Source organism: Rhineura floridana, chromosome 6, assembly GCF_030035675.1.
Source record: "Rhineura floridana isolate rRhiFlo1 chromosome 6, rRhiFlo1.hap2, whole genome shotgun sequence".
Classification (NCBI taxonomy): Eukaryota; Metazoa; Chordata; class Lepidosauria; order Squamata; family Rhineuridae; genus Rhineura; species Rhineura floridana.
Window position 1 is genome coordinate 5,676,744 of NC_084485.1, and position 121,896 is coordinate 5,798,639.

General features: G+C 47.3%; 4 protein-coding genes across 8 annotated transcripts; 3 read left to right on the forward strand and 1 right to left on the reverse strand.

Annotated features, from left to right (window-relative positions):
- Nucleotides 1–10,897: 10,897 nt before the first annotated feature.
- TRIB3 (tribbles pseudokinase 3) lies at nt 10,898–23,479 on the forward strand. Of its 2 annotated transcripts, none has more exons than XM_061630851.1 (4): nt 10,898–11,132; nt 17,867–18,154; nt 20,216–20,508; nt 21,957–23,479. In XM_061630851.1, exons 1-4 carry the CDS (start codon nt 11,058–11,060, stop codon nt 22,456–22,458), a joined length of 1,158 nt encoding a protein of 385 aa, XP_061486835.1. In that variant the 5' UTR covers nt 10,898–11,057; the 3' UTR covers nt 22,459–23,479. The 2 variants fall into 2 exon arrangements, with proteins under 2 accessions (XP_061486835.1, XP_061486836.1); XM_061630852.1 differs by lacking the exon at nt 10,898–11,132 and adding an exon at nt 11,182–11,773.
- Nucleotides 23,480–31,414: 7,935 nt separating this feature from the next.
- RBCK1 (RANBP2-type and C3HC4-type zinc finger containing 1) lies at nt 31,415–66,878 on the forward strand. Of its 3 annotated transcripts, none has more exons than XM_061630856.1 (13): nt 31,415–31,561; nt 36,484–36,679; nt 37,266–37,359; nt 38,476–38,646; nt 38,945–39,143; nt 39,817–39,959; nt 40,063–40,236; nt 45,832–45,992; nt 48,084–48,195; nt 53,053–53,232; nt 54,400–54,498; nt 57,900–58,043; nt 65,999–66,878. In XM_061630856.1, exons 2-13 carry the CDS (start codon nt 36,498–36,500, stop codon nt 66,077–66,079), a joined length of 1,740 nt encoding a protein of 579 aa, XP_061486840.1. In that variant the 5' UTR covers nt 31,415–31,561; nt 36,484–36,497; the 3' UTR covers nt 66,080–66,878. The 3 variants fall into 3 exon arrangements, with proteins under 3 accessions (XP_061486840.1, XP_061486837.1, XP_061486838.1); XM_061630853.1 differs by lacking the exon at nt 31,415–31,561 and adding an exon at nt 31,616–32,210; XM_061630854.1 differs by lacking the exons at nt 31,415–31,561; nt 38,476–38,646 and adding an exon at nt 31,616–32,210.
- Nucleotides 66,879–68,496: 1,618 nt separating this feature from the next.
- Nucleotides 68,497–93,596, reverse strand: TBC1D20 (TBC1 domain family member 20). Of its 2 annotated transcripts, none has more exons than XM_061630858.1 (8): nt 93,520–93,596; nt 86,046–86,231; nt 85,366–85,446; nt 83,510–83,696; nt 79,164–79,265; nt 75,191–75,332; nt 74,356–74,543; nt 68,497–72,690 (listed from the first exon to the last, which is right to left on the reverse strand). In XM_061630858.1, exons 2-8 carry the CDS (start codon nt 86,143–86,145, stop codon nt 72,432–72,434), a joined length of 1,059 nt encoding a protein of 352 aa, XP_061486842.1. In that variant the 5' UTR covers nt 86,146–86,231; nt 93,520–93,596; the 3' UTR covers nt 68,497–72,431. The 2 variants fall into 2 exon arrangements, with proteins under 2 accessions (XP_061486842.1, XP_061486841.1); XM_061630857.1 differs by lacking the exon at nt 93,520–93,596 and adding an exon at nt 93,290–93,445.
- Nucleotides 93,597–99,934: 6,338 nt separating this feature from the next.
- Nucleotides 99,935–119,295, forward strand: NSFL1C (NSFL1 cofactor). Its single transcript, XM_061630859.1, has 9 exons — nt 99,935–100,145; nt 104,337–104,434; nt 105,762–105,836; nt 108,153–108,318; nt 109,473–109,565; nt 112,467–112,576; nt 112,785–112,922; nt 118,164–118,328; nt 118,949–119,295. The coding sequence occupies exons 1-9, from the start codon at nt 100,044–100,046 to the stop codon at nt 119,109–119,111; spliced, it is 1,110 nt and encodes a 369-aa protein (XP_061486843.1). The 5' UTR covers nt 99,935–100,043; the 3' UTR covers nt 119,112–119,295.
- The last annotated feature ends 2,601 nt before the right edge of the window (nt 119,296–121,896 follow it).

Genomic DNA, 121,896 nt, shown 5'->3' on the forward strand with positions numbered 1-121,896 from the left:
CCAAATCCCAGGCTTGTGATTTGCAGGCGTATTGGATACTTGGAACCTCTTGCTTTAGACGAAGAAACACTGCATACACACCATACATAGAAAGCACATCCCCTTCCTGAATCCTGGGAACTGTAGTTTACCCCTCACAGAGCTACAATCCCCTCTACCCTTCACAAACTCCAGTTCCCGGGATTCTTTGGGAGGGGGAAAATGTGCTTTAAATATACGGTGTGTATGCAGCCTCAGCTCTGTTCACCGCTCAGCTCAAAGGCAGCCATTGGAGGGCTCCTAAACTCTTTCCAAGGATCCCACCAAGCCCATTGTTAGGACTGTCACTCTCTCTGCTTCCAGTAGGAAGATGAGGGCCTGGAGCTGGGAGCTGCCTCTGTCATCAGCTGCCCCTACCCTTCCCTTTCCGCCCTTGTGTTCTTGGCCAGGATGTCCCAACAGAAGCCTGCCTCTGACAGGAAGGGATTAGCTTATCCATGGGGCCTCTCCTGACATTTGAAAGCTCCTGCGATGGTGGAGGCTGCTCTCTGTGCCTCTGCAGGAATTGCTGTTCTGCCTTGTCTTTCAAGCTTGCAAGGGGAAAAGCTAGAAGTGGGGGGAAGTATGGGTGGAAATGTGGAAAAGCATCAGACAAGAAAGAGTTAAGTACTCTCTCTCTCTCTCTCTCTCTCTCTCTCTCTCCTCCATTACTTCTCCACTCTTAATTTCTCCTCCCCATAGCAGCTTTTCGGGGGGGGGGGAGTAGTGGGACACATTTATAGACATAATTTATTTACATGAGTATGTAGTAAGCCTCTGAAAGCAAAACTTTTCAGGGCTATCTAACTCCCCCCGCCATTTACATCTCCCCTCCCACCAACTGAGGATAACATTTCATGCACCTGATGAAAAGTTTCTCCTGCAATACGTTTGCCTGTTTTTAAGGTGCTATTCCTTTCCAAGAGTAAGAGCGGAATGCATGCCTCCAATTTAATCCCATGCTCTGAACTGCTCCTCAGCAAGAGATATTGTGTGCCTGGGGGCCAGGGAGGCCAGAACTTGGAAAAGTTACTTTTTTAAAACTACAACTCCCATCAGCCCCAGCCAGCATGGCCACTGGATTGGGCTGATGGGAGTTGTAGTTCAAAAAACAACAACTTTCCAAGCTCTGGGGGATGCTCTATACATTTGGTAATTGTGGCCTTCGTACTGCTCAGGGCAGGCAGGGAGGGCCCAGAGGGATGGCGTGACTTGCTCAGAGGAGTCTCATAGGCAGACCGTGTCAGGGAGCATTCCCTCCCCCCTTGCCATGCCATGCCAAAAAAGTGTCCATCAGTCTTCTTTGTGCTGTGCCTAAAGGCCAATTTGCAAAGGGGTCCCCAATGTGGCAGCCACTGCTGAGGCTGATTCTCAGTTGCTTGTGTGCCATAAAGAAGCACAGGACAGTGCCAGAGATGGAAGGCCGCATATTCTGCTCTCACATTCCCAGTTGGAACAGGATCTGGATTGGGAATGACCTTTACTGCCTCGGAGAGCCACTGTCAGTCAAAGCAAGCACAGCTGGCTGGGGCTGATGGGAGTTGTAGTCCAAAACATCCGGAGGGCACCAGGCTGAAGAAAGCTGGAGTACACCATACTGAGCTGCACAGACCTAAAGCCTGACTCGAGGGTCTCCAACCAGGTGCCCTCCAGATGTTTTGTTGTTGTTGTTACATTTATTTATACCCCGTCTTTTGGCCAAAAGTCCTCAAGGCAGCTTACAAAGAAAAATAAACAAAAGTAATTCTCATCAGCCTCAGCCAGCATGGCCAAGGGATGCAGTCCACAACGTCTTCAGGGCATCGCCTTGGCTTTCCCTGTGCTTCACGATCAGGCCACCACAAGGATATCCACTCTCTCTCTCCCCTGAACAGCCTTTGCAATGCAAACCAAGATAAGTCTCAACCAGAGGTGGCTGAACCACTCAGCCTCACTGCCCAGCCCTGGGGTGGAGTCCATGAGCTGTTGTCGAAGATTCTCCACTGCCTTCCTGCAGCCTAGATTCCACCCTCCCTTCCCAAGCAAGTGCCCCGTCTCCAGCTCTTCGGATCCGGCACATTCTGCCCGGAGTGAATGCAACCCTCCCAGCAGCGACCAATCACCTCCTGGGGCCCGCTGTTGGCATTTCCGTCTTCTCCCTTGCTTAGTCTTTTCTCCCCAGGCCTCCCTGCCGTGGGATTGCTGTGTGGTCCATAAGCAAAACTTGCCGTGACAGCAAATGGGGGTGTCAGCGGCAAAGCTGATGTGCCATTAAGGGCAACAAAGAAGGAGGCAGAGCCAGCCACCTCTAGCCCATCAGGGACTCTCCAAGAGCATTCTGGCACGCCTCTCCCAATATGAACCTACTTGGATCCTGAGATAGTTGAGGAAGGCTCAGAGGGTGATGGCAAGGGACAGAGCCTTTCCAGTTGTGGCTCCCCATTTGTGGAACGCTCTTTGCAGTGAGGTCAACCTTGTGCCTTCATTGACATTTTTCAGTGCCAAGTAAAGACTTACCTTCACCCCCCCCCCAGCCCTTTGATAGACTCTTTTATTGTTAGTCTGCTGCCAAAGTTTCCTATCACCGTTGGGCGGGGGGGGGATATCTTGTATGAAACCTTAATGTTTTATATGATTTTTTTCTGTGGCACAATATACAATGTATTCATCTGTATGTTTTTAAATGTAAGTCTTTTAGGTAACAACAGCACTCTCCACACTTGCGATTCCCAGTAAGCGGTAACCAGAGGCTAAGTGTCTCCGACAGCGCAAGTGATGCTAGCAATATATGCATCCCTTTATGCTTACTTACACTGAATTGTGTTCACCCATTCACTCTGTTACTGGAGATCCGCCATGGAAAGGACATTGCAGAGCTGGAAAAGGCACAGACAAAGGCAATCTGAACTCACACCACACCATACATTTAAAGCTCATTTATAACACTTTAACAGTCATGGCTTTCCTGGAAGAATCCTAGGAACTGCAGTTAACCCCCCAAGTTACAATTCCCACCACCTTTAACAAACTACAGTTCCCAGGATTCTTTGAGGGGAGAATCCATGTGCTTTAAATATACAGTGTGGATGTGACCAAAATGTTCCAAGTTGATAGGGAGAGGTTTCCTGCCCACTTCTCTCATAACACTAGAACCCCAAGGGGCCATCCAATGAAGTTGAAGGATGGGAAAACCAGAACAGACAAGAGGAAGTAAATGCATGGAGGATAAATGGCTACTATTTAGGCTGGCTAGATGCTACCTCCAAGAGCAAAAGCTGCCTCTGAATAGCAGTTGTTGGGAATCCCAACAGGGAAAGGCCTGTTAGGGTTGCCAGATTCAGGGCCTGAGACTGATCCTGTATCTTTAGGAGAAGAGAAAGTCAGCCAAGTGCAGGTGTTCTTGCAACACTGTGATGGGAAAAACCACAAGGTGGAATTCTCCCTTCCCCCTGCACAACTTTTAAAGATACAGAAGACCTCTTGGAGGCTGGGCTTGGCAACCAAGAGGTCTTCTGTATCTTTAGAAGTTGTGCAGGGGGAAGGGAGAATTCCACCTTGTGGTTTTTCCCATCACAGTGTTGCAAGAACACCTGCACTTGGCTGACTTTCTCTTCTCCTAAAGATACAGGATCAGTCTCAGGCCCTGAACCTGGCAACCCTACTCCCAGAGTGCATTTCTTCTGCATATATATATCCATAACATTGACCTCTAATATTTGTTCATTGAACTGCAGCAGACAGTATGTTGTAGCTGATAAATGTTGACCATTAATTCAGGGGTCATATGAAGCCAGAGTGAAGATTAAGGTTTTTTGGTTTTTTTTTTTTATCATTCTTGGTCATTAAGCTTCTCAAGATATAGATTCTTGACACCTTGGCAACGTGTTGATGTGACAGCTGGTGTGCTAATTACAGAAAGGATTTTTCCATCAGCGCTTCCGGGAATGAGAACTTTTCACTTACATAAGGTGGGCAGTTTGATTAACAAAGGAATCCAGCAATCAGGAAACTGCACCTATCAAATCCAGGGAGGAGTAAACTCTGTACCTGGCATTATTCCAAATTAAGCTGGTGGGGGTGGGGGTGGGGGTGGGGGGGAAGCACTTGGAGATAAATTACCTGTTGTGCCTTTAATAATGATTAATCAGTAACGGTGGCTTGTTATTGATTAATGAACACAATATTTAGGCCTGGGGTCATTATCAAAACCATGTGTGCTGAGACTCTTACCGAAGCAGAGAAAAATATTGCTTAGTAGTAGTTGTTTTCTTAAATCAAGATTCTAGTCCTTGTGGTACTGGGAAAACCAGGCTTTAAAGTATATGAGTAGCCATTCAGTTATATGGCCGAAATTAAAAGGGCACCTTCAGAACTCCATAGCACACCACTAGGATGTGGGCAAACCCCATCTTCCCTCCTCCTCCTCCCCAGCTAAAAATCCCAGTGCCTGAGGCAAAAAGCAGTCTAGCAACCCCTGGAGGATCACAGGCTACCCATCCTTGGCCTTTTAGGGCAAGACCTTATCTCGGAGCTCCTTATGTTTAACTTTATTTTTTTATTTTGCAAATATAACAAGAAGAAACATTGTCAGCTCACATTAACAACGAATAATCCATTAATAACACAAAACACAGAGAGAGAGAGTATAAGCAGTCCATATGTCCAAATAGATATCCAAATATGACTGATATTACAAGATACACCTTCAAACACAGAAACGCCGCAAGATCTTCAGACCATTGAGCAGTGGATGGCGCGTGTTGATTTATTTATTATTCCATTTGTATCCCACCTGTCCACCAAGGACCTCAAGGTGGCATACACAGTTCTCCTCCTCCCCATTTATGCTCATAACAACCCTGTGAGGTAGGTTAGGCTGAGAGGCAGTGACTGGTCCAGGGTCACCCAGTGAGCTTAATGCCCAGTGTGGATTTGAACCCTAATTTCCCAAGCCCAGCTCTAACACTCTAGTCTAACCCCTACACCACACTGCTTTGAAGTATAAGTCTCTTTGCAGCCATAAAGGCTTGTGGGACCTGTGCTTGCTGTCCATCTGTTAGTCCTCACACCACAGGAATATAATTTAAAAGTGTACGAACATCTGCAAATCTCCAGGGTTTTTCCAAAGCAAAGTTAATACTGACAGTAATACATATGTTTATCTTAACCAATTTGGCAAGCAGCAGAGGTCCAGTCAAGAGTTCTTCTTGGATCTAGGAGCTCTGATCTGAATGCCAGGCTTTTGAAGGCCCACGAGCGGAACAGGCTAGATTTCAGTCAATCATCCATTCCCAGACAGTGTGAAGGGACGCACTAGTGTGTTGTGAGAAACGCACGGCATAATTACAAGGTCCACGGATCCCAAGGACTCACCTGAGGAGGAGGCTGCCTGCTGCCACCCTGCATGATTTCCCGATCCGGCTTGTCTCTTTCCTATCAGCCTCTGACATGTCTTTGCATCAGATGTGACAGGGTCATTCAGTCATTCTTGATGCAACAGAATTACCCATCCTAAAGAAGGCTGCATAAATCAGTACTATGGGCTTACCTGCCCTTTCCTATTTAATTAATTTGAAGTTTTTTATCCTGCTATCCAATCAACTGATTCTTAAGATAGCTTACAAGAAACAGGTTATAAGAAAGAAAACGCACAAGCACACAGTTGATCCTTATTCCCCTGGCTAATACACCCCATATTTTTAAAGCATGTTTCTTCCCCTAAATAATCCTGGGAACCATGGTTTACCTGTCACAGAGATACAATTCCTAGTACCCTTAACAAACTACAGTTCCCAGGATTCTTTGTGGGAAGTCATGTGCTTTAAATGTACAGTGTAGATGTGACCAAAACGTATGGTGTGTGCACAGCCACTGGCCCATCCAGATCAGTATTGTCTGCACTGACTGGCAGTGATTTTCTAGGGTTTCTGGCAAGTCTCTTCCAGCCCTGCCTGGAGATGCTTGGATTTGAACCCAGAACCTTCTGCATGCAAAGCCGATCCTTACCACTGAGCAGTCCCACTGCATTCCTGGGACAACTAGCAGTTGGAGCAAAATGCTCTTTCTGGTAGAGATGGAGGGGCGCAGGAAGCAAGACTCCCTGTAACTGTCCATTGCTTAGCTGGTGGATGAGAGCCAGCTTGCCTTCCGCTTGCTAGGTCAGGTTGCATGCTCTGCCTCTCACCCTCTGGTTTTTGGAGGCTTAAACAGCAACACAGGGATGTTTATAAAGGGCTGTATGAAAGCCCCCACTGGGCTTTGAAGTCCCAACAATCAGGGCTTCAAAGTGCAGCATCACCTGACAATTATTATGATACCAGGTGATTGACAGTTGAGTGGCCCCACCCCACCTGCCAAAATTGCCTTGCCTTCTTGCCCCCTACAGTGTCAAAATTTAGACTTTAAGCTTCTGGGGGAAGAGACTCAAATTTTCCCTTCTGGTTCCTCTGTAAAGCTCCACGCATCTTGATGGCATTATCACCATCATAATAGCTGCATTTAGCTGAACTAACCAGTTAAATTAAAAGTCGTCTGATAGATTAAACAAAGTGTCCCCGGATTAATCAAGCAGATTTTTAAAAAGAAAATAATTGTTTTTAATGTATTAACAAAAAATGCAGGTGCTTCCTAAAAATCCCTCCCCCATACATCTACATGCCTGCTGTAACAGGTAGACGCATCATCTAAAAGCAAATGTGCTCCTTTTCAGAACTGTTGCCTGTTTGCTTTCAGAAGGATGGAAAGTAATAGCACAGTCCTATACACGTGATGTCTTTTCAGAAGGTAAGTCTCATTCAGTTAAATGGGGCTTATTTCCAGGTATGCGAATATAGGATTGCAATCTTAATTGATTCATTGCCTGAAACACCTACAATTAATAAACTCATTTTACTTTAGTCAGGTAAGAATGCTAATCACCATAACATATGTTAAAAGCCTCATTGCCCCATTGGTCACTCTGCTGTTCTGATTTGGGAGCCCCATAGGCAGTGAAGTTAAGCTAGAAGGATTTATTCTTATATACTGTATATATACACCAAAGCACAGGTGTGATTTTGCAATGGCTGAGTCACATTATTCCAAGCAACAGACCTGAAGCCTGTCGAGTCATTATGAAACTCAGCGCAAGACCAAAAGCACCTCTGCTGCTGACTCAATAGGAAGGCAACTTCTTGTCCCCAGGGTCAGGGACTGTATATCCTTTCCAGGTTGCAAGGGCAGGAAGGAAGAAACAGAGGAATCAAGTGGCACGCAGCTGGGGTGATCAGTGGTACACGGAGAGAATGGGACAGGCTCGTGGGGGGTGAAATTACAAGGACCGCAACTGCATTTCTTCATTTAAGGGCCTACATGTGGGACCTGCCACAAATGGAGAGTGCTCAGGATTCTGGCTAGCCAGCCTTGTCCTTTTCAAGATACTCCATTCCATCCCCCAGTCATTCAGCATTAAGCTGTTTTTGTCTCCCTTTAGGGTCCCTTTCTCCCCAGTTTTTTTTTTTTTTGCACTACTGCCCATCTTGCAGTTCGCCTGAGCTTGCTATCCTCTTCTGCCTCAGTAGTCCCATTTTGGCCGCTATGGAATCCACATCCTGAGAATGAGTTCTCTGTCAGTATGTACAATGCACTTAACAAGATTTTCACTCTTTCAACTTGGGAGGATAAAATAATTATCAATAAGGAGGGAAATGGCAGGGGTTATGTTTTCACTGAATCCTAGAGACACATGGTAGCATATCTAGAATTCAGTGGTGGCTGGTAGCTCCATGTCTGTGGGGCAGTGGAAAGCAAAGCATCTTGAAGATCTCCTAAAACCCGGAACAGATTTCACTGCCCCACTGATACAGAGCCACCACAGCTACAATTAGTGTGTGAAATTCTTTCCTCCTCCACCTTATAGCTCCTCCTTCCAGTAGGACTTTGCCCCCCCCCAATCTGGCTGCTGACCTCCTCCCTTTCCCTTCCCAACTCTTTGCAATAGATATTCCTCTTTCCTATCAACAAGTGCCATGCATATGCTTTTCTCCAAGAGATAATAATAATAATAATAAAAATTAATTTTTGTGTCGCCTATCTGGCCGAAGCCACTCTAGGCGACGTACAAACTAAAATTCAGTAAAATACAATACAATACAGATAAAATACAATAAAGTCAGTACTATCATTAATCACAGCAGCATGAGATCAGTTAGGGCAATCAATAGATAATAAAATATCCCAAAAAAGTTAGCCCTCCCCGGAATTCCTGAAGGCCTGTCTAAAGAGCCAAGTTTTTAATGATCGGCGAAATGTATCCAGGGAAGGGGCATGGCGAAGATCGAATGGGAGGGAGTTCCAGAGAGTGGGGGCCACCACTGAAAATGCCCTCTCTCTAGTCCCTACCAACCTAGCTGTTTTCGTTGGTGGGACTGAGAGAAGGCCCTGAGTGGCTGAGCTGGTTGGGCGGCTTAATTTGTGGTACTGGAGGCGCTCCTTCAGGTAAACTGGGCCGAGACCGTATAGGGATTTAAAGGTTAATACCAACACCTTGAACTGGGCCCGGAAAACAACTGGAAGCCAATGTAGGTGAAATAATACTGGCGTGATGTGATCACGGCGGCGGCTGTTTGTAAGCAACCGAGCCGCCGCATTCTGCACCAGTTGTAATTTCCGTACCGTTTTCAAGGGTAACCCCACGTAGAGCGCATTGCAGTAGTCTAATGGAGAGGTGACCAGGGCGTGTACCACCAGTGGGAGCTGATGAATAGGGAGGTAGGGTTGCAGCCTCCGTATGAGATGTAATTGGTACCAAGCTGCCCGGCTCACAGCCAAAATCTGTGCCTCCATGGACAGCTTGGAATCAAGAACCACCCCGAGGCTGCGGACCTGATCTTTCAGGGGTAAACTTACCCCATTAAACTGTAGGTCAATAGCACCCAACCTCCCTCTGTCACCCACAAGTAGCACCTCGGTCTTATCAGGATTGAGCTTCAGTCTGTTCCTTCCCATCCACCCGCTCAGGGATTCCAGGCACTTGGACAAGGTCTCCACAGCCATCTCTGGTGAAGATTTAAAGGAGAGATAGAGCTGTGTGTCATCTGCATATTGATGACACCGCAGCCCAAAACTCCTGATGATAGCTCCCAGCGGTTTTACATAGATGTTAAATAGCATGGGAGAGAGGATAGAACCCTGTGGCACTCCGCATGTGAGGGGCCAAGGGTCTGAAACCTCATCCCCTAATGCTACCTGTTGATGCCTGTCAGAGAGAAAGGAACGGAACCACTGCAAAACAGTGCCTCCTATTCCCAATCCTTCCAGGTGATCTAACAAGATATCGTGGTCGACGGTATCAAAAAGATGAGGTGGTGCAGAAGGACAGGGGCAATGAAAGGATGCAAAAGAGAGAAGGATCCCTCCTAACACTAGAATTCAAGGTCAGCCAGTGAATTGGATTGGCAGGAAATTTGGGGCAGATAAAACGAAGTACTTCTTCACATAGCGCAATAGCAGCCTGTGGAATTCATTGCCACATGGTGTTGTGATGGCATGGCTACAGGCTTTGATAGCTTTAAAAGGCGATTAAGTAAGTTCATAAAGAGGTCTATTGGTGGCTATTAGCCATAACAGCTATGCAGAACATCCATGAAAAGAGGCACTATATCTTGGAATACCAGAGGCTGGGGACTAGCAAGAGGGAAGGGTGGTTGCACTTCATGCCCTGCTTGTGGGTTTCCCAGAGACCTCTAGCTGGCCACTGTGGCAAACAAGGGTGCTGGCTGGGGCTGATGGGAGTTGTAGTCCAAAACATTGGGAGGGCACCGGGTTGGGAAAGGCTGATGTAAACAATCTAACCATTTACATAAACACCACCCCTTCCTGTTTCTCACCATTGGCTACCAGCTTGAATAACTTAGCCCTGCTGTATTTATTTGATTGGCTCCTGCAGTCACTTGCACCCTGCATCCGCGTATGTGACACTTACTGCCATTTCCTACACTGGAGGGCTCTTTGGTGTCACTTTAGTTTTTATCTCTCTCTCTCCCTCCCCGCCCCTTTCCTTCATTTTGTATTAAGAGTCATATCACACAATCCTAAAGCAAGCTTAGCCCCCACCCCACCCCACCCCACCCCACCCGGGGTTATCCCCTAAAACTGATGTTAGTAACCCCAGACTCACTCTTACAGTATATTAAGTACTAAATTCCTCTAATCCAGCTTCTAAAGCATGCACAGAGTACTTTTCCTTCCCTATCACCCCTGCTTCACAAGCAGCACCCTCACCCACCCATTTCTGATTAAAGACAGGGGTGGAGAACCTTTTTCAGGCCACGGGCCACTTTCCTTTCTTGGGGCCACATGCCAGAGGTGGGAGGGGCCAGAGACAAAAGTGGGTGGAGTAATGGGTGTCAATCTCACCTTTGCACAGTAAGCTCCTTTCTGCACCCAGCTGTTCACCCCTCGCTGTCACCCACCCAGCCAGGCCAGAGGCATGATCAGAGTTCAAGGACAGGTTGCAAAACTGGGCTGGTGAGGGGTGTGGCCTGCAGAGAGTTTGGAGGGCCAGCCAGAGAGGCTTGAAGGGCCACATTTGGCACTTGGGTGGGCCTGAGGTTCCCCTCTCCTCAGGGGTGTAGTTGTTTGGGTACATGGGGGTCTTAGACCCTTTACTTTTTGAGGGAGCAGTGACCCAACAGGGTCCCTCTGTCTCCAGCATCCTACGAGCCAATCAGCACGAAATGGGAGCTTATTAGCCACTGAGAAGAGTCTTCTAACATGCTTCCGTGTCCTTCCCTGCTGTTTGGAGCCAATCCGAGTGAAAGGAGGTGGGTCAGCCTCTGAGAAGACTCTGCTCAGTAGCTACCACTCTCCCCTTTCATGCTGATTAGCTCCTAGGGGCGTCTGTTGTTGAGGGAGAAGGGATGAAGGAGGATCTCATTCTCAACCCAGCAGGAGAACAAAAGGACGGGAGGGGACGTGGCTGTGCCTAGCGTGAAGGACCCCGCACTTCTGAATTGCCCACTACACTGCTGCCTCCCCTGTTCTAGGAGGGGTCAGCGCTGCAGACCTCTGTGTAGAATTGCATGGAGAGTTCCGGGGCTAAGCAGGGGGCGGGCTTCTGCCCCAGCACCCCTCTTTCCAGAGCCTCTGGCCTTCGAGTGAGTGTGTCACCCACTTCCTAGCAGCCCTGGCGCAATCCGCCAGCAATCCGACCCGCGGGGGTGGGAGAGAGAGGTTGCAGGCGAAGGGCGGCGCGTGTCATCATAGCCGGGGAGGAAGAGGAGGCGGAGCCGGGCCGGGCCCTGACTCGACTGAGCGCCTGGTGCAATCCGCGCTGGCTGCCGCATCAGCCGGGCCGGCGCCGCGGGGCGGAGCGCCAAGCCGGGAAGGGCGGCGCTGGGGCTGCGGGAGTTACATCATCCCCCGGCGGCGCGGGCGAGAGAGGCACAGCGCCTGCTCGGGCAGCGGGGCTCAGACAAAGGCGCGTCGCCATCCCGGTCGGTGCCCTCGTCCTCGCCGCCGGGATGGAGCGGGGCGGCTGCTGCTGCTGCTGCTGCTGAAAGGCGGGGCGCGGGATCCGCACCCCGAGGGGGGATCCTGTGGTGTGTGTGTCCCGCGCTCCTGGGAGTCCGGATCTAGCCCAGCCGCCGGGACTCCCTCTCCTCCCCCCAACCTCGCCGCATCGCCAGTCCGGGAAGGAAAAAAGCTCGCTGAGGGCGAGGAGGCAAGAGGAGATCTCCCATCCACACGCACACACGCTGCTCTCCCGGGAGCGCCGTCGCGGCCTCGGTCGCCAAAGGTACAACCAGCAGCTCGGAATATCTGGAAGGACGAAGCAGAGCGAGGCGCGGGGGAGACATCTTTGGGGGAGGGGGTCAGCTTCTCCTGAATGTCGGGGAACCGAGGCGCTCTTGGTCGCCCCCGAGCTCGGGTTTGGCCCCCGAACCTGATTTCAGCGCCTGGAAGCGACAATCAGGACACGGGGGTCTCCTTTTCCCTCCCCTTCCCTCTCGTGTGTATGTTCTATCAGGCGCGCCTCTTGACGCCTCGGTGCGATCCGGGCTCCAAGAAAAGCGGGGGCTCCAGGACGCTGACTGCTTTGTATTTTGTTGTAAGGCACCGCAAGACTTCTGCTGGCTTCTGTTTAGCGGGCTAAAAGGGGCTCCCCTCTGGCCATGCTCAGAGGCGCCCTTTTCACCCTAGAGTGCCTTTCCTTCAGCCCCGATCAGCCAAGCTGCAGCTGCGGCCTTGGAAACGAGAAGACAACCTGAGATCTGGTACTATGGATGGAGGCTCAGCACCACGTAGACATTAGGCAGGGTTTGTGCCTTCTGCGGATTGGGGTTCATGGGAGTTGTGGTCCGGAACACCCAGAGGGCGGCTTGGGGTCTGGCGGCGTTTATGGAGAAGGGCAGTAGCTCAGTGGTGGGGCATCTGCCTGGCATGTAGAAGGTGCCAGGTTCAGTTCCCCATGGCATCTCCAGGGAGGGCTGGGAATGACTCCGCTCTGAAACCTTGGAGAGCTGCTGCCAGCCAGTGCTGACAGTACTGAGCTAGTCTGACTCAGAATAAGGCACTTCCTATGTTTGTATTCACTGGGGCAAATAAGTAAAAAACGAGGCACAGAAATCCTAATTAAATAAAGAGATGATGCACTGCCTTCAGGCTGAGCTGTCCCTGCTGGCTGGTGACCAGAAGTCACAATGGTCTGTGGGCCCCCCAGCCACCCAGAGCCTCACATCTGGATCCCTAATGTGTCCCCTGTGTTAAAGTAAGCCGTCTCCTAAAGCTGGCTTAGTCCTCGGTTCTACAGTTGAGGAACAGAAGCCATCAGGGGGCTGATTAATTATAGGCACGTCCATCACTGCGTCGCATCACTGAATGAGTAGGAGTGAATCTGCATGCTTCCTCCATGGCAAACAATTGTGGTTGTGTTGATGAGGGTGAGGTGACTGAGAAGCTCTGCCTGGAGGAGTCTGACCCTGATGCTGTTGCTTCACAGGGACTAGTCATCAAGCAGAGGTGCATTTGGTGATACAGAGATGAGAATGGTGTGAAAATCTGGGTCGCTTGGCACCTTGTTCAACCGCCCAGAGTCTACAAAAATTATTACCCAATAATACTTTTTAAAAAAAACTGAAATACCTGTGTTAATCGTAATAAGCTCTTGTGCAACTGAATGACAACAGCTTTTTCCCTTCTGGTCACCTGGAGGCGATTCTTAACAAGTCACAGGTGACCAAGTGAGTGGCAGTTTGGGACCACCTTTTTAAACAGGATGCCCGGTGCTCTGGGGACTGCTCCCAATTGCTTTTTCAAAGACCTCCATCCAGAGACTGTAATATCCGATTTGGGCTGGAGAGATGCTTTTTGTCTGTACGTGTGTGCAGAGCTTTTCCTCATTGTATGAAATTGGGGGTGTGGGTGGAAGGGAGGTATCTTCATACAAACTGTTGCATCTCTGAATGGAAAAAGCAGCTGACCCCTCCCCCCACAGGTCTGGATCAACAATCGAGGGATTGGATTGGCACAAGCAATGCAGGACAGAACTAAAAGCTGGTTAGCAATAATCGGTGCATCAGAGGCCAACCTGCATGTTCTATGCAAATGTTTACATGGCTGTGCTGGCTGGGGCTGGTGGGAGTTGTAGTCTGAAACATCGGGAGGGCACCATGTTGGGGAAGGCTGGCTTAGAGCTCTCTAATAATCATTTTCTTGCTCCTAATTGCCCTAAGCTGCTGCCCCTCCCCAGGACTCCAGATGTGTTTATACCGGCAAATGTGCTTCTGGAAGCTTGGAGGGACGGCAGGAGCTGCTGCTTAAAGAACAGCAGGCAGGGGAAGGGTTAAGTACCCCCACTGCTTTGCCATTGAAAGCTGCCCTTTGCAGAAGCTGCTATTTCCCTAGGACAAAAAAAAAGTGCGTTTAGTTTGCCCCCAAGGGAAGTCCCTGAGCCAAACCTCACTTGAGCCATGAACTAGGAGGCCTTCAGCAACCTGTTGTCCTCACAGGCCTGGTCCCCATTTGTAATACGGAGATGATGGTGTTGGCCTACCTTGCAAGGCTGTTGTAAGGGTCACTGATATAGTGAGCTGTACTCATTTGATAAGACTGAGATTATGTTGTTTGCTATTAGCGTGCTGCCAAAGCTTCCTGTGGCTGTATGGGGGTGGGGTTTTATGGTTTTATAGTATGATATGTTTATCTTTAACATTGTTGTAAGTCACTTTGGAATCTTCAGGTTACAAGCAGCTAATCTAATTAATAAATAAATGCTCAACTAGCATACTTGAAATGAATGGATCTGGGTTAGTCATGGCTGGTCATTTCAATGGTTTTCCTTTGAGTAAAAGTTAGTCGAATACAACCCAACGTATGCAGCACACTCTGCGCACGTATAAAACGGCTGATATTGATGATTAAAAGTGGGTTCAGATTAAGGGTGTCCCTTACAATTGGGAAAAGGTTTGAGACGGGTGCTTTGAAGATTGAGAAGGAAAGCAGGATTGCAGACTGGCCCATTTCAGCCATAGTTTATGCTCTTGGTGGTTGAGACCTGGAACCTTTGGAATTCGATTCCACTCGACGTTTGTCAGGGTGTCCCCTATACTGGCATTTAGGCACCTGCTTAAAGCCCACCTGTTCAGCCAGGCTTTCCCAGAGGGGTGATCCAGCTCTGCTGATGTGTTGATCTGATCTACTGATTTGTGATAAACTTCATTATTTGTTCCATTATGTTTTGTATTTGTAATTTTTTTGTTGATTTTTATGCTGGGCACCACCATATTTTTCTTAATGTTACCAGTGTAGCAATTTATGCAAATAAGTAAATATAAAAAATTATTTGGGGGGGTTGGGTTTAAAGCACAATGTGAAGCAGTTATAAAGAGGGATTTTGAGCATGGGCAGAGTGTTTTCTCCTTCCTATGTCACCTAGCCACAAATGTCTCATAGAAATCCAGCATTAGGAGTGTGTTGCAGGAGGAAAGGTGTGACCTCAAGCCAGCCTTGCTTGTGCCTGTGTCGGCAGAGGTGGAAGCCTTGGGACTTGCTGTGCGCTTGCATCATCCACTTACGTTGCTTGCTGGTGACAGCAAGTGAAAGATAGCAGGAGGCTCCTCCCCACATTTTGCTCTGCGCTGGATGTGGAAGGCTGATGGGTGCCTTTGGACCAGAGAGGCTCGCTCACTGTCCCCCCAGGATGGAGCTCGCTTCCGGTTGTAGGCAGCTCAGGACACCTCTTTGTTTATGAATGCAATGCCTCTGCAGGATTGCTTCCTGCAGGGGACAGGGAGGGTGTTTTGCCTGCTTGCTGAAAACAGCACCAGGTTACCTTTCTGCAATCCTTGCATGGGCTTTTCATCATGCCAGGAGGACTGCACCTTGACTTATCCTGGGGAGGAGAGGCCTGCTTCCTTCATTTGGAAAATGAGATCAGGGGCTACCATTGTTAGAGACAAAGTAGCAAGAGAGAGTCAGTGGTGTCTTCTCTAGGATCCGAAACCTCCAGTCTGCAGAGATGTTTTGGCCGTCTCTGGTGTTTGTAGGTCTGCATCCCAGCCCTCAAGCTGCCAGATGGTGTGGGGAATGACAGCCGTGGCCTCTCCCCTTCCGTCTGCAATCCCTCTATCAGCCTCCCTTCCTTTGCTTTAGGGGCGTAGCTCAGGGACAGAGCATCTGCCTTGCATGTAGAAGGTTCCAGGGTCAGCCCCCAATGGCATCTCCAGGGGGCTGGGAGATGCTCCTGCCTGAAACCCTAGAGAGCCGCTGCCAGTCAGTGTAGACAAGACGGAGGTAGGGGGACCAACGGCCTGAGTCAGTATGAGGTTGCTTCCTGTGTGATGGCCAGCAGCTTCTGTCCAGGCATGCAGCTGAGCCCTCAGGGAGGGTGGACCTTAGGATCTTTAGCATCCCTTCTCACTCTCGCGAGGCCCCAAAGCAACGTGGAGAGACCTACACAATGGTCACCCTGTTGCCGGTCACCAGCCCCTTTCCTTGCTTGCTCATTGAGTGATTCAGGCCTTTAACACACTTGCTCTCTCGCTCTCGCTCTCTCTGAACTCACGCTTCACTGTGTGCTTAGAGGAGGCACAACATTGTCCACAGCATCGTTCTCCCCATATCATCAACATCTCCCCATACCATGACAGCTCCTTGATTACCGACTCTGCCGCTCAGATGATTACTGGGAGTGCATGGAGAAGGCACTGCTGTCTTGGCAAGCCGGTGGATTTCCCTCTGTGGTTTGTAGGCGGACTATAGACTGGGCCCGGCATGGCTACTCTTATGTTTTCATACCCCTGCATCCATTTTCACGCACGCACCATGTATAATTGGCCTGCAGAACTCATTGCCGCAGGTTATTGTGATGGCGAATAGCATAAAGTACTCTTCAAGTACATGAAAAGTTGTCACATAGATGAGGGCCGGGATCTCTTCTCGATCGTCCCAGAGTGCAGGACACGGAATAATGGGCTCAAGTTGCAGGAAGCCAGATTTTGAATGAACATCAGGAAAAACTTCCTAACTGTTAGGGCGGTACGACAATGGAACCAATGACCTAGAGAGGTAGTGGGTTCTCCGACACTGCAGGCATTCAAGAGGCAGCTGGAGAGCCATCTGTCGGGAATGCTTTGATTTGGATTCCTGCATTGAGCAGGGGGTTGGACTGGATGGCCTTGTAGGCCCCTTCCAACTCTACGATTCTATGATAAGATGGCTGTATGTATTTGACAGCACTGCTCAGCTACAACAACAAAAAAGGACGGAATTTGGTATTAGTAGCAGAATTCAGCATCCTGACAATCTTTGGCTTCCTTTTTTTGTTTCAAAGGAAGTTTCTGCCCTTATTGAGAAGATAAGCGTAAGAGTGCTGGAACAATGTCGGATACGTGCACACTCACACACATGAAGCCAGAGGGGGCTGACGTTAGATTTCCAGTAGTAGAGGAAGGCAATGGTGAACCACCTCTGAATACCTCTTACCATGAAAACCCTACGAATATATCCAAAAAAGATTCGTAGGGTCGCCATAAGTCGTAATCGACTTGAAGGCATATAACAGCAACAAAACAGAGGACAAAGGCTCCTTCCCCTTTTCCATAATGACCACCAGCCTTCTACTAGTGTCCCACCAAGATTCCATCCATTGGAGGCAGCTGCCCCAGCGTTCAGGCGCATGAGACGAAGTGTTCTGTAGCGGCACAGTCAGAGACCACACGGGCCTGCAACCTCTGGGGGAAACCATTCCTGGGGGCTACTCTTCTCCTAGATCCCCTTTTAATTTTTTTTTAAAATGAGGTTCATTTGGTGGTGGCACGTTTTGCAGATGTGAAACCGCCCTACCCAGAGAGATCTTATTTGGTGACGTCTCTGCCCTGCTGAGGAGGAGGTGGGCAAAAATGTATCGCACTAGTGTTGATTGCGGTGTTTTTTAATGGCTGCTGCTTTGCATGGATGTTGTGTTACCATAATAATCCTTTTTTAAAAAACGGTAATTTACTGTAATTTTATTTATTTATTATTTGATTTATATCCCGTCCTCCCAGCAGGAGCCCAGGGTGGCAATTGTGTAATTGTTACCTGTGTGGGTTTTTTAAAGGAACTCTAGCATTTAATATATTCTGCTGCCTTCCTTTTTGTGTAGTCTGTAAACGTTAAAACTCATTAAAATAAGGAAGGGTGCCTGTATAAGCTGGGGGTGACCAAAAAGGCAGAAATCTGCCAGTTTCCATGGCCACATTTTCAATTTCCAAAGGTGGGATGTCGCTGGTTACCAGACATTGAGGACTAGCAACAGGGCTAGGAATGGGTATTTGGCTGCGCCCCTTTACTGTTTGGCTCCTTCCTCCATTTTGATTTAACCCCTTGGTCTTCAAACTCTTCCCTCCAGATGAGTCTGCTTGCCCAGGAGTGCCAGGCAGTGGTTGCTCCAGAGAAGAAGCAGCGGCTGGACTTTGATGATGCATCACAGGCTGGCACCCCAGAGGCCAAGCGCCCACGTCTTGGCCCGCTGCCAGGGTTAACCCCCTGCCTCCAGCTCCTGGCTCGCCCCCTCCCTGCCAAAGACCAAGATTCAAGGATCTCCCAGATTGGCCCATATATCCTTCTGGAGGCCTCTGACGGGGGTTGCTGCTACAGGGCTGTGCACAGACACACAGAGGCAGAATACACCTGCAAGGTAGGACACATACACACCCCGGAGAAAACTGACCTGTTTTTCTGTAGTAGAGGCTGCATTTTTAAAAAATCAGGCTCGTCTCTCTTTGCATCAAATCTGGTAGCTTAGACCTGAAAGCCAATAGGATCCTCTCCAGATGTTGTCGGGGCTCTTAACTTGCTTCAGCCCCGGCCAGCGTGGCCAATGGTCAGGAATGAAGGGATCTGCAGTCCAACCACATCTGGAGGGTATCACATTGGCTATTCCTGGGTTAAACCGTGGTTTGTTTTAAAAATAGGAAGTCGTCTTATCCCAAGCCAGACCATCGTTCTGTCTTGCCTAGCGTTGTCTACGTTGACTGGCAATCGCTCTGCAGGGGTTCAGGCAGCCCTACTTAGAGATGCTGCCAGGAATTGAACCTGGCACCTTCTGCATGCAAGGTTGGTGCTGAGGTACAGCTCGTCCTGTACTGTTAAACACACTGAAAGGAGGAGGACAGGCGATAAGCTGGTTGCTTCCTTCCAGCCACTTTCAAAATCCCTGCTCTGAATCTAAAGCGGCTTCCTTTTAAGACTCCGAGGGTGTGTGTGAGGATGCCCTTCTTAGGCCGTTGAACAGCAAAGAGTATTGTTGCACCTCAAAGGCTAACAACTTTATTGTGACGCACAGTCTTTTACAGACTTGAGCCCATGAAAGGTTATGCCAGCCTTTGCCAATCTGGTGCCCTCCATATCGTTTGGACTGCAGCTCCTATCAGCCCCAGCCAGTGTGTGCTGCAGTCCAAAACATCTGGAAGGCATTAGGCTGGCAAAGCCGTCTTATGCCATAATTTGTGGGCACAGCTTCTGTTGGCACAGCTTCTAGCTGCTAAACAATGCTGACACCTGCTGGCTGAACATGGAATTTCACACCCCCACTGTGAGATCCGCTGTTTCCCAAATAGCTCCTCCCCTGCCAAGTTTACTTTTTATAGTGTGAAAAAGAGTTTAGATTAGGATGACGTATTCCTGGAGGAGGCTGTGTTTCTGCAGTAGCTCTGTTTGGAAGCCCAGCCCTGTATGGCTAGAATCAGTCCAGGAATGCCTTGAGCTATATAGCAGCAGTGGCATCAACCTTCCCCGCCCCCATATTTCTCTCATCCATTTTCATAGGGAGGTGTCCACATGAGGTCGCATCTCCTTGTCCTCCTTGCATTGCCAATGTTTTAATGCAGGGGAAAACTGAGATACAGCTACTGGAGATGGATTTTTAGCAGATGCACTTTCCCCTGGTGGTATCTGGATTTTTGCCCCACGCAGGTGCAACTGCAATTAGTAAACACATGTCTGCTCTGTTATAGCAATGCTTCTGATACGCAGTGGGCCAAATGTTGTGAAATACAAAAAAGAGACAATTGAGTTCAAATTAGAAGTTACACTAAACTTGGATTTGCTGCTGAGTGCAGCAGCTGTGCAGTTGAGTTCCCTGCTTTTTCCTTGGTGCGTGTGCGTGCTTGGCCCTGCACAGCATAATTTGTTTTCCCATCCCCAGGCCACAGTGTTACCTGTTGCCAGGAGGAGAATTACGTGCAGTGTGGTGATGTTGTAACCAGATGTTGCACTGAGAAAAAGCAGAGGCATGGCTGCCTTTTTCCAGCGAACATCCACTGATACCAATTCTAGTTTGCAGGACTGGCCCAAGCCATTAAAAAATTAAATTAAATTAAACATTAAATAACTGATCTGTGGTCCTGTTGCTTGTTTATAGCAGCAGCACTCAAAGTCATTTAAAAAATGTATAGGCTAGTTAAAGCAAATGAAACAAAAAAAGCTACCCATGTTAAAGTAGCTCTCTTAGCAATGCAGACCTTATTCAGGGGAAGGTGATCTGAAATAAATGGGTTTTTAAAAACCCACTCAAAATATTGCAGCATTGGGACCAAACACATCTCTGTGTGGAGTTTCACAACCTGGGGGGTCACCACGGAAAAGGCTCTCCCCCCCACAATGCCCGCCTGTGGAATTGACATCGGGTTAGTCTTTTGGCCTACTTTTGCTCGTGTTTGTTTACTTATTTATTTTTCACATTTGGTCCTTTTTTTAGGTTTATCCAGCGAAGAGCTACCCAGAGGTGCTGGCCCCTTACGCCGCCCTTCCCTGCCATCCTAATGTTGCCCGAGTGGCTGATGTGATCGTTGGGGACCAGAACGTCTATGTCTTTCTCCAGCCCGGGAGGGACGACATGCACAACCATGTGCGGCAGCGCAAGCGCCTGCCAGAGCGGGAGGCTGCCGCTCTCTTCCGACAGATGGCAGAAGCTGTCACCCACTGTCACCAGCACGGCATTGTCCTTCGGGACCTCAAGCTGAGGAAGTTTGTCTTTGCCGACAGAGAAAGGTGAGGGGCTAAGAAGGTGTCAATCATTCCTGCCCAGTTGCTTAGTCCTCCCACCCCATCTTGTACTTGCACAGCTGAGCAGCAAATTATTTGTATTTATTGGACTTGTTAGTTGCTTGTTACCGAGAGTCTCCAAGCGACTTATAAGACATTGAAAACAGAAAGATAAATACATTATACCATAAAAACAAAACAGTAATGCCCCACCCACCCGTTTAGCCACAGGAAACGTTGGCAGCACATTAATAACAAAGCACCACTATCTCTGTCTATCAAAAGCCCGGGGAAAAACATAAGACTACCTGGTGCTGAAAATATGTCAATGAAGGCGTCAGGTGGGCCTCCACAGTCACAGCTGAAAAGGCCCTCTCCCTTGCCACTCTTGCTGGTTCTTATTATTTATTTATATAGCACTTTGAATGATACTTGACACTTTCTTGCAGCCTTCCTCAACTTAGTGCCCTCTAGATCCTGCTGGGCTGTCAGGCTCTCTCAGTCCCAGCCAGCCTGATCAGCGGTCAGGGATGATGGGAGTTGTGGGCATGAGGTTCAGGGAACGCTGTTTTGCAGAGTGCAAGCAACAACAGCAGAGATGCAGATTCTTGCCCCAAAGAGCCTACAGTTTCAAGGGGGAGGAAGTTAAAGGTTAACAGAGGAAGAACACGTGTTCAAGTCCATGTTCTTGGGCTTAGATAAGTAAGGGACATTCATAAGGGGTTGGGCCAAATATTTCACAGGAGGGGTGGGGTGTGAGGATGGATCTGGGGAGAGAGAAAGAAGTGGCACTATGGGGCAGTGAGGGAGTCACTTGGAGGGGGTCAAGAGAGCTTTGGACAACAGAGGGAGGTAGAGCTGAAGGAGGGAAGGGCACAGACGAGGATATTTTGGGACATGAGATTGGAGAGGTGTGGGGTGACCAGAGGCAGAAGAGGAGAGGGCTTCTGCACCTTTTCAGCTACATCTGCTCAAATTCCATCTTCAGCACATCTATTAAAGGTGCAGGAGCCTCATCTGCTTTTACATCTGGACACCCTAGAGAGCTGGGGGTGGTCACAGAGAGCTTTGAAGCAATTTGTGCTGAATTCGAGAGTCTGGCAGGACTGTGCCTCTCCAGACTGCACATGGGGGACATTGCATGTTCAGCTGTTCTTCTCCCACATTGAAATAAGTCGCTGCACGTAGAAAACTGGCCTCCTTTTTGATGGGGGAGGGGCATTCTGTTGCACAAGTGTAAAGCCTTGCACTAAAAGAATGCAGACACTGGATCCCGCCTATCAATTGCCAGGCTGCAAATGTGTTCAAAAGCTTGATTGATGCATCCCAATCCATGTTTTGTGGATGCAGGATTAGGGACACTTGTTAAAAAATTCTGTATTCCATCCAAGTCTCCCTTCAACAGCTCATCTCTGCCTTTTGATTCCTCTGCCCCCCCCCCAATTTATACCCAGATCCAAACTTCTGCTGGAGAATTTGGAGGACTCCTGTGTGCTGAACGGTCCCGACGACTCCTTGGAAGACAAGCACGGCTGTCCGGCCTATGTGGGTCCCGAGATCCTCAGCTCAAAACCTTCCTATTCTGGCAAGGCGGCGGATGTGTGGAGCCTGGGTGTGGCGCTTTATACCCTGCTGGTGGGGTGCTACCCCTTCCAAGACACCAAGCCCGCCTCGCTGTTTGGCAAGATTCGTCGCGGGCGCTTTGCTGTCCCTGAGGACCTCTCCCCCAAAGCCTGCTGCCTCATCCGCTGCCTCCTGCGAACAGACCCATCCGAGAGGCTGACGGCCAGCGGGATATTGTTGCACCCGTGGCTGGCTGATGGGGGCGTCCCCGAGGGCTCGTGGGGCAGCCCCTCCAGGGAGCAGGGGCTGGAGCAGGTGGTCCCAGAAGCGGGGAGCTTGAGGAAGGTCAAGGACACAGAGGAGGAGGAAGAGGAGGGAGGCCTGTACAGTTGAGCTACCAATGAGAGGAAGATGGCTGAAGAAGTTGGCTCACCTCGCACACTGGAAGGGTGTTCCCTCCCACCCGTCGGGCCCGTGAAAGAAGTGCCTTTGCCAGCAAGTTGAAAAGAAGGTGCTTTTTGCATCCAAGCCAAGGAAGAAGTGGGGGGGAGGTGTCAATGCCTCCCTTGCATCATAGTGGGCCCTCTGCAGTGCGCTCGCTGACATGTGCCAAAGAACCGTCCCTGAACTCTTGTTGTCACCTGCAAGAATCTCCTGCATTAAGAAAGGGGTGCCTTTAACACACTTTGCATCCCTGCCCAACTCCCAAACTAAGGATTGAAGCTCTGAGCTGCTTTCCCCATCGAAGCTTTGAAAACGGCATTGTGGCCGCAGCGGGATGTTTGCCAAAAGAGGTTCAGGTTGCAAAAGGCCAGATTACCCAAACCTCCCTGTCTGTTTCCGAGGACTGGGTTTTGCAATCTGCCGTCTCAGTCAAAGTGCTGGACTTTAACGCCGGAGTTGTTTTTGTTTGGAAGAAGTGGCTGTAAAGAGACTCTCTCCCCTGGTGCAGCCTGACTTGAGAAAACGGCACTTTATAAGAGAAGGGTGTTCCCTTTTTACTGGTGGCAAACAAAGGGCCCATGGCTTGTTTGGGCCAGTGTCTTGTGAGAGAGGGAGACTGGGTCAGCAGCGAGGCATGGCCCCCTTCCCCCACGCCTGCCAACAACTTCTAGAAAATGTGTGGCCTTAAAAAAACACAACCAAAACCTCCCCCCCCCCAATTTTACCACAGTGTCTCCAATTCTTGCCCTGTCCTTACGAGGAGGCTCGTGGCTAGTGGGGTTTGTGGGCCCTGCCCTTGTCTCTACTTGAATTTACCTCAGTACTTGACAGTTTTTTTGGGATCTGGGCTGTATTGATGGGCCCCAGTTTGAGGCCTCCCCCACAGTGCCTTTACTAACCCTCCCTATTTCTCTGGGGCTGACACATAAATTTGACCATGCCGGTTTTGGTTTGGTCTTGTAAAATGGAATTTGTGTGTGTCTTTTGTTTGTTCGCTTGTTTCTCGTGCACTCCATAATATACCACATTGCTAACCTCCATTCATTGAAATCTGGAACTGCTTCCCACTCTAGGATTCCAGGGGGGGCTCTGATGTCGGTGGGGCAATGAATCCGGTCCAGGTTTTAGTCTGAACTTTCAAGGAGCTGTCTTAAGTTCAGACGAAACCCCAGAGCGGATTCACTGTCCCACTGACATCGGACCCACCAACCGCCCATGCATGAAATTGTCCGTTGCTGTTCATTTGAGCCACAGACCCTGGGAAGGTGTGGCGGTAGTGGGTGACAGCTGGTGCTGTGTAGGCCAGATGTCCCTCGGCTCCCTTGAAGCAAAGTACAGGCCCTCTGCAGGGGTCTACAGAGTTTTAGATGGCTTTGGTTGCCAAGCCAAGATTTGTGGTCATTATGGTCCTGCTTCCGCCCCCTTGTTCCTGATCTTGTGTTGAACCCCCATGTGTGAGTCCCTGCAGGGATTTTTTTTGGAGGGAGGGGAGAGGCTAAGTAAAACACTGAAAGGGGGGAACAAGCTAGTTTCTCACAAAAAATGAGAGAGTGCCAGTAGTCTGCCTGGGAGAAAGGGCGGGATATAAATGTAATTAATAAATAAATGTCTTGGGTTCTACAAATGCTGGAAACATACGTCACATCCACACCATCCTCTTCAAGTACTCTTATGCCACTTTTAACAGCCATGGCTTCGCCTAAAGAATCCTGGGAATGGTACTTTCCCCTCCCAGAGCTACAATTCCCAGCACCCTTAAACTACAGTTGCTAGGATTCTTGGGGGGAAGCCATGGCTGTCAGAGTGGTGTAAGAGTGCATTAAATGGATGGTGTGGATGGGATCTGATATATGGGCATTTGGGGTTTTAGGGGTTCATGGGGGACTGCTCCCCATGACCCCCTATGGGGAGGTCTGGGACAATCTTCTCCCCCCCGCTTCCTAGCCCCAAATCTGATGCTGGAAAGGTTTGGCTGCTGCACAATTTGAAGTGCTCTTTGTGCCTTGCCAGAGCAGCAGCGAAAGGTGCCACCGCTTCCATCGTGGCCAGCTCCAGAGCACGATTTGCAGCCCAAGAGCTTGCGGCCAAAGCTCTCCATGTGCCTTGGGCAGGCAGCTACCAAACATCCCCCCAGGCCTTCCCTCCAGCCTGGGAGATGGAGTGGTGATCACTGCTCTACTGCAGGAGATGATCCCCCTCCTCCTTACGCTCCAAGGTTGGGCAAAGGCCAGCATTGGCACCCTCCTGATGTCTTGGAGCAACTACAACTCCTCTCGAGCATTTCCTGCATTGAGCAGCGGGCTGGACTTGATGGCCTTATTGGCCCCTTCCAACTCTACTATGATTCTATGAGCTCCTCTCTTGGTTGCAACGTCCGCTGGCTGTGCTGGCTGTGATGGGAGTTGCAGTACAAAGCCCTGGGAGGGCACCAGGTTGCCGAAGGCTTGGGTAGAGTGTGTCACAGTTGCCAGGCAGAAATGCGGGGGCCTGCAAGGCAGAGGGGTTGCTGAGCTGTCTCTGCCCAGCTCCGCCAACCCTTAACTTCTGCCCTTTCCTCCTCAACGTCATGCTAACGTGGCCTTCAAAGTTCTGGAAAAACCTGGATAAAAGAGGGTGAGACAAATTCATGGATGGTAAGTCCCTCAGTGGCTACTAGCCACGATGGCTATGCTCTTCCTGCATGGTCGGAAGCAGCATGCTTTCTGAATACGAGTTGCTGGAAACCGCAGGAGGGGAGAGCGCTCTTGTGATCAGGTCCTCTTTTGGGCTTCCCATAACAGACATCTAGTTGGCCACTGTGAGAACAGGATGCTGGACTAGATGGGCCACTGGCCTCATCCAGGAGGGCTCTTATGTTCCTAAATACATTTGGTGCTGTGTTCCCTGCCCCCCGCCCTGAAATGGAAAGCCAGGTTTTACTCCCTGGAGCCAGCCAAGTTGGGTCTTCCTTAAGACATGTTGACACTACAGACCAAAACTGGGTTAAGAGTCATTCCCTCTTGCCTGGGAATTGTTCCAGGAGAGGGGCTAGGAATCTCTTAACAAGGCTCTTGGCACCTTTGTCAAACTCCGATTCCCAGGCAGCCTTGACGGTTGAGCCGTTGCAAAGGGTGCACCGCTCTGCCCTTAGGGTTGCTTTTCGTTGACACAGCGAGGGCATGTTGGAACCGGCCTAGGCAGACGCCTCTGGCAAAAGCCCAGCTTGTGATTCGGCTCTTTCAAGAATGCAGACTGACGTCGGGGAGTCAGAATCATGCTGGTGCTTCCAGTGCCAAAAGGCTCCAACTTGTCCCTGCCCTGCAGCACCATGAAAGATTCCCTCCGCTCTGCAAGCAGGCCAAAGACCCGGCGAGTGCACCAGTTCCGGTGCAATACTTCTGTGGCTTCTGTGCTCTCCATCACGCCCCCACCCCCAAACTCCCATTATCCTGGCTTTGTGCACATGTAGTATTTATGTGCCTTTTCATACCTGACCAAATAGTGACACTACCATTGGGAGAGGCCTTGGTCTTTTATTATTATTAAACAGAGTGGATTTGCATATTTTTCTGTCTCTGGGAAAATAAAAGATTTATTGATTTGCTGTCAGCATATCTTACTGTGGCAGGATCCTCTTGCACTGTGATCCGCTGTAGTGGCAACATGGGATAAATGTGCTCCGAGAAGGGTGGTGCCAGCCTCTTGCGCAACTGTCCTGGGGCTGCACAGATGAAGTTCTCCCAGGTCAAGCCCAGACTATTGCTCCATCATGCTTGCAATTGCCTCTTCAGCGTGGCTGCAGCTCTCCAGGATCTTGGCCAGAGAGGGGTCTCTCCCATCGCAGAAGGGACCTAGCTCAGTGGCAAAGCATCTCCTTGCATGCAGAAGGTCCCAGGTTAAAGCCCCGGCATCTCCAGGTAGGAGAGGCTTCTCTCTGAAAGCCTGGAGAGCTGCTGCCAGTCCGTGTAGATAATACTGAGGTAGATGGACCAATGGTCTGACTACAAGGCAGCTTCCTGGTTCCTGTCTTCAGCACCCTGACCTTTTTTCTATCTGAAGGTGCCAAGGATGGAGTGCGGGACCTCATGCTTGCAAAGGAGGTGATTTGCTGCTTGCATTACAGCCCTAATTGCTCCTCTTTCTCCCCCTGCACCCCTTTCTTCCTTCCGCCCGCACCTTTGTTGTTGTTATGTGCCTTCAAGTCAATCACGACTTATGGCGACCCTATGAATCAGCGACCTCCAACAGCATCTGTCATGAACCACCCTGTTCAGATCTTGTAAGTTCAGGTCTGTGGCTTCCTTTACGGAATCGATCCATCTCTTGTTTGGCCTTCCTCTTTTTCTACTCCCTTCTGTTTTTCCCAACATTATTGTCTTTTCTAATGAATCATGTCTTCATGTGTCCAAAGTATGATAACCTCAGTTTCATCATTTTAGCTTCTAGTGATAGTTCTGGTTTAATTTGTTCTAACACCCAATTATTTGTCTTTTTCGTGGTCCTTGGTATCTTTATTTCCCCCCCAAACTCAGCCCAGTACAAAAGTATGGACAACGGGAAGGAATTTCCTACAGCAGCCTTTGCCAACCTGGTGCTCTCCCAATGGTTTGGACTACAGCTGTGCTGGCTGGAGGTTAATGAGAGTTGTAGTCCAAAACAGCTGGAGGGCACCCGGAGGTGCACACAGCTGGAAGGCAACAGCTGGGCTAAGTCGACGTGTTCCTCTCTCAGGCCCTGCGAACGCAGAAAGACCTGACGAAGCGTCCGTGGTCTCGCATCAACGTATGTAAAAGCAGGCGGGTGAAATACGCAGGCCTGAATTTGAGCCAAGGCTGAGCCCCAGAACTTACTTCTAGTCCCTGGGCTCCTGCTGGGAGGAAGGGTGGGATATAAATCAAATAATAAATACATAAAAATAACTAAAATCATTGCAAAGTGCAATTTCCACACCTTTCTGCTGGCGTCTTTGGGTAAGGAAGCCCTGTCTTGAAAAGCCCTGTGTGGCATACACAATTCTCCCAAAGTCTGCATGAAGGAAAGCAGAATTCTGGGTTCTGTACCCGGTGATTTGGAACATGCATTTGCATCCTTCTTGCTTTGCACCTCATCCCTCCTCCTGCTAGTCACAGGAAGAGCAACAAGAGCCCTGCCCCTGAACACCCAGCCCAAAGCGGCAGAGACTTCAGCAGGCGAGGATCACAGCCTTAATAACAGAAACTCCAGGTTTCGAAAAGGGGGTGGGGAGTAAATTGAGGTTCTTGGAATCTTGAAGTCTGCCCAGTTCCAATTTCTGCTGTTGCATAAATGCTGCTACAGAATACACATAGCTCTGACAACTGAATAGGACTGACGTTCCTTTCAGTTTGCTCCTTTGCCAGAGTGGCATCATGTGCCAACCCTTCTGGGTTTATTTTGGCTATAGGGATTTACCACGGCCAGAACAGCAGCAAAACAAGCTTCAGTTACTTACTTTCTGATGGGATTTGCTAGTACGTGAGTCTCCTGTGTTCTGCTTAAGCTTCAACTGTTTTTCTTTGCTGCTGCAGGAGAAAATGCCTCTGAACATGTGAAAACTCATTTTCCTTTGCCTTCTGAGTTAGCACAGGTTCCCAGTATCTGTGGTAGAGAGGACAGGGTTTCTGGGTCAGGAGATGCGGCTTCTTTGAAGTCCTCACCCTTTCCTTTCCCAAATTACACTCTGGAAGTGATGGATTTCTTGCCCTGCTAAGCTGCCATAGCACAGATCGTCTATAGGACCTCCTACTGACAGGCTGCACCAAGTCCATGTTTACGTGGGGCAAAGTTATATCAAAGGAAATTTATGGTTATTTCAAGAGAGTTCTTTTTGGAGCAAAGAAAAATCTCTGGAACCTAATAAGACTAACAAACCCGAAGGTTTTGTGAGCTCGTCTCCTTTATCAGATGCATAAAATGTTGTCCCGAGTTGGCGGGTGTGCCTATGTAAGCGGTGAGGTCAGAGGGAAAAGGCAGTGACAATTACATTGCAGCTTAACTGTACACAAAGCACAGTGACTGTATATCACAAAGCAATTCTGAAAGTAAAACAAACATATTGCCATTTCCCCCCTAACTGCACATAACAACATGCTAATGAACTATCTCTCCTCTTTTCTATATATTGCAATATAATAAGAATCTTGTGGCACCTTAAAAAGAAAAAAAAAGCATTATGGCACGAGCTTTTGTGGAGGATGCTCTCTGGGCACCAGTGTTAGCATTAGAGTCAGCTGCCAGCTTGATCGAAAGCACCAAGTTGTCCTCAGATGACAGAATGTCTTGGGCCACCCATCGGGGATGCTTTAAGTTGGATTCCTGCATTGAGCAGCGGGTTGGACTTGATGACCTTACAGGCCCCTTCCAACTCTACTGTTCTATGATTCCAGACAGGATGAGGTAGGCCACCTTGGGCTGCAGGCATGGTGGTGCAGTTAAAGCAGGGTTGAATGTAGCCCACCGTACACAACTTAACAGTCACATCCACTTGGAAAGAGTTACACCATTTAGAAATTCTGACTATAAAGTGATGTACAGGAAATGCCTAAACTACAGAACAAGTCAACTCATGGCCGTACCCTCTGGCCCTGACCGAAGACTGACACATGGCCCTTGGAAGGCTTCTTATGTGGGAATGCAGCCCTTGTACTGAGAAAGGTTCCTGGCCTCTCTGTTAAAGGCTGAAAAAATGGATGGATATTTAACTTATGACAATTGTTAGCTATGCCAAGCTTGGAAACTAGTATGGCTGGATATAAGAAGCCGCCTTAGGCCAGGTCTGGCTGTTTGTCCATATTCTATATATTTATGTTATCTATTATTGCATATATATCTCACTTTTCCGGCATACCCTGCTTTAACATAAGCAATGGGACCGGAGCGTGTATGTAAAGTGAAAATGTACTTAAAGTGAAGCAATAATCTATGCATGTACTGCACCGCAATCGCCACTAGATGGCAGCGGCGTCATGCCATTAAGGGCTCATCCAGACGACTGCAAAATGTGTGACACGCGCGCTATGTGTGCTTAGTATTTTTCGGTCGTCCAAATGACGTCGTGCAGTGTCACGCATTTTCACGGGTTAAATCTGCTCCTTCCAATACCGGCAAAAATGCGATTTGTTGTTTGAAATCGGGAATTTCATTGGGACTTTTTTTTTCATTGGGAAACAGCGAACAAAAAGGCGAAAAGTGAGGACTATCAGCTGACAAACCAGATATGGAAACGGTGGATTATCCCGCTCCATTTGGATAAGCCCTATGTGTCTGTTATTGCAAAGCGCGTACATTAAAATGGGGTATGGCGGAGTATGGAGCATGTACTTTATAGCGAGGCGACTTTAAGTGAAGCGACTTTAAGTGCGGTATGCCTGTACATGGCTCTCCCCTCTCCATTTTATCCTCACAACAACCCTGTGGGGTAGATTAGGCTGAGAAGCAGTGACTGGCCCAAGGTCACCCAGTGAGGTTCATACCGGAGTGGGAATTTGAACTCTGGTCTTCCCAGGTCATAGCCGATGCTCAAAGCACTTTACCACACTGGCTTTCATATCTAGCCCAATATGGTGCACTTTGGCGGGCAGAGGCCTTCTCTCTGCCTCCCCTTCCCATCACCTAGCAGCTGATCCTTGCAGCTGGGAATCATTCATTCATTCATTCATTGGCGATCACTCGCGGCTGAGTAAGATTGTCTTCCAAGATCAGGTCTTTAACGGTGGGTCCGTAAGTGACTGTGGAGGCCAGTTCTGGATCCACACAGCACCCCACAGTGAGGACATAAGTTTCCAGATGGAAGATGGTCACGATGAGGATTTGCTTGACGTGCCTTCCGCTTAGCTCGTTTGTCCCGTTTGCCCTGTATTCATGCACCTTTGATAATAGCCGACCTCCATTTGGGACGCTCATGGGCCAAGACTTCCCAGTTCTCGATGTTCATGTTACATTTTTTTAGATTCGCTTTAAGAACATCTTTAAACCTCTTTTGTAGTCCGGCACCTTAACCACTACACCAAATCAGTGGGACAGGGCTGCTGATGGGAAGGTGGAGAAGCCCTTGACGTGACGGGCAGGGCAGGGCCTGGGAGGCCTGGGTTCGAGTCCCCGCTTCCCCGGCCGGAAGCCAGGGCCACTCAGCTGAAGCAAAGTGAGTCCCATGCAAGCGTGTGAGGGTTGCAGCCCGGTGTTAACGGGGCCAGTAACAGGGCAGCTAAGAAGAACCAGGAAGTGCCTGGGCCAGCACTTCCCCTTGCAACCTGGCCTCTGCTATGAACGTTGGTGGGCGGAGGCGAGGCAATGCTTTCAGTTCGCAGCAGCAACAGCTGCCGCCTCACCTACAATATGGCAAAAGTCAATGCCCCTGGCCTACCTTACAGGGTGCTTGTGAAGACGGAAAAGCCCTGTTTAATGCTCTCACAAGGAAAAGTATGCTCCTCAGCCTAACCTATTATTTATTTATTCATTTATTTATTTATTATTTATTTATTACATTTGCTTACAGCCCCATAGCCGAAGCTCTCTGGGCGGTTTACAACATAAAAAAATCAATATCTACATAATAAGAAAAAAATAGTTCACATTTTAAGTAAACATAACAATAAATCTCTCAACAATATACATAACATGAGAGCAAAACGAATCATATACAAAACAAAAAAAATTAACAATTATAAAAATATATCTAAAAATTTCCATGAATGTTACACTAAAAGCGTATATGCAATATCTTATTCTTGGCCTACCCCGCAGGTTTGTTGTGAGGATCAGGTGGCAAGCCCTCCCCCTATGCCTACGGCCACACCTGTGCTACTGGGAGGAGGGAATCGCGTCCGGCCAATGGGCCCGTCAATCCAGGGACTGGCCCGCCCGTCACAGCCTTCGCTGGAGGACCTGGGCCAGTGACGTCACGGGGGATTTCCCCTCTGCCCCGAGGGGGTGACTTTCCGCGGCGGGGGGGGGGAAGAGAGGAGGGATCCGCGCGTTTGGCGCTGCTCGGGGCCTGCGCGCCTCCTTCTCCTCCTTTACTTTCGGTTTCCCGGGACGGGTGCCGTTCCGCCCAGAGGTGAGTGTCGTGCGCGTCCAGGGGAGACCCCCTCCACGTCGGGGGTGAGGGGATCTTCTGGGGGCGGGACCCTGGAGGGCTCGTTTCATTGCTGCCCTCCGCCGCCGCCGCTCTTTGCCTCGGAGAGGCGATCCCGCCGCCGGGCGGCACTTTTGCACGCCCCCTCCCCACCGGGGCTTGCCTGGAGGCGGGCCCGGCTGCTCCCCTCCTGGGCGGGCTTCCTGTGGGAAGGGAGGCGCCCCATTGCAGCCCCTTCTTCGGAGTCCACGAGGGGGAGCCGGCCTTGGGAAGCTGCACCCCCCCACACGCGGAGTCGACGGGGCTTCCTTAGGGCTGGAGCTTTCTTGGTCTTTTTCCTTGGTTAAAAAGAGTTCCGCCTCTCCTCGCCCCACTCCACCCGACCCGGCCGGCCTTTCAGGCTCTGCTGCCGCCTTTTGGGACGGCTCCCATGGAGCTCCTCCGCCCCGATTCCCTCCGTCCAGCGGACCCGACGTTGCCCCCAGCCCCGGGAGAGGCCCCTTCCTTTCGGCGAAGCTGCAGGCGGGCACGGCTTACTGGGAATGCCACGAGGAAACCGACTGCGTGGGAGAACGCCGCGCGTCGCTCGCAAGCTGCCCCGTCTTTGCTGTCGGAGCTCCGGGAGGGAAGGGTGGGTTCAGAGGCAATTGTGTGTGCGTGCGTGCGTGTGGGGTGTGTGTGTCCCTTTGCCGAGGGTATCTGCTAGAGTGGGAGGAAGGGTCACTGCCGGCAAGGTTCCGTTTATTTACTGCTTCCTCCTTCTCCACTTTGGCCATGCCCAGAGGTTCTGTCTGTATGGCTTGGAGATAAATTGTCTGGTGAGGAAAGGCCCCCCTGCAGCCTCCAAGGTCACAGTTGGCGCGGGTGCAGTTGCCCCAAACAAGATCCCTCAAGGATCAGTATTGGGACCTGTACTTTTCAACTTGTTCATTAATGACCTAGAATTAGGAGTGAGCAGTGAAGTGGCCAAGTTTGCTGACGACACTAAATTGTTCAGGGTTGTTAAAACAAAAAGCGATTGCGAAGAGCTCCAAAAAGACCTCTCCAAACTGAGTGAATGGGCAGAAAAATGGCAAAATTCAACGTAAACAAGTGTAAAATTATGCATATTGGAGCAAAAAATCTGAATTTCACATATACGCTCATGGGGTCTGAACTGGCGGTGACCGACCAGGAGAGAGACCTCGGGGTTGTAGTGGACAGCAGGATGAAAATGTCGACCCAGTGTGCGGCAGCTATGAAAAAGGCAAATTCCATGCTAGGGATAATTAGGAAAGGTATTGAAAATAAAACAGCCGATATCATAATGCCGTTGTATAAATCTATGGTGCGGCCGCATTTGGAATACTGTGTACAGTTCTGATCACCTCATCTCAAAAAGGATATTATAGAGTTGGAAAAGGTTCAGAAGAGGGCAACCAGAATGATCAAGGGGATGGAGCGACTCCCTTACGAGGAAAGGTTGCAGCAGTTGGGGCTTTTTAGTTTAGAGAAAAGACGGGTCAGAGGAGACTGTGATGTCCTTCCCTGGTTCTCCCTGTCAGGTTCCCACCTGCTTGTGGCTACTGCCTTTCACTAGGCACCACCAGGGATACCACCAGTCCAGACCGTCCTTTATATGGTTTCTCACTCTGCTCTAGCACAGATCTCACTGGATCCCCCTGCTAGGCAGCACCACCAGTCACATCCTATAACCAATACTCCCAGAGACTTTGCCTGAGTCTTTCTCTAGCTGGTTACTTTTGTGGCTGCGTGCTTATGCTGTTCCCAACCCCCTTGTATCTTTATAGATAACACATGCAACTCTGGGTTGCTCTGGATACTTGAATTGTTATTATTCCTCCCTTCACCGCTGCCACCATTAGATACTGTTTCTGTTCAGCCTTGGTAATTACCTTGCCCTCCCTTCTGGTATGTATATCCCCCAGCCAAGGATCAGGCCTTTGGTAAACCAAAGAAGTATTTATTAAATATCAGAAATAACAAGTGTAAAATTGTAATAAAAAGTGTAATAAGATGCAGTAATGGCCACCAGCTTGGACGGCTTTAAAAGAAGATTAGACAAATTCATGGAGGACAGGGCTATCAATGGCTACTAGCCGTGATGGCTGTGCTGTGCCACCCTAGTCAGAGGCAGCATGCTTCTGAAAACCAGTTGCCAGAAGCCTCAGGAGGGGAGAGTGTTCTTGCACTCGGGTCCTGCTTGCGGGCTTCCCCCAGGCACCTGGTTGGCCACTGTGAGAACAGGATGCTGGACTAGATGGGCCACTGGCCTGATCCAGCAGGCTCTTCTTATGTTCTTATTTTCTTATGATCAGCATTTTAACAGGCCTTGACCAAAGCCTACCCTTTACACACACACACCCCGCCAAAAACATGGCCTTTATCTTTGGCCAGTCTAACTCTGGAAATAATAAGAACAAATGTAAAGGTCCTGCCTTCAAGTCGATTCCGACTTATGGCGACCCTATGAATAGGGTTTTCATGAGGCTGAGAGGCAGTGACTGGCCCAAGGTCACCCAGTGAGCTTCATGGCTATGTGGGGATTCGAACCCTGCGTAGTCCAACACCTTAACCACTACACCACACTACAGCAAAGCTCCCTTAAAAAAGGAGGCTCAGAAGTGACCTCGGATAGCCTCAGTGAATAGAACCCATGCTTTCATTTCCTCTTTCTTCCTGGCCCTTTGTGGTGCAATTTGGCAATTTTAGACTCTGGTCACAAACCTCTCCCCCCCATGAGCCAACCTTTTGGGCAGCAGAGGATTGTCTGAAACCACATGATGGGCTTCAACTGGTGAAGCCGTGTCCACACACAGTGCCTTGTAGAGAGAGACTGCCTGAGAAGCAAAAGTAAGATTCTTTGGATGGAAAAGCAAGGCATCCCTATAACGGGTATTATGCATGTGTCACATGCATATTACTTTACATTAGTTTGTGTATTTTAATCATCTTTTTATATATATAGCTAGAGTTGCGCACTACTTGGAGAATTTTTTTTTGAGCAAGTGGTTTGCTAATTTCGAGCAAGTCTGTGCGTGTGTGTGCTTCAAACTTAAACTCTCTCAGGCTGAAACAACACCCATCAGTACACATGAGGGACTCCCTGATGTGTTTTCCTGTTAGAGTTCACGCTTATAAAAGCTTCCGTATTAATCTGCTAAAGGAGTTACATAACTTGAGCGTGCGGCTGTTTTGTTTTTAATTTTTTTTAAAAAAAGCATTGATTTTTCAAGAATATCTATAAAAAACAAATCGCTAAAAGAGCCAAAAGGAGTCATTTAAACGAAGACAAAATGACAGGTGGAGAAATCAATTTGTCGGGTATGCAAACGTTGGTTGAATCTGCTGATCATCTTTATCAGGGGTGAAATGAACAGAACACGGAAGAGGACAAAGAGAAAGAAAAAAGAAAAAAGTGCTTTGTTAGTTGTGGGGCTTATTTTTAATCAAAAAAGGAAAGTGACACAAAGCTTGCTGATACTGTGTATTTATTTCAGTTCTCTTAGCCATGGAGTCCTGTGTCAGGTCTTCACAAAGCAGTTGGCCTGTGTAATCCTCGGACTGCAGTTAATCAGTAGATGTGAAATGTGCCCTGTCGATTTAGAGGTTTGTGTGTGCGCATGCAGACTTTAGGACTGTTTCATAATCAGGGAATGGTTTGTGCAACTCCCTACCTGTAACCCACTTTTTTTTCGGCAAACAGACCCTGAAGGCTGTGCATTTGATCGCAGTGTGGTGGGCCCATCTCTGGAGCATTTGTTCACAGGGATCAGAAGATGATCATCTGACTTGTAGCTCTGAGTGGACTGCGTGGAATCTACCATGCATGGCGGTGGGAGTGGCAGAGTAGTCAACAGACCAGAAGGAGAATAGCGTGGCCTGCTCTTGTGCCGTTAGCAGCAGCAGTTTAAACAACACAGATCAGCAGGAAAAGCTATTCATGCCTACTGATAGATGCAGATCAAGCTGCTACTAAAAAAGCACAGGAGCAGGGCCCAGTGAAAAATTTGGCAACCCAGAGAGGGGTCTGTCTAGACAAATTAATGGTTGGAGGTCCCAGCAAAGAACATACTACGGTTTAAGGATATCTCAGGAAAAATGGGAGTTCAACAGGGGATTATCTTTATAAATCTTATAATAATTATTCTTCACACATTAAACACCTTTACTACTAATGCATCCAGTGGCCTTAGCCATTGAGTCAGCATCAATTCAAAGTAAGTTAAAAAGTGTGCAGATATATGACTTCCATATGGGTACATCCTCAATATAGGCCTTTGCCAAATCGGTAGAATCAGTTATGATAAGAAATCAAAGCTCGGACTTATTTATTCATACATTCAACCAGCTGTCCAGGGGGAGACTGGTGAAATACTGATCCCAATCTCTTTTATAGAAGCGTCTCAAGGCTTGACTGGATACCATGAGGAGGTCCGCATACCTGGATGTATAATATTCTATCCATCAGTGCATTCATTATAAAAACTCTTAGAAGGGAAACTTACATACATTAAGCGTGAAGCCAGATCATAATAGTTTTATACCATAAATGTTCCGGGATGGTCTTGGTTGGGGGGAGATTTGACCCACTTCTATTGCACTGCAGTGCAAGAGTGTGGTCATTTTGGAGAAGCATCGCAGAACAACTAATAAAGCGGAATGATGTGTGGACAGCCTGGTACCAATCCAGCATGAATGCACTATGATTGCGTCAATGCCATGTTGCAGAATACACTCGCCCCTTCCCAAAAAATTCCCCAGTCTGGAGAGGCCCATATTGTCATTTTGCAAAAATTGAGACATCCCTACTGGAGGAGCAATGAATACATTCATTCATCAAATGATCAATAAAAATGTGTATAGCTGGTCCTCACATCACCCTGTGGCCATGGCTTCTGCAGGTGAATGGGCTGCCATGAAGCCAGCCCAGCCAGACCCTTTCTTGCTCTCGGCGGAGCAGGAGGCCCTGAGGCTGGCAGAAGCCATCGAAGGAGGAGATGAGGCAACAGCCCAGCAATGTGCCGTTTGGCTGGCCAAGCAACGTGTCCCACTCGAGGTACAGCTGAAGCAAGAAGCCTACCCCAAGCAAGAGATCAGGTAATAAAATAGAACTGAGAGTGAGTGCTGATGGGCAGAGCCTGCGTTTCTATAGAGGAGGGGTGGGGAACACTTCAACCTGAGGGCCGCATTCCTTTCTGGGCAATGTTCTGGGGCCCACGTGTCAGTGGTGAGTGGGGCCAGAGGCAAAAGTGGACGGAGCAACAAATGTACCTTTTACCTTTGCCCAGTAGGCTAGTCTCCACGTGCACTCGCCCACCCGTCTTTATCCTCCATTCAGCCAGAGAGGGAGTGTGATCTCGGGAGAGTATTGAGGGCCTGGCAGAGAGATCTAGCAGGCCTAAGGGTCCACGCTCCGGACACAGAGAGATGCAGTGTGTCCATGATGGACTGAGCAGATGAAACCATGTCGGATCTGCTCATACAAGGAATGGTGGTGCTCTCATGACAAATAACCCTAAGATATGACCTCAGACTCTTGGTTGTGTGAACATGCCCAGGGCTGACAGAGCTTTTAAAAGACAGCTGCTCTCCTGAGAATAAGGAACTCTGCAAGGAGGGGGCGGGTGGACAAGATTAGCGGCAGCAGACAGGATCTAACAGATTACTTCCTCTCTTCTCTTAGGCTGTGGGTGGGCGTGGAAGATGCCCAGATGACCACGATCCCCATTTACTTGAAGGTTCAGCCTTGCATGACCTTGGCATCCCTCAAAGACCTGGTAGGGGCTGTTGCAAGATCAAACTTACAGCTTGAGTTCAAGCTGCAGGGTCATCCAGGATTCTGAGGCTGGGCATGCACAAGCCTCTTGGAAGGGGGTGGTTCCTGCACTCAGCAAGTTCTAGACCTTGACTGCAACAAGAGAGTGGGGTGTGCATTTGAGCACTTCCCTTCCTTCCCCGTAATTGCAATTTATTATCCGCCTGCACCAGAGAGAAGTCCCCAAGTGTGTGAGATCCATATTTAGTCAGAGCATGTGTGTGAATTGCAGCTTGTTCTTACATCACGTTTCTGGTTCTCATGGAGAAAAAGATGCCTGATACCAGACCGTGGGAATGTGCAGTGATATGATAATGCTGTGGTAGGGTGGAATAAATGCAACTCTTGACTGGAGGCAGTACAGGGACCCTTGCTGTTGTTTCAGCATTTCCAGATTCAACGTGTTTTCAATAGCTTGATTAGGCAATACAGGCCTTTATGCAGATTTTGAAGCTGTCATCTTGGGTACCCCAAAAGGAAACAAGCCAATTCTGTTGGTTAGGGGGATAGATTTAAACCGTCATTCCTGGAGAATGTGGGGAAAGAGGTAAAGCAATTTGAGAGCCAGATTTCGACTGAACATCAGGAAAAACTTCCTGTTAGAGCCATACGACAATGGAACTAGTGACCTAGAGAGGTAGTGGGCTCTCCAACACTGGAGGCCTTCAAGGCAGCTGGACAGCCACCTGTCGGGGATGATTTAATTTGGATTCCTGCATTGAGCATGGGATTGGATTTGATAGCCTTACAGGCCGCTTCTAGCTCTATGATAATCTCTTATTTGTGTATTATATTCGTATAATAATATGTATAGTGTGTAAATATATATTGAGCGATATCCAACTATGACTAAACCTATTAAGATTAATGAATTTCATTGATTTCAATAGGACTACTCTGGGTGCGATTGGACATTGTTCATATCAGGGGTTCCCAAACTGTGCTCCATGGATCACCAGTGGTCCACATGCTTCATTCAGGTGGTCCCTGGCATGTAGGCATAAAATATTCATAATTGGTTCTAATTATATTTTTATTGATTCTTTTATTTCTCATCTTGTATCTTCTTGCATTACAGTTTGAATTCCATGATAATGCGAATGGCAATAAACAAAATACGAAAGAAATGAAAGCAGCAGTAAACATGCAATTAGAAACCATCCACCATCTAGCCCAGTGCATGACAATTGCTACAACAGGCAGAATAATCTTTAAGCAGTTTGCCAAGGTCCTCAGCCATTTTCAACTGGTTAGTGGGGGGAAAAGTTTGGGAACTATTGTCCTATATAATAAAATGCTGGATAAACAGAAGGAGTTACTTAAACTTCCTGTCTAGTGAGGAGCATAGAACAAACTGATAACCTTTTTATTTGGCCGACTGCTTAACAACCGCAAAGTAAGCTTTTGAGATGCACAGAAGTCCTCAACAGATGTACATTTTTTAACACATAGTTGCTCCAAAGCCAGTTGTGACTTCCTTGCTTTCTGAGGCTCTGGGACCTCTGCGACTCTAAAGCTTTCTCTTCTTCCTCTTTCTCCTGGCCTAGATGTTCCTCCACTATGGCTTCCCTCCTAGCATACAGAAGTGGGTAGTGGGCCAGAGGTTGCCTCGAGACCATGAGACTCTTCACTATCATGGCATCCAGAAAGATGGCGATGCAGTTTATCTGTACCTCCTGTCTGCCAGGGCAGCCAAGCTTAGCAAAGACACCTTCGAGCGGGACCATGAACGCAGGCAGCTGGAAGGTGAGCCTGCGGGGCCGCAGTGTGAGAATGGCTGGCACAACAGTGTGGGAGATTTCATTGGGACATAGGAGAACATCCCTGGAAACTGATGAGTGAGACTGTAGCTCCTGTTTGGAGGACGCAGCGATGCACTGGTGAATCTTTGCCAAGGGCCCATGTGGATTGCATTTCATGGTTCAGTGTGGTGGCGTGGTTTTGGTCCAGATTTTGTGGTGATGTGCTGGTCCCTGCAACTGAGGAGAACCTGTGTCCCTTTCCTATTTGCATAGCTGGCCTTTCAAGAGAGAACTAAGGGGCTTAAATCTGAGGCAGGGCTCAGTATGGTAGCAAGGTTTAATTGATTTGATTTGGCCTATTCATGGCAAATAATGTTTGCTGTGTTTGAATATGCTGTGTTTCACTGGGATGTTTATGCACGCACAGGTGCAAGGTTGTGCGTGCAACTACAGGATTTCTTTCAAAGTTTCCCCCTTATTTTGCCTTCGCCAGCCTGGCGCCCTCCACATGTTTTGGACAGCAACTCCAATCAGACTGATGGGAGTGTTGCAGTCCAAGGCATCTAGCAGGAGGTATGTTGGTGAAGGCTGTTCTGCACCCATATATAGCAGGAAGGATCATCGTATAAATACCTCCCTTTTCTCTCCTTTTTTTTTTTTGGTGGCAACGCCATTAGAGCTAGGCATCAAAGATGGTGTCCTGCTACCAAGGGGGGTGTCAAAATGGGCAGCCTCAACCCCAACGGAGCCCTTGGGCACCCTGGATCCCCCGGAGGAGAGGAGTGACCCCACATCACCTCTCCCTGTCAGGCCCCCAATGGTAAGGGACTGCGAGGAGGCGGAGGCGCAGACGGGCGAGGTTCTTTCTCTTTTGGGGTGCTCCCATCGTCCTTCTTTTCTCGCCTGCGGGGGCGGCTTCCTAGGTTGGTTGGGAGTGCCCAAGTTGCACCTATGTCAACAAGCCCACACGGCCCGGCTGTGAGATGTGCTGCACGGAGCGTCCCAAGGATTATGTCATGCCGGAAGCCTATCAGCCGGATGAGGAGGAGCAAGAGCGCCTACAGAAGGAAGAGGAAGCCACACGCCAGTATGAGCAGGTGGGACGCTAGAGCACAGCCAGTGGGGACTGCGTAGATTTTTGTCGTTGTTGTTTAACAAAATGTATATACCGCTTGACTGTGAAAAACCTGCAAGCGGTTTACAAAAAATATTGAAATTATTAATAAAAACAGTTGAAAACAAGTAATTAAAATGTTTAAAAATGATGAAAAAGAACAGCTTCTCTGTGTCTGGATAGGCTTGCCTCAACAGAAATGTTTGAGGCAGGCGGCAAAAAGAATACAGAGAAGGCGCCTGTCTGATGTCAATAGGCAGGGAGTTCCAAAGAGTAGGTGCTGCCACACTGAAAGAATAATTTCTTACACATACAGAATGAGTATTATGTGGCACATGTAACAGTTCTTGCTCCGCAGATCCAAGTGCTCAAGCGGGCACATAGGGGTATGGGGCAGGGCAGTCCTGCAAATACATTGCTCCCAAATTGTTAAGGGCTTTAGGTCAGAGGTGAGGGCCGACATTCCCTCTGGGCAGCCTCCTGAGGGCCACATGCAGATTTGGGCAGAGGAACGAATTGAAGTTTTACCTTTGATCAGTAGGGTTGTTTCTACACAAACTCACACACCCCTTTCTATTCTCCATCGAGGCAAGCAAGTGGCATTATTAGAGTTCAAGGAGAGCAAGAATGGAATCTCTATTTATTTATTTACTTGATTTATTAGTCGCCCATCTGGCTGGTTGTCCAGCCACTCTGGGCGACGTACAGAATAAAAACATACAGATACATTAAAACATTAAAATCTCAACAATATAAAAAACCTAACCCACCCCAAAAGCCTGTCTAAGCTCCTCTCTGCATGCGTGTGTGTGTGTTCTAGAGAAGAGATAAGTTAGGGCACAAAAAGACGTTGGAGAGAAACTGCGTGTGTGAAAAAGAGATGAAGCTAAGATGGAGTCCAGAGAAGAAGGCGCCACATCCCTCTGTTCCCCAACATCCCGCAATCCTTTTCCTACTCGCTGATTGGTTGAACCAATGGTCTGATGTGGTCTAAGGCGTGGGTGGAGAATTTGTGGCGCTCTAGAAACAAATTACAAAGTTTGTCATTCTACAGAGCTTCACATAGTTGCTGAAGTTGGATTGTTATTTAGAATGCTGATGTATGTTTCTTTTGATAATGAATCATTTTAAGTTTTCCTATTTTTTAATTTTATTTTAATCCTTTTCTTCTTTGCTCTCCTTAGCCACAACCCTCATTCACACCCATCTAGCCCATTGGCTTCCCCCAAAGAATCCTGGGAAAGGTAGTTTGTGAAGGGTGCTGAGAGGAGACCCTATTTTTCTCACAGAGCTACAGTTTCCAGAGTTCTCTGGGAAGAGGAACTGACTGTTAAACCACTCTGGCTACTGGACTAGTGGTCTCCTAACAACTCTCAGCATCCTTCACAACTACACTTCCGGGATTCTCTGGGGAAGCCATGACTGTTTCAAGTAGAATAATAGTGGAATAAATGTATGGTGTGAATTTATTATTATTATTATTATTATTATTATTATTATTAAATATCCCACCTTCCTCTCAGTAGGAGCCCAGCTATTAATTTAACTCTAGACTGTTTGAGGAAGTACCAGAACCTTTTCCCCATCTGGGTGTCAAGAAAGGAATTGGGGGTCATAGAATCATAGAATAGTAGAGTTGGAAGGGGCCTTTAAGGCCATCAAGTCCAACCCCCTGCTCAGTGCAGGAATCCAGCATTCCCGACAGATGGCTGTCCAGCTGCCTCTTGAAGGCCTCCAGCGTCGGAGAGCCTACTACCTCTCTAGGTCATTGGTTCTGTTGCCGTGTGGCTCTAACAGTTAGGAAGTTTTTCCTGATGTCCAGTCGAAATCTGGCTTCCTGCAACTTGAGCCCATTATTCCGTGTTGTGCACTCTGGGATGATCGAGAAGAGATCCCGGCCCTCCTCTGTGTGGCAACCTTTCATGTACTTGAAGAGTGCTATCATATCTCCCCTTGGTCTTCTCTTCTCCAGGCTAGGTGGCCGGGTGGCAGGTCCTAGTCTTTCTTGTGAGATATTCTAGAGTAATTAAGAACATAAGAAGAGCCTGCTGGATCAGGCCAGTGGCCCATCTAGTCCAGCATCCTGTTCTCACAGTGGCCTACCAGGTGCCTGGGGGAAGCCCGCAAGCAGGACCCGAGTGCAAGAACACTCTCCCCTTCTGAGGCTTCCGGCAACTGGTTTTCAGAAGCATGCTGCCTCTGACTAGGGTGGCAGAGCACAGCCATCACAGCTAGTAGCCATTGATAGCCCTGTCCTCCATGAATTTGTCTAATCTTCTTTTAAAGCCATCCAAGCTGGTGGCCATTACTGCATCTTGTGGGAGCAAATTCCATAGTTTAACTATGCGCTGAGTAAATAAGTACTTCCTTTTGTCTGTCCTGAATCTTCCAACATTCAGCTTCTTTGAATGTCCACGAGTTCTAGTATTATGAGAGAGGGAGAAGAACTTTTCTCTATCCACTTTCTCAATGCCATGCATAATTTTATACACTTCTATCATGTCCCCTCTGACCCGCCTTTTCTCTAAACTAAAAAGCCCTAAATGCTGCAACCTTTCCTCGTAAGGGAGTCGCTCCATCCCCTTGATCATTCTGGTTGCCCTCTTCTGAACCTTTTCCAACTCTATAATATCCTTTCTGAGATGAGGCGACCAGAACTGTACACAGTATTCCAAATGCGGCCGCACCATAGATTTATACAACGGCATGATGATATCGGCTGTTTTATTTTCAATACCTTTCCTAATTATTGCTAGCATGGAATTTGCCTTTTTCACAGCTGCCGCACACCGGGTCGACATTTTCATCGTGCTGTCCACCACAACCCCGAGGTCTCTCTCCTGGTCGGTCACTACCAGTTCAGACCCCATGAGCGTATATGTGAAATTCAGATTTTTTGCTCCAATATGCATAATTTTACACTTGTTTATATTGAATTGCATTTGCCATTTTTCCGCCCATTCACTCAGTTTGGAGAGATCTTTTTGGAGCTCTTCGCAATCGCTTTTTGTTTTAACAACCCTGAACAATTTAGTGTCGTCAGCAAACTTGGCCACTTCACTGCTCACTCCTAATTCTAGGTCATTAATGAACAAGTTGAAAAGTACAGGTCCCAATACCGATCCTTGAGGGACTCCACTTTCTACAGCCCTCCATTGGGAGAACTGTCCGTTTATTCCTACTCTCTGCTTTCTGCTTCTTAACCAATTCCTTATCCACAAGAGGACCTCTCCTCTTATTCCATGACTGCTAAGCTTCCTCAGAAGCCTTTGGTGAGGTACCTTGTCAAACGCTTTTTGAAAGTCTAAGTACACTATGTCCACTGGATCACCTCTATCTATATGCTTGTTGACACTCTCAAAGAATTCTAATAGGTTACTGAGACAGGACTTTCCCTTGCAGAAGCCATGCTGGCTCTGCTTCAGCAAGGCTTGTTCTTCTATGTGCTTAGTTAATCTAGCTTTAATAATACTTTCTACCAGTTTTCCAGGGACAGAAGTTAAGCTAACTGGCCTGTAATTTCCGGGATCCCCTCTGGATCCCTTTTTGAAGATTGGCGTTACATTTGCCACTTTCCAGTCCTCAGGCACGGAGGAGGACCCGAGGGACAAGTTACATATTTTAGTTAGCAGATCAGCAATTTCACCTTTGAGTTCTTTGAGAACTCTTGGGTGGATGCCATCCGGGCCCGGTGATTTGTCAGTTTTTATATTGTCCATTAAGCTTAGAACTTCCTCTCTCGTTACCACTATTTGTCTTAGTTCCTCAGAATCCCTTCCTGCAAATGTTAGTTCAGGTTCAGGGATCTGCCCTATATCTTCCACTGTGAAGACAGATGCAAAGAATTCATTTAGCTTCTCTGCAATCTCCTTATCGTTCTTTAGTACACCTTTGACTCCCTTATCATCCAAGGGTCCAATTGTCTCCCTAGATGGTCTCCTGCTTTGAATGTATTTATAGAATTTTTTGTTGTTGGTTTTTATGTTCTTAGCAATGTGCTCCTCAAATCTTTTTTAGCACCCCTTATTGTCTTCTTGCATTTCTTTTGCCAGAGTTTGTGTTCTTTTTTATTTTCTTCATTTGGACAAGACTTCCATTTTCTGAAGGAAGACTTTTTGCCTCTAAGAGCTGCCTTGACTTTGCTTGTTAACCATGCTGGCATCTTCTTGGCCCTGGCGGTACCTTTTCTGATCTGCGGTATGCACTCCAGTTGAGCTTCTAATATAGTGTTTTTAAACAACTTCCAAGCATTTTCGAGTGATGTGACCCTCTGGACTTTGTTTTTCAGCTTTCTTTTTACCAATCCCCTCATTTTTGTGAAGTTTCCTCTTTTGAAGTCAAATGTGACCGTGTTGGATTTTCGTGGCAATTGGCCAGTTACTTGTATGTTTAATTTAATAGCACTGTGGTCACTGCTCCCAATCGGTTCAACAACACTTACATCTCGCACCAGGTCCCGGTCCCGGTCCCCACTGAGGATTAAATCCAGGGTTGCCGTCCCTCTGGTCGGTTCCATGACCAACTGATCTAGGGAATAGTCATTTAGAATATCTAGAAACTTTGCTTCTTTGTCATGACTGGAACACATATGCAGCCAGTCTATGTCCGGGTAGTTGAAGTCACCCATTACTACCACATTTCCTAGTTTGGATGCTTCCTCAATTTCATATCTCATCTCAAGGGCTCCCTGAGCATTTTGATCAGGGGGACGATAGATCGTTCCCAGTATTAAGTCCCTCCTGGGGCACGGTATCACCACCCACAACGATTCTGTGGAGGAGTCTGCCTCTTTTGGGGTTTCGAGCTTGCTGGATTCAATGCCTTCTTTCACGTATAGAGCGACTCCGCCACCAATACGTCCTTCCCTGTCCTTCCGATATAGTTTATATCCAGGGATAACAGTATCCCACTGGTTTTCTCCATTCCACCAGGTCTCCGTTATGCTCACTATATCAATGCTCTTCTCTAAGACCAAGCACTCCAGTTCTCCCATCTTGGTTCGCAGGCAGTTTGGAGCACCCCCCTTAGGACACACCAAAAGTGGGAATCTGTCTTGCAGAAACCTGGAGGCCACTTTTTGCAGCATCTGTAAGGGTTGCTGCTTTGTGCCCAAGGGAGGCCAAACTTAATTATCTGATCCCTTTAGTGCCGATGGAAGAGAGCCATCTCCTCTTCAGAATCCAGCTATAGTTCTTGGTGCAAAGAGAAGCTTGAGAACGAGTTAGTGTAGTGGCACCAACCCTGTGGAATTTCCTCCCTTTAAATATCACACAAGCGCCATCTCTGTTATCTTTTCGGTGCCTATTGAAGACTTTCCTCTTTCAACAAGCCTTTTAAGTAGAGACATCATCCCAGTCGGTGTCTGTGCTGGAATTCTTTTTTTAAGATGTTTTTAAAGCGGTTTTTAAAAATATATTTTAAAGTTTGTTTTTATGATGTTTTAGTGCTTTTGTTTGCTGCCCTGGGCTCCTACTGGGAGGAAGGGTGGGATATAAATCTAATAATAATAATAATAAGTTCCTGTAGATGTGCATTGACATCTATTAGTGCGCTCTCTCTATCCGTTCCTTTGATGCAGGCTAAGGAGCAGCAGAAGCAGAATAACTACCAGACGCTCCTGCAGCTGGATGGGCAGAACTTGGTGCCGTCCGACAAGGCCCTGGAGTGCCCCATCTGCTTTGTGAGCCTGGAGCCTGGGGAGGGGGTGACCTTGCGGGAATGTCTGCATTCCTTCTGCAGGTACGTTTTTCCAGAAGTGCCTTGCCAGTCGGCCCCGTCACCTACCTGAGGTGTGTTGAATGGCACTAAGCTTGGAGGGGAATCAGCGGCTCGCCTAGTCGCGCTAGGGGCAGTTTTAAAGGTTGAGGGGAGTTGTAGTCCAAGGCAGTGGTGGTGATGGGAGTTGTAGTTCAAGATGGCCGTGCTGTCTGGAGCTGATGGGAGTTGTGCTGTGCTGCCTGGGGACGATGCATAAGCTGAAGGACTGAGGTTTGGTCCAACGCTCGATTTGTTGCTGTGTACCGGCTGGGGAGGACTAGCCTCAGAGGGAGGCAATGGTCAACCCCCTCTGAATACCGCTTACCATGAAATCCCTATTCATAGGGTTGCCATAAGTCGGGATCGACTTGAAGGCAGCCCATTTAGTTGCTGGAACGTAGGGATCTCCTCCAGCACTGCCTCTTTCCACATGAACCAACCCAGACACTGTGGACTAAATCACAGGCCCTTCTCCGTGTGCCTCATCCCAGGGAGGTGCAGGGGATGGCAACAAGAAAATGGGCTTTTCCAGTGCTTCCCCCTCACATTTGTAAAATGCTTTCCCCGGGAAACATGCCTGCTGCTATTATAGTCAATATTTAGGGGCTGGGCTGATATATTTTTATCTAGCCAGAATTTTGGTGGTTACCTTTTGAGATTTTACCACTGTATGATTTTATCCTTTACTGTGGTGCTCATCTGTAAGTGGGGTAGGATTTGTCCTTTTCATTGTACTATCGAATGAGCACTGTAGGGTTTTTTTAAAAAAATTATTGCCATTAAGTTGCTTTGGGACTTTTTTTGTCCCAAATGCAATACATAATAATAATAATAATTAAACAAATTAATAAATTAGTACAGATGCAGGGAACCTTTGACCCTCCAGTGTTGCTGAACTATACCAGTAGGAAGTGGCAAATTCAGAAGTGCAGGGTCCCTTCGTGGTAGTCATAGCCACTCCCCCTTCTAAGTTTATACAATAAAATGAGCTTTCAGTCTCTTATCTTTCTTTGGAGCATTTTCCCATAGTGATGCATTGCAACGATCAATGCAGATCTCCACCTGTTGCCTTTCAGCTAGTATTTTCTACTATTTTCTGCGCGTGTACATGGTCAAGTGTGCTAAGATGCTGTAAGGTAATGAACTTCCTTTGCTGAGTTCCCTTCTTGGTTGCCATACTCAAGTAAATACATTAGCTTATGAGTTTTAGGAGGAAACTTAAACATGGAAATTCCTGATCGTAACCTCTGGTGATGTTGCAACACCCACACACTTAGGCATATTCATTTGCATTTCACCTTACCATGCATGACACACACATATAGAACATCATTTAAAGCTGAAACACCGTCACTCACACACCTGCACACACACACATTCTCTCTCTCCCTTTTTCCTCTCCCTTTTCTTTCTCCTCCCCTACAACTCTTGGCTTTGGGCTGGAACAAAACCACACATCTACCCCCTCCCCCCCTTTTTGTTGCTGGGTTGAGAATAAGATCCTTGTTAACAAACAAACTGGAGCTGTGCAGCAGAGAGACCCCACCTTCTCCCCTCCCCTCCCTCCTTTTCCACTTTTCCTTTCTTGCTTGCTCTCTGTCATCGCCTCCAAACTCCTCTGTGCTTCCTGCACGTGTCCTCTCCCACAACAACAGATGTCCCTAGGAGCCAATCAGCATGAAAGGGAAGTGTGTTAGCTACTGAGAAGAGTCTTCTCACTGTCTGACTCCACTCCTTTCACTCTGATTGGCTGCAATCAGCAGGGAAGGATGCTGGAGACATAGAGACCCTGCTCCCAAAAAAGTAAGGTGTCTAAGATCCCCCCCCCGGGACCCTAGATGACTACACCTCTGACTACAACTCCCATCAGCCCTCGCAAGCCCAGCCAATGGCCAAAGTTGATAGGAGTTGTAGTTCAGGAGCATCTGGAAGGCAAAAGGTTCCCCACCCCTGCTCTAGCAAACAGCAAAGTGGGCTTTGCAGGCCTGAAGCTTTCCCCCCACCCCTGCTCTAGACTGCGACTGAACGTTATGAGGATGCTCCTGTTCCTGTCCTTCTTGTGTCTCTCTCCAGGGACTGCTTGAGAGGAACCATCCTCAACAGCCTGGAGCCTGAAGTGCGTTGCCCCTACATTGACGAGAAATACTCCTGTCCAGGGCAGCTACTGGAGCGCGAGGTCAAAGCGGTATGTGTCAAGGCAGGCCCTGGCAGAGGGCTGGCTTGCGTGCATTGCAAAGCCAGGGACGCAGGCTTGGGAGTGACCTCAGGCTGGGCTGGGGAACCAGTGGTGGCGCTCTAGATGCAGCTGGACTACACCTTGTTCCAGACAAACTGGAACACATTCAGAGGAGGGCAACAAGGATGATCAGGGGACTGGAAACAAAGTCCTATGCGGAGAGACTGAATGAACGGGGCATGCTTAGCCTGGAGAAGAGAAGACTGAAGGGAAATATGATAGCCCTCTTCAAGTACTTGAAAGGCTGCCAAACAGACGAGGGCCAGGATCTCTTCTCGATCACCTGAGTGCAGGACACGGAATAATGGGCTCAAGTTGCAGGAAACCAGATTTCAACTCAGCATCAGGAAAAACTTCCGAACTGTTAGAGCCATACGACAATGGAACCAATTACCTAGAGAGGTAGTGGGCTCTCCGACACTGGAGGCCTTCAAGAGGCAGCTGGACAGCCATCTGTTGGGAATGCTTTGATTTGGATTCCTGCATTGCGCAGCGGGTTCGGCTTGATGGCCTTAAAGGCCCCTTCCAACTCTACTATTCTATGATAGCGCCTGTCGCCCCTGGCCATTCTGGCTGCTGGGACTGATGGAAGGGAGTCCAACATTGTGAGAGCTAGAGGTTAGCTGCCCCTGACTCAGGGGATAGAGGTCCAATGTGACTCTTAACTCGCTTCCCACTTTAACAGACATAGAGCCCATCCCTTATTGGAGTTTCCAGATACAAGGTCCCATGTGAACAAAGGGCGCTTCCAGACGGTTGCTGCTTTGCATGCTGGGAAATTCTGATTGCAGAAAGTGGGCTTGGATTTCTTGTGCAACAAGCCTAGTTCCAAAAAAAGGAAAGAAAAAAGGAGTTTTTTGCAGTGAGGAAACTGATGGGGAAATGCACTGGAATACCTCAGCACAGTCATTAACCAAAATGGAGACAATAGTCAAGAAATCAGAAGAAGACTAGGACTGGGGAGGGCAGCTGTGAGAGAACTAGAAAAAGTCCTCAAATGTAAAGATGTATCACTGAACACTAAAGTCAGGATCATGAAGACCATGGTATTCTCGATCTCTATGTATGGATGTGAAAGTTGGACAGCAAAAAAAGTGGACAAGGGAAAAATCAACTCATTTGAATTGTGGTGTTGGAGGAGAGCTTTGCAGATACCATGGACTGAAAAAGACCAATAATTGGGTGTTAGAACAAATTAACGCAGAGCTATCACTAGAAGCTGAAATGATGAAACTGAGGTTATCATACTTTGGACACATCATGAGAAGACCTGATTCACTAGAAAATACCATAATGCTGGGGAAAACAGCAGGGAGTAGAAAAAGAGGAAGGCCAAACAAGAGATGGATTGATTCCATCAAGAAAGCCACAGACCTGAACTTACAAGATCGGAGCAGGGTGGTTCATAACAGATGCTGTTGGAGGTCGCTGATTCATAGGGTCGCCATAAGTCGTGATTGACTTGAAGGCACATAACAACAACAACAAACAGGAATCAGCAACTGGGGGCCATGATAAGGAGAGGGCTCTGCCAAGGCCTTTGCAGGTGTTCATACTGGGAATGAAGGGGTGAAGTAGTCCTTGGCCCATGTCTCCCCTTCCCTGGAAGTTTGTCAACATTTATTTATTTATTTATTTATTCAGCTTATATCCCGCCCGACTAGCAAACAGCTCTCTGGGCGGCAAACATAGCAACATATACAATAATAAAATTACAAAGTCAGTATAACAAATATAAAAATACACCATCTAAAATAAAAATTATAGCATTTACATAAATAACTTAGATTAAAATGCCTCAGAGAAGAGAAAGGTTTTAACCTGGCGCCGAAAGGATAATAGTGTCGGCGCCAGGCGTACCTCCTCGGGGAGACTATTCCACAATTCGGGGGCCGCCACTGAGAAGGCCCTGGATCTTGTTACTACCCTCCGGGCCTCCCTATGGGTCGGGACCCGGTGGAGGGCCTTCGTAGTAGACCGTAGTGTACGAGCCGGTTCGTAATGGGAGAGGCGTTCCTGCAGGTATCGTGGTCCCGCACCGTATAAGGCTTTATAGGTTAGAACCAACACTTTGAATCTGGCCCGGTAGCGTATTGGAAGCCAGTGCAAGCGAGCCAGAACAGGTGTTATATGCTCAGACCGCTTAGTTCTTGTTAGCAGTCTGGCCACCGTATTTTGCACTAGCTGTAGCTTCCGAACCGTCTTCAAAGGTAGCCCTACGTAGAGCGCGTTGCAGTAGTCCAAACGTGAGGTTACCAGAGCATGAACCACTGATGTAAGGTCCTCCTGACTCAGATAGGGACGTAGCTGGGCTACCAACCGAAGTTGGTAGAACGCATTCCGTGCCACCGAGGCTACATGAGCCTCAAGTGACAGGGAAGAGTCTAAAACGACTCCCAAACTACGAACCTGATCCTTTAGGGGGAGTGTAACTCCGTCCAGGACAGGGTATGTATCCACCATCTGACCAGAGAAACCATCCACCAGCAGCATCTCAGTCTTATCAGGATTGAGTTTCAGTTTGTTAGTTCTCATCCAGTCCATTGTCGCGTCCAGACAACGGTTCAGCACATCGACCGCCTCACCTGAAGAAGATGAGAAGGAGAAGTAGAGCTGCGTGTCATCAGCGTACTGATGACAATGCACTCCAAAACTCCGGATGACCGCACCTAACGGCTTCATATAGATGTTAAAAAGCATGGGAGACAAGACCGAACCCTGCGGGACCCCATATTGGAGAACCCACGGGGTCGAGCAATGTTCCCCAAGTATTATCTTCTGGAGATGGCCCGCCAAGTAGGAGCGGAACCACTGCCAAGCAGTGCCTCCAACACCCAACTCCGCAAGCCTCTCCAGAAGGATACCATGGTCGATGGTATCAAAAGCCGCTGAGAGATCAAGGAGAATCAACAGAGTTACACTCCCTTTGTCTCTCTCCCGACATAGGTCATCACACAGGGCGACCAAGGCCGTCTCAGTGCCGAAACCGGGTCGGAAACCCGACTGAAATGGATCTAGATAATCGGTTTCATCCAATAGCGCCTGGAGCTGGTCGGTAACCACTCGTTCCAGGACCTTGCCCAAGAATGGAACATTTGCCACTGGTCTATGGTTGTTAAAGTCCTCTGGGTCCAAGGAAGGTTTTTTCAGGAGTGGTCTCACCGCCGCTTCTTTCAGACAGCCAGGGACCACTCCCTCTGGTAAAGAGGCATTTATCACTTCCTTGGCCCAGCTGGCTGTTCCATCCTTGCTAGTTTTTATAAGCCAAGAGGGGCAAGGATCTAGTACCAAAGTGGTTGCACGTACCTGTCCAAGCACCTTGTCCACGTCCTCGAACTGAACCGACTGAAACTCATCCAACAAAACATGACTAGACTGTACTCCAGACACCTCATTAGGACTAACTGTCATAAAATGGGAATCTAGGTCCCGACGAATGCATAAGATCTTATGCTGGAAGTGCTCAGCAAACTCATTACAGCGGGCTACCGATGTATCTGCCATGTCCTGTGGGCCAGAATGGAGTAGCCCTCGGACAACTCTAAAAAGCTCCGCCAGGCCTTGCTTCATTCCAAAGACTTGCTTCACACCATGGTTGGAGGCAGGATGCTTCTGAATACCAGTTGCTGGAAGCAACTGGAGGGGAGAGTGCTCTTGTGCTCAGATCCTGCCTTTAGGGTTTCCAGAAGAGGCATCCGGTTGGCCACTGTGAGAACAGGATGCTGGACTAGAGAGGCCACAGGCCCATGTTCTTATATTTGTATGACCACTCCTGGGGGTGGTGCTGATGAGTTGCTGAGCAGGGTTTTAGAGCCAAGTGAGTCCTAAAAGGATGCCTGACAATTGGAACAGATCTGAGGCCATCTATAGAATGTGCAGCACAAAGTAGAAGGTTTGCAAGCTTCAACTAGTTTTAATAAGTCAGTTGAGGAGCAGTTTGGGTCTGAAGTGATATTTTGGCTCTAATGTGTTACTATAACATTGAATGAAAAAGAGAACAATAGCAATGGCTGACAGTCCTGTTGATTTTATAAAACTTCATTTCCACAGTAACACCCCAGAGGGGGGGTGGGTGGAAAGAGATCTCCAGAAATCTCAGCCCTACCAGTTTAAATTTCTATATTGCATTTTTCCCACTTGGCTTTCCTCCCAGGAGCTCAGGATGGTGTATGTATTTCTTCCCCCCTCCCCAATTTTATCTTCACAACAACCTTGTGAGGTGGATTAGGTTGAGAGAGCCTGACTGGCCCAAGGCCATCCAGTGAACTTAATGGCTGGGGGGGGTTGAACCTGGATCTCCCCACTCCTAATTTGATACTCCTAATCACTGTGCCATGCTGACTCCCTCACAAATTGCTCCTGACTGATTAAAAGTGGCCCAATTGATTGAGCTACTACACACCGGATTGTTCAGTCTACCAGTTACCCTGATTTTTCAGCCAAATGGCTCTTGTAGTACTCTGGAGCAGTGGGCTCCATGGATAAAATTGTTCTCACACGATTCTTTCAGGGGTAGATTCCATGAGTCAAAAGCATCATTAGGCAGCCAGGGCAGTTTGCTGTCCCCTTGGGGAACGTCTCTGAGGTGCTCTGAGTTTTGAGGGAAGGGCTTTAACTGGCTTGCAAGCAAAAGGTCCCAGGTACGATCCCTGACATCTCCAGATAAGGCTGAGAATATCCCTTGCTGAAACCCAGGAGAGCTGCTGCCAGTCAGTGTAGACAATATTCTGCCAGTCAGTGTAGACAATATTGAGCTGGATGGGCTAATGGACTGACGTGGTATGAGACACCTTCCTATGTTCCTAGCTCCTGAGCAAAGCCGAGTATCAACGCTTCTTGGACCTGGGCATCTCTGTTGCCGAGAATCGCAGCCGCTCCAGCTACCACTGCAAAACCACAGACTGCCGGGGCTGGTGTTTCTACGAGGATGACGTAAACGAGTTCCCCTGCCCAGTGTGTCTGAAGGTGAACTGCCTGCTTTGCCAGGTGAGATGCTGCTTGCTCATCTAGAGAGTGCCGTGGTGCATGGGTGTGCAGATTATGTTGGGAATGTAGCAAGGGGGAGAGAAGGGCAGGCTATAGGCGGCAGAGGGCAAATGCCGCTGTAGCTCAGGGGTGGTGAACTGCATCCTTACCTCCCCCACCCCCTGTGGGCAGGGGCAGCCCACCAATCACTTCGTGTCATTATAATATCAGGTGGTGACTTCAAAGGGGCTCTCTCAGCATCAATCAGCTGAGCTGCTTTGAAGGTGTGCAGGCAGCATCAATCAGCTGATCGGCATTGACAGCTCACCTTCAAAGGACCCCTTTGAAGCACATTTGCAGGTGTGGTTCGTATTCAAGCCACACCTGCAAATGGAGAGGTGTAAGTGCTTGGAAATGGATATTTTTGCTCTCCCTTTGCAGGTGCGGTTTGCATCCAAAACAGACCTGCAAATGAATTTTGAAGATGTGCTGTCACGCAAGGGCTTTGCAAACACCAACATCAAAGCTCTTGCAAAGCCCTTGCCTGACAGCGTGTTCAAAGGAGCTCACTGCAGCTGCCAATCAGCTGAACCTCTCTGCAGGCATGCTATCATATAAGGGCAGAGGACTTCCAACTCATCTTTACCTGCCGGACATCATGTGACATGTAGGGCAGGTAGAGAAGGTGCTTAGAAAAAATGAATCCGTGGGCCAAATGGGGAGGCCTGTTGGGCCTAATTAGGCTCATGGGCCAAAGGTTTCACACTTGTGCTGTATCTAGATCTCTGGATATTCTAAACCCTGCAAAATACTTGTTTATGGGTACGTAGGGATTGTGGTGTTTATGGTACCAGATGTGGCATGTGAGGCAGAGTGTGATTTTGTGTAGATGATGTGAGATTAAAGTGTATCAAAGGATAATTAACTTTCTGGGCTGAAAAGAGATGTATGTTGGCACCTGAGGTGGAATATCTAAACAAGGCCCTTCCTATAGCAAAAATAAAATAATAGACCATTTTCTGCCCATTGGTGATTCCCAAAATCTGCAATCCGACGTGAATGACTGGGCCGGCAATGCCAATCAACTATAAAGTACATGCCCCAAATTTGGGGCCAACGACAAATGTGTGATAACAACTCAGGGGAGGAAGGTTGAAAATCAGGATCTGAATATTGTCTTGTCTGCAGGCTATTCATGAAAATATGAACTGCAAAGAGTACCAGGATGATCTCCAGATCCGAGGTCAGAATGACAAGGCTGCGCAACAGACCACAGAGATGTTGCTGGTGAGAAAGGACAGCTGATGGGCCCTGAATGGGAGAGGGAGAAAGCCACCCCCAGGCTCGGGCTCACAGGATGCCATTAGGAGGGGTCCTTGATTCACTAAGCAGCTGTGACTGAGAACTGGTTTGTTTGTTTATTAGATTTAGGTCCCGCCCTTCCTTCTCCCAGTAGGAGCCCCGGGCGGCAAATAAAAGCACCAAAAACACTCCAAAAATCACAAAAACAGACTTTAAAATATATTACAACAAAACATCCTTAAAAACATACTAAAAAAAAATCCTTAAAAACATCTTTTAAGAAAAGCTTTAAAAACATCTTTTTAAGAAAGCTTTCAAACATCTTAAAAAGCAGTTCCCACACAGACACTTACTTATTTTATCTGCAAAAATGCATAGACCATCAACGCTAAGGGGAAAAAAATAAGCATGGTGGTGAACAGCATAAAATCAGCAATAAAATCACATTCATAAAGCAAGGACAAAACACAGCACAAATCAGTATATCAGCTTAATGTTTGTTTTATTTGTTCATAAAATTTCATCCCTGCTGTTTACCGTCAGGTTCCAAGGTGGATTACATCAACAGAATATACAATTATAAAAACAGATAAAACCATTGCAATTATAAAACATGTAAAACCATTTCCAAAAACACAACAATATAAATTCAGCAAAAAGAGGTGGGTCCTACAAAACAAAATACCTTGTCAAAGACTAAAGTAAAGAAGTGTGCCTTCAGCATGCGGTGAAAGCTGCAATGAAGACACTAGATGCACCTCTGGGGGGGGGGGTTCCACAATTTAGGGGCTGCCACAGAGAGCACTCTCCTGGGCTTCTTCCTGGACCATTCCCTCCACTGCTGAGGGCGGTACATCTATCAATCAAGCCCCCTCTGCTGATCTTAACACCAGGAGGGTCTGTAGGGAAGGCGGCGTCTTTCAGTTATTTGGGCCCTAAGTCATTTAAGGCTTTAAACATTAACATGAGCACCTTGAATTGGGCCCAGACAGCAACACAGCTCAATCGCACCTCAGGGAAAGACTGGTGATCTGATCTGCACATATGTGCTGATCCCAGGTGACTTGTAGCATCCAAAACGAGGCTGGAGAAGCGGATGGGGACCTGGATGTTGAAATTCTGCTCAGTCGCAAAGCTCACCAGTGAAGCTGAAGGAACTGAGCCTGTTCTGCTTGGAAAAGGGAAGGCTGGGGTGGGCACATGATGACACCCTGCAAATTCTTGAAGAGCTGTGTGGAGGGAAGGGAGGTACTAACTTACTTCAGTGGGGAAATCCTACTGTTCTATCCCAGCGCTGACACCAAACTGTGGATGGGTGGGGTATTTACTAACTTACAATATTTACTAACTTAAGTGATTGTACTGTTGACAATTTTATTATGTACGTGTTTGATTTTATTTTTGTAAGCCGCCCTGAGTGCCCTGTTATAGGGTAGAAGGGCAGGATAAAAATATTTTAAATAATAATAAATAATAATAACACCACTTCCGCTCCAGTGGTTCTCCTGAACCTGTGCCACTGCCACCATTCAGTCTCACGTATTCCCTCTGAACCCTTTTGCTCTCTCCACCAACACTGTACCTGAGGACTCTGCAGGAAGCCTCTGCTTCCAACCCTTGACTCTGACCTATAGAAGTGCAGGTTTGTCTTGCTGCACAGCCTTGGAAATCTTCCCTCTGGTGCTCTTACCAATCCCCAGAGACCCACAGTCCAAGCTTCTACTCACTTTCCCCCTCAGCGCTGCAGAGAGGTTCTCCCCCAGGCCTCTACAGCCTAAACCAAGCAATTCAGCTACCCCCAGCAAATCTTCGGCCACTAAACCAGTCCATCTGCCCCTTGAGTCTTCCTTCTCCATCCCTGATCCTCTTCTTCTGTTGTTGCTGTCATCTTATTTTATTTATTTATTTATTATTTGATTCCTATCCCGCCCTTCCTCCCAGCAGGAGCCCAGGGCAGCAAACAAAAGCACTAAAAACACTTTAAATCATAAAAACAGACTTTAAAATACATTAAAACAAAACATCTTTAAAAACATTTTTAAAAAGCTTTCAAGACATCTATAAAACAAAGGTTAAAAACATATTGTTTTTTTAAAAAAAGGTTTAAAAACATATTAAAAAGCAATTCCAGCACAGAGGCAGGCTGGGGTAAGGGCTCAACTTAGCAGGCTTGTTGAAAGAGGAAGGTCTTCAATAGGTGCCAAAAAGATAACAGAGATGGCTCCTGTCTAATATTTATATCTTCTGGCTGACAAGCACCCAGCACCAACAACTCCAACTCTCCCAGCTAACTTCAACTAATTCTCTATTGACCAGCACCTAGCCATATACACACTTCTTTTGGCCCCTCTAGTTGAACCCCAGCCAATCACACAGCCTAACTGAAAAGTCCAAATCTGCACCCCCCAGTCGACCAATGCATATCCTCTATCATTCTTTTGCATCCTGAGAATTCAACCCTTACTCACAGCTGTCAGTTTAAGGCCCAGCGGGACTTAAACTAACTTTCACCAGACCAGACGTAAAATTTCCCACATCAAATGCGTTACAACGGACATTACAATGCAAACGTCTGAACACATTGCACAACACCAATTAAAATGTGATTAAAACAAGCAGGATTTCTTCACAGGCTGTCACACAGAAGCGTGTGTGCATTTGTTTCTGTGGTGGAATCTGTTCTGAGCTGCTCCATTGCGTAGGCATAGATATAATGGGCTGAACATTACGAGAATTCCTGCTGTAAATTAGGAGAAACGCCAGGTTGGTACGAGAATGTTCCCTGCTTGAAACCAGGGAAAGCCACTGTCAGTCAGTGTAGGCAACACTGATCTACATGGACCAGTGGTCTGACTTGGTACAAGACACTTTCCTATGTCCTAACCTTCCCCCCCTGCCTTTCAGTGAAGCCATATTCAATTGCAATCCATCACAGTTTCAGTGTGTGTGTGTGTGTGTGAGAGAGAGAAAGATGGCCATTTGAAGCGGCTATGGGTCAGTTTGAGAATCCCAGAACTTCAGCTTGTTTGGAAACTATCTTGGAGGAGTTTAGGGGTTCTCAGATCTACCACCCCCATGCAATCCCGCTGCCTTTGGAGTCTGAATGGTATAATCCCAGCACAATCTGCACCGTGCAGTTTGTATATTTGGTTTTAATGTTTTTAATTGTTGTAAACCACCCAGAGAGCTTCGGCTATGGGGTGGTATACAAATGTAATAAATAATAATAATGATAATGATAATGATACTACTACTACTACTAATAATAATAATAATAATGTGGGTTAGCTGTTAATTCATTTCCTCCAACTCTCTCGCCTCCATCCTGCTACTGGAAGATGCAGGATCATCATGCATCTGGTCTCACACATCTCTTTGCCTTTCAGAGCATGGTTGAGAAAGGAGAGGCCATGCACTGCCCGACATGCAAGATCATCGTCCAGAAGAAAGATGGATGTGACTGGATCCGATGCACTGTCTGCCACACAGAGATCTGCTGGGTGACCAAAGGCCCACGGTGGGGGCCAGCGGTACGTGTTGACTGAACTTACCACAGAGTGGACCCTCTCCAAACTGGAGTGCCCTTCAGGATCATTTGCTTACCTAAGTTCCAGCTTAGGGTTTTGCAAGACTCCAGTCCCCCTGGAACGCCACTGGTTCTTAGGCCTAATAAGCAGGACACCAGAAAGTGCCCCCATTTTAGCTGCTTAGGGCCTTGGTGTGCCTTCCTGACCTTGCAGGATGCAAGCTCAGAGCTGAAGGTGTTGCAGCAAGCCAATAAGCTCTTCTCAAGAACCAGTTGGCCGCTGAAGCCTCATAAGAATGTAAGAAAGTCCCTACTGGATCGGACCAAAGGCCAGTCTGTTTCAGCATCCTGTTCCCATAGCGGCCAACCAAAATGCCTCCAAGGAGCCCACCAGCAGAACAAGAACTTAATACAGGTATGGGGAACCTTTGGCCCTCCAGATGTTCCTGAACAACAGTTCCCATCATCCCTGGCCATTGACCACACTTTCTGGGACTGTCAGGAGTTGTAGTTCAGCAACATCTGGAGGGCCAAAGGTTCCCCACACCTGGCTTAATAGCACTCCCCTACCCATGAGCCCCCAATAACTGGTGTTTAGAGGCATATACTGTCTGATACTGGAGGTATCCTGACTAGTAGCCACTGATAGCCTTATTACCCCATGGATTTGCCTAATCCCCCTTTCAAGCTGTCCCAGTTGGTGATCATCACTATATTTGGTGCTATGTCAAGGAATTGAGATGGACCCATTAAAAGAGAGGGATATAGTAGTACCACCATCACTATCTCTAGCTGACGCTTTTTGAAACCCTTCCCAGTTGTAACTAAGGACACAAGCACTGTTAGTGAGTTGGTTGTGCTGAGATGTAACATATCACATCTGTTTTCCCACATGATGTGGCCAAGTGGATAGTCACTCCAGAGGTGACTCAGCGGATAATCAGCTAACCTGTAGAAGCAGCTGGTGGTTAGGCACTGGGTACAGTCAGTGCTTGATTTAGGGTTATAAAAGGGGGAAATCTGTCTTGGGTCTGGGAGGAGTTCCAGATCTGGAAGCTGCTGCAAGGGTTAAGTCTCCAGTGACACTAAGAAGGAAACGCTTCTGAACTCCTTCCTGTTCTGAGGCCCTTTGCAGAATAGCTGCTGCCAATGTAGGCATTGAGATGGCAAGCAAGGAGACTTCTGGGGCAAGCTTCACAACAGCCCTTTTCTGATGTGAAGGATGATTGCTAGGAATGCGGCTGGCTTTTTAACACGGTAGTCCTCAGTCTTTTTAGATCTAGGAGCCAAACTTGCATTTGGGGGAGGGCTGCAGCTCAGTGGCAAAGTATCGGCTTTTCATGGAGAAAGTCCCAGATTTGAGCCCCGGCATCTCCAGGGACGGCTGGGAGAGACTCCCTGTCTGAAATCCAACACTGAGCTAGATGGACCAGTGGTCTGACTCAGCGTAAGGCAGTTAGGTTTGGGGATCCACTTAAATTTTTTTGTCAAGCATTTGTATGGTGCTGCTGCTGCTACCCAGCTTAGCTCAAGCTGTGACCCATGGAGAGATGGGTCCCTAGCTCACCGTCTGAAGATGTAACGAACTACTGGATGTGTGACTCTTACCCTCATAGAATCATAGAATAGTAGCATTGGAAGGGTCCCATAAGGCCATCAAGTCCAACCCCTTGCTCAATGCAGGGGGTTCTCTTCTGAGAACAGACGTGATTTTTTTAAAATATATTTTTATTGAATTTTATAGCATCTCATACAAACCAGAAAAATGACAAGAATAAAAGAAAACCGTAACAAGTGTCGGGGTGGGGGACAGAAGAGGAAAAAAGGGGGAGAAGGAACTCCATAAACACTGAGTAACAAAGTGCCTGAAAGACAGAGTCCATCCCAGAGCCCAATGACATCAATACAGTGGATCCCCTCCAAAAACCATCATGTCTGACTCACACCGTGCCGCGCTGGGCTCCTTCCTGGAGGAAGGGCGGGATATAAATTCAATAAATACCCACCCAGAAGGCCGATTGTGACCCTTTGGATTTAAACACACCCTTACTGCTGTTGGAAAATTGTCAAGGCAGCTGCCGTGTAAGAACAGATGTGATCTTAAGATGCACTTTGCAGCCTGCCAATAGTTAATGATGTGTGCGTGTGCTCTTGCTTTCAAGAGCATTCAAATGTTTTTGAGAAGCTGCACGGCTCGATTGTGTAGATGCGAGAAGCCAAGGATAGGAAACTCCGAGTTAATTAAAGGAGGCAACGGTGGCTAAAGGCTGTATTATCACAGCGCTGGTACTGCCGACCAAGAATCTTGTCCCCGCCATCTACTACATGTGGACATGCCACCCCGGGCCCTTTTAGAAGGGAGGGCAGGATATAAATGTCATAAAATGACAGCAATAGAGAAAGGAGGCAGCCGCAATGCTGGGAATTGATGCTATATATATGAAGCCCACTGTGCTTATCTTTGTTCCCAGGGACAGTTGGGCCTGCTCTAGTGCCCATCACCAATGGTATGAAACACATTTAAGACATAGGAAGCTGCCTTCTATCGAGGCAGATGATTGGTCCATCTATCTCAATTATGTCTACACTGACTCGCAACAGCTGTCGAGAGTTTCAGGCAGGAGTCATTTCCAACCCTAACCCTGGACATGAAGTGGGAGGGAGGCTTCTGACTTTTATGTAAACCGCCCAGAGCGCTTTGGCGATGGGGCGGTATAGAAATGTAAAAAATAAAATCAATAAATAACTTTTTTGCCACCTCCTGCATCCGGCACCAGAGCCAGGAGCCTTGAGAGACATCAGCACCACAGCAGCCCAGTGAGGTAGGCCCAGGCTGTGAGGGGCTCGATACCTAGATGCTTCAGGGGTTGGTTCCAGGCTGGGAGATCCATCACACTTGTTGGAACGGCAGAGAACTTGTGTGTGTGTGGGGATTTCATTCATTCATTTTATTTTTATGCCGCCTTTCCACAAAAAATTGTGCTCAAGGCAGCTTGCAACGAGATGAACAGAAATACATCTCAAAACTAATTTCATAAGAACATAAGAAGAGCCTGCTGGATCAGGCCAGTGGCCCATCTAGTCCAGCATCCTGTTCTCACAGTGGCCAACCAGGTGCCTGGGGGAAGCCCACAAGCAGGACCCGAGTGCAAGAACACTCTCCCCTCCTGAGGCTTCCGGCAACTGGTTTTCAGAAGCATGCTGCCTCTGACTAGGGTGGCAGAGCACAGCCATCACGGCTAGTAGCCACTGATAGCCCTGTCCTCCATGAATTTGTCTAATCTTCTTTTAAAGCCATCCAAGCTGGTGGCCATTACTGCATCTTGTGGGAGCAAATTCCATAGTTTAACTATGCGCTGAGTAAAGAAGTACTTCCTTTTGTCTGTCCTGAATCTTCCAACATTCAGCTTCTTTGAATGTCCACGAGTTCTAGTATTATGAGAGAGGGAGAAGAACTTTTCTCTATCCACTTTCTCAATGCCATGCATAATTTTATACACTTCTATCATGTCTCCTCTGACCCGCCTTTTCTCTAAACTAAAAAGCCCCAAATGCTGCAACCTTTCCTCATAAGGGAGTCGCTCCATCCCCTTGATCATTCTGGTTGCCCTCTTCTGAACCTTTTCCAACTCTAGAATATCCTTTTTGAGATGAGGCGACCAGAACTGTACACAGTATTCCAAATGCGGCCGCACCATAGATTTATACAACGGCATGATGATATCGGCTGTTTTATTTTCAATACCTTTCCTAATTATTGCTAGCATGGAATTTGCCTTTTTCACAGCTGCCGCACACCGGGTCGACATTTTCATCGTGCTGTCCACTACAACCCTGAGGTCTCTCTCCTGGTCGGTCACCGCCAGTTCAGACCCCATGAGCGTATATGTGAAATTCAGATTTTTTGCTCCAATATGCATAATTTTACACTTGTTTATATTGAATTGCATTTGCCATTTTTCCGCCCATTCACTCAGTTTGGAGAGGTCTTTTTGGAGCTCTTCGCAATCCCTTTTTGTTTTAACAACCCTGAACAATTTAGTGTCGTCAGCAAACTTGGCCACTTCACTGCTCACTCCTAATTCTAGGTCATTAATGAATAAGTTGAAAAGTACAGGTCCCAATACCGATCCTTGAGGGACTCCACTTTCTACAGCCCTCCATTGGGAGAACTGTCCGTTTATTCCTACTCTCTGCTTTCTGCTTCTTAACCAATTCCTTATCCACAAGAGGACCTCTCCTCTTATTCCATGACTGCTAAGCTTCCTCAGAAGCCTTTGGTGAGGTACCTTGTCAAACGCTTTTTGAAAGTCTAAGTACACTATGTCCACTGGATCACCTCTATCTATATGCTTGTTGACACTCTCAAAGAATTCTAATAGGTTACTGAGACAGGACTTTCCCTTGCAGAAGCCATGCTGGCTCTGCTTCAGCAAGGCTTGTTCTTCTATGTGCTTAGTTAATCTAGCTTTAATAATACTTTCTACCAGTTTTCCAGGGACAGAAGTTAAGCTAACTGGCCTGTAATTTCCGGGATCCCCTCTGGATCCCTTTTTGAAGATTGGCGTTACATTTGCCACTTTCCAGTCCTCAGGCACGGAGGAGGACCCGAGGGACAAGTTACATATTTTAGTTAGCAGATCGGCAATTTCACCTTTGAGTTCTTTGAGAACTCTCGGGTGGATGCCATCCGGGCCCGGTGATTTGTCAGTTTTTATATTGTCCATTAAGCTTAGAACTTCCTCTCTCGTTACCACTATTTGTCTTAGTTCCTCAGAATCCCTTCCTGCAAATGTTAGTTCAGGTTCAGGGATCTGCCCTATATCTTCCACTGTGAAGACAGATGCAAAGAATTCATTTAGCTTCTCTGCAATCTCCTTATCGTTCTTTAGTACACCTTTGACTCCCTTATCATCCAAGGGTCCAATTGTCTCCCTAGATGGTCTCCTGCTTTGAATGTATTTATAGAATTTTTTGTTGTTGGTTTTTATGTTCTTAGCAATGTGCTCCTCAAATCTTTTTTAGCATCCCTTATTGTCTTCTTGCATTTCTTTTGCCAGAGTTTGTGTTCTTTTTTATTTTCTTCATTTGGACAAGACTTCCATTTTCTGAAGGAAGACTTTTTGCCTCTAAGAGCTGCCTTGACTTTGCTTGTTAACCATGCTGGCATCTTCTTGGCCCTGGCGGTACCTTTTCTGATCTGCGGTATGCACTCCAGTTGAGCTTCTAATATAGTGTTTTTAAACAACTTCCAAGCATTTTCGAGTGATGTGACCCTCTGGACTTTGTTTTTCAGCTTTCTTTTTACCAATCCCCTCATTTTTGTGAAGTTTCCTCTTTTGAAGTCAAATGTGACCGTGTTGGATTTTCGTGGCAATTGGCCAGTTACTTGTATGTTTAATTTAATAGCACTGTGGTCACTGCTCCCAATCGGTTCAACAACACTTACATCTCGCACCAGGTCCCGGTCCCGGTCCCCACTGAGGATTAAGTCCAGGGTTGCCGTCCCTCTGGTCGGTTCCATGACCAACTGATCTAGGGAATAGTCATTTAGAATATCTAGAAACTTTGCTTCTTTGTCATGACTGGAACACATATGCAGCCAGTCTATGTCCGGGTAGTTGAAGTCACCCATTACTACCACATTTCCTAGTTTGGATGCTTCCTCAATTTCATATCTCATCTCAAGGGCTCCCTGAGCATTTTGATCAGGGGGACGATAGATCGTTCCCAGTATTAAGTCCCTCCTGGGGCACGGTATCACCACCCACAACGATTCTGTGGAGGAGTCTGCCTCTTTTGGGGTTTCGAGCTTGCTGGATTCAATGCCTTCTTTCACGTATAGAGCGACTCCGCCACCAATACGTCCTTCCCTGTCCTTCCGATATAGTTTATATCCAGGGATAACCGTATCCCACTGGTTTTCTCCATTCCACCAGGTCTCTGTTATGCTCACTATATCAATGCTCTTCTCTAAGACCAAGCATTCCAGTTCTCCCATCTTGGTTCGGAGGCTCCTAGCATTAGCGTACAGGCACTTGTAAGCAGTGTCTCTCTTCAAGTGTCTTTGGCACTTGTGGTTAGGCCTGTGGTAATTTTGCTCTTCTGAATTTATATCCTGTGCCCCTGCTCTCACAATGCCTACTTCTAGGCCTACCCCTTTTAAAATTTCATCATTTCTTTGGTTTTTATCCCAGGGGGGAGGTTTATTCCGAACCGGACCTTTCTCAGCTCCTGTCGGGTTTCCCCCCTCAGTCAGTTTAAAAGCTGCTCTGCTACCTTTTTAATTTTAAGTGCCAGCAGTCTGGTTCCATTCTGGTTCAAGTGGAGCCCGTCCCTTTTGTACAGGCCCGGCTTGTCCCAAAATGTTTCCCAGTGCCTAACAAATCCGAACCCTTCCACCCGACACCATCGTCTCATCCACGCATTGAGACTGCGAAGCTGGGCCTGTCTGGCTGGTCCTGCGCGTGGAACTCGTAGCATTTCAGAGAAAGCCACCTTGGAGGTCCTGGCTTTCAGCATCCTACCTAGCAACCTAAATTTTGCTTCCAGGACCTCACGGCTGCATTTCCCCATGCCGTTGGTGCCAACGTGCACCACAACCACTGACTCCTTCCCAGCACTGTCTACCAAACTATCTAAACGACGGGCGATATCCGCAACCTTCGCACCAGGCAGGCAAAACACCTTGCGGTCTACACGCCCATCACACACCCCACTGTCTATGTTCCTAATGATCGAATCACGCACTACAAGGATCCCTCCACCCCCTGGAGATATATCCTCGGCACGAGAGGATAGCTGCTCATCCCCCAAGGAATGGGTCCCTTCTAAGGGATCGTTTCCCTCTTCCTCAGCTGGATGCTCTCCTTCCCCGAGACCATCGTTGTCCATGATAGCAGGAGAGCTATCATCATTGGAGTGGGACACAGCTATAACGTCCCTGAAGGCCTCCTCCACACACCTCTCTGCCTCTCTCAGCTTTTCCAGGTCCGCCACCTTGGCCTCAAGGAAATGAAGTCGTTCCCGGAGAGCCAGGAGCTCATTGCACCGAGAGCACACCCACGACTGCTGTCCAACAGGCAGATAGTCGTACATGCTGCAGGCGGTGCAAAACACTGGAAAGCCCCCACACCCCTGCTGGCTTCTTACCTGCATAGTTTTGTTTAAGGTTTATGACGTCAATGGGTTGGAGACTGCGGTTTAGTAGAGGTCAGGGAACCTCAAAAACTCAAAAAATCAAAAACAATTTCCTGATAACGAAAAATAGTAAAACAGTAATAGAACAATTGTAACAGCAAGCAAAAACGTTTCAATATTATGAACATAATAAAATCTTTAGATACAAAGAAGTAACCATTAACACACATCCCAAGCCCCTAAGATTTAGAGATGTCTTTGCCTGACTCTAGTAACTCTTGTGCCGTCGCCTGTTGTATCGTGTTCTAAATGTATTGTATGCCGCCTCGACAGCTTCAGTTGGTCGCTGGGGTATAACTACTCATTAAACGTAAATGAAGTGCAAAGCATGTACTCTAGCTCTGAGCTGGATCCCTTCCTCCCTCACCTTGCCCCTTGACCCAAGTAAGTGATGGAAAACTAGGGGGCTCCAGTTATGCATAAATACAGAGGCCTTTGGGTTCTTGCTGTAGGAAGCCTGCCTCCTTTTCACAAACTGCTCCACATACTTTAATCATGACAGTTTCGAAAGTACCAGTTCCTCCCCCACCCCACCCGGTTTGTTTCCCCATCTTTTATTTCATTCTTTGGCTATTTCCTTTCCTCTTTGTTTTCTGAACCTGACCTTTCCTGCTGTTGCCCTCGGGCCCTCTCATCAGTGCCCTGCCCTGGTCTTCCTTGCCTCCAGTCCTGTGAGACAATCTCTTCCTTCCTCACCCTCCTTGCCTGTTTCCTGCATCCTTTTCACTGTTTTCTGCCTTCTTCCTTGTTTGTCCCCAGGGTTCCGGCGATACCAGCGGGGGCTGCCGGTGCAAGCTGAATGGCGCCTCCTGCCACCCCAACTGTCAGAACTGCCATTAATCAAGAGGGAAGGACTCTGAACTTTGGGGCTTTTGAAAGAAGAGGTGTCACATGTTTTGGGGTGGAGAGAAAGCCAGGAGCACCACCAAACTGAACTCTGGCCAACTGGGCTTTTCAAATGGCTATGGGAGACGACTTACTTCCCCTTGTTTCATCAGGTTGGGAGGAGAGGCTTGAGCAGAGTTGCCAGCCTCTTCGCTAGGAGCTTGTTGGAGCTGTTCTAGCTGTGACCAGCAGCTTTCCTTCTTCCCCTCCTTCTACACAGAAGCATTACATTCTGCATCCTGCAAGGCTATCAGCTACGAGCAGGGGGTGCTCTGGGTAGGCTGTGGATCTCTGCCCCCTATCACAGGATCTGCATTGCCCTACAGTGCATTAGAACTAGGCTTGTTGGCTCATGATTTCACTACAAAATATGCTGGATGTATTTTTTTTTACTTGTTTTGCCCTAATAATTTATAAATTGAATCGCTGCTGCTGCATTTTTCTGCAGATAGTTGAGCTGCGAAAGTATGTGTATATATCAAGACCAGGTTGGTGTGGCATTTGGATTCAGCAGTCCCATGTTTGCAGATTCTCTCAGCCTGAGTTCACAGAGCTGATGTGAGTATAAAGTAGGCCCTGAGAGCATGGAACTGATGTGGACAAGAAATCTAAACAAGGCAGAATTGCTCCTAAACCCAAAGCTTATATTTTGGCTCAAGATTTGGGCAACTGGAACATCTTTTGGTAGAATGCATTTCCCTTCTCTGTAGTTTAGTGCCCTTGGCTTCCTAGATAATAAAAACGTAAGCTGTCACACACTGCGTTGACATCAGGGGCAGGGTGTAGCAAAGATGGCTTCCTGGGCAAGTGGGTGGGCTACATGGAGATGGCAGCAGCCTGGGTGGGAGGCCAGTGGCGCCTCACTGCAGGTTGGATTGGGGAGTGTGGGTGCCTGGGAGGGGGAGCGGGAGAGGTGGCGAGAGAGTGGGCAGGCTGTGCAGTGCAATGGCAGCAGCAGCCTGGGGGGTGGCTGGCTGCTGGTGACGGTGCAACAGCTAGGGTTGCCAGGTTCAGGGCCTGAGACTGATCCTGTAGAAGAGAAAGTCAGCCAAGTGCAGGTGTTCTTGCAACACTGTAATGGGAAAAGCCACAAGGTGGAATTCTCCCTTCCCCCTGCACAACTTTTAAAGATACAGAAGACCACTGGGGGGCCAGGACTGGCAACTGTATCTTTAAAAGTTGTGCAGGGAGAAAGGTGAATTCCACCTTGTGGATTTTCCCATTATAGTGTTGCAGGAACACCTGCACTTGGCTGACTTTCTCTTCTCCTAAAGATACAGGATCAGTCTCAGGCCCTGAACCTGGCAACCCTAGCAACAGCCGAGGTAAGCGGGTTGGGGTAGGGAGTGTGGGTATTGGGGGGTTAGCGAGGGGGAGGGGGGTGGCAGTGCATGAGTGTCTGTGTGCTTTTGGGAGTGTATGTCTCCCTGGGTCTGTTTGTGCAGGTGTGCAAGAAAGTCCCTGTGTGAGTGTGTGTTTGGGAGTGTGTGGTGTGTTTTGGGGTGGAGGGCTGGCGACAAGCAAGCAGGGGGGCTCTGCCCCCCTAGTAGTTCCATAACAGAAGAAGGCCTTAGGGGATAAGGTATTAAAATGCACCCACCCCACAGCCCACACTGCTGTTGTCTTACAGCTGAGTATTAGCTGACTTCCATGCTGGCTGCTGAAGGGCTTGTGGCAATTTAAAAATCCTTGACTGTAGACCTGAGGAGAAACGTACAAGCGTTCCCACCAGCACTCTTCTACAACAGCTGACTGATTTTCAAAGATTACCTCTGCAGGGGCAGGGGCAAACACATTGAAGCAGCTTTTGCTTGCCTGAAATAATTCTGAAATTTCATGTCAGACAGACAAACAATGGATCCCAGATGGTCTGCTCCAAGGCGGCTTAAGGCATCTGGCTGGCCGACGCTAGAAATGGGATACCTGACTAGATGGAGCTTTGGCCTGACCTGATGTTCTTAAGCAAGCAGAGAAGGCTAATTTGTGTATTACCATCTCCACTCGGAGACGGTTTGAAACAGCTGCTGTGTGGCAGCCCTAATGTACAAATAACGGGGTCAGTCACACAAGGAGCTGATGACTTCAGCAAACAGACACCGTTGTAAGCAAGCTCACTGCAAGCACAGCCCTGTAGCTGGATCAGGCCAAAGGGGGCCCATGTAGTCCAGCAGCCTGTTCTCACATTGGCCATCCAGATGCCTCAGTGGGACGGGACATGAGCTCAACAGGGCTTTCCCCACTTGTGCTCCCAGCAACTGGCATTCTATACAGAGGAGACCAACAAGCCAAAGCCTGAAAGGTGTGCGAGGGAAGGTGGAGGAAAGCCACAACACACTTTGCCACTGCCCTGAAAAACAGTCTTGCACACGTGCTTTTAGTAAGTGGGTATAGCGTTTATTTTTTTTACACAATTACAAACCCTGTACAAATCTGCATTTTACATACATATGTATAATCTTTATACAGAGTAGCCAAGCCCTCAGAGAACTCTTGTGCACATGGTAACAAGTACCTGATCTCCCCATTGCAGATGGCAAAAGGAGAAGTGGCTGGCATCTCCCTGGCCACATTTTTTACCCAGGACCTCTGATGCTACTGCTTCTCCTGGGTAACGGTGGCAATTGTTATTTTCCTGCCAGAATCCCTTCAGATACGGAAAGGCTCCTTCTGTGATATAGCTCACTACTTGTCCCCATATTTATTGTATGTTGGTAACAGCCAGGCCTGCAAAACTTGTGCCCAAGGCCTGCCATAGGTAGCCCACCAGCCATGTATGGTGGCCCAACACAACCCCAAATTAAAACTCATTTTGCTACCTGTTCACAACTGCATGAACAGGGGGGCTGCTGAGCAACTAGCAGGCCACCCACAGCAAACATACCCTTGCAACAGGTCCATCCATATTGTTCTAGTGTTAGTGGTGGGTTACAGTAACCATTCAACTCACAATCCAAGGGATGATACTCTTTATGGACACTTGCTAAGCTGCAGTGTGCCATAATCTGCATTCATGGTAAAAGCTGGTGGGCACCTGCTTTGGTATTAGTTCAATGGTTGCCATGAGCAGAATGAGCACCTTTACAGGAGTCACAAAGGCTGGGTTATGTGGCTGTCGGATTCACCAGGCCGCAGCAGTGAACAGCAAGGGAGATCTCTTGTATTTGCACAGACAAAGGCCTGTGACAGTTGCTAGGCTCCCCCTTCCCTGTGGCTTCACATACATGATGGTCTTCCATGTTGTTTGTTCTTGTAGGAAGAACTGTTCCTAGCCTTGCAGCCAATGGAGAGACAAGAGTGTGGGCTCAGCTATATTGCTTTTTCTCTGGCCTAGTAAGGGTCAGTCTATACGATCAGCTAAATCAAATGGCAAAGCTTTTTAGACTGATGTCTCCAGCCTGCAGGTGGTGGAGGTGGAGAAATACCACCCTTGGGAAAAAGACTAAGCTAAACCTTTCCCCCTGACACGCTAGTTTTCTACATGTAGAAATCTATATTACACACATGCAAGAGCATTCAAAACCTGAAGTGGTGCAGTCTTGCTTTACTATTGGATTCTGCTAATCGTATAAACTGGCCTGAGTGACCAAAAAGATGATAAATGCCAAACATGAAATAAAGCTTCCCCTCACCACAGCAGCACAAAGTTTCATTTCCTTAGATCCTGCCAAGTGGTAGTTTCCAGACATGTATTAAAAACACAGATCTTTAAAGTCTATATCTAGTGGCAGATCATGCGACAGGGAGAGGAAATAACTCTTCCATTTCAATATACCAGAAGTCAGCAGATTACCACAAGGGGCAGGGGAAGAGCATCTCTGTCTTAACCTTTGTCTGTGTTCTGCTGCCTGAGGGGGCACTGCAGAAAAGGCTCAAGCCCAGGCTGCACCCAGCTTTGTTCGCTCTTCAGACTGACCTCCCACAGTCTCTCGCACCTCAAAAGGCAAGTGACTAAAACTGTTAGGAAGAAGAGAAAAACCACAACGGACAGGTAGGCCCTCTTTTAGGTCTTCCTCTTATTAGCCTTCATTTTCATAAAGTGCTTAGTGAAATAATGCTTCACCTGTTTCTCCCATTCCACGCCATCTGGTAACAAAGAGCTCTAACCATCGCTGCAGGTGTCAAACGTTTAAGTGCCTGCTCTTAGAGACACCCTACAAATCACACTGGCTGTCCCTGCCTCTAGTGGGCACAAGGGGGCACTGTCCAAATGCTGTTAGGACTCCAGCTCCCACCAGTCAGCATGGTAAGGGGTGGCAGGAGTTGCAGTTCAACATCTGGAGGACACCAAATTGATGGCCACGACTAGGAAGTCAGTTTCTCCTCCACCTTTTTCACTGCTGCTCATGGAAAATGCTGGCATCCCCTCCCCAATATTTCCTGATGATGCTACAAGACCCACAACTGATGCACACAGCCATGGCCATGGTAGGGGAATGCCAGAAGTCACCTCTAGTAGCAGGTGGACGATAGGGCAGATGGTTCCTGGGACATGTTGGAAGCGACAGGCTGACTTGCCTCCCACCAGAGCTAAACTGCACTGCTCCACTGGAGAAGAAAAGCGCCTCCAAAAATACACCATTATTAGCTGAATGATTTGTAGCAACAAGAAGCACAGTCCGGAGAGGGGCGGCAATGGGTCAGTTCCAGACTTGGGTAAAAAAGAAGAAGAGAGGGCCAGCAAGCAATTCTTCCACCCCCTTTCTTCCAGGGACTGCAAATCCCAAAGCACAGCAGAACGCAACACTTGAAGACAAATGCATGCACTCCTGAGCTCTAGGCCTTTCTACTGCACAGGCTGTTACAGGGTCGAGGCACTGTGGTGTCCTCTGGGAGCTGTTCCTTTGAACTGCAAAATCCGCTCACCTGCTAGAGTCAAGGGTACGGGAGGAATAACTTGGGCTTTTTTTGCTGTAGGAACGCGTTCATTGCAGCACAGAAAGGCCATACATCTCAGTGGCAGTTGTCCACTGAAGTGCAACTCTCCAGCCAATGGCAACGCATGCAGCATCACCATCAGCCCCACTGCTGTCAGCTTGACAAAGCCGCTGATCCTGGGTTTTGTCAAGAGTGACTTTCCTTCATCCTCTGCAGTAATGCCTGGTCAACTGAAGAGGCTGCTTCACAGGTCACTGAATACATAATTGCCATTGGAGAAAGGGGAGTAAACTGTTTAAATTAGGTAAGGACACTTGTGAGAGGGTTTCTCAGCAGAGGGAGGAGGTAGAGGTATGTGGGGATTTATCTACAGAGTGCGTGGGACTTCAGATTTAGTGGACAGCTTCTAGAAGAATCCTTCATGCATGACAGTACAATGTCTATTTCTGTTAGTGGCTGAAATCTTTTAAAGATCTGTTTTCCCCACATTAAATACCTTGGTCCTGCAGCAGGGCTAGATTTCACAACAGGAAGATCTTTCCCCTGCCTCATTAACGGACATTGCTGTTACTGATTTTGTACGATGGCAGCAACAGAAACAACACTGAATGCCATAATGGAACATGTTCCAAAGTGAGACAACTCATGCACCGGGTGCAAATCTTCCTACCCAGTCCTGGCTGAGAGCATGGCTGGATGACAGCTGCATGTTCTCTAAGACCAGACATGTCCATGTGCTCCCAGCTCCTGCTGCTGGCTTCTCAGTCTAGAGAAAGGACAACACAAATCCAGTTGCTGCAGACCTCAAAGGCAAAAACAAGTAGGGGCCTAAGGGGGTCCCCATTTTTTTTACTCGCCAGAAACTGCCTGTCCAGTTCCACATTTAGGAATGCAGGCAATGAAATAGCTGTGAGGAACAGAAGGGGAGGCCCCCTCTGTATGGCTATCCCAGTCTCATCTCCGATCACCCCATTTCAGCTACTATTGCAGAAGCAACCAATGCTGTCTCTGAAAATATTCTTCTGTTCATCAGACACCCAGAAGGAAGAATGGAACTTCATGGAATGCCAGCAGCTCAATCTCCACCTGGGCTACAGGCCCACCTACTGGGCAGGAAGCCCAGCAAAACTGAGGTTCTCTACCCTTGTAGCAGCAGCCCAAGGGAGCCACTTCCCTTTTTCAAAAAGGAAGCGGTTCCCAAAAGGCTCTGGATGCTCAAGGGGGACAACAAAGAGGAAGTCCATGTTCTCGGGCTGGAGCGCAAGATGATGGCAGGTCCAGGCCTGGGCTGCTTGAATTAGTAAGGCAAGTTGCATGAGAGCGCCAGGAAGGGGAGCAGATGCTTTAAAACCCAGAGTGCCTTCTCCAGTCATGGCTGTCTATGCCTGGTGCAACAAGCAGGATGCGATAGAAGGGAACTTCTTCTCGACTCTCAGGGAAATATTTGGAGTTCGAATTTGGGGGCCCACTCCAGCGCACTCTTCACCACAGCCAAAGCTGCTGCCCCCAGGGCCACTGTCAGCCCCATCACTGCCAGCTTGACAAAGCGGTTGGTCCTTGGTTTGGATGCCAAGAGCATCTTTGCCCGCTCCTCAGCACGCAGCCGCTCTCTGAAGCGCTGCCGGAGAACCGTGTCTGGCCGTTGCTGTGCCGAAGCCAGCTCAAAGTCTTTGAAGGTGGAAGCAGCCGTCCTGAAGGGAAACGAGAAAAACAAGGCAGGGCACGTCATCCCAAACACCCAGGAAGGAAATGATTTTCCTGCTGTGGAGAAAACTAGCTTGGTGAGGAGATGTCGTGTAGGGTACTTCTGTTTGGAGAAACAGACTTGTAGGCCAATTCACAAGAGGAGAAGGGACCCAGAAAGGGACTAGAATCATAGAACAGTAGAGTTGGAAGGGGCCTATAAGGCCATCCAGTCCAACCCCCTGCTCAATGCAGGAATCCAAATCAAAGCATGTGGTAAAGTGGTCTGTGAAGCACCCGCAAGTTTGCTTTCTGGTCTTTAGAACGTGATAACCAGCAGTTTTACCACATGAGGCAACATTCACTACAGCAGTTGTCCTGCAAGAATACAGAGAGGGAAATCGCCTCATGGGGATTAGCCCACCTTGGATAAGGGCACGGAGGAGCCAATCACAGAGCTGCATGAGCTCCTGAACTCATCTCACTTGCATACTTAGACAACAGCTCTGGCCCAAGCAGCAAGGCCCCATTCTGTCTACACAGGCAGCATGAGATGTGCAGCAAACAGGCAGACCAAACCACACATAGAGACTTCATCCCAGTCTGCATCTGTGCTGGAATTGCTTTTTTAGATGTTTTGATGTAATATGTTTTAAAGTATTTTGTTTTTAAGATATTTCAAAGTGCTTTTAGTGTTTTTGCTTGCCGCCCTGGGCTCCTTCTGGGAGGAAGGGCAGGATATGCATTTAATTAATAAATAAATGTAGAAACCTTTAGTGACCTTATCCCATACAGCAGGTAAAGAGAACAATTAATATTTGAGATGCCCAGAAAAGGACAGCCGAGCCCTCGCATGCTTTATACCTCTGAGGGCCACTATTCTGCTTCCCTGTCCTTTGGTTCTCTTACACTGTGGGAAGCCACTTAAAAGGCTGCTGAATGAAAACCTAACTGCTGAAGACAAAAACTGAAGAGTGGGTTGCCCTTTCAGCCTACGGAACCCACTGTCAGAGAAATGTCTGCTTCTTCAGAATTTCTCAATACTGCTGGAAGTCCCAATACCGCCACTGAAGAATTACTTCTCTAGTGCAGCATTTAACTGTGGACAATACAGAGCTCAGCACTCTTCTACTTAAACGAATAACTCTTCCTCAACTGGAGAAAATGCAGGCTTGTTAACGGTCATTTGCCTAGTCACCCATGGCGAGTACAAATGCCTCCAGGCAATCAGACTAGGAATAATTTGTGAACCAAAAAAAATCTGTTCCCCCCCACCCCCGTTCAGGTCATCGTCATTCCATGAATGACTACCACAAGTATGTGTGAGCAGATGAGCTGGAACATTTTTTTCTTCTAGGCTAGTGACATTTGGGAATTATTTACAATTTTTTTCCTAAAGACCAGGAATGGTTCCCCTAGCAAGTTTCTAAAACATATGGACTCTGAACTGAAAATCTTCCTAGAAAGACAGCAACTGTATCTTGTGTCTCCACTCCATGCCATTCATAGTGAAGCAGCAACAGAGATGTACACGCGTTGCAAAGCTTGCCTTAATGCAAGCTAGCCATGTTCTTTCTGTGATGGTGGTGGGGACATGGACACAGACAAATGCAGAAAGTGGAAAGGGAGGGGTGCGCGTGCGCTGTTGGTCGACCAAAGAGGCCACTGCCCACCTTTCAGCTTGCTGCTGCTGAGCTGCCTCCCGGGCAAGTTCTGATGGCGGGAACTGAACAAAGAGGTCCCCAGCGCGACTGATCAGGGTCTCATACGGAAGGTCTTGTGGGATCTGGGATAAAAGATGGTGGACGGAGGCCATGTCACACTCGCAGGCCAGAACTTCCTGTGCCCGATGGAGCACAATCTGCAGAAGGAGAGAAGCAAGCAATGGCATGATTTAGGCGGTGAGGGCACCATCCCTTCCCTGTTCTAAGGGTGCCACCACAAGGAGTCAAAACGATGTCCCCTTTTGTATTTCGTTTGTCTGCAAATGGCAAGTTGCACGCAGCCTAGAAATGCAATTAGGCATTTGACTGGGAACTGTGGCAAGCCACAATTGCCTCCAGGCAGCTAGGTGCAGCCCTGTCTCTGCTGCATGTATGAGCTGCAAGAAGAGAAAAAGAGCACAGGTCCACAGCAGCAGCTGAGGAATAGCAATTCACCATCTCTCTCTGACAAACAGCAGGCTGTCCCCTCCAACATGCATCCTTATATATTAGACCACTGGCAAAATTTCCAGCGAGACCCCTCTACACTCAGCTGCCCAAGCACAGGCAAACTGCTCAAAGCATGGAGGAGGAGGAGGAGGAGGAGGAAGGGATACTCTCTGCTACAGACTCAACCTTGTTCTCTTGATGGGAGACCCGATACTGGAACCTGAAGAGAACAAAGCAGCCAGTGGGCAGCAAACTGTCTCTCCCTGTTCTATGCACACCTTAAACCCCCTCCCCCCTTTTTAAAAACACAGCCTGGCTGCATTCATGTTTCAATGCTGATGTGAGCAACACCTACCACTGCTGCAAAATAAATTGGCATCAGTGGGTGGCAGGCTAGGAAGAAGTCATACAACCGCACCACATGTCTGAAGTCAGAGAGGACATGTCCAAACCAGGTGATCAGCCAACTGAGAGCAAAGATGGTCCCAACTTCAGCTCTGTGGAAAAAAGAAAAAAAATGCACAAGATCAAGCATCCCATCTGCTCTGTCACCTCCCTCCAAATGGCTATAGGGAGCTGTGACAAGAGCTCCTCCCCTCATGAGATGGGGCAGGCCATGTACCATCAGCTCCCTAACCTCAGCTTCAGTCCTTTGGGTGAAGTCAGGCCATGGAACCTGTGGGCAGAGATCTCACCCTCTGCACAATTCAAAATGTAGCCTCTATTAAAAATGAGCTGTCAGCCTGGGATTTAAGAGCTACAAGGATTCCCTGGACGTGGAGGTCCATGGATTACCAACCCTAACCCTGAGGCAGAAGATTCCTACCTGAAGGATCCCCAACAAACACTTGGCCAACCTTCTTTGCACACAGTCTACCGAATAGTCTTCCCTAATTATTTTAAAGAGAGGGTCAGCCTCAGGCAAGCACACGCCGGGGGCTCTGGGACATAAGCAGCCCTGCCTTGGGAAAGGGTGCTGCATTAGACAAGACTCAGTGGCTCCCTTCAGACCTACAGTCATGATGGCTGACTCAGCTGGAAGCACCCAAACACATGCCCTACAGGCTGAAGCGTGACGGAGGGTCTTCCGGTGATCATCGACACGATACTCTCACCTTCATGCTCTCTCCCCATTCCAGGTCTCCAAGTCCAGTCTGTCTCCACTTTGGGAAAATACTCTCTTAAATGTTAAATGCTCTTCTAAGATACCGACAAGCAAACGACTGTGTTGTATACAAAGCCAGGAATGATCAGTGGTTTTGGTTCTTTTACAAAAAGTGACGTGAGCAATTTTGTCATTAAAACAACAGTGACAGAGCCTAGAGAACAATGCTAAGTTGTGATAGAAAGAATGAGGGCAGTGCCCTCAATGACACCGGAAAGCCTTGCTGATGGCAAGCAGGCGGTCTGCTTTGCAAGCAGAAGGTCCCAGGTTCAATCTCCAGTGGCAACTCCAGGTAGGGCTGGGGCTGCCCCATGCCTGAAATCCTGGAGAGCCACTGCCAGTCAGCGAGAGGGACCAATGGTCTGACTCGGTGTAGGACAGCTTCCTAGGTTCACACTGTCTGGTCTATCAGTGCAGGGCAGCAAATTCTGTGCTGGATGCGGAAGTCCTCAAGATGAATTCTTCTCCATCATGCATCTCATTGGGGGGCTTTCATCATCTCTCTGGAGAAAGTTACACATTAAGTCTCCCATAGGGATGGCAGCAGAAATAGCATCCCTGTGGCCTGCACTCCCATTTCCTCATGCCATTGCCAAGGAGCCCTCCTCACAAGACGCCACATCACTTCATGGAGAGAATTTCCCGGCTCTGCTATTGGCAGCCAAGTTCACAACACGATGCTGCTGTGACAGCTGGCAAATGCCCACAGATGCTATTGGCAAGTGGGAAGGCATGCAGCCTTGCCTCTGACATAAAAACGATGTTTGGGGGCAAACGAAAACTAGCACAAATGAAGTACTACACTAAAAGTAGCAGAAGATTAATAACATAGTAGACAAAATGCCACAGGAAATGGACAGAGGAGTGTACCCTTTTACTCCTCCCAGTTCTCCTCTTGATTGCCTCACTGGAAAGGGCTGGGAGGCACTGACTTGGGGTGGGGAGGTGGGGCTTTGGTCGTTCCTGTCAGATCATGGTAATGGTAGAGTGCTGTTTCACCCTATGGCCATTGACTTACAAGGTGCCACAAGGATCCATTTTGTCCTGCAGACTTTTTAACATCTACATGAAACTACTGAGGGACGTCTTCCAGAGATTTGTCATCAGTAGTCAAGAAATCAGAAGAAGGCTAAGACTGGGGAGGGCAGCTATGAGAGAACTAGAAAAGGTCCTGAAATTCAAAGGTGTATAACTGAACACCAAAGTCAGGATCATTCAGACCATGGTATTCCCGATCTCTATGTATGGATGTGAAAGTTGGACAGTGAAAAAAGCGGATAAGAGAAAAATCAACTCATTTGAAATGTGGTACTGGAGGAGAGCTTAGCGCATACCATGGACTGCGAAAAAGACAAGTAATTGGGTGCTAGAACAAATTAAACCAGAACTGTCACTAGAAGCTAAAATGATGAAACTGAGGTTATCATACTTTGGACACATCATGAGAAGACCTGATTCACTAGAAAAGATCATAATGCTGGGAAAAACAGAAGGGAGTAGAAAAAGAGGAAGGCCGAACAAGAGATGGATTGATTCCATAAAGGAAGCCACAGAACTTACAAGATCTGAACAGGGTGATTCATGACAGATGCTATTGGAGGTCGCTGATTCATGGGGTCGCCATAAGTTGAAATCAGCTTGAAGGCACATATTACTACCACCACAATGTGGAGGCCACCCGGTTCTCTCTCATACACTTCTATTTTTTACTCAGAGAGGTCAGGCAGCTGGTGTTTACTGACCCTCATCCAGTCCAGAACTGACACCAAACTGAAGACAAATCCAGACAAGACAGGAATTTTTGATTAGGTGGTTCTAGTGATCTGGAAGTAGGTATCCCACCTGTTTTGGATGGGGTCATACTCTCCCTTACAAATCATGCTCACAGCTTAGCTAAGACATTTGCAATGTGGCAAGACCAACTTAGCTTTCTATGGGACCTCACTTTGTTTCTCACTGTTTTGAACTGGAGCAGAGGAGGAAGGCAAATGAAAGCTTCCAAAAAAGGTATAGTTGGTGGTCAAAGATCAATATGGATAATGAAAAAAAGAGGTTTAATAAAAAACCATAACAATGATACACCAAAAAGAGTGAACGTTATTGTATTTTCTTTTTATTTCTTTCTTCATAAAAAACCTTTTCTTCATAAAAAAGCCTAACGCGTTTCGGCTCTCTCTTAATTAGCCTTCGTCAGGGGACTTCACTTTTCCTTTGCACGTCTCTTTCTAACTATTATTCTCCTTGCTCTTTGTATTGTGATGTCCACTAAAAACAGGACAAACAAGAATGTGCTTATACTACAGGAAAGTAGATTTAGATTATACATAAGCAAGAACTTCCTGATTTTAATAGCAATTCAGGAATGGACAAGGTACCAGAAGGAGCTTGTGGCGCCTGCTTATCGGAAATGCTTCAAGATGTCCCATCTCAAAATCCCTTCCAATTCTATTCTTAGGGTCATACAAAAGAATATTGACACTGAAGGCCTAGAAGCCACTAACTGAATCACCCCATTCTTCAAGGTTTGCTTTCCCCACAGAAGCCACTGCTCAGTTACGCGAAGCACCAATAAGGCAGGACCCAGGAACTCATCTCATCTGGAGTACTACATCCAGTTCTGGTCTCCACACTTCGAAGGATGCAGACAAACTGGAACAGGTTCAGAGGAGGGCAACAAGGATGATCAGGGGACTGGAAACAAAGCCCTATGAGGAGAGACTGAAAGAACTGGGCATGCTTAGCCTGGAGAAGAGAAGACTGAGGGGAGATATGATAGCACTCTTCAAGTACATGAAAGGAGGGCCGGGATCTCTTCTCAATCATCCCAGAGTGCAGGACATGGAATAATGGGCTCAAGTTGCAGGAAGCCAGATTTCGACTGGACATCAGGAAAAACTTCCTGTTAGAGCCATACAACAATGGAACCAATGACCTAGAGAGATAGTCAGCTCTCCGACACTGGAAACATTCAGGAGGCAGCTGGACAGCCATCTGTTGGGAATGCTTTGATTTGGATTCCTGCATTGAGCAGGGGGTTGGGCTTGATGGCCTTATAGGCCCCTTCCAACTCTACTATTCTATGATTCTAAGTCCTCCCTTAGCAGGGCTAATCTTCCATTAAATGCATTTTTCCCCAAAAGGAAAGCATAGCAACTCCACATACCTCTGCATGAAGTCGTGCAATTCTGGGTTCACCTGGTCTATAATGGGCATCAGGTAGTTTAAGATGTGCTTGGTGTTGTCCATTGTTGGGTCCATAAAATCCCTGCCAGGCAGCACAGATAGGATCAGCCAAGACATGATATAATACGGATGAAGTACATACTCTCATTTATAACCGATAGTGAACAATGCAAAGCAGAGCAGAAGCCAGGAGATCCCTGGACATTTGTAGCTTGGGCAAGTGGGAATAGCTTCAGCTCAGGAAAGCTAGACACTTTTCAGTTCCAACAGCCAGAAGCTTGCCCTGCAGCACTCACAATAAGGGACTTGAAAATTTCCAGTCTTGAACATAAAAGAGGCTGTTGCAATAAAAAACAAAAATGACCACGGAGGCCCAAGGCAACAACAGAATTTGGATATTTTGTCACGTAATGGCTACATGTACCAGGGGTCTTGGTGTATAGTGAACGTCACCATTGCTTCATCACAGACTGAAAAGAGACTGCAGGTCCAGAAACTGGCCATTGCCACAAGACTAAAGTTTCTGCAAAAGCTGGCCTCAGGGAAAGTCTGGGAAGGCCTGGCCCAGAGAAGAATCTGAGAAAGGCCCTCTTCCCCAGCCTGCTCTGTAGAATTAACACACTCCTTCAGCCTCTGCTGTTTCTTGTTGTATTCAGAGAGGAAGGGATCTCTCCCCAAGAGTCTATGCTTGCCTTGTTTGGAGCCAGAACATTATCTCTCACAGTGGCCCAGTTCCTGCCATCACAAACAGGATCATGATGAAGGGAAATGGGGAGGAAGAGGGAGGAGATATGCATCAGGCATTCATAAGCCTCCCCTTACTTTGCCTGGCCCACTTACGGCCATCCCACATCACAGTTAAATATATTATTCATCTGTCCTCTTTTGGGGCCACTGTACTGTTCATATTGCAGTCCCCACCAGACCACACCAGAGCCTCTGTTTCTTAATTCTGACTTCTTACTTCTTCTGCCCAGAAGATTTTAATCCATTTAGTCTGCTTCTCTCTAGTCCCTTTATCCCTGTGCCTCTCCACTACGACAGCTAGTCTGAACCGACAGGGTTGAGTAAAAGTTTCCACTGTCTTATCAGAGCACAACAGAAAATATTATACAGCCGCAAGAGTGGCTGTATACTATAGTCAGAATGGATTTTTCACATTTAGCGATGTTAAATTGAAAATGCCTCCCCCATGCATTCTGCTGCTTCCCATAAGCTCATTTCAAAACAAATCTTACAAAACAGACAGTCCTGAACTTAGAAACACTTGCTTAATAACCCTCAAAGTTTTCATGACGATACACAAAACATGCAAAGTGTAAAACAAGAGAAAAAAATCCAGACCCCTACTGGACTTTTTTCTGTCAGTGGTCTCATAATTTGTTGAAATTAGTTAAAAATCAGCCATGTTCACAGAGTACCTGTATCCCTATTATTGGCCTTGCCCCATACTCTCGCTTTCATCTTCTGCAGTTTAAAATTTTTTTTAAATGCATGGCTGATTTTCAATGAAAAAACTTTAACATTGGAATCTATGATAATGCAGGCATGCTCAGTAAGAACCAACTGTCAGTGTTCTAAAAGCCAGATTCACAGATGGCCACACCCATGCCAGACATTTATTCCACTTTAAACAGTCCTGGCTTCCCCCAAAGAATCCTGGGAAGTGTAGTTTGAGAAGGATACTGAGAGTTGTTAGGAGATTCCTGTTCCCCTGACAGAGCTCCAGTGGCCAGAGTGGTTTAACAGTCAGCCCCTCTTCTGGTAGCTCTGTGAGGGAAAAACTGTAGGGCGTCTCCTAACAGCTCTCAGCACCCTTTACAAACTATGCTTCCCAGGAATCTTTGGGGAAAGCCATGACTGTTTAAAGAGGAATAAATGCCTGGTGTGGATGCTTTGGTTTAAAACTGGGTGGGAGAATACACTTGTCTGCTGTAGAATAAAAAGGTGAGGGAAGCCCCCTCCAAATAATGACACTGCTATTGTTCACAATCTTTTCGAAAGGAAAGGGGCTGTCCCTCTACCCACCCACCCAGTTTCCTCTCCTCCCCTCCCCTAGGTCATTTTCACCTATCCTAAGAATGGCTGCACAGGAGTAAATCCCATTGAATTCAATAAGCATGCAAATGATCAACCCTCACCTCCCCCTATCCTTCCCAATCCCCTCTCCTCTCCCCTTTCCCTTCCTTCTTCCTCCTCCTCCACTGCACATTCCAGCCCTCCCTCCCTCCCACGGTCAGTTTCACCTCTAAGCATGATTGCACCAAAGTAAAACCCACTGAACACAATAAGCATGCAAATGTTCAAACCTGCCCTCCTCCTCCCACATGGTCAGTTTCACCTACACTAAGCATGATTGTAGGGTAGTAAATCCCACTGAACTCAAACATGCAAATGATCAATCCATTCTGAGCAAGCTTGCACAGGATCCCATTTCTAACCTCCTAGATTAAGAAACAGAAATTCACTAATAGGCAAAAAAATAAAACACCTTGCAGTTTAAGAAAGAAATATCTGTTGGCTATAGATAACAATCAAATTTTAAAAGGCAGGGAAATTGGACAGCTGTAGTGAATGCACCAGGGGAGCAGGAGACCTGACCTCCACTCTGAGATATTGTACTACCCTGCAAATTTGTAAAAATGCAAACATCATTTCGATTGGTCTTTCACAGTCCAATCCACTTCCTGTGTAGCTTGGAAGAATTTGGTAACATGTGCCTCTGAGCATATGACGAGTGGTGGCAACACCTGCAATCAGCTCAAATAATAGAAACATGACATGTGCTGTGCTGATCTTGTTTTAGCAGGGAGGAAGCAACAATATTAAGACAGTTGATATAGTTCAGATAGTAACTTCAAATATGTCTGATTTACTTTGCATTTTCAGTGAAGTTGCCTATAGTAAATCATTTTCTTTTGCTTCTGTTTCTGTGAATTTGTGAAGTACAGCAACACTTTGCATAATTTGCTCTTAAAAAACCCTCCAAAAACAATTGTGGAATAATGGCAATGACTATTCTGCAGAATATTCTCCAGTGGACATGAGGAGTGTCTCAGTTTGCACAAGAGAAAACAGTGGGAGGTGAAATATATTCTAGCAAATTTGTCTATGTTTTTAATTGACCAGCATAGCAGGCTGCGCACAGGGCAGTACAGTATCTCAGACAAGAGGTCAGGTCTCTTGCTCTCCTGGTGCATTCACTATAGCTGCCCAATTTCCCTGCTTTTTAAAGTTTGATAGAAATATCTGTGGGCTATAAGTAAGTTCTTAAACAGCAAGGGTTTTTTTTTGTCTCTAAGTGAATTCAAATCTACAACATGAAGCACCAGCAGAAGGTTTGTACTGCCGATCCCTGGGCAGAACAGCTGCTCCAGCCATTTGCTGACACTGTAGGTTGCACAACCCTGGAAGCAGTAAGGAAGGTGGCAATGTCCATACCAAGAACCTGGATTTCGACCGTTCTCTATTACAAAAGCCTAGCGGAGGTGGGAGGGGCTGGTTTTAAAAAAAAGCTTGGGAAGCACACAGAGGATGTGGTCCCAAGAAAGGGGAGGGGGGGAGGAAATGGGGCTTCTACCTCCAAAAGGGCCAAGATGTCCTTCTTCTTGCTGGGCAAGATAACAGTCAGGAGATGCATGAGGCGAGGGTGGTGTTGAAGTTTAACCTTTGCTGGGAGGCTGCAGACCCAAACAAAGGGAAGTGGGAAGGAGCACAGACATGAGGCAGTTCCATTCAAGAACCATCCCTAGCTGGAGGTGTGCACAGAAGATTAACAGACCTACTCAGGACAAGGGTTCCAGACCGACTGTGGTAGGGAAGAAGACTTTATGGGAGGGGCCGTTGCTCAGTGGCAGAGCATCTGCTTGGCATGCGGGAGGTCCCAGGTTCAATCCCTCGTGTCTCCAGGTAGGACTGGGAATGCTCCCTCCCTGAAACCCTGGCGAGCTGGTGCCATCAGTCAGCCTAGACAACATTGACCTAGAAGGACCAATGGTCTGACTCGGTACAAGGCAGCTTTCTATGTAAACCTCACTGGACCTGCTCAGTTGGAGCTGGAGATACAGGGGCCCAGAGGCAAGGAGAGCCCTGCACCTGAAAGGGCAAACTTGAGCACACACTTTTTTCTTTCTGGGTCACTCCTTATTGGAAGCAGAGGCACCATTCTGCAGCAAGGACACAACAGCCACCACTAACCTAATCCTGGTGCCCAGGTAGGGTCCCATGAGAATTAGCCTCTGCGCCGCAACCCAGGAGCTCGCTCCGAGACTCTTCTTAGGCTGTTCAGTCTCAGACCCAGGTGCTCCCCAACACAGACAAAAGTACCTGAGGTGATGGGTTGAGAGCTTTTCCACAAGGGCTGTTGCCAATCTGTCCCCGACTACGAGCAGAAACGTGACCACGATGTCATGGTAGCCTTGGTAGTAGTGCAGTTGTGGGTTGTGCTGCAAGACCTGCAGGATGCTGTCGATCAGCTCTTCCTGCAGCCCCTCCCTCTGCTCATCTGGCATCCCTGTAGGAAGGGCAAAAGAGGGACTCAGAGAAGAACAGGCAAGTTGGGCGCCAGGAGCAGCTGCCTAACAATATCCTGCATCCTATCAACATTAGTCACTTCAACCGCCTCATCAGGCCTGAGAAGCCATCATCATCTCTCTTGTGTCCCTCCACCTAAAGGCAACCCAAGAGTGTGAAAACAGAATTATGAAGAGACTCCTGGATTTAATTTTTGGGATTAATTATCTCCTCAGTCCCATCACCTTCTTCTGAATATGCTACAAGCATAAAACAATTTTATGGTCAAAAACCTAGTTATAGCAGTTTGACAGCATCCCTATCTGAAGGTGGGTATCCCTTGGTTCAAATCCAACAGTTTCCCATGCAATTTCTCTTTTAATTAATCAAAATTCTCACAGTTTCATTGTATCAGAATATCACAGGTGCTTGGAGGGAGATTTAATCTGGAGTTCCTGCCCATGGCAGTAGTCAGTTCCTGGGCTAGCTGGACCTGTGCTCTGGCTTGGCACAAGGCAGATTCAAACGTTCATGTATTTCTCTGGCTAGAGGCACAGTTTAAAATGTAACACGCTGTCATTGGCTAATTGTTCTGGGAAAAATGTATACTTTTGTGCAGTCAGGCCCCAAACGTTTCAGCTACAAATATCTTGGGCTTATATTCAGCAAATATAGACATGTTCTGTTAGCACACGTGATCCTTTCCTGAGAATGAAATACAGAAGCAAAGGCAGTAGGAAAAACAAGTGGAAGTTGCACCTTCCTCCATATCAGGTCTGCTAGCAAAGTGACTCAGCTCAGCAGACTAAGGGCAAGATAAGGGCCACCATCTGTTTCACTTGTGGCTGAACAATACCATAGTCTGATGCAACCCAACAGTTAAAGCCTAGAGTGGCACCACTGCAGCAACACCCACTGGCTGTGAGCAAAAAACCAAATATAGATAAAACAAAGGAGGGCCTCCCTGAAGACCCACTTATTCTGGGCCACTGGGGTGTTGCTATAGTCACACTATAGCATAGATATGTTGCTTGCAATAAACTTGAACCAGTTCAACCATCATGGCTTTCTACTCAGGATAGACAGGCTATTTCCAGTCTGTGTGAACTTTGCATGTATTTATTCAAAAATCTGTTTCATTCCACTTCCACATTACTCTGTGAATTTTTAAAACAAAGTATGTATAGAAATTCATAATTAAATCCATACTTAAAAGTGCTTTTTGCAACAAAATACTATCTTACTGCATACATTTCTAAATATATGTTATCCTCATACAATATGCATTTTGGTACATTTGTTTTGAGCCAAGAAAATCAGAGACATGTGGAATCCAAGAATCATTATGTCCCAACCTATATACAAGTCTCGGAAGTGTGATCCAGGCCAGTTCACTTCAAAATGCAGACCAAATGAAATTCTCCACTGTCCCTACTTTGTACTAGGAGTCTTGGGAACTGTAGTCCTCAAGGAAAAGTCAGGATATCTGACAGTTCAGCACCCTTGCAAGATTACAATTGCCAGAGTTTTTTGGGTAAAGCTGCAACATGTATGCAAGTTTCAACTCCAGCACTGCGCTCTGATTACTTCACGTTACAAACACGAGAGAGAGAGAGAGAGAGAGAGAGAGAGAGAGAGAGGGAGAGAGAGAGAATGAATGATCCTTGTACCTGGAGGGAAACGTCGGAGGGATCGCCTCACATCCAGCAATACCTGCTGATAATCTTTGTTGTCCTCCCGGAGCTCCTCTCCTAGGAGGGATAAAAGAGTGTCACAAATCCACTGCAGTCACAAAGAAGGGATCAGGCCCCAAGAAACTAAGGAGAGATTGTAAGTAATACAGCCCTAAAAACTGAAAAGGAGTTCCCGTTAATTCAGAAGCATTCATCAATGCTCAAAACATAGCTTGCTCAATGGAATGGGACACTAACATTACAGGTTCTAAGCACCTAGAAAACATCAGTGTTTCTTAAGGGCACTGCCATATGTTTTGCCATCTGAACAAGCTGCTCTTTACCTGCTAATTGTAACAGACAGCACTGGATTTGCTGCCATTTGTGTGGCCTCAAGCTACAGAGGGTTTTACAGGACTCCTGGATTTATTTATTCTTATTCTAACCCTTTCCTGGATCTGCTTTTAATATAATTAAATATGTAAAAGGGTGAAGCCAAGGAACAACTCTGTGATTACTAAAAGTAAAGTTAATGGAAAAGAGCTCTCCAGTAACATAAAGAAAATACAAGTACAACACACACTGTGTTTTGTCTAACTGACCCCACACCCTGCACACGCCCAAACTGAAAGGTCTCCAGAGTTTTTCCTTGGATGGCAAGAGCCAGGTGGTTTCACCTGGTGGAGGCGGCAGGTCCTCTGTGTTCACATTAAGTAGCTTCGGCCACACCTTGCAGCGGATCTCGTCCATCAGAAGCCCCCCTTCGCTGATAGCCATGCGTCTGAGGGCAGCAACATCAACAGGGTCACTGCTGAGGGCCTGGTAGATCTCGGCTTCTTTCCTTTTTTTCTTTGAATCACAGTCTGTGAGAGAAACAAAAATCAAGTTTGTATCAGTCTTAAGAGCTGTTTACCCCACCAACTATTGCGGCTTCAGCTGAGAGTCACTTTAAAAAAATTACTTAAGACGAGTTGGGACAGGTGGGCCAAAAGGAAAGCCTAGTAGACTCCCCAGATCACACTTGCCTTATAGAGCACTGGCCAGCCAACCACACTGGTCTCAAGAGCACAGTGTTTTCCAGAGTGCAGTTAATTTGTTTAAGAAAAAAAACTAAATAGTGGACCACAAAGGCAAAGGTGATGCAACAAACATCAGACAGGACAATGCAAGTGTTCAGGGCTAGTAACTCATATCACTTGACACTCTTCTGTTACTTTATGGCATCATTTACTTATTAAACGCTTTGAAATACGGAACTGCTCAAGTGCCACAAAAACAGCTACTAACATTTTCCTTTCAATTTAGAATTGTCCACTACACCCTTGTTCAAAGCCATCTCAAAAGATCCATCAGACAGTCCAGGAGTCACCAGTAACACCGTTCGTCTCACCAGGATCACATCAAGAAGTACTGCATCACAGAAAGCTTTCTTTACACCAAAGTAGGCACATAACCCTATTCCAATGAATCATAACTTGTCCCAGTGAACCACAGACTAGGCAATGTTTGCATCAGTAGTGCCAGGCACTTTGCTGTTGCTAAAAACTCACCAGTTTGTTCTTAATGAGGAAGTTCAACAGCAGTATTAAAGCATATGATCCAGTATGCCCATAAAGGAAGCCACAGACCTGAACTTACAAGATCTGAACAGGGTGGTTCATGACAGATGCTCTTGGAAGTTGCCGATTCATAGGGTGACCATAAGTCGTAATCGACTTGAAGGCACATCACAACAACAATGTCTTTTTAAGGATATCTGACTGACATGTAAAGCAACAAATAATGGTCCTACCCACAGGCTAAAAACATTGGGAGCCTGCTGTATTGTACACCAAGGACCTAAACCTTTTTCACTGACATTGTGATCACTGCTACAAATTTGATCCAAAGCCAAGAAAAGCTGGTGACGTTCAGCTGCTTTGTGTTGGTTTCATGTACTTCTCCAGTACAAGAAGGAAACTACTAGCGAGGGGGGAGGAGGAAGAAACGTCCTACGGGAGCCAAATATGAGGAAGCATGGCCAGTTTGCATTTAAAAGCCTCTTTCATAACACTGTTTGTGCCACTTGCATCCTTAACACCCACTCTTAGAATTCACACGGGAGCAACTGTGATTTGAAGGGCTCTAACTTGGCATGGCAACTTGCCACTCTGGAAAGAGTTTTTCAAGTCACCAACTGGCCCAAACGTTGGAGACCAAAAAGCCTCATCCCCTAAATTATATAAACTCCTGCAAATTACAACAGTGCCTTAACAAGGTTGACATACAATGCAGTTCCAGCTACAAGCAGGAGGATAATTTTGATAGGGAATATCATGAGCTGGGGCTTGGAAAGTGAGCACTTAATACGAACACTATTTAATACAAATCATTCCCAAAATAAGTAGGTCGAGCAAATAGGAGGAGGATTTCTCGACCCAAATTCTAAAAATAAGGGCACTGAAGCCCTGGTGGCTTTTCTAAGAAGCGGGGACATTCTGACAACTGCTTTGCAATTTGGTGATTACAAAACACAGGGGCATTATAGTGCAGGAAGAACCCAATGAGAAACATGCTTGAAAGGTTTTTTGAATGAGAAGAAACTTGGATTGTTATGGAATACTGAAGTTCTTTAGTGCTCTGAACTCTAACCCACCAAGGAAACTACTTGAACTTTCCAATTTTTCAAACTAGTCTTCCAATTTTGTGCATACAAGAATGAACTACAAAGTTCCCAATCCCCAAGAGTTCCTCCTTTACTTTCCAGCTAGAGTGGGTAAAAATACTTTACATAAAAAATGTAAAACCCCACCAACTGTATTGCTGCCAGTAAATGAATGACAACATCTCAAACATATTGGCATGGGGCTACTTACTTATCCTGATTGCTCCAAAGAACTTCTCAGGCACTATCCTAATCATCCTTATAACCCCGTAAGGCATTGTTGTCTCTGTATGATGGGGCATAGCGGAAGAAAGAGACTTCCTTGAAGCACCAGCTCTCAGCTGAGCCTAGATTTGAAGTGGGGACTGTGATGTTCCTATATTAATGTATATATGGTAAGTGTTGTTGTTTTAGAAGATACATGGTAAGTGGAGTGAAAGAGGAGGGGGAGTGACTGGGCAGTAGAATGCGAGATGATTGGCTGAGTGTTTAAAATGGCTGAATGTATAAAAGGAAGAGTGAGAGTGGAATCTGGGGGGGAGAAGAGAACTGAGTGGGTTGCTTGGTGGGGTTTAGAGAGTTGTTTACCAGGAGGGAGGTGGAGTTTGGATTAGTATTCAGTAAAACCATATGCTTATGTGTCTTAAGAAGAAATCTTGTTAATCTTGTTAGCTTTGTTATCTGTAATAAATACTTAATTTGGTTTACCAAAGGCCTGATCCTTGGCTGGGGTTTCACAGACCAGAAGGGAGGGTAAGGTAATGACCAAGGCTGAAGGGAAACTGTAACGAATGGTGGCAGCGGTGAAGAGAATAACAATACCAGTATTCAGAGTCTCTGGGAATACTAGTATTGGGACGTTACTGGTGGTTGCCTAGCAGGGGGATCTGCTGAGATCTGTGCTAGAGCGGATAGGTAAACCATAAGAGAGCGGTCCGGACTGGTGGAGTCCCTGGTGGTGCCTAGAGACAGGCAGTAACCACGCGCAGGTAGGAACCTGACAGGGAGAGCCAGGGAAGGACGTCTCACAGGGACTTCCTGGCAGGGCTGTGGAGTCGGAGTCGTGGAGTCGGAAGCAATTTTGGGTGGAGTCGGAGTTGGTAGAAATGTACCGACTCCGATTCAGACTCCTTCATAAATGGCAAATGTATATTAACTAGTAATAACAAATTTACTGTAGTAAAATGGTAGCACAAGGCATTTCATCACCACCATGTGAATCCAGAGCTTGGAAAAGTTACTTTTTTAAAGTACAACTCCCATCGCCCCAGGGATTGGGCTTGTGGGAGTTGTAGTTCAAAAAAGTAACTTTTCCAAGCTCTGGATTCACGTGGTGGTGATGAAATGCCTTGTGCTACCATTTTACTACAGTAAATTTGTTATTACTAGTTAATATACATTTGCCATTTATGAAGGAGTCAGAGTTGGACAGTAGAAAAATAGAGGAGTCGGAGTCGAAGGCCTGGTGTACCGACTCCACAGCCCTGATTCCTGGTCTTAATAATCATTGCACCAACAGAGGAACTAGCTCCACAGCTCCACTGGCCACCAGCACATTGCCAGTAAATGCATGTACCCACACAAGCTCATATTTGGGAAAAGGCTGTAGCTCAGTGAGGACCAGAATCTGCATAACGTTCAGAAGGTCCCGGCTTCAATCTGTGGCATCTCCTGATAGAGCTGGGAATGTTCCCAAACCCTGGAGGGCCACTGTCAGTCAGTGTAGACAATAACGAACTAAGCGGACCAATGGTCTTACTCTGTATGAGGCAGCTTCCTGTTTATTTATTGGCATGCCTACCTCTCCTTTAGCCAAAAAGGCTCTTGGAATGGCTTACAAAAACAAGGACTGAGATGGTCCCTGCCCTCAGACTCACAATGTAAAAAGCCAAGACACATGAATGGGAGGGAGGAGGGAAAAGCAAACTCAAGTTCTTAAAGTTACGGTTCTTATAACACATTGATCTAGTTGTGTGTGCAGATCCTGGCTGTCTCAAAGAGCAGCAGTTCCTCACCAATGTCAGTGGTGGTTCTGGCTGTCTTGCCCTTGATAAAAGCGCAGGCGACAATGTCCAGATGGACAGGGCTGATCCTGCCATACAGTTCTTTCCTCAGACAGCTGGTTTGATGGCAGTTACAGAATAAGACTTGATGGAATTACCTTCTGCTGCTAAAGTCAGTGGTGGTTCAGGCTGCCTTGCCCTCCCCAAAAGCACTCTTCCCACCAGATCAGACCCAGAAGCAGAACAGGTGACAATGTCCAGGCAAGAAGGACACGGCACCTCCTGCCACACAGCTCCCCCTCCCCCAGATGTGTTCCCTGCGTTTCTGTCTTGCAACTTTGAAAAATGACACAGGCAAATGAGTCCTTTCAAGTCTTCCCCCAAGTTACACTGCCCATTTACAGCTCAGTCTCCTAACAAATTTCAGCCACTAACAAAGCTATAGTGGACCTTGCCAGTCTGTTCTGAATGATCTCTAGAGCAAGGCACTGCTAAGGGGTACAAGTTAGTTTTGCTTCCAGCATTAAAGCAAGACTGTTAGTACTCAGTTGATCACTAAGGAACTGGAAGGTTCAGCTGTAACTATCACATGTTGTGTTCTGAGATTCTTGTAGTCATGTGGATCCTTGCAATTCCAGCAGTTGATAGATAGAGACAGGAGATTGTGTGGCTCATGGCACTAAGCACTGAGTAAGTAGTTCAAGCGGAGAGTTCATCACTATCAGAAAACTGCTATCAAGTATTCCACATTACATTTGAGAACGGCATCCCAATATTTGCTTACCAACTCTGAACTCTGCTGAATGTTACAAATGTAATGCAACCAGACTATGCTCCTACATAGTTTTAACAAACAAGAGAAAGGAAGACTGGAAGACTGCTAATGGTCATCAAACACATACACGAACACTCTGAATTTACAGAACTAGACTGTTTTGAATAACAACTCAGAATCTGAAAGTGTAACTAGAGCAAAAACATATGGGAAGATACAGTACGGAAGTTATGACAACACTCCCAGTGTAGCCAACTGATGGCAGATTATACGAGTTAGTTGAAAGAGGCACTACTTAACTCACAGAATGGTTTCTTCCTCTTTCACTCTGTCTTCCCTAATAGTAATTTGCATGGGTATCACTACAGTGTCCAAGGACAGCAGTAGCTAGGGCAACCCCTTTTTCTCTCTCTCACACTCACACACAGTGAAAACATGAGTGGAGTAATATGCTATTTCTCCCCTACAAGAAGCCCCTCATGTGGCACAGGCAGCAGTGAAACAGATAACATACATATATTAGAATGGCTCAGTTTAAACAGAATAGTTCAGTCAGGTGTGGAGCCTTTTCCATCCTGAGGACCACATTCCCTTCTAGGGTGACATGCCGATGGGAAGCAGGGTCAGAAGCAAATATGGGTGGAGCAAAGAATGCTAATTCTACTTTTGTATAGTAGGCTTGCTTCTACACACACTCACACATCACTCTCTATCCAGGCAATCAAGGGGTATCAGAGTTGAAAGACACAGCCTAGCCAGGCAGAAAAGGAGGATACAAAGCAGGACTGGTCTAAGGAGGGAGTGTAACCTGGAGAGAGCCCTGAGAGAGAGACAGAAAAGACGAGGGTTGCACTCCCCCCCATGTTCCCCATCTCTGAGTTGGGTCTTAGACTAAGAACTTCTCAGCCCTCACCCACCCCATGAGTGTGCCCATCAGAGATGGAGACAGAGAGAATGACAACACACCTTCTCTGCAACAGCCATGCATATGCAGAATGTCTTCCAAAGAGAAGCCCACTGTGCAACTTTGCTGTTACAAATAGGAGTTTTGTTGCTACTGTTGCATTTGATCTGCTACCGTTCCGGGCTTTTCTCTATGATTATTTTTAAGATTTCTTCCTTTGGTTTTAAGGTGTATTTTTAAGCATACTGAATATATCACCTTGAGTGTTTTAATCCAGGCTGACAAAGGAAAGAATAAGAAAATAATAAATTTCTGCCTTTCTGCTACTGTCCAAAAGTAAGCCCCACGGAGTTCAAATAGTCTGCTACCGAGATAGTCTGCACAGGATTACATCCTTTAAAAAGTACATTGTATATAGTGGGGACACACACCCAGGCATATGGCTGTTTATGTCTATTCCCCCATGTGTCACAGAGTGCAAAAGGTCAAACAGAAAGAAGCAATAGTGCTGTAGGGGAACAGCCAACCGTAGCTCAGTGGTCCCCAGGCCTGAGGTTCCCTGTTCCTGCTATATGATGAGGGGCCATAGCCCAGTGGTACAGCATCTGCTTTGCACACAGAACGTCTTGGGTTCAATCCCCAGCATCTCCAAGTAGGGCTGGGAAAGATCCCTTGACTGAAACCCCAGAGAGCTGCACTTCCTCTGTGTTTGGAGGCAGTATGCTTCCTCATACCTGTTGGAAGCCACAGGAGGAGAGAGATTGCTCTTGCACTCAGGTCCTGCTTGCGGGTGTCCCTTAATGGGCATCTGGTCAGCCACTGTGAGAACAGGATGCTGGACCGATGGGTCCCCTTTGGCCTGATCCAGCTATAGGGCTCCTCTTATGCTAGTCAGGGTAGCTAATACCAAACGACATGGACCAATGGTCTGACTCAGTATAAGGCAGCTTCCTATGTTCCCAATAGTCCCCTTCTCTCTTCCCCCCGCCCCCCATTACATGGGCCTCTCGCTGCAGTGCTTGGGAAAAACCTGCCCACAAAAAGAGCACAAAGGAAGCTTAAGACGATGCTGGCTCACGCATCCCCCGCTCTCAGATGCCTCAAGCATAAACTTAACAAGCGGGAGCAGCAGTGACAGGCTTCACCTGTTCAACTTCTACCTGCCCTCTAGGTCAGTGTTTCTCAACCGGTGTGCCTCCAGATGTTGTTGGACCACAACTCCCATCAGCCTCAGTCAGCATTGCCAATGGTCAGGAAAGATGGGAATTGTGGTCCAACAACATCTGGAGGCACACTGGTTGAGAAACACTGCGTAGGTCAAGGGTAGTCACCTCTGGCTGGCCCATGACACTTCTGGGGGTGGGAGAAAGCGAAAACGTCACATTGCCCCGCCCATTCCGGAAGTGATTCCCCTCTGATTGGCTCCTGCTGCCCGAGTGAGAGATGGACAGGGGCGTGTCTCCCTCCAGCCCCACCCCTTTCCCCTCAGGGCCGAGTCTCCCCTCAGAAAAGCAAAGGCCTCTAAGAGTCCCAACCGTCAAGTCGGCCAAAGGGCCTAGCCGCCCCTTTTCTTCGAGCCCGCGCGGGCCGCGTACCTCGCCTCCCGTTGTTGCGGTTGTTGGGCGGCGGCCTCCGCAGGGCCATGGTCTCTGGGTGCCGCCGAGGAGCATCCCGGCCGGGCCTCTCTGGATTCGTCTCTTCTATTTCCCCCCCCCTTTCTCGGCTCCGCCCACCTGTCTCTCGCCCGCCCGCCCGCCCGCCCGCCCGCCCGCTTTTGCTCGCGCCTCCCAGATACGTCTACGTCACCGCCATCTCCACCACTAACCGCCTAGCCTCGAGCTCGCGGCGAAGAGGAGTTAAATAGCAGCGGGCGCCACTGCGCATGCGTTATGGAGACCTGTCTCCCCACTGCGCCGTTGTATGATCTGTACAGCTCGCCATGGAGGGCCGGGTTTGCCATAGATATCCTGGAGAAAGGCTAGAAAGGCACAGAAGGGATGGGGAGGAGTGAAGGAAAACATAGAGATAGAAAGGCTAGGGTAGTCATACACCACAAAGTAGTCTTCAGTTTTATTTGGATTCTCCCTGCTATGTAGAGGGTGTGTGTGCGAGAGAGCGAGCGAGAGAGCGCAGTGCCAGTCACAGTTATGTGGGCATTGTAAGCCCAATTCAACACACCAGGAAGAAGAGCATAATTTTTTTGAAGCACTGCAAGGAAACGGATCCTTCCCTCGTTGATTGACTGATTTGATTTATTACATTTCTACCCCGCCTTTCTTTCCTGCTAGAAACCCAAGGCGGATTACATATGGTTCCCATCCAGGCACTGACCAGATCTGATCCTGCTTAGCTTGCTGGCCTTTTACCACTTCCCAATGATGCACTACAATTGCCCTAAAAGAGAAGCAAATGTGTTGACACACTAACCTTTTAGAAGCTTTTAAAACTATAAAATGGCATAAGCTTTCATAGGCAACGACCTACTTCATCAGATGCTCAGCTGGAGAGGTGGGCTGCAAGGTCCATTTTATCTGCTTAACTAAAAGATCAAATTGCACTAGGCAGGCTCTGCCCATGAAATGTTTCCATGTTTCCAGCTGGTCATTGTAGGAACTACAGTTTAACTTTAAGAACTGGTGCTTGAGTTTGCTTCCTCTTTCCTCCCCTTACGGTTTTCCTTTTGTGTCATGTCTTTTAGATTATAAACCTCCACACAGGGATTGTTTTAACTTATTGATTGTAAGCTGCTCTGGGAGCTCTTTCAACTGGAGTCTGTTAAAAACAGCTCTAAACAAAGAAATAAAAAAAATTGATTAAAACAACCTTCATTTGATAGGTCAAATGCTTGTGGGGAATAGGAGGTCTTCCCAAAACCCTGCAAGGTCATTGAGGAAAGAGAGAACAGGATGGGTTTCCCTGCTCTGGAAACTTAACCTGAACAACTGGCTGCACCCAGGGCCCACCAGTGCTGATACTGGCCCTCCCTAGGCCCTCCACATGGGTAGGTGAGTCTATGGGCATTCTTTTTAATTCCCCACAACATCCTATAGTGACACTACATAGAGTACACTGGGCATTTGTGGGAAATTAAAACAGCAACTCCCAGCCTCCCTTGGAGTGTTGTTGCACCACCACTGCCAGGTGAGTGTAAGAAGGCCAATCAGTGTAGTAGTGGGCCTACCAAAGGTCACTTTGCCCAGGGCACCCTCAACCATAGAACCAGCCCTGGCCAGCACAAAGTAGAGAAAAGCAACCTCAGAATGGGCTGGTTTCAAGGTCAAAACACAATTCTGGGGTTACCTGGGCATGAGCATTTATATACTAACCCTGACCAAATGCACAGTATTTTTCCTGGTTTTTCCAGGGCTGAAACAAGCATGACTAACAAAGAGTGGGTGGTTTATAGGCACAGAGGTACATGCAATTCACCTTCAGATATTCTTGGAGGACACTGATTCTCTGGACCCATTCCAATCTGGGTTCAGGCATTTCAGAACCCAATCAGCCCTTGGTCACTCTGAAGGGAGAGGGACGGTGGGAATGCAATTCTGTTCTTTCTCCTTGATCTCTCAGAGGCATTCAGTGCTATTGACTATGTTAGGTCCAAACCCAACACGCAAGTCACCCTGTCAACCCCAACTCGCTTATTACACCCGGGAAGAGTGCGGAGTTGAGTGCAAATGAACCCACTATCAGAGATCAAGTAACACGAGACAAAAACCTTTGCAAAGGGGACCCAATACTTACAAGCCGAAGCAGGCCAGCATGGGAACCTCGTTTATTGGTGTTTTAAGGTTTATATAGGCTCACCCCGAAGTTTACAATATCGGGCTCATAAAATACAAAAGAAGCAATTGCTAAATGTTATAGCTTTGGGGCATATGTGAGGAGGTGAAGGGGTACAGGAGGAAGGACAAAAGTGGAAACATTAAGACTATCTCTCAGACTCTATGTCTGCATACTTCGCATGTCCTTGAGATAAGCATTATGCAGGAGCAGACAAAGGCAACTATTGAGGGGAGGCCCAGCTGCAACCGGGCGCCCCCTAAACTGGAGACAGACATGATATTACTTTGCTTACATATCAAAGGGTTTTACAAGTCAAGGTTTGTGGGGCATCGGAACAGCTTTTAACATTTCTATGCAAGGCACATTTATAACAATAAGCAAGGTTATAGGCATAGATGTGATACAGAAATGCATAGTAGGGAAGTTTCCAGCTCAAACCGGCTTTTATTATTCGAGCCACTGGAATGTAGGTAAGGGTCAGGTCACCAGGAAATAAACCGACATTTTATATCAAAAGTCAAATAAAGGCCACTTTGGTTCTACTTCCCATGATGCTCAAGCTGGTTTAGGTAAGACAAGTGAACTTATAGATTTTACTGGCACTGGGGTTTAAGTTCAATCCTAACAACTATATCCTGCTGGATGACCTCTGTGAGTTGGGAGCTTTACTCACAACATGGCCACCATGCAATTTTTTTACAGAACAGGATAATAAATAACAAAACAAATTCACCTTTATCATGCAGGCTGCTAAACCCAGCAAAAAACAGGGATGAATTGAATGTAAAGGAAGAACTTGAATCAGATAATTCACCTCATGAAATAGGCAACATTGCTCGATACACGTCATCTGGAAGCGACCTTATTTGATTTTTTTGGATACATCAAGATTTATGAGGGGGGAGTATTGGCTGACATTATGCTGCCAATGGCATCGTCTGGATGCTCCAAAAGACTTCCATGTATTAGGAACTGATGTGATCCCACAATAAACACCTGGCCAGAAGCACCTGATAACCTTAAAAACTCTTAAACTTGCCGGCCACCCTCTAGGATGCACACTTTAACGTAGTGAGGGGGTTTGAGAGTGCTGAAGAAGCTGAGAGCAATGCTGTCAGGAGTCTCGACCGAGAAGCTAGACTCCTAGCAGGAGCACCCAAGGTGGAAGGGTCAAAGCTGAGACACCAGACTAAGATGCTTCCAAACTCAGAGGAAGGCAATGGTAAACCACCTCTGAATACCTCTTACCACAAAAACCCTATGAGCAGAGTATTCAAAATGCAACACGAGATAGTGCTGGAAAATGAGACCCCCAGGTAAGAAGGTACTCACCAAGCTACTGGGGAAGAAGAAAGGACAAGTACGAGTAGCGCTGTGACTAATGACGCAGCTGGGTCAAAGCCGAAAGGAAGACCAGAGGCTGATGCGCACAGATGCAAAAGGAGAGTCCGGAGTTGTACGATGCACACAGTAGGAAGATGGAATGTGAGAAGCATGAACCAGGGAAAGTTAGAAATTGTCAAGCAAGAAATGGAACGTATCAACATTACAGTACTTGGAGTAAGTGAATTAAAATGGACTGGAATGGGCCATTTTCAATCAGGCAACTACAAAATATTTTATGCAGGAAATGAGAAATTAAGAAGAAACAGGGTTGCTTTAATTGTAAGAAGTGATGTAGCAAAAGCAATTAGGAGCTATAACGCAAGGTCTGAGCGAGTGATATCAATTAGTTTAAACAGAAAACCTATTAACATAACCACCATCCAAGTCTGTGCTCCAATAGCAAACACAGAAGAGGAACTGGAAAGATTTTACTCAGAAGTACAAGAAGAAAATTGATCACACACCAGAACGAGATGAGCTGATAATCATGGGGGACTGGAATGCAAAAGTAGGTAACAGAGAACTAGGAATTGTGGGGAAATGTGGCTTAGGAGACAGAAATGAAGCAGGAGAAAGACTTATTGAATTCTGTGAAGCCAATAATTTGTTTCTTGCGAACACATTTTTTGAGCAACCAAAAAGACGACCACATGTGGACATCACCAAATGGTCAATACAGGAATCAAATTGATTATATAATTGGGAGCAGAAGATGGAGAAGTTCCATACTTTCTGCGAAAAAAAGATCAGGAGCAGACTGAGGTACAGATCATGAACTGGTCGTATCGAAAATCAGAGTAAAGCTAAAGAACAACAACAAAGCAATCATAACGCCATAATACAATTTAAATAACATCCCAGAAGAACATAAAGATCAAATAAGGAACAGATTTGAGGCTTTAAATTTAGTCGACAGAGAACCAGAAGAACTATGTAGTGAAGTCAGAGACATTATCAGGGAAGAATGCAAAAAGACAATACCTCTTGTTAAAAAGAAAGACCTCAATGGATGACTGAAGAAACTCTTCAGATGGTTAAAGAGAGAAGGAAAGCAAAAGCAAAAGGAGACAGAACCACGCTTAGAACCCTAAATGCAACTATACAGCAACTAGTACGTAGGGACAAAGAAAACTATTACAATAATTATTGTATAGAAATAGAAGAGCACAACAAAAAGGGTAGAACAAGAGCCCTATTCCAAAAGATTAGAGAAATTAAAGGGAAATTTAAACCAAGAGTAGGGATGTTGAATAATCAGCAGGGGAGCACACTGATTGACAGAGATAAAATAAAAGGAAGATGGAAGCAATACACTGAAGAACTCTATAAAAGAGATGCAAGGTTGACAGATTCATTCACGGAGGAACCATATGATGCAGAACCAGAAATTTTAGAATTTGAAGTGAAAGCTGCTCTTAAAATTATTGGAAGAAACAAATCACCAGGAACAGATGGCATACCAATAAAGTTGTTACAAGCTACTGAGATTGAATCTGTCCAAATTTTGACAAAAATTTGTCAAGAAGTATGGAAAACTAAACAATGGCCCACAGACTGGAAGTGTTCAATATATATCCCAATTCCAAAGAAAGGGATCCCTTATCGAACTATTGTCTTAATATCCCATGCAAGTAAAGTAATGCTCAAGATTCTACAACAAAGGCTCTTACCATATATGGAGCGAGAAATGCCAGACGTCCAAGCTGGATTTAGAAAGGGAAGATGCACCAGAGATCATATCGGAAACAAACGTTGGATAATGGAACGGAGCAAGGAATTTCAGAAGAAAATCACCCTGTGCTTTATAGATTACAGCAAAGCCTTTGACTGTGTAGATCATGAAAAACTATGGAATGCTTTAAAAGAAACGGGGGTCCCACAGCATCTGATTGTCCTGATGCGCAACCTATACTCTGGACAAGAGGCTACTGTAAGGACAGAATATGGAGAAACTGACTGGTTCCCCATCGGAAAGGGCGTGAGACAGGGGTGTATTTTATCACCCTATTTGTTTAATCTGTACACAGAACATATCATACGGAAAGCGGGATTGGACCAATATGAAGGAGGTGTGAAAACTGGAGGGAGAAACATCAATAATTTAAGATATGCAGACGATACCATACTCTTAGCAGAAACCAGTAATGATTTGAAACGAATGCTGATGAAAGTTAAAGAGGAAAGCACAAAAGCAGGACTACAGCTGAACGTCAAAAAGACTAAAGTAATGACAACAGAAGATTTATGTGACTTTAAAGTTGACAATGAAGACATTGAACTTGTCAGGGATTATCAATACCTCGGCACAGTCATGAGCCAAAATGGAGACAATAGTCAAGAAATGAGAAGAAGGCTAGGACTGGGGAGGGCAGCTGTGAGAGAACTAGAAAAGGTCCTCAGATGCAAAGATGTATTACTGAACACCAAAGTCAGGATAATTCAGACCATGGTATTCCCAATCTCTATGTATGGATGTGAAAGTTGGACAGTGAAAAAGGCGGATAAGAGAAAAATCAACTCGTTTGAAATGTGGTGCTGGAGGAGAGCTTTGCACATACCACGGACTGCGAAAAAGACCAATAATTGGGTGTTAGATCAAATTAAACCAGAACTGTCACTAGAAGCTAAAATAATGAAACTGAGGTTATCATACTTTGGACACCTAATGAGAAGACATGATTCACTAGAAAAGATAATAATGCTTGGAAAAACAGAAGGAAGTAGAAAAAGAGGAAGGCCAAACAAGAGATGGACTGATTCCATAAAGGAAGCCACAGACCTGAACTTACAAGATCTGAACAGGTGCTTCACGACAGATGCTCTTGGAGGTCATTGATTCATGGGGTCGCCATAAGTCTTAATCGACTTGAAGGCATATCACAACAACAACAACAACAACAAAATTTGCAGGCGTTCACAATATTAAGCAATGGAACCTCCTCGCGGGTTTTCTGACACCCCATCCAGACCATTCCCACGCCAGGCCGGCAGGTGTCGCCCTGCTAGTTTTTGTTTCCACACGGAGCGGTTTGAGTGAGCATCGCGCAGAGCAACGAAAGCTCTCTCATCGGCGGGCGGAAGCAGGAAGTCGAGCTCTGAGGCAGGAGGAGGAGGCGGCCACTGGAGTGGGTGAAGTGGCCGGGCCGGAGCGGTTTGGCGGTTGCACCGGGCAAGATGGCGGATCGAGAGGAGGCGCTGAGGGAGTTCGTGGCTGTGACCGGGGCCGAGGAGGAGCGGGCGCGCTTCTTCCTAGAGTCGGCGGGCGGGGACCTGCAGGTACCCTCGGCGGGGAGGGAGGAGAAGCCCTTCACTTTCCTTGAGGGGGAGGCGAAGAAGAAGCGTCTCTCCCTCCTCAGCCGATCCCAGAATGGGCCGCCAGGACCCTCCTCCTCAGGGCCTTCCGTCAATTGTTCCCCCTCACGCACATCCCCATCGCCGCTCCCCCTGCCCCCACCACACGGAAGCAAGGAAGGCAGTCGCTACCTTGGACAGTGGCCCTATAGGCAACGATCCTCCTCCCACTACAGCTCTCCTCCTAGCGACCTTCCTTGGTTTCTAGGACCACCTGCCTCTCCCTCCCTCTGGGACAGATCTGATCTCTCCCCACACCAAAAAAAAAATTGTGACCCCCCCCCGGGGGCACTGCTCTTTCTTGTGTGAGAGTTCTTTCCCCCCTCCAGGCACACTGAAGGGACCGAGGCTTTGGCGGGGTGTGTGTCTGTGTGAAGTATTTTGGCTCCTACCCTGTTGACTTAGCTCAGCCTTCGCCAGTCTGGTGCCCCCCTCCCCACGGATGATTTGGGCTGCAGCTCCCATCAGGAGTTGTAGTCCAAAGCTGCTGGAGGGCACTAGCTTGGCTTAGCTCCTGCAAATGGGCTCCAATCTGCCCAAGGCAGCCCCTGCTTTTGGGCTTGCTGTGCTGTGTGGAGTGGGAAAGAGTCCTCATTGCTGCCTATTTTTAGCCCATTTTGAGTGTCTGTTCTCAGTGCTTTTTCTTCCCATTCAGGATGCTGGCTGGGAGTCGCAAGCAGGTTTCAGATCTCCTTAAAAGTGTATATATATGCATATATATGTCGTGGTCTCCATAATTCTGGTACCTAAACTGGTGGCTCCCAAGTGGTGGATTAGGATTTAAGGAAAGTTATTACACCTGTGGGAGAAAGAAAAGATGCCAGCAGAAGAGCTCTTCATTTTAGTCTAGCCTGTTGGAGTGGGGCTGCAGACTTCATTGCATGGTTTTAGGTGAATGTTGAAGACACACCTCTTTACCCTGGCCTTTGACACTTGAGATGTATATTTTTAGGACCCACCCTGTTTTGTGATTTTAGGTTGTTTTTAATGCTGTATTTTAAAATTGTTGTAACCCACCCTAGGACGTTGGGTGAAGGGTAGGTAATCAGTGTTAATAATAATAATTGATTTTCAAGTAATCTGGTGTTAGCCACTGCTGGAGATGGGACTCTCTGATCTGCATGACACCAATTGCATCTAGTTGCAGTTTGGCAACTTGTGTTTCAAGAAGAACTGGTTTCCACACAGAATGCATTGGCTTCCAAGGAGATTGGGAATGATCCAGTGATATAGGTGCCCCAGGCTGAGAGAGTCATCAGGCTACCTGCATGCATTCTGTTGGAGTGTCTTTTGAAAAAAAAATAGACCTGCTCTGAATTTATTATTTATTTATTTATTATTTGATTTATATCCCACCCTTCCTCCCAGCAGGAGCCCAGGGTGGCAAACAAAAGCACCAAAAACACTTTAAAACGTCATCAAAAACCTATTTGAAATACATTAATACAAAACAACTTCAAAAACATTTGTAAAAAAAGCTTTGAAGACATCTTAAAAAAGGTTAAAAAACATTGTTTTTTAAAAAGGTTTAACATGTTGTTGTTTACACTGGGGTACCGTCCCATAGCCGAAGCTCTTCCAGCACAATTCCAACACAGAAGCAGACTAGGATTTGTTATTAAATTTGTAAACTGCCCATAGACCTTTGGCTACAGGGCGGTATATAAATGTAATAAATAAAATATTAATGGTACAGAACTGTCTTGCCTATGACAGCCCTGGGCTCCTACTGGGAGAAAGGGAGGGATATAAATCTAATAAATAAATAAATGAGCCCATAAACTTCTGTTTGCCCATTGATACCTATGTTCCACAAGGCTGTTTGAACCCTGGGATTGGCTAAGTGTTTGCCTAGAAAGAGGTGTGTGGGGTCTCTGATGAACAGGCATCTGATATTTTTCAGCAAGACTGGAATAACATGGCAATATTCCAAGTATCTCCCTGAAAGGAACTCTCTTTCCAGCGCTTTAGGGCTACTTCACATGTTACCGCAGCATGTGCCTCAAGGAGCTGTAGCCAGCAGGGAGTTCCATGTGGCGACATATTCCCATATCACATGTGTGTCTTGGAACCAGGGCTGTGGAGTCGGAAGCAATTTTGGTCAGAGTCGGAAGCGATTTTGGGTGGAGTCGGAGTTGGTGGAAATGTACTCTGACTCCGGCTTCAAAATAAAACTAATATTTTAATATACATTAATACACATTTGCCATTTATGAAGGAGTCAGTGTCGGAGTCAGACAGTAGATTAGTATACATTTGCCATTTATGAAGGAGTCGGACAGTAGAAAAATAGAGGAGTTGGAGTCGAAGGTTTGACATACCAACTCCACAGCCCTGCTTGGAACACAAACATTATACATAATTTAATAATGCTTGCATGTTGTCCTCCTCCTTGGGACCACACAGCAATGTCATGTATTAGCCTACTTTATCCTTACAACAACTCAGTGAGGTTAGTAAGGCTGAGAGAGAGTGACTTGCCAAAGCCTAGCTAGATTTCAGCCCAGCCTCTCCTGGTGCAAATGTGGCATTTGAGTCTTTCTATACCACTTTTTGTTTTAGGGTGAGGGGTCTGAGTAATACTAAAAATGTGATTGGGTAAAGAGCCCTTTGATCCTAGCAGACCAAAATGGGAGTTTGTTGGCTCCTTAGCATGTGACTTGTTTTAGATTCTCAAAGCATCTTAAAAGATAGTACCCTTCTGCTTGCATTGAGAAATAGGTGAGACCTGTTTTGCTGGTAGGGAAACTGCAGTGCTAAAATAAGCATGGCCATGTCTGATTGCAACAGCAAGGAGCCAAGTAGAGTTGTTGAATTGTTTGGAGATTGTAAATTATTTGTTGTGGTATTGGCACTGGATGCAGGTCTACCTGTTTTTCAAAAAATACTGGGAAATAGCTCCATATGTAATGTAATAATGAAAATCTGCAGATTGATCTCAAAAGCTAAATGAAGATTGTAGTCTTATGCATGCTTACCTAGGAGTAAATCCCATTGAACTCAATGAAGCTTATTTCTGAATATATTAGATTGCACTTAAGCACTTACTTTAAGTCCTAAGTAAGTAAGGACTTACTTCTGAATAGACATGGTTCAGATTGCACTGTTAGTTGCCATGTTCTTGATTCTTCCTTCCTCCCTCCCTCCCTCTGCTTATCAAAAACTAATCTTCCTAGTAAACCTCTATACCTTTGTGCTAATTCTCATGTCTGCCCTTAATTAATTTTTCTCCTTATGCATTTCTTCTCCTTCAAAGAATTATTAAAAACTTGCGTTCTCTTGCGTTCCCTTCTTGATCTATTTGGATCCATTGTTCTTAGGTTTAAGCTGTCCATTGCATGTTGTTAGGCTTTTTTTTTTTTGGCTCTTTTTTTTTCTATACTGCTTTGAGTGTCACCCAGCAACTCCAAAGTTTTCTTTCCAAGCTCCTTTACTTTCATTTTCATGTATTACTTAGCTTGTGGGCAGCAACCTGTGTAGTTTAATCAGCTTACAGCACACAGTATAACTTAAGAACTTGTGCAAAAATTAGATGATGATAATTATGCCCGAGTGACAGGTGAGGAGGTGGAACTGGCTCAGTTCACAATTTGAATGAAGATTGCCATGTGCATTATTAGGTGTGCATGGAGGGGATTGTTTTTACACCTTGCTTTTTGCTCCTCAACCATTGGATTAAAAGAGCTCATTGCTGCTGAATTACAGCACCATAGTACCTCTCTGCATTAGTGCTGCCTTCCTGCTTTGTGCCTCCAAATGTTATTCTTTAATGCAGCCTTTGCCAGCCTGGTGCCCTCCAGATGTTTTGGATTACAACTCCATCAGCATGTGCTTGCTGGGTCTCCTGGGAGTTGTAATCCAAAACATTTAGCGGGCACTAGGTTGGCAAAGGCTGCTTTAGTTCAACCAAAGCAGCAGCGAGAAGGCTGGAGAGCACCCCAAATTTTATCTAGACTAGCTTCTCCCAAGAGAGTTTTTCTGGACCATTCCACATACTGGCTTGGTATGTGCTACAGAAGTTGTCATGGGGTTATTAAAGGTTGTGTTCCTGCCCTTCTAGGTGACACCAAGTGACGGTGCTAGCACTCAAAAGCAACTGTGTATCCCTTCTTTCAGATTGCCCTGGCCAGTTTTTATGAGGATGGAGGTGATGAAGACATAATCACGCTCCCACAGCCAGCTCCCAGCTCTGTTAGTAGGGGCACTGCACCCAGGTGAGATCAGATTGGCTCACCTTTGAGCATGTCTACGTTAGAAGGTGGTATGTAACTGCCAGTGCTTCCTTCTCCCAGGGAAACCTGGATTGTAATTTTGGGGAGGCACTGAGAACACTCTGCTAGGGACCTCAGGCATTCACAGAACTGCAATCCCCCAGACTTTGGGCTTGTAGGGCAATGACGGTAAGCCTGAGTGGTATAGCGTAGGCATACTTTTAAGACTTTTTTTGTACTTGGGGATGTGTGTTGATTCAGGGTGGTAATAAGGGTTTTAAAAATAAGTAAGTCTTTCCCTTTTGCGTTAGAGCACAGTAGTAAGCAACAACACACTCTTGTGTGCTTTGTGGAGGTTTTAGTGCACTTCCACTTGTGACGCAGCCTTCTCACACTTGGTGCCCTCCTGATGCTGAGCCTGTTGTACTGGATGTGCTGTAGCCCAGTGGGACACATGCTTTGCAATGGAGAAGGCCCCTGGTTCAGTCTTCTGCATCTCCAGTTACTGGGATCTGGGCTATTGAGGTGGGAAAGAAGCCTGCCTGAGAACTCCTGCCAGTCAGTGTAGACAGTACCAGGCTCAGCAGATCAACAGTCTTCTGTTGTGGATGACTCATCATGATCCTGTTTAGGAAGGATTGCAACATGGGGTTTTTTAAAAAGTGACTTGGCTGGCTGCTGTTTCAGTTTGCATCTTCGCTGTGTCAAATATTGACAGATTTGTGGATCTTAGTCTGTCTGTTTAAGCCAGTTTCCAGCATTCTGCCATATTCTAGCATGACCAAGAAGCGCAGGCTGAAGATATGCATCAAGGAGCAGGCTGCCTTTGTTCACAATGGCTGGAGTCCCAGCTGTTGCCAAGCACAGGGAGTTAGTTTAGCCTGCACCCCAATAGTATCACTGGGTGTACCCCTTTACTTTCCCCCAAATAAGCAAAGTGCCCTGATAAGAGCAAAGCCTGTCCTGAAGATGGTTTGTGGGATGGCCTGGCCTTCACCAGCAGGAATCCCTCGGGCGTGTCAGAGCTCACAAAAATGCACTGTACTTCCTCTGGGGGGTCCTTGCAAGATGGAAGCCCTCCACCCACCCCCGTGCTGTCCTTAACAAGCCTGGGTGTTTTAATAATGAGTTGTCCTAAGTATGGGCCACGCAGCCTGGTGTGTATGCATGTATTACAAATGCATCCTTTGGGCACCTAGCTGGTCTTCCACTTCTTGTTGTCCTCTGGTGCTCTGAGTCAGTGCTCAGTTACTGCTGCAGTTGCAACAGAGGAAAGAGGACCGGAGCGTCTCATGGCAGACTCACTTTGTGTTTTCTTTTATTCCTCTAGTGACCACAGGGTGACATCATTCCGAGACCTTGTCCATGCTCAGGAAGAGGAGGAGGAGGAGGAGGAAGGACAACGGTTTGTCGCTGGTTGATTGTCTGACTTATAGGGGAGGGGAAGGGTTACTTTTGTGAGAATCCCTCTGGAATTGTTTTCAGGCCAAGGCTGCTATGGAAATGTCTGTGTTGGGCGGGGGCCTCTCTGTTCAGGCAGCTGTTGGCGTAGCGCTCTCTGAGGGCGTGACCTCCCCTGCCGTTGTTTGGAGCACATTCATTCCAGAACCTTGCATAGTAAGTGGCTGCGCTCTTTCTTCCTCAGCAGGAGGAGCAGGCAATTGTCGTGACTCTGGCATGAGCAGGGCTGTGTTTGCTCTATGCTCATAGATCAATAGAAGTTCTCCCCCAAGGAAAGCCTAAGTCTGTGACTTGTGTGAATTACACACATTTCATTTTTTTCATTTTTAAAATTTTGAATGAGTTATTCTGCTCTGTCTTCTAGTTGAATAATTAGTCCTCGTTTTGCTAGTCATGGGGATGAGCACAAACCTCTCTGCAGGGCATTGCAGATCCCGCATACTTTTGGGATCTTTTTCAGCCTGTCTTACTTGCTTCTGAGATCTCAGTGAGCATTGCCTGCGCAATTTCAAGCATATTTTGGTAACCATGAGGGCTAGAAGCTTGGTCTTGAAATGAAAAAGCTGTTATTCTCAGGGACTTAAATTTAGTGCCACATTATGTGGCTTTTCTGTGCTCTTATGGAATCATGGCACATTCTCATCCATGGACATATCAGAATTCCTGTAATGTGTATGTTAGGAAATTCTTTGTTTAATGTAGTTTATTAGGGGTTTTACTTTATTACAATAAAACAGTACAATCCTTTATCCTCTCTCAAGTTCCCTACTTCCTTCTGCTCTCATGCACTTTTTAATGTGAGGAAATTTCTGGCAAAACTCTTCTTTGAACTTTCTTTAAACTTTTATACCATCTCTAAGAGTAACCTGTAACATAAAGCATGATAGAATGGTATCTTCTACAATCTCCCACAGTAAAACAGTGAAAGGGGTGGGTTCCCCAGAAACACACAGTTCAGAGCATTTCAGAAGTCCTTACAGATCTGATGCACTGCGTGTGTGTGTTATGTGCCTTCAAGTCAATTTTTGGCGACCCTATGAATCAGAGACCTCCAGTAGCATCTGTCATGAGCCACCCTGTTCAGATCTTGTAAGTTCAGGTCTGTGGCTTCCTTTATGGAATCAATCCATAAAGCACTGATGCACTGAGTCACTTTTAAATTATTGTGCTATAGAACAAATGCATATACAATAAGGGACATGTGAGTGTTTGTGGACATAAAGCCACCCTCTGTTTTAACTTTTAAATGCCTGCTGAAAACCTTTCTGTTCCGCCAGGCTTATTCAGGCAGTTAAGAACATCTCCTTTCTCAATAGTTGACCTTTTTTAATTGTATTGTTAATGTTTTTATTGTATGGCAGTGGTGGTTGCTTTTTACCTTGTAGTAAACCGCTTTGATGTTTTTAATAAAATAGCGGTGCACAAATATATTTATACATAAGCAAAATAAATAAATAATTTTCAGGATTGTCTTGTTGCAGGATTTAATTACTGTAAACAGTTGTCTGCATAAATAAATAAAGCTACTATGTTGTCTGATGCTCAGAGACTTTGTTCTCTCCTGTGGCTCTTGCCAAGACTGTCTTTCTGTGCGCGATTAATGTATTATATAATCAAGAGGGGGCTGCTTTTGAATCTGAAGCATCACATTGGCAGATTGGGTACAACTGTGGTAGCCCTTCTTTTGAACAAGTGTACCAGACGTCAGTTACAAAGTATCAGTGCTGTGCTAGCAGGCATTCTAGTATACCTGCAGGCTGTTCCACTGTCGGAGACAGAATGCCACTGAATACCAGTTGCTGGGAGTCACAAGTGGGAATACAGGCTGGCCGTCCTCTCCTCACTTGCTCCTGCTAGAATGCAGCTGAGCCGCAGATGTCACTGCCCATGACACTCTGGCGCCAGTGCAGCAAGCTAGCCAGCCATAGAGTAACAACTGCAAATGTGTATATTCTTTCTTATTTTGTACAGCCTGTTTCTTGGGCTGGGCTTTGGGTGAGGGGGTGCAGGGTGTGGGACTTTCTGGATGCTTATCCAGGTTGAGAACAGGACTTTCTGGGGCTACTGGACAGAGCTGAAATAAGCAAATGTGGTTTTGTTTCTCCTTTTAAAGACATTTTCATGACTGCTGTCCTGGGATCCGTGGGCGCGCATAAGGATGTTATGTTTGTGAAACTCCCATGTATACCCATGTATACATACCTCAGGCAGGGTCTCTAATGGAGAGAAGTGTAACCCTATGGGACTGTTGTCTCTTCAGGTTTTACGCTGGGGGTTCAGAGCGAAGCGGACAGCAGATTGTTGGTCCACCAAGGAAGAAGAGTCCCAACGAGCTGGTGGAGGACTTGTTCCGGGGGGCCAAAGAGCATGGAGCCGTGGCCGTCGACAGAGCAGCCAAGAGCCCCGGGGAAGGTGGCAGGCCAAAAGTGAGCCCAGGGGGTTCTGTGTCAGTTGTTCAGGAATGAAATGTGTTGCTGGGAGCCAGGCGACAATGGCAAAGTTTGTGAAGCAAGGCCATGATTGGCAGAGAAGAGAGACCAAGCCTGAAAGAGGCAAAGTGCTTCCAGAGAGCAGCACAGATGAAAGCATGGGAATGGGGGGAGGAGGGGGAGGCGGCAGCGAGGAGCATAATTCGGGGAGGAGTGGGGAGAAGAAAAGTAGTTTTTTTTAAGGGAGGACTGGAAACTTGGAGTAGATTTAGAGAGTACGAAGGTGCCAGGCTGGACTCAGAGAGGGGAGTTAATGTACTCTCCAGAGCCAGAGAAAATGAACTTAGCTGAGGCATTCTTAGTCCATTGAAAGTAGCTGTGGGTAACATCTTCTATTAAAGGTGGCAGCACCCATTCCTTGTGGATGCCATTCATCCAGAAGTGCACCCCCCCCCAAGAAAAGACCCCACCCTCTAAGGAGGGCTAGCAAAATCCAAGACCCCTGGATACTTGTATGCCTAAATTAGCTGGGGAGACTTTGGCCCTCCAGATGTTTATCTTATTTATTAATTTATTATTACATTTATATGCCACTTTTCCTCCAAAGAGCTCAAGGTGGCGTACAAACATGGTTCTCCCCCTCTCAGTTTTATCCTCACAACAACCCTGTGAGGTAGATTAGGCTGAGAGACAGTGACTGGACCAAGGTCACCCAGTGAGTTTTGTGGCCAAGCAGGGATTTGAACCCTGGTCTGCCACGTTCCAGTCCAACACTAACCACTGCACCAAGCCAACGGCCAAGGCTGATGGGAGATGTAGTTCAGCTAGGTTCCCCACTTGGCTTAAATGCCAGATTTGGACACTGACTGATCTGAAACATCTTCCTTTGCCCTCCATTAAAGGGTGGTGGGATGGGGGTTAATTACAGGATTATTAATCTTCAGTTAGATGGTAGGGAGGAGGGAATCAGTCCTCAAATTAGCTGCCATGGGAGTTTTGGGCCTGCATTTCCTTGGAAGTGTTTGAGAAAAAAACCTGAGCAGGTATTTGTCAATGCTCCCAGATTGGGGTGTGTCTGTGTGAGATCAGATGGGGCCCACATGCCTTCGTGCTGCTCTTTCCAAGCCTCACGGTTCCTTTCTCTCTTGCAGCCCTTTGCAGGCGGAGGGTACCGCCTGGGAGCTGCTCCAGAGGAACAGTCTGCTTATGTTGCTGGAGAGATGAGACAGAACGCCGCCCAGGATGTGAGTACTGCAGGGTCAGAGCTCAAGCTGCCGCCATTCTCATTCCTGTCATCCGGGTTAAGTTTCCTGGGCGTCTTTCTCTAGCACCTCCAGGATAAACATCTCTAGTGGCAGAGATCCGGGAATGGCCTCTGCCACGTCCTTTGAGAGTTGCTCAGCCATCGCCAGCCCGGTGCCTCCCAGATGTGTCGGACTACAACTCCCATCAGCCAGCATGGCTGGTGCGGATGCGAGGTGTAGTTCAACACGTCTGGAAGGCACCAGGTTGACGAAATCTGAGCTGGACCGACAATCTGACTAGGTACAAGGCAGTTTCATACGTCCAGCTACACACTGCATGCAACCGTACACATTAAAACGCTGACTGCTGCATGGGAAAAGGAGCTTCAGAGGAGAGGGTGGTTTGGAGCTGTGAAACTGTAAGGGGTGAGTGTACTTCCACCCTTACTTACTTACTTACTTATTTATTTATATTTTATTTTATTTTATTTTTGTAAACCGCCATGACTGCCCTATTACAGGGTAGAAGGGTGGGATATATCCCCTTCTACCCTGTAATAGGGCACTCATGGCGGTTTACAAAAATAAAATCAAACACGTACATAATAAAATTGTAAACAATAAAATCACAAAAACATTAAAATACAATACAATTAAAATACCTAAAATACAATACACACACACACACACACACACACACACACACACACACACACACACACACACACACACACACACACACACACACACACACACACACACACACACACACACACACACACACACACAGGGAGTGATACTACAAGGGGACTACAAGGGTAAAATTTAACATAAGAGGGCATAAAATAATAAAATCAGTGTCAGGCTCTTCCTTCAGTCCCTCCTAAAGGCTCTCCGGAACAAGATGGTTTTCAGAAGTCTCTGGAAAACCAACAGGGAGGGAGCACAGCGGACTTCTTGGGGTAGGGTGTTCCAAAGCTTGGGAGCCACAGCTGAAAAAGCTCCCTCCCGCGTGCCTGTCAGTCTAACGTCTTTCACTCCAGGCACGCAGAGGAGACCAGAGGGAGATGATCTTAAATCCCGGGCAGGTACATATGGGCACCACTCCAAATGGCTCCATCAAGCTGTTTTCCTCCCTCCCTGCAGGACCCCAATAGTGTTGAGCCTGAGGGGTGGGGGCAGAGAGGAAACAGTGTGCACAGGGGAAACTGCTGTGGGAGAGCAGGTTGTGGGGAAGTTTGGGGAAGGGCCATAGCTCAGAAGTAGAGCGTCTGCTTTGCATGCAGAAGGTCCCAGGTTCAATTCCTGACATCTCCAGGTAGGGCTGGGAGGGACTCCTGCCTGAAACCTTAGGGAGGCACTGCCAGTCAGTGTAGACAGTACTGAACTGGATTGACCAGTGGTCCAAATCAGTATAAGGCAGCTTGCTATGTTCCACACATCACCTTTGCTGTTGCTCTGCTCTTAAAGAGCTCCCTCCGCAAGCTACTTGGAAGAAAGAGGCCATTTGGGTCTTGTGACCCTTGCTTGCGTGTTAGTAGCATGCAGTGCAGCCCCTAGGAAGGCCCACTGGAAACGGCTGTTAGCTTCAGCATTTGATTCTTTCACAAGTGAACCCAGAGAAGCAAGAGGCCGAGGAGGGGGCCTGTAGCCACAGGCCAGAAGGCTCCCCCCGAGCCAGGTGGCTAGGACAAATAGGGCAGATTTATGGTGAGGGAGGCAAGGGGAAGTGGCTCCTCTCAGTCGTGCTCCCTGTAGGATCCTCTGAGCAGGGATATGTTTGTGTGCAGCCCTTTGTTTCACTCGCCTAGAATGCTTTGGGAGAACGGACACTCATCTCGCTGTTCGGTGCATCCAGCTTGTAAGCATCAACTTTCCAACAAGCCTTTGAAGTAGAAACCTTATTCCAGTCTCTATCTGTGTTGGAATTGCTTTTTAAGACGTTTTCAAAGCTTTTTTTAAAACTGTTTTAAAGATGTTTTGTTTTTAAGATGTTTTAGAGTGCTTTTAGTGTTTTTGCTTGCCACCCTGGACTCTGTTTGGGAGGAAGGGCAGGATGTAAATTTAATAAATAGAAAAATAAATAATAAATAAATAAAGCTTGCCTGATCACCTGAGATGACTTAAACCTCCTCTAGGGACCAAGCAAGGGAAGCTTTTCCAATAGCTACATGGGTCAGGTTAGCTGTGGGTGGGCATTCCCGGAGGCTGGCCAGAATGGTTGTGGCCTGGCAGCATCTTAGGACTAGCTTCTTTGCATTATAGTCCTGATGCCTCTGGCAGAGAAGAGACGCCCGAATGGTCAGGAGTATGAATTCATCAACTGAATCAGAGGGAAAACTCTGGTGAGGGCTGCGGAGACAGTCCAATGGACTCGCTTCTTCCAGTGTAAACTCTCTCCATCACCTACTAGCAATATCTTGCTAATACTTTAGGAGTTGTTGCTGGTGTTGCATTCTCTGTATTAGATCAGACTTTTTTTTTTTTTACATGTTTTCTTGCTTACCTGAAGCCGTTAACAAAGGGGACTCATGGCCTCTGAGGCTTCCATTCTGTTGCGTAGTTCAGTTCAGTTAATTTTGTTGATTTGGGCTGTAACAAAGTCTATATGCTTTTTAAAGTAACTGATGCTGTTTGCAAATTAACGCTGATGCTGGCCTGGTGCAAGCCCCAAAACATAAGATTTAACCAAGTCCACACAAACCTTTGGCCGAAACAAAAGCTTGAGGCTTTAAAAATATCTACATATAGTTTATTTCAGCCTTCAGCAACCTGGCGTCCTCCAGATGTTGTTGGACTGCAACTCCGGCTGGGTCTGATAGGAGCTGCAGTCCAGCGGGTAGTGGCGTCTTTCTTGCAGAGACACTGCGCAGATTGTGGAAACTGCTCTGATTTTTACAGGTGCATGTTGTTCTGAAGCTGTGGAAGAGCGGGTTCAGCCTGGACAGTGGAGATCTGAGGAGCTATCAAGACCCATCCAACTCCCAGTTCCTGGAATCCATCCGCAGGGGGTAATAATAACAGGGGTGCGCTGGGCCTGGAGGTGGGGGCAGCGGTTGGCACTGGGCATCGTAGGCCGGGCCGTTTTCCTTTCTGGGATTCTGCACTGTGCATAACAGCCCCACTCCTTCCCTTGGGCTCCATTTGGTCACAGAGAAGGGAGGCTTGTGGCCGGGCCTTCTCTCCTTGAAATGCCTTCCTCCGCTTTTCTTTTGTTAGGGAGGTCCCTGCGGAGCTTCGCCGGTTGGCACGCGGTGGGCAAGTGAACTTGGACCTGGAGGATCATCGCGACGAGGATTTCACAAAGCCCAGAGGTGCCTTCAGGGCTTTCAGTGGAGAAGGACAGAAGCTGGGCAGGTGAGCAACCAGCACGTATATAAGCATCTCCGACTTGTTTTTCTTTTTTTTTTAAGACATGTCTCATTAAGAGAGACATCCCTGTAAAGGTCTCAGAAGATATTAGTAAAGGTCTAGATCGGGGGGGGGATCCTTTGGCCCTCCAGATGTGTCTGAACTACAACTCATGTCAGCCTCAGCATGCATGGGCATGGCAAGGGATGATGTGTGGTATTCAATGCTAGTCCTGCTCAGAGTAGCCCCATTGAAGTTAATAGGCATGGATAATTTAGGTTCATTAATGTCAGTGGGTCTGCTCTGAGTAGGATTGATTTATAATTGTTTTTCCCGCCTTTCCTCCCAAAGGAGCCCAGAGTGGCAAACACATAAACAATAAAGCAATTAAGGCTTCTACAAGCAATGGCAATACAGATGTAGACTGAGATAAGGTCTCCACTCCAAAGACTTACTGAAAGAAGACAGTCTTCAGTATGTGCCGAAAAGATATGGCACCTGTCTAATATTTAATGGGAGGGAATTCCAAACGGTAGGTGCCACCACACTAAAGGCCCAATTCTTACGTTGTATGGAACAGTCCTCCTGCTAAGATGGTATCTGCAGGAGGTCCTCACCTGCAGAGCACAGTGATCGACTGGGGATATAAGGGGAACAGGATTTTCTGTTCAGAATCTTGGAATAATCTCATCTTAGTTGTATACAAGCTGATGAGAGTTGTAGATCAGCAACATCTGGAGGGCCAAAGGTCCCCCACTCCTGGTCTAGGCACGCAGTGTCCTCTGAATTAGGAAATTCCCAATACTTTTTTTAAAAAGGAAAGCTTCTGTACACTTTTATTGTATGGCGTGGAGAACGTACATAGAAGTATTTCTCCCTCCCCTATGGATTTGCTGCTACAAGATGTGATGGCTGATGGTTTAGACGGTTTTAAAAGGGAATTGGACAGATTCGGGGAGGAAGGTGGTAACTGAATGGAGCAGCCACGTTCAGTGGTAGCATCCTTCTGAATACCAGTTGCTGGGAAGCGACAGCAGAGGACGGCTGTTCCCTTCAAGTCCTGTTTGTACTAGAAGACAGGAAATAAATAGGCAAGACACATGCATGGGGTAAACTAGAGCCAGTTTATTAACTACACCTTAATAACATACGAACTCAAGAACTTACAAACCACTAATCTCTAAACTGTCATGCATTCATTCATTCATTCATTGGCGATCACTCGTGGCGAGTAAGATTGTCTTCCAAGATCAGGTCTTTAACGGTGGCTCTGTAAGTGACTGTGGAGGCCAATTCTGGATCCACACAGCCTCCCACAGTGAGGACATAGGTTTCCAGATGGAAGATGGTCACGATGAGGATTTGCTTGATGTGCCTTCCGCTTAGCTCTTTTGTCCTGATCGCCCTGTATTTGTGCTTCTTCAAAGTCCAGAGCACCTTTGATAATAGCCAACCTTCATTTGGGACGTTCATGGGCCAAGATTTCTCAGTTGTCAATGTTCATGTTACATTTTTTTAGATTCGCTTTAAGAACATCTTTAAACCTCTTTGCTGTCCACCGATGTTCTGTTTTCCATCCTTAAGTTGGGAGTAAAACTGATAACTTAATGGGGCTGGGGGCCCTTGTTTTGGGCAGGGCCAGCAGCCCCTGGTTTTCTCCCTTGGCTGTCCTTTGGAGGCCTGAAATTCCTGCCCCTGGGGCATCCGGGGAACGGGTGAGAACCCCCCCCCGCAAATGAAGCATTTATACCTGAAATGACATGGATTCCTACCACAATGTCTGCGGGAGCTGTACTCCCAACAGAGCAAGCGGGGTTGAACGACCTGTCCGTGCTCCCACAGGCTGCACTGGTAGCCTGTAACTTGGACACCAAATGGCCACTATCTGACTGTTCCCCAGATACTGCCTTCGCCCCAGACATGAATTGCAACCACAATTCTGGCTCCTGTCTATCCCTCATCATGAGTCAACCAGGCTCCACCTATGAATTCATTATATGCTCTAAATACAATATCAACGTATTTCTTTATTGTGCTGCTTTTCCAAGACTACCCCAGCATAAGTCAGGAAGCCTGCCAGCCAATTAGACCAATTCCTATAAACTTTCATACCTTTCCTTCTCCCTCTCTTCTCCTTTGTTTTTACCCACTTGCTCCAGTTCTCTAAAAAGGAGTGAAAAAACATCCACAAACTCACCCCTCCATATCTTCTCCTTCATTGCTGGAAGAAGAGGATGCCCTAACCGACTAGAAGCCCTGCTGTATGGGATTTCTAATCCCTCACCTCTGCAAAGGCATCCTTAACCTCTACCACCACCTTTTCCGCATGCTCTTCTGACCCCTTCTTCCCAGCCACAGCCTCCTCCACCTGTCTGAGTAGCTGCACTAACGGTTCTGGGGGTCATTAACTGCTGCTCTGTCAACATCTGCCCCTCTCCCCTGGCACATCCCACCCAGCTGGACGCGAGAGTGGCCATGTATCTGTGTAGCTCCCCAATTAGGCCCACTGATGGGGATGGCTGGCCCCAAGCCAGCCATCCCTATGGTTGTGTCAGTGTATTATTGCCCTCTCCTGTATGGAGCTGTCTTGGTGGCTGTATCTCCTGACGTCTCACATCCAATTGCTGTTGCTCCTCATCAGCAGGCACTTCCACTGCGGGGTTGGGTTTACTTGTTGATGCCTCCAGCGCACCCATACATGCTGCAGTATCAGACAACATTTGCTTAGCGGAGGTCTTCCTCACCTTTGCTGGCTTCTTACCTGCTGCCTTTTCCATAGCCTCCAGCCTTGCCAAGATGTCCCTAATATTAGGGCCATCATTTTCTTCATGAGAAGATCCATCTGCTGCCCTCTTCATCTCAGGCAACCTAGCAGGCTGCTTTGGGGCTTTACCTTTATCCTTTGTTCCCCCAACACCCTTTCTTGGTGCCATGCTAAATGCTCCCAGACACACTCTGTCTCCCAATATAACGGGCCCAAACTGGCAATCTCCTACGCCACCACTCCTAACCCCTTACCTGGGTAACCACCCATCTAGATGAAGGCCCACCGCTCTAGGCCAAGCTGCAGAGCCCGCGGTGACTAGAGATCTCCAAAACTCCAGTCTAGCCCAACCACCAAGTCGAACACAGGCCTCCTAACACCACCACCCCCGGGAAACCCGGGAGGGGACCATCCCAGACCTCCCTCCTCTCCCGGGCTCCAAGGAAGTAGAGACTGGCGTAGGTGGACCTTTGCTGTGGTCTAGCAGGGCTGCTCTTCTGTTTTCATACATTCAGCATTCCACCTTCCCTCTCCTGCACCAGTTGTGCTGTCCTTTTTTAAATAATAAAATCTCAAATTTTATAACTATTCAACTCAGAGTAACCTACTTAAGTCCTGTAGCTCTGCTCAATGCAAATTTGTCTTTTTTTAGTAGGGATTTGGGATGCTGAATTGGTCTTTTTTCTTTTACGAGGGAATGGTTTGAATGCTGCGCTTGCCTGCTAGGCATCAGCTGTGGAGGCCTGTGCCAGAGATACCCCAAGTCAGGCAGGGAGTGAGATGATCCCATTTCAAATTCCTGTTGTTCTGTCGTTCTGGCAGAAATGGCTTCCTCAGCCTCTGGACAGCTTCACTGGATTGTCTGCTGTGTGCCCGCGTCAGCCAGGCCTCTGGTCCTGAAAACGTGCTTGAATGTTGCAGTTAACAAGTTTATATGCAGAACCAGGTGCCTAAAATACATTTCTTTTACTGTGGAAATGTGCCCATCTGTCCTGAAGGCAGAGTGTGAAATACTTCGCCAGTTAAGGTTGTAATGCAGTCCAAAGTTAACATGAAGTAAGTCCCATTTTGAAATAAGTTGGCTGATTTCCCAGTAAACACATTTACTCACAATCTTAATTTTAGTAATTTTAACATTAACATCTTAAACAGCTTAATATTTTAACTGATTTAATACGTTTTTATACTTAACATTTTAGGATTGTGTCTGTCGTTGTCCAAGTGTTTAACTATGTTTAGTTATTTTGTTATATTGTTTCAATGTGTTTGATATATGTTTTTAATTGTATACTGGACGTTTTTATGCTGTAAACCGCCCAGAGAGCTTCGGCTATTGGGCGGTATATAAATATAATAAATAAATAAATAAATAAATTAGGTACTTCTTTCACAGCAAACTGCAATTAATTTTCAGCATTCAGTGGCTTGCCATTGTATCATAATGCTGTTGTATAAATCTATGGTGCGGCCGCATTTGGAATACTGTGTACAGTTCTGGTCGCCTCATCTCAAAAAGGATATTCTAGAGTTGGAAAAGGTTCAGAAGAGGGCAACCAGAATGATCAAGGGGATGGAGCGACTCCCTTACGAGGAAAGGTTGCAGCATTTGGGGCTTTTTAGTTTAGAGAAAAGGCGGGTCAGAGGAGACATGATAGAAGTGTATAAAATTATGCATGGCATTGAGAAAGTGGATAGAGAAAAGTTCTTCTCCCTCTCTCATCATACTAGAACTCGTGGACATTCAAAGAAGCTGAATGTTGGAAGATTCAGGACAGACAAAAGGAAGTACTTCTTTACTCAGCGCATAGTTAAACTATGGAATTTGCTCCCACAAGATGCAGTAATGGCCACCAGCTTGGATGGCTTTAAAAGGAGATTAGGCAAATTCATGGAGGACAGGGCTATCCATGGCTACTAGCCATGATGGCTGTGCTCTGCCACCCTAGTCAGAGGCAGCATGCTTCTGAAAACCAGTTGCCGGAAGCCTCAGGAGGGGAGAGTGTTCTTGCACTCGGGTCCTGCTTGCGGGCTTCCCCCAGGCACCTGGTTGGCCACTGTGAGAACAGGATGCTGGACTAGATGGGACACTGGCCTGATCCAGCAGGCTCTTCTTATGTTCTTATGTTCTTTGCCACTTCTCAGGAATTAGTGTGTCTATAAACATACTGTTAATGTAGCAGCAGGGCTGGGAAGTGTTGCGGTTGTGACTTCTCCTCATAGTGCAAGATTTATTCTAACAAAGTAGAATTAGGCTGAGAGATTGCTAGCCATGCAGATGAGCTGTGTATCTCTTCTTCACCTTCTGCATCCAAATCCCAACCTTCTTCCTGGCAAACCGCCTTGCAGACATTCCAGTGGTCTTTTTGTTTGTTTTTCCTGCTTGGCGGATATTGTTGAAATGGGGCCCGTGGCCCGTAGCAGCCTTGCCCAGTTCTGCTGCCTGGTCTCCAGTGCAAATGTTTCCTCTGTTCTTCCCCCCTCAGCACTGCCCCCCAGGTGATGGGTGCAAGCTCCCCATCTCAACAGGCACAAAACGAAGCCAGAGCCATTTCCTCCGTGACCATTGACGAGTCGGAGCCCACCGCCAACATCCAGATCCGCCTGGCTGATGGCGGGCGGCTTGTCCAGAAATTCAATCACAGTCACAGGTACTGGGGGGTGGAGGAGCTTGGAGTCAAAGGGCAGCGTGGGCCAAAAATAGGGCAAACCAACTATGGTGCACAGTTGGGTAGAATCTTTAAGGCAGGGGGTAGTGAACCTTTTCTGGCTAGCGGGCCAGATTCTTATCTCCCTGCCCCTGAAGGTGGGATGGGATGGGCCGCCTACCTGCCAGTTACCTGATGGCATAGTGTATCAGGTGATGCTGTGCTTTGAAGCCCCAACTGTCGGGACTTTCAGACAGCCCCACGCTGCTCTTTAAACCTCTGAAAACTGCTGGTTTAAAAAGAGCAGCAGAGGAACAGGTGCACACATCCAAACTGAGCAGGATTGAACCCTCTGCGCATCAGCTGATGAGCAGAAGAGGGTTCAGTCCTTCTGGCTGCTGTGATCCGCAGGGAACCCACTATGAAGCAGACCCCAACAGGAATGAACGGGCGTGGTTTGGGGGAAATGGCCCCATGGGCCAAATTGGATCTCCAGCAGGCCAAGATTAGCTTGTGGGCTTCAGGTTCCCAACCCTGCTTCGGGGAAGCTGCAGTGGAAAATGTGGGTGTCTGTGTGGAGGTCAGGATGGGTCAGACGTGTCTTCTTTTCCTCCTCCTTGCAGGATCCGTGATGTTCGGCTCTTCATAGCAGATGCCAGGCCCGCCATGGCTGCCACCAGCTTCGTCCTCATGACCACTTTCCCAAACAAAGAGCTCTCGGATGAGGACCAGACCCTGAAGGAAGCCAACCTGCTCAATGCCGTCATTGTCCAGCGGTTAATATAAGGGCACCTGCTCCACCGGCTGTCTGGGCCCACCGTGTGGCATGCCACGCAGGGCAGTGCCACGGCCATGTCGTAGCGCTGGGTTCCAAGCTCTTGGGTTGGACTCTTTAGTTGCGTTTCCCACCGTTTGTTTTTATTTGTGCTGATCCATGGACTTAAAAAAAATAAATTAAACCAAACACAAACTTTTGGAAGGAGCAGCAGCCGCCTGTTGTGCCTGCCACACACAAACATGCACCCATGCGCACCTACTGGATAACTTATGGAGCAGATTCCTGTGCTGCCCTGAGGAGGTGAGCAGGTGCGGGGAGGAGAGGTGAAGCTAAAGGGCGTAGTGCATGGCTTCCTCCCCTCCATCCAGCTCCAGGGTAGCTAGAAACTCTTCTTTCGTGTATTAAATAAAGTGAACCCCAGAACTGGGGCCTTTCTTCTGTTGCCAACCAAATCTGTAGGGTACTTCTGTGTTGCATGTAGGTAGATGCAGCTGGGGGCATTAGGAGGATCCAGATCTTTACATAATCTTCGTCCCATCCCCTTCCTCCCCCCGTCCCCCCGTCTGTAGCACGATCCTGCCATCTTCTCTCCATCCCTTCAGGCTCTGTCAGGGCACCACAAAAGGCAGAGAGACCCCTCATCAACCTGTCCTGAAAGCCAGTGCTTAGGCAACCTGTGGAGGCAACCCAGTCCAGGTTCTCCCAGGGGAAAGTGTGTGGTGGGCACCCCTTGGTGGTGGTTGTTACGGCATGTGAATGACTTTAAAAGGAAAAGTCTTATAGTAAATAACACACTAATATCTTGATAGGGCGTTAAAGCCCATTTGGTCAGGAAGGGTTTGGCTGGGCCTTGGCAGGTGTGACTACACTTTCCTCATGCTTCCTGAAGGTTAGGACGACTGGAATCTCTTCTCACTATTTTCAGTTCTGGATCCAAGGGCCTGTCTTGCTTTCTTTTCTTTTTTTCAGAAAAGAGTCCCATTTGCCTGCCTCTGTTCCTCATTCTGTCTTGTACACCTTTGTTTTTTTACCACTGATATCCTTAAAGAACCCTCTTTGTCAGCCTCTTACTTGTGATGTGGCAGCTTTTGCCAACCTGGTGTGCTCCAGACAGTTTGGACTCCAACTGGTTGGGCTGGTGGGAGTTGGTAGTCCAAAATGTCTGGAGGGCACCAGTTTGGCAAAGGCTGCTACACAGAATGTCCCAGGAAAACGGTGCTCTTTCGCCTCCCATAGAAAGGGGTATGGGTGTGAAAATGCTTGATGCATACACAGCACAAAAAACAGCTTTGCCTTTGAGCCTGTTCTCAGCTCTGCTCCTCTGCCATGACCTGCACTAGGGTGCAGATCAGCTGCCCAGTCGCTCCTTTGCTAGGGAAGGGGAGCAGTTTCTGCAACAGTCACATGCTTCAAGGGGGGCAAAAGGAGGCTGGACCCAAGCCAAGCTGTTCTGCTGGCCATTTGGTCCTTGGTTATTCCACACCAGAAAGTTCAGAAATGGGCATTTCCCCCCCCCCCAATGGCTAAATGAATCCACTCCATATGTTGACAGCGAACTCTGTAAATTATTGTGACAAGTGTGTGAGCATTAAAAATCCAAACTGAACAATGTTTGCTCCTTTCTAATGCAATGCGAAATAGCCTCCAATTTGTCAGGTTGGCATCTCTGATGGCAGGTTAACGGGAGGCATAGCTGTCCTCCCTTGATTTACCCTCCAGCCTTCAACCCCTTGATTGGGGCTGATATTACAGATGTGGCCAAATGAGGTGGTAGAATGGACTGTGTGACTAGGCTGCTCTTGTCAAATTTTTTAAGCCCATGTGTGTGATCAGCGTTCCTAGTAGAATGGGTTGCATTCTATGCAGGGAGTTCTTATAACATGCAGGAAAATTGTAACACTGAACTAGACAAGGGTGTTTCCATCTCTCCCCCTCTCCCCATTTGAAATGGTGGAGCCCATTCTGTCACCTGCTGCTGCAGTTGTAGACTAGGCCTGAGTCGCAGCAAGTGCAGTTTTTCTACAGGAGGGACTCTAGGCCTGGTCTTTGTGCTCCACGGTGCATGCCACCTTTCCCATTCGCTTCATTGGAGAGCCTGCTTCCGATGGTGAAAGGAATTGGGGGTGGCTCTTGCAACTGCTGGAGCTTCCCTTTAATGCCCTTCACCCAAAGGTCCCAGAGCTGGTTACAATACTTCTAAAACACAGGATTAAAAACAACATAAAATCACAAAACAGGGCAAGTCCAAAACTGTATATCGCTGGTGTCAAAGGCCAGGGTGAAGAGGTGCGTCTTCAGCATTTGCCTAAAACAATGAAGTTGGCAGATGCGTGGCTGGAGAGAGGGAATTCCACAACTTTGGGGCCATCCCAAACCTGAGCTGAGGGTGGCGGAACTGCCCAAAGGGTCCCCTCATGATCTCAACACCTGAGACGCTCTGTAGAGAAGGAGGCGGCCTTTCAGATATTTGGGACCTAAGTCGTTGAAAGCCAACATGAACACCTTAAATTGAGCCCGGAAACTAACTGGCAACCAACGCAGCTGTTTCAAAACGGGTTATATGAGTTCCAAAAGGAACGCCCCCCTGTAATCTGGCTGCTGCATTTTGGGCCAGTTGAAGTTTCTGAGTTACCTTCAAGGGCAGCCCCACGTAGAGCGCATTGCAATAATCCAGTCTTTAAGTCACCAGAGCATGGAGCTCTGTGGCCAAGTCCTCTCTGTCCAAAAGGGACCGAAGCTGGAAAAAGGCACTCCTAGCCACTGAGGCCACCTGAACCTCCAGCGGCAACGTTG

What these genes read in the sequence shown, in the direction of transcription:
- NSFL1C (XM_061630859.1), top strand. Translation starts at nt 100,044, where the DNA reads ATGGCGGATCGAGAGGAGGCGCTGAGGGAGTTCGTGGCTGTGACCGGG. An exon ending in CTGGAATCCATCCGCAGGGG is followed by an intron (nt 112,577 to 112,784) that starts GTAATAATAACA and finishes TTCTTTTGTTAG; the next exon opens with GGAGGTCCCTGCGGAGCTTC. An exon ending in GAAGGACAGAAGCTGGGCAG is followed by an intron (nt 112,923 to 118,163) that starts GTGAGCAACCAG and finishes TTCCCCCCTCAG; the next exon opens with CACTGCCCCCCAGGTGATGG.
- TRIB3 (XM_061630851.1), top strand. Translation starts at nt 11,058, where the DNA reads ATGGAGAGTTCCGGGGCTAAGCAGGGGGCGGGCTTCTGCCCCAGCACC. An exon ending in AGGCAGAATACACCTGCAAG is followed by an intron (nt 18,155 to 20,215) that starts GTAGGACACATA and finishes TCCTTTTTTTAG; the next exon opens with GTTTATCCAGCGAAGAGCTA. An exon ending in GTCTTTGCCGACAGAGAAAG is followed by an intron (nt 20,509 to 21,956) that starts GTGAGGGGCTAA and finishes ATTTATACCCAG; the next exon opens with ATCCAAACTTCTGCTGGAGA.
- TBC1D20 (XM_061630857.1), bottom strand. Translation starts at nt 93,338, where the DNA reads ATGGCCCTGCGGAGGCCGCCGCCCAACAACCGCAACAACGGGAGGCGA. An exon ending in CTCTCAACCCATCACCTCAG is followed by an intron (nt 79,266 to 83,509) that starts GTACTTTTGTCT and finishes GCTGCCTGGCAG; the next exon opens with GGATTTTATGGACCCAACAA. An exon ending in TTGCACGACTTCATGCAGAG is followed by an intron (nt 75,333 to 79,163) that starts GTATGTGGAGTT and finishes TTTTTTCCACAG; the next exon opens with AGCTGAAGTTGGGACCATCT.
- RBCK1 (XM_061630856.1), top strand. Translation starts at nt 36,498, where the DNA reads ATGAAGCCAGCCCAGCCAGACCCTTTCTTGCTCTCGGCGGAGCAGGAG. An exon ending in TCCTCAGCCATTTTCAACTG is followed by an intron (nt 38,647 to 38,944) that starts GTTAGTGGGGGG and finishes CTCCTGGCCTAG; the next exon opens with ATGTTCCTCCACTATGGCTT. An exon ending in AGACCACAGAGATGTTGCTG is followed by an intron (nt 54,499 to 57,899) that starts GTGAGAAAGGAC and finishes TTTGCCTTTCAG; the next exon opens with AGCATGGTTGAGAAAGGAGA.